The 123,279-nt window shown below is 42.4% G+C and overlaps 2 protein-coding genes across 5 annotated transcripts in view; one reads left to right on the forward strand and one right to left on the reverse strand.

Annotated features, from left to right (window-relative positions):
- The window catches only part of LOC122563049 (ETS domain-containing protein Elk-4-like), a 60,198-nt gene extending 45,458 nt beyond the window's left edge, over window positions 1–14,740 (forward strand). For 2 of the 4 annotated variants that reach the window (XM_043716384.1, XM_043716383.1), the window contains exons 5-6: window positions 2,088–2,204; window positions 4,543–14,740. In XM_043716384.1, coding sequence (XP_043572319.1) covers window positions 2,088–2,204; window positions 4,543–4,641 — 216 coding nt within the window. In that variant the 3' untranslated portion in view covers window positions 4,642–14,740. The remainder of the gene's footprint in view (window positions 1–2,087; window positions 2,205–4,542) is intronic. The other 2 variants (XR_006315475.1, XM_043716385.1) reach the window with 2 other exon arrangements.
- A 23,995-nt stretch (window positions 14,741–38,735) lies between these two features.
- Window positions 38,736–99,899, reverse strand: mfsd4aa (major facilitator superfamily domain containing 4Aa). Its single transcript, XM_043716380.1, has 10 exons — window positions 99,546–99,899; window positions 75,543–75,741; window positions 68,215–68,457; window positions 61,545–61,704; window positions 49,199–49,314; window positions 48,269–48,442; window positions 47,325–47,472; window positions 45,361–45,431; window positions 43,297–43,420; window positions 38,736–39,617 (listed from the first exon to the last, which is right to left on the reverse strand). The coding sequence occupies exons 1-10, from the start codon at window positions 99,770–99,772 to the stop codon at window positions 39,565–39,567; spliced, it is 1,515 nt and encodes a 504-aa protein (XP_043572315.1). The 5' UTR covers window positions 99,773–99,899; the 3' UTR covers window positions 38,736–39,564.
- Between the last annotated feature and the right edge of the window lie 23,380 nt (window positions 99,900–123,279).

Below are 123,279 nucleotides of genomic sequence, written 5' to 3' on the forward strand. Positions count from 1 at the left end.
AGTTTTATCAGTGACTCCTCGCCATGGGTCCAGAGGAAAAAAATGTTGTCAATGTACCTGGTGTACAATGTCGGTTGGAGATCCTGCATAGAGAAGAAATCTTGTTCGAACCTGTGCATAAAAATGTTGGCATATTGGGGTGCAAATTGGTCCCCATGGCTGTTCCATGTGTCTGGATGAAGAACTGGTTGTCTGGATGAAGAACTGTAAATCGCTGACTCTAATACACCTATTTAAAAGGGAACATTTGATTACGATTAAATTATAAGTATAAAGGAGGGAATTTATAATCTTAAATTATAGCATTGTTGCTGAAATTGAGATGTAGTTCCATCTCACCAGTTGTTGGGAACCTCAAACATATCAGCTAGTACCACATCTTCCTCTCCAGGGACATCCAGCTGTGCACTTGGCCACAAAAGAGAGGCAGACAGCAGCATAGAACAATTCCCTGAACAACACTCTGCCTGATTCCATACATATCTGTTGCTAATGTCTGTCAGTTGCTATTTTCACGCATTTATCATGTGTCTTGATTGACATTTTGCTTAGTTGGTTAAACAGCTGGGTGGATACCTGACAATGGTGATTGATTGATTTTGTTATTTGCCTGAAATTCTGGATTTCTTTCCTAACCACCTCCACCTCTTCTACCCTCATCTCTATCCTGAAAGGGAGAACTCGAATTTTAAAACAGTCCACATTTTGTTCTCAGCCACATGAGGAATCACTATTTCCCCCTTACACCTTGTTAAGATAATTCAGGATCATGTACGTTTCAGTCAAGTCACCCCCGACACTTCTGACCTCCAGTGGAAACAAAAACCAAAAGAATTGTGGATGTTGTCAATCAGAAACAAAAGCAGAAGTTGATGCAAAACGTTGAGTAGGACAGGTAGCATCTGTGAAGAGAAATCAGAGTTATCATTTCAGGTCTGGTGACCTTTCCTCAGAACTCAAGTTCACAACTCACTTCTGAGGAAGGGTCACTGGACCTGAAACATTAACTCTGATTTCTCTCCACAGATGCTGCCAGACCTGCTGAGTTTTTCCAGAAATTTCTGTTTTTATTCCAGTGGAACCCAGTCCAGCCTGCCCAATCTTTCTAACAAACCTCCTCTGAGCCACCTCTAGTGCATTTACATTCTTGTTTAAATAAAGAGACCAAAACTACACATGGTATTTGAAATGTTGCCTCATGAATGCCCCATATAATTAAAATATAACACCTTTTTTATGTTTAATTCCACTCATAATAAAAGATAGGATTTCATTAACATTGTTCTGATTGTGTGCTGTACTCACACATTAACAACCACAGCAAGGGCTGGAGAATCTGGAAACATCTGTAGAAAAAAGATAAACAGAGTTAATGTTTTGTGTCTGGTATGAAAGGAGTAAAAGGACATTTTAATCCGCTGAGATGTGGAAGGAAATGGGGAATACTGTTTGAGCTAATGGCAGCATCTGTGCAAAGTTCAGAAGTCACATGACACCAGGTTATAGTCCAACAGGTTTATTTCAAATCACAAGCTGTCAGAGTGCTGTGACTTCTGACTTTGTCCACCCCAGTCCAACACTGGCACCTCCACATCATGGCTACTGTGCAGTGAGTGCACAACCACAATCACCTGATGAAGGAGCAGCGCTCCGAAAACTAGTGCTTCCAATTAAACCTGTTGGACTATAACCTGGTGTTGTGTGATTTTTAACTTTGTGCAGTAAATGCTTTGTAACAATAATAATCATGTCATTCTGTCCTTATCCTCTTGTATTTTAGACCTTCAATCAATGGAAGCAGACTGTTTCGATCTAATCCTGGCCCAGCTCTACATCACTTTAAACCTCTTAAACTCAATAAATGTTCACTTACCTCAGCCTTGCAAATTACCCCTCCCCAACACTCATGGATGGGTGTGTGTCTGTGCGTGTGCACACACGTGTTTGTGATATAGTTCCAGACTCCAAGGATTCTTTGTATGAAGGAATGCATCCTGACATCACCCACTCTGGTGTATCAGTGAATTTGACCTTTTTATCTGTCGTTAATGACAATTACAACCTTGTACTTTTTTATTCTGTTTCAGACTCCATTCTTACTGACTCCCAGTCCATTATTGTCCAGCATCCATTTCTGGAGTACCCTTAGTCCAGTGGCCACACTCAGTCCAGCCCGAATGCCTGGAACCAGCACTTTATTTCAAGTAAGTATGGGTCATGAGGTCTCTGGAGTAGTCATTTACTTTCTTTATTCATTCATGGGCTGTGAACATCACTGGCAAGACTGGAACTTGTTGCACATCCCTGACTGTCCTTGAACTGGATGGCTTGCATGGCCTTTCAGAGGGCAGTTAAAAATCAACCACATTGCTGTGGGTCTGGACTCACAGGTAGGCCTGACTGGCTTAGACAGCAGATTTCAAAGAATCAGAAAAGTACAAAAGAGGCACTTCAGCCCATTGAGAGTGTTGTGTTGGAAAAGCACAGCAGGCAGCATCCGAGCAGCAGGAGAATTGCTGTTTTGGGCATAAGCCCTTCACAGGTTTAGGGTGAGAGGGGAAGGATATAAAAGACCTAAGAGGCAACCTTTTCCCACAGAGGGTGGTGTGTGTCTGTGTGTGTGTAACAGGCTGCCAGAGAAAGTGGTGAAGGCTATTACAATTGCAACAGTTAAAAGGCACCTGGGTGGATAAATGAATAGGAAGGGTTTGGAGGGATATGGGCCGGGTGCTAGCAGGTGGGACTAGGTTGGGTTGGGATATCTGGTCGGCATGGGAGAGTTGGAGTGAAGGGTCTGTTTCCGTGCTGTACATCTCTATGACTGTCAGGAAAAATGATGAAGGGCTTAAGCCTGAAACATCGATTCTCCTGCTCCTCGGATGCTGCCTGACCTGCTGTGCTTTTCCAGCAACACACTCTCGACTCTGATCTCCAGCATCTGCAGTCCTCACCTTCTCCTTCAGCTCATTGAGTCTGTACCACCAAGCCTATGCTAAATCTACACTAGTCCCATTTTCCATCACTAGGCCCATAGCCTTGCCTTCCCAAAAGGATATCAATGTACCAGTGAGGTTTCTACACAATCATTGATGGCGTCATGATTAGCAATACCAAGACTTGCTTTCAATTTCAGGATTACCAGTTGAATTTAAATTTCCCAGAGCATTAACCTGGGCCATTTTTTGTATCACGGTACCATCATCTCCTCCAGATTGATGGAATTAATTGTATATTTAAACCCTGGCAACAAGACTCCCTTTCAGACCGGTTGACCCATTTGAAATGTCGCACCCAATAAGGTGTGACACTTGACACCACCATCACCTTCTCAAGGGCAATTCGGAAAGGGCAATGCTTACTAGCTCAACCAGTAATGCCTACAGCCTGAAAATGAATAAAAGTAAAGCTCCCTGTGTACGGCACTGTAATGTCAGTCTGGATGTTGCCGTTATGTCTTGCAGTCCTGAGGGAGTGCTGCACTGCCAGGTGAGCCATCAAACCTATTGGCCATCCCGGAATCCAGCTTCAAAGCTTTGAAGGTCATCACCTTCCACTGGGATCTTTTAACTCTCAGTAATATTTGATTTGCAGACAGTTTCCATATGAAGTAATCCATGCCCAAATCCAGCAAGACTTGGACAATATCCAGGCTTGGACTGAAAAGTGGCAAGTAACATTTGTGCCACACAAATGCCAGGCAAAGACCATGTCCAAAAGAGAAATATAACCATTGTCCTTTACATTCAATAGTATTACCATTACTGAATCCCCCATTAACAACAACATGGGGTTACCTTTGACCAGAAACTAACTGGAGCAGTCATTAAAGTACAATGGCTACAAAAGCAGGTCAGAGGCTAGGAATCCAGTTACTCACCTCCTGACTCCACAAAACCTGTTCACCATCAATAAGGCACAAGTCAGGAGTGTGATGAGATACTCCCCTGGATGGGTGCAGCTCCAACAACACTCAATAAGCTTGACACCATCTAGGACAAAGCAGCTCGCTTGATTGGCACCACATCCATGAACATCCCCTCCCTTCATCAGTGACGCTCAGTAACAGCATTGCATACCATCTGAAAGATGCATTTCAGAAATTCACCAAGATAACGCCTTCCAAACGCGCAACCACTACCTTCTAGAAGGACAGCAGATACCACCACTCCAATTCACTCACCATCCTGACTTGGAAATATATTGCTGTTCCTTCACTGTCACTGGGTCAAAATCTTGGAATTCCTGCCCTACCAGTATTGTGGGTTTATCTACAGCACAGGGACTACAGCAGTTCAATAAGGCAGCTCCCCACCACCTTCTCAAGAGCAACTAGAGACAAGCACTAAATGCTGACCAAGCAAGGCCTATGACACGAGTAATTTTTTTTTAAAAAGTCATGTAGATCAGTATGAAATGTTCCAACAAAGTGGTGTTTTATTGTGTTCAGGTGGCTAAATAAACGTAAGTTCCAGTTGATGATGCAAAAGGTGGCAGTAAAATATGTATAGTTTTCTTCTAACAATCAGCTTTTGTTTTTTGCAGTTTCCAAACATTGCCAACAGTCACATGCAGATCCCACTATCGAGTGTGGATGGCTCATCAACTCCAGCCTCCTTGTCACCAGACCTTCAGAAGGCCTAACAAGGAAGCTGTCATGTCATGATGCCTTGCCTGTGCAACAAGGTTACAAAGGGAGCTCCTCTCTGAGGAGTTGTGATGACCAGTTGTGATGATGCCAACCCGTGTAAAATTGGTGATCAGGTATCTGAGACCTCAACTGGCAGCTGTGATGGCAGGCCCCTGCCCAGAACAACGTGGTATGCTGGCATAACGATGGCAACAATAGGACTTGTTTCATTGTTCCTTTTACTTTTAATCTTTGATTTGGAATCCACTTACTTTACTGATTCCATTTAATCAAACAACTGTGACGAGATTTAACGCTGTATCAATGCAAGTGATATGGAATGGACAACGTTTTGCATATTTCAAAATTTCTCTGGCACTACCCAGTTATTTTGGAGTTCCTGCACCTGTACAGACCTTATTGTTCAGCTCGAAGCAGTGATCTCAAGGGAAGGCAGTTGACTTTTCTGTTTTAGATCTCCGTTGCTGCCTTTATCTTCTGCATCCTCACTGATTTATGAGGGATGGAGATTATGTCTAACTGGAAGACCAAAAAGAGCTTGAGTCACACTGCCCGGCACTCTCTCCATCTTTTCAGATTGGAATTCACCTGTAGAATGTGAACAGCAGCTTTCAAAGTGTTCCTTCATTAAGTTTCATTGCTGAGGCTCCCACAGTCTCAGCTGCACAACTGATTTCAAGAAACGGGAATCCCACACCCAGACTACATATCATCAGTGCAGCCTGCTCCTCCTATCCCTTGGGAGAGACCTGCCCCTTCTCCATTACTTGGATCTTCACTTTTGTGAGTGAAGGCAGGGCCTGTCTGGAATCTGCTATGTGTGTGCGACAGGACTTAAAGAACCACACTCTCAGCTCCTTCTGTCCACTGCCAGTGCACCTATGGGGCAATTTATGAATACCACTTCAGTTTTGATGGGCAAAGTTGCTCTGCCCAGGCTGAAGAATTACATTTATCAACTGAACCCACGGCAGGTTGCGTTGTAGCTTTTCCTTGATTTGATAAACAAAGGCCCCTCTCAGTTTTCTGGTACCCACCGAAAACTTCATCTGTAGTTCTGCCTTGCCCCCCAGCTTCCACCATTTGATGACTCTATCCCACCAACTCACACTGTTCAAACTATTAGTTCCACCATCTCTGTTCCTTTTCATGAGGCCTATCGTTGCAATTCCACTTCTATCATATCTTCGTCTCCACTTCCAACTTGGTGCCTCTTTTCTTCTCTCTGGGAAGCTTCAGCCTCTTTAATTTTATTAGCTCTTCAGCTTTAACTAGCTGATGCATCCCATTCTTTATCTTTCATCCCTTATAATTTCTCTCATTTTCTGCTCCACTATTCCATGACATTGCTTTTACCCCCAATGAATAACTTGATCATGAGCTGGATTTAATTGCACTGAGTACAAATCAACAGATTTTGAACAGATGATAATTTTTCTCAAAGTTTTAAGTTTTTTTTAACATCAAGGAAATTAACAAATGAGCAAACACTGTCTGAGGTTCAGTATTGATTTATAATGCTATATTTGCTTTAGGTAGGTGAAATCTCTTGTTTTTCTATTAGGATGTCATCTCATTTTTTGACTGGCATGCAAAGGGACTGTGTGTGGGTTTTGTGCAGGTGGATGATTAAACCAAACTCGTTCCTCAACGCGATGATGGTTATGTCACACCAAACCTTTTCCTCTCGAGGAGACCTTTATTGGGTCTTTTTTTTTTGAAAAGCAATCATTTGCAGGCTATGGGCATTGCTGGCTAAAGCCACATTTGTTGCCCATCTATCACTGACCTTGAGAAGGTGTTGGTGTGTTACCTGCATGAACCATTGCAATCCCGTGTGGTGTAGGGGCACAGTCAATGCTGCTGGTGGACTAGGTGGGAGTTTTCCAAGATGTTTGCATGTCATATAAATGGTTGGTGCTTCAAAACATTTAGCGAGATGTTTTATTTTGTAAGTTTTTAATGGTACATGAAAGATTTGGGTGCTAAGTTGGTTTTCTGAGTTCTAATCTCATTGCAATGCAAAGAATACTGCACACTAACAAAACGAAATACTTTCCATTTTTAGTGACCAACATTCTAACACATGAACGTATGAATTAAGAGCAGAAGAAGGCCATTCAGCCTTCCCTCACAGCCTAGCATCTCACCAGCATCACCTCCCAAATGACTCAACTCTTCCAGCCAAGCCTTGTTGCCATCAAATCAAATCTTTGATCAATCCTTGAGGAGCAATGCTTGTTTTTGATCCTAAGGGTGGTGTCACCGTGTTTTGAAAATGGATGTCATGCTGTAATCAGGTTGAAATGAGCATAACGTTTGATATGATGTTGGGAAGGGAAGTATCCCTCAGCCAATGTTCCTCCCTAAAGGAGCAGCAACTAAACAAAGAGATAGATTAACGAGTCAGCGCATTGTCACCCTGAGAGATGCTAGAATCACTTCATCTGTCACTATAGATAATGTGGCCACACTTCACAAAGGAATTGTTAAGTGGAAATATTTCGGCACTTTTTAAGAACTGATTAAAAGCAAGAATCATCGTTTGTGATATTTCTGTTCAATCCTAATTTTCAACTGAATCAAAACTTGGCTCTGGCTGGATGCTAAGGGGACGTGATAATGCCAATTAGCATCACTTCAGTGTCAGAATTTAGTCATAAATTCTGACCAAACAGGTTTCAAGAACAAAGACATTTTCTGAGTAGAGTGACATGGGCAGATCTTTTGATATACATTTCCATCGTATCTGTTTATCACTCGCCAATGAACTAATTACAGAGCTGACGAGCAGAGAACGTAAATCGAGTGAAATCAACTGGGCATCTAGGCCAGTGCCAAGAGCAAAGTGTTTTGGGCAAGTATGCAAGCACCAGAAATGAAGCTACTGGGATTGAGAGCTCTTCCTTAACTTTCAAGGAATGGAATAAATTTGCCAACATCTTTTTTTTTGAAAACGGATTATTTAATCTAGTTGAAACTGACTGTGAGGGTCTTGTTTTCCAGTTGGACTAAACATCTCCATTTGTTATTGAAAGTGCAGAGTGGTCAGGAAAGCAAGAAACTCACTTCCCAATCCCATGTGCAAGGGGTTTGAGGTGTTTCTGGATGCTGACAACAGACAAGAAGCAGAGGGGCAGAGTGGTGAGAGATGAGACACTCATCACTGAGAGTTGCCCACTGTGCCAATTCCAAAACTTTACTGGGGTGTGAGCGGGATCATTTGTGCATATTTGCTTTATTTACATTGAAAATTTATTGAAATTCATGAACAAAAACTTCCACAGCAGAAGATTCAGAGGAGGAAGAAATAGAGTTTAGCTTTAAACACAAATCAGACTTGTTTTGTATTTTGTTTACATTTGAGACATTTCGAAAAGAGTAAAATTCTCACTGAAAGTCAAGATTAGGTAGCTAGCGACCAATTAGGAAAGAAATGATTTAGCAGTGACCCCACAGACAATAAAGCAGAGAGAATAGTCACCATCTAGTACAGAGTTCTGTGTGGGTTGTTTTCAGATATAGAGCGGCAGGATGGTTTTAAACCACAAAATTGATCACGGAACTGCTTGATGTATCCATGGGGGTGTGAAATTGATCATCACACCACAAACTGGGAAGCCTAACCTGCTTGTGCTGAGTTCCTGCTCATCCCATTAAATTTTGCAAAACCTTCCAGGAAAACCCTGGAGTCTCTGGGAATTAATGATTAATCTTCTGAACACTGCTCGTGGGAAAGTATATATTAGGAATGTCAAAAGAAAATTGTATTTTTAAAATTCTTTTCTTTGAACGGCTTTGTTAATTCATTAGAAAACTATTGGACTTGGTCTTTTCAACAAAGGGCTGTTTGTCTGGGCAGGAGGATTGGAGGCAAGGATGATACCTCTAGGAATACATCCGATTAGAGTTGGTATCCCAAGATCTCAGAAGTTTTCATTTTAAACAATGAAACAAAAACAGTCTACTGCAAGCACTGATGCCATCCCTCCTAATCGTCAATTAACCTGTGCCATCAGCGAGACAAGGCATCAACTATCTCCCAATGTCTTTGCCAAAGGTCGGTGGCCTTCATTAGCCTTAAATCAGGAAGGAAAAATACTTTGGAATTCCTGTTTTCTCAAAAGGAAAAAGAATATCAGCTGAAAAGGCTGTGAGGTGACTAGAGGAATATTCTTATTTAATGTATCTACAGTTTCAAAAGGGAAAAGTCTTAAAAAGTTCATGTTTATTGATATTTTTTGATATGAGAAGTGTAAAGAGCCATGCGTCATTTACAAGTATGTTACTGAACAGTTATCTGATAAAACAGGGCTTATTTTTGATGGATTAGCTTCCATTTACTAAAAACCTGTCTGTGGGCTTTTAAGTGATCAGAGCATGTTGACACTACAGTTATTCTTTATACCTTCAGGTTGACTAGTGATTAGTGGAATTGTGTATATAGGTGCTGTTTGCTACATAGTCAATGTAAAGGTGTAATGTGTTTTCTCATGAATTACATCTCTGCCAGACAGAGAAATTAGGAGTTAAAATTATAGTTTGTGACATTAGTATGAAATACATAAGTCATTCACTTGAAACTTTTTTGTGCCTATCAGAGGCATTAATCCATCCTTAAAGCACATTTATTTGTAACAGTCATTTATTACAAGAGGCCATTTGGTCTATTGTGCCTATGCTGACTCTTTGAAGTAGCTATTCAGTTAGTGGCCACCCCATTGAACTAGTGGCCACCCTTCTCCCTCTTTCTCCAGAGGCCTCCAAAGCTTTTCCTTTTCAAAAAATATCCAATTTCCTTTTGAAAGCCAACAATAAATCTGTTTACTCTAATTTTTCGGGCAGACTTTCCATAATTTACTATGTTTTTTAAAAGTCTTCTGATCTCCCCTTTTGTCAGTTATCCAAAATATGTGTCAGCTGGTTACTGAATCTTCTACCAGGAGATTCTGATCTCTAACTTTACTGAAGCTCCTGAGTGTGTTTGCTACTAATTTTGCATTGAATTTAACCCCTTTTGGTTTGTGGGCTAATGTTTCTGGTGACTGAGAGCAGGAGAAAAAATATCGCAGCACGATTAATAGAACAAAAATTTGCAGAGATCTTGGTTGTGTAGTTAACCATTCTCATTTGTGCTTGGATGTTATAGTTAGTTGGAACACTATCCTTTCACCTTTTTGACCCACACTTTGTAATCTGACTTAACCTCGAACAACACCAGTTAATTTCCTGCATTTTGTCTAACTCAAAAATGGAATTAAGGAAGTAGAAATCCATTTCCTATTTGGTGCATGTCTATAGCACACAACTGGGAAATCATATGTAGACGAATTTCAAGGACTCCTGGTGTGGGGTAAGGGAAACGTCACACAGATTTTGTTGGGCTTGCTCAGAGGGTAAAGTCCCATTACTAAGCTAGAGGTAATCCTGCATCTAAACTGTCTTATTTCCCGACCTGAGAATGATGAATGCTGACATGAATTTAAAAAGCAAAACTTTCCTTGATCAACCTCATTGTGAGAGAGCACCATAATAATAACGATGGGAAACCTGGTTGTCTGCAGTACAACTTTGCAATTGTTGACCATGACAGCGTGTCAGGCCACATGATAAATTGAAAGAAAGAGGAAATTGAAGCCCCTTCATGCTGCTTATTGTCCTGGGTACAGTCAAAATAGTCAAGGATTTAGACTCAAAAAGGTTTGTGCCCACTTACATTTCAATGCCATTAAAGGTATAAATATAAAGAATTGGGACAGGATATTTATAAGCTAACATTAACTCATAAGACCATAAGAAATAGGAACAGGAGTGAGCCATTTGGCCCCTCAATAGGATCATGGCTGATCCAACATTCCTCACTTTTCTGTCTTTCCCTGTAACCCCGACTGATTAAAGAATCTATCGCCACCTTAAACATACACAACAACTCTGCCCCCACTGCTCTCAGTGGCAAAGATTTCCAAAGGCACTCAACCCTCTGAGAGAAGAAATCTCCTTATCTCAATCTTAAAGTTATTCTGAAACCCTCTGGTCCTAGACTGTCTCATGAGGAGAACCATCCTCTCAGCATTGACCCTGTCAAGTCCCTTAAGAATTCAATTTTTTCAATGAGATCACCTCTCATTCTTCTAAACTTCAGTGAGTAGAGTAGAGAGCTCTCAGAACAATTCCCCCATATCAGGGATCATCCCAGTGAACAGCTCCGAACTGCCTCCAATTTAATAATATTTGTCCTTAAAATAAGGGTTCCAAAAGTTCTCAGTGTACACCAGTTGTAGTCTCACCAGCACATTTTACATTGTAGCAAGATTTGATTTGCAAACCCCTGCAGTGACTACAAAGAATTTATTTGCCAGAAACTCTAGTGTCAAGAGTACCAAGTGCTTGTGACATTATATAACATAGGTCCATGGCTGTTGGATGACACCAATTGTCCTCTTGGCTGTATATAAAAGATCCCATTATACTGTATTGAAGAAGGACATGGCAGAAGTGTTTCTGAGATGGCCTGACAGATGTTCATCCCTCAACTAACTTTAATATTTTAGTGAAAAGAAACTGATCTGGCTATAACTGCATGGCTGTTTTTTGGCACCTTGCTGTGTACAAAATCCACTGCCAAATTTCCCAGGATTACAACACTTCTTGTCCCTGAGATTCTCTGAGTTCCTTAAGATATGGAGAGAAGTGCTCCTTAACTATCACAAACCATTTTTGGTGCAATAGAGAACACTGTTGACAAATTAAGTTTAATTCATTCACTGGATGTGGGTATCACTGACTAGGCCAGCATTCACTACCCTTTCTAAATTGTCCAGAGGGCAGTCAAGAGTCAACAACATTACCGTGAGCCGAGGTAAGGTTAGAAGATATTCTTTCCTGAAGAACTTTACAGAATCATTTGGGTTTTTAATGACAATCATGGTCAACATTAGGCCAATTCTTCCTTCCAGCTTCAATTGAATTCAAATTTTGCGATCTGACATGGCAGGATTTGAACTCATACCCCCAGGTCAATGATTTAGGGGTTCTACTTTGCTAGTCAAGTGACATTATCACTATGTCACTGCCTTCCCATGTTGGGGTAGAGATGAGGGAGTTGCACTCTGTAACTGTGCTGGACTAATTGTGAGCTATGAAATGTAAAGATATTCAATTCCTAGGGTTGGACAGAAAATTCTTCACCCTCTCCTACCCCTTGCCAGCAAGATAACAAAACAGCTATAATGGAGGTAAAGGTGGTGGCTTGTTCACCTTGGGTAGGTTTTGACCCCCTTGTGTATTGATACTGTTCAGATAAATTGTGTAAAGAATTGAAAGGTATGATTATATTATTTTGTCGTCTCCTGAAAATTCAAGTGCTTCTGCTTTTGAGCTGTTACGTCTTTTTGTGTCTGAGAGAGCTGACAATAATATGTGAATGCAAATTCTGCACAGAATAATGCAAAGTGTTTCTATTCAAAAAAGCTATGATAATGAGATTTTGCTTAAAGCTAAGTTCAGTGGATTATACTGTATTTGAACTCTGTTCTGACTGCTGCACCTTGTGGTTGCCGTGCCATTGAGATATCTGTTTCTTTCTGGTTTCTTAGAATCCTGCTGTGAATCCTGATTGTACTCAGGCTGGTAAAAGATGGGAAATCCCTTTTATTTGTGATGAAACTAGCAACATTTACAGGGCAATTATCAGTGGTTTTATCCTCCCAGTTTCCCTCAAACATCAAGGTGATCCAGACATGATCCACAAATGTTTGAAGAATTGTTTCAGGCAGGGCATATCAGTGATTGGTTTGATATTACTCACCAGGGTCTCATACAGCGCTGACCATTTCATCTTATACTCAATTCTGTCTTTGTTATTTTAAACCTTTTCTGTATCAATCTCAGTGGTTGCTCAGTGGATGAGACTCCCACTTCCAAGTGTGTAAATTAAACCCATTTCAAAGGTATGAGTGCAGAATTCTATACAAGCACTCCCAGTGCAATACTGAGGGGCCATTAGACTGGCAGAGGTGCTATCTTAGGCCTGATCCATCAGCCAGGTATAAAGGAGCAGTAATATTCTCTCTCTTTATACTTCAGCCAACGTCACTGAAAGCATCTGGCTCTTTGGTGAGATTTTGTTAGGGACAAATTGTCACGTTTCTTCATTACAACAGCGGCTTCAATTCAAAAGAACATCATTGTCTGTAATGTTTAAGACAGTGTGAGACATTTGTTATTGAAACAGCAATATTCTCTTGCCCTGCTTGCACAGCTATTTGCTGGACAACAAAAACTGCTTTTGGAAGAAGGTCAGAAGTCATAAGACACCAAGTTATAGTTCAATAGGTTTATTTGAAATTACAAGCTTTCGTAGTGCTGCCCCTTCATCAGGTACAGTGCTCTGAAATCTTGTGATTTCATTAACCTGTTGGACTATAACCTGGTGTCATGTGACTTCTGACTTTGTCCACCCTAGTCCAACATTGGCACCTCCACATCTTGGAGGAAGGTAATACCATTGGACTTAGTGCCTGATAACCCTGAATCTCATTTACACACCATCTCCATAAACCCATCTCTGCAGAGGTTACCAATCCCCTTGGCTCCTCTTGAAGTTAAAGGTTAACCTCTGCTAAGACCACACAAACCATAGGTCCATAACCAAAGTCTGAGAAGGGGACAGAAAAACAGTCAGATTGTCCATCAAAAATCATCCAATCAGATAATAAGAAATCTGTTTGCGTGCCAATGGATAAGAGAGAGTGGGAAAATGAAGAGTAATGTGTTGTACAGCCAGTGGTGAGAGGACAAGGGTGGTTGAGTGTGTGAGAACATGTGATGGAACCTATAATCTATTAAAATGCATATGCAAAAATCATTTCCTCTTCATTTAATTGTTTCTTGAACCTACCAATAATTCCCTATCAATAGATCTCTTTAGTAACAATTTCAAATCAGAAATATGCAAATTAGGAGTAGGACCTCCTCAAGTCTGAGCGACATTCGATAAGTTTATGGCTAGTCTGATTACTCCACTTTCCCACCTGACTCACTGGTAACTTTTTCACTCATTTTGTTTATCAAGAATCTATATTACACTCGCTTAAAAATATTCAGAAGCTCTGCTTTTACTGTCTTTCAAGGGAGATAGTTCCAAAGTCTCATGACTTCACGAGTAAAAATGTCTCAGGCCTGTCCTAGGTGGGAGAGCCTTTATTTTTACTGCCCTGGATGAAATTGATCCCCTTGATAATTGCCTTCTTATGCTCATATCTTTTAATTTCCCTGCAATTTTAAAACTTTTCACTGCCACAAACAACGTACAGAAATAATATTTTTTTCTTATTCAGAATCTTGGAATAGTTTCTCTAGGGATTCCTCTATTCTAAAGAAAACAAGCCTAACCTATTCATGATTTAGATTCCTGATAAATGTCATAGTCTTTGCTGATGGTAACTATGAAAATATTCCATCCTTAACTGGTGTGGTCTAAATATGACTCCAGACCCACAGCAACGTGGCTGACATCTTAGCTGCTTTCTGAAATGGCCCAGCTAAGTGTTCAAAGTCAATTAGATTTAATTGATAATACTGACCCATTAAACATTAATAAAGATTCCAGAGTTCAGTGTTAGATTTGAAATTCAGCTGCTTTACTGTGAGTGTGCAGATGGGTTTTGATCTACAATGAGCGAGTTTAGATGGAACCAACCTGGTTTAGCAGCAACATTTCTCATTTATTTTATAACTTATTCCAAGGCTTCATGCCAAGGCAAGTGAAAGTGTGGCCATTAATGATAGATGATCAAAATCTGAAACATATGAGAGGCTAGAATTGGAGGAGAACAGAGAACCTGGAGCTATGTAGAGATGGAGGAAGTTACAGAGATAGGGAGGAGTGTGGCTATTGAAAGTAAGGATAAGAGTTTTAAAATTAAGGTGTTGCAGGAGTCAAAAATCAATGCCACACAGTGACCATAGAGGATGATAGATGATCAGTCCAGGTTGAAAGATATGTAGGTTATGTGGATTGGCCTTGCTAAATTGCCCTTAGTGTCCAGGGATGTGCAGGCAAAGTGGATTGGCCATGAGAAATGTAGGGTTACAGGGATAGGGTAAGGGGTGGTGGATGTGGGTGGGCTGCTCTTCAGAGGGTCGGTGTGGGCTTTATGGGCTGAATGGTCTGCTTCCACGACTGTAGGTATTCTGTGATCCTATGGTCCTATGAGTTAGAAATCAGCCACAGAATCTTGGATATGCTCACACTGAAAAGGTGGAAGATGAGAAGCTGGTTAGACAGTGTTAGGGTTGGTGAATCTTCAACTAAAGTATGAGTGTTTCAGATGCAGATGAGCTGAGGTAGGAGCAAATTCAATGAAACTTCAGTTCCTCATTGAAATGAAAGCTGACCTCATTCTTTACCTTTCTGTCTTAATTAATTCCTTTGTAGAATCCTGTTTTGCTATAACTTCCCACTCTAGCGTGTAATCCAGCAATTGAAAATACCCAAGTTTAGTGTTGATTGACCACTACCTCTAAATTATCCCACTTTTGTTTCTCCCACTTGTGCAAACCTCAAGAGAACTCTTGCTTTGTGGGACCTCAGGAATGTGAATTTTGAGTCAATTCCCTAATCAGTACTGATCCTCAGCAGCAAGTCTTCCCCTACCCGGCTGATGCCCTTCCCAACATCAATCTCTTCTGCCCCATTCCAACTGGTATGATGGTTACATTGCTGGGCTCATAAACTCAAGAACTTTGAGTTCTAAATCAGGTTGAATGAAAGTTGTAATCCTTCCAATGATTTCAAAATGTGATGTCAATTAAATCAGGATAAATCTTGTGTCAATAAACGAGATTGGAAAACTGTTGGATTGACTTTAAGAACCTAACAAGTTCCCAGATGTCCTCTTTGGAAAGAAAGTTGGCTGCCTTTATCCAGTCTTGACCTACAGGTAAATCTAGGTCCTTGCTGAAGTGGCTGTTTCTCAATTGCCCTCTGAAAGCTTAACCAGGCATTCAATCGTGTCAAGGTAGGCAAGACTATCAGCCTTTCTAGTAACGTTCACGTTCTGAGAACGGGATATTAAACTCTGTCAGCAGAATCAGAACTGACTGCCGGGGGGGGGGGGGTTTCTATTCCTGTGGCATCGAGTTATAGAGTATGGTGAAAATACCAAGCGGTGAATCATTCTCCGAAATGAAAATAGCTTCAGTGTGGGAGGAATGTGAATTCTCGCTGTCTCTTAACCCCATATGCAGCAAATGAAGTCGAACCCTTCAAGATGATTAGTCATTGCCATTGAATGTATGAAAAGCAAATCCAAGAAAACAGGATTTTATTCTGTGCACCTATTTATTCCCCTCACTCACTATCCCTTCCTGCTCCCAATTTATCTCTTTTCAGCTCCAAGTTACAGCTTTGTGAATGTTACCATTCTGTCTCCATTCACTAAGAGACTTTTGCAATTTCCCCCATAAAACTCTCTGCTTTCTCTCTCCTCCTTTTAAGATGCTACTTAAAATCTGTATCTTTGACTAGTTTTGGTCACCTCTCTACATTTCCTCTTTTGTGATAACTCTCCTGTGGTGCACTTTGGGCTTTTTTTGCTATGTTGAAGGTGCTGTACAAGTGCAAGCTGTTGTTGAAGCAGTTTAGATCCCGTGCTGTGCCTTGTGACTAGTTATCTGGCACATGATAAAAAGAGTTATTATCATATTCGAGGAGATGTTAGATTAGGTGAGGTTCTTGTAGGAACATTTACACACTTGTTGTAGTTTCCAAGCTGTTACCACAAGAATGAACACCAACAGATTAAATGCTGTGTTAATACATCTCATAAAGGAATTGGCCCTAACTGCACCTAGGAACAGGAGAAGGCCATTCAGCCCATTGAACCTGGGCTTTTTTTTTAAATGAGAAATCTTAGGTTAACTTAATCCTACCTTCATTTACCCACCATAGCTTTGCATCCATTGGATTCTTGGAAAATATATTAATCTCAAACTTAAACTAATTCATAACATTTGAGGTAACTTCTGCAGCTTTTAGCAGGAGAGATTTTGAGACTTCTGTTACCATTTGAGTGATTAAATATTTGCTAACTTCCCTCCTGAATGTCTTGACTGTGACTTTAAGGGTACGTCACCATGACTTAGTCTTCCCCGACCATTCAGGATTGATGGCAAACGTGAGTCACCTTCTCGCCCAGTTTTCATAGGAGAGGCTGGGTGGATGTTTGTGTGGGTTGTGGTCTATAACCATCAGTGATGAGTAAAGTTTCATCAGTGATGGGTATCGGTATGCAGTCGGTGACACCATCATTTCCTTTACAGTATAGAGTGTCTCCAACCCAACATGGCAAGCCACAACCCACAAACATTCTTATTGTCAAAATAACTTGCATTTAACTCATTCCATTTCACAAGCTGAGGTAGTCTTCAGTGAATGAAGTACTCCTGAAGTATATTCACTGTTCTCATTGCATGATAAGGTTGTGCAAACAATCATGTCATAGCGATCAGAGTTTCTTTATTCATTCATGGGATAAGGGGGGTGCTGGCTAAACAGCATTTATTGCCCAGAGGGCAGTTAAGAGTCAACAGCATTACAGTGAGTCTGGAGTCACTTGTAGGCCAGATCAGGTAAGAATGGCAGTTTCCTTCCCTAAACCACATTAGTGAACCAGATGGGTTTTTTTCCCGAGATTCGGCAATGGATTCATGGTCATCATTCGATTCTTAATGACCGTTGTTGATTGTGGTAAAAATCCATAATGCCCTTCAGGGGAGGAAACTTCCATTCTTACCTGCTCTGGCCTATGTGTGACTCCAGACCCACTGCAATGTGGTTGACTCTTCATTGTCCTCTGGGTAATTAGGTTGGGTAATAATCTGCTTTAGTTAGTTTTGTTTAAGGAAATAATTTTGGTTAAGAGATTACAAGGAGAGTCTCCCTGCTTTAGCATCTGTTATAGTCAACTGAGAGGGCAGAGGGTCTTGGTTTAACATCTTGGCTGAAAGAGAGCACCTCTGCCAATGCAGAAATCCTTCCGCTTGCACTGGGAATGTCAAACTGGGTCACATACTCACATGTCTGAAGTTTAATTCAGACCAACGTACTTCTGACTTAGAGACAAGTGAGCCAGACATGACACCACCCTGGGAGGCTGCCCACATCCAAGCCCTCTGTGATTGTTGGGGTGGGTGCTATATTAACAAGTCATGTTGCAGCTTCTGTGTCATGTATTGACATAATATGAGCTCATTAGTGCGTTCAACATAGGAACATTTTGAAAATCTCAGGACAGAATGGGAAGAAGTGTCTTATGGATCTGGGATTTGGTTTCTCATCATGGACTGACCTCTTGTGTTCCTGCTAGCATCCACTGTCTTACCTGTGCTCAGTAAGGGTGATAAAGCAGAACTGTTATCCTCTCTTATTCACTTTGTACATTCTGGAAATGTGATAAGGCATATTGCTCAATGATTCCATCTACAACTTTTAGATTCTGGCTTTAGGACGTTATCAGGCTCTGGATCTGTAGTGGCACAGTAATGAGCATGGCTGATACCTCTAACCCCATTCGCCAAAGTGAAGTGTAACCCCTTCTTAATACGTGGCACAGTCGTTTCAGTTCTCCGAGCAGCTAGCTTTGCTCTCTCTCCCAATGGAAATGGGAAGTGCCCTCTCAGGTCCCTGCCTCAGTCCTGTCCTAGACAACACTGTATCCAATGGTAGGGCAACAAACCTAAAAGGGACATCACGATCTTTTCAGCAGCTCTAGGTAGGACTCTTTTGAACCCCTCCTGAGAAGGCTGTCAGAGTTTGATGCGGGTACATCTCGGAGACCAAACTAGAGCTGGAATCTTTCAAAAAGCTCAATTATGTTTTGGTTCATAAAACTTATTATCAGAGCAATAAAGATGAGTTGGTTCAGGTCTGCAATTTCCAATGGTATTCTGGAACATTTTAGTGGATCACTATAGGGAAACAAACTGCCATTTGACAAAGAAGCAAATGATGCAGCAACATCATATTCTGCTTGTTTATAAAGTGAATTATTTGAGGGTCGAAAGAAGCTGCTGGCTGACAGTGTTGTACTGTATCAGGACCTGTACTTTCTGGTAGAAAGATGAAAGAGAGTTAAAATGTAGTTGAAGTCTGATAGATAGAGTGGAACCAGAGCTTTAGCTACTCCTGTGCCTTCAGTAGGGTCTGTTCTATAACGTAGACTCATTGGGAAACAGTGGCCTGTTGACTTGTGATATCACGGTCTCTTTGCTTGTCTTTGTTTTGATGAGTGGGCCAGAGCTGGTCAGTTCCGATGGGTAATGTGAGGCCTCAGACTGTCTTATCCCTGAGCAGCTACACCAAAGGTGAGTGAAGCAAGTTTTTTTTATTTGTGGAATTTGGGCATCACTGGCTCGGCCAGGATTTATTGCTAATCCCTAATTACCCAGAGGGCAGATAAGTGTCAACCACATTGCTGTGGTTCTGGAGTCATGTGTAGGCCAGACCAGTTAAGGATGGCAGATTTCCTTCCCTAATGGGCATTTGTAATCAATATGAGCCGTTTTGACAATAATGAATTTCCTAATTTTGTTTTTCTTATTGAATTCAAATTTCACTGTTTGCCATGGTGTGATTTGAACCCATGTTCCCAGAATATTAACCTGGGGTTTCAGATTAGTATCCAGTAGCATTATTGCTACGCTACTGCATCCCTCAGAGTTAGAATAGCTATCTAATTTAAGATGTTGCTGAGCCTTGTGGAGCAGGAAGATCCCATGTGCAATCTTTGGTGATGACCAGTTTAGATTTTTCTAGTTTAAGAACATTATGGATGGTGGAGTTGACTGTGGATGCATGTTTGATTCATGCATGTATAACACCAGCTTAGTGTGTTAACTAACACTGAAGATACATTCACCGATATCCTTTGATAAGCTTTGGTGACACTTGAATCCCAACAAGGATCTATTGATTTCTCTTTTATTGAATTCACTAATTTCTACATCTTACATCAGTGAATATTGACACAGTTATGTATTTTAACCAGAGGGATCACTGCGCTCAAATTAAGCGGATTGAACATATCCCTTCATGAAGCCCGAGTGAGTAGCTTAACAACAAATTTTCTGATCCAGTCACACTAGCTGGAGGCGCTTGTCTCCAACTTGGCCATTGTCCCGTGTTTAGCTGACATGAATCCCCACTTCTGGTTCTGAATGTTTCAGTATTGTGAAATGATCAAATCAGTTCTTTATGGTGAATATGTTGGATTTGTAGAAATTATAAAATTTCAATGAAATAAATATATATATAAAATATATATATATATATTTTCTGAAAAGAATTTGAGCCCAACCTCAAGGGAAACTGATATTACTTGGTTTGGCAAAATGTGTAGACAATCAAAGAAAGTGGCTATTTTTGTTGAATATTTGAATTAAAGTATATATATTATATATATGTAAACTATGGAATCAGAATATTTTTATTTCAAAAGGGATATGAAACAGAAATCATGATTTCACCTTTTGTGTTTGGAAACACTTTACAATCATGGCTTTAATAGATAAATGCACCCAACTTGTTTGTTCATGTTAAGTAACCAGCTCTGCTCCTTTGAACTTGACCTAATGCAATATCCACACAGCAACAACATTATGACATGTATCTCATAAGAGCTGTCAATAAGTACAATCAACAGTCCCAAGCACAATTAACATTATCTTGAACTAATAGTGACATAATCTATTGCCACATGATTCCTGGTTTCATTTTCAAGTTTAAACATATCAAAAACTTTCCAGTAAATTAGCACCAACTGATTCACATGTGATAAATATTCTATTTCTATCCACAGAAATGGGCTTTGATAGAAGACAAAATATACTTTGCAACTGATAATTATTTTCTCATTTTAAATTTAAACTAACCGTGTTTACTGATGCCCAGTGTGAAACAAATAGCAGGAGAGAAAAATATTGCAGATGATTGAAAAGACCCAGGACACAACATGTTTTATTTTTCAGAGGTTACCTCTTACTTTTCAGTTTTTATTCTCATTACTGTCTCACCTAATACATGAGTTAATGTCACAGTAATGTCATTTTCTGCATTTATGTTGCTGTAAACATAAGAACTAGGAGCAGAAGTACGCCATCTGGCCTGCCACGTGTGCTCCACCATTCAATAGGATCATGGCTGATCTTTTCATGCACTCTGCTCCACTTACCCACCCTCTCATCATAACCCTTAATTCCTTTACTGTTCAAAAATCTATCTATCTTTGCCTTAAAAACATTCAATGAGAATGCCCCAACTGCTTCACTGGGCAGGGAATTCCACAGATTTCTAAGCCTTTGGGTGAAGAAACTCCTCCTCAGCTCAGTCCTAAATCTGTCCCACCACATTGCCCCCACCCCCTTATTTTGAGGCTCTGCCCCCAGTCCTAGCTTCACTAGCCAGGGGAAATAACTTCCCTGCTTCTTTCTTATCTCTTGCCTTCTTAATTTTATAATCCCAGTCTACTCAGTCTCTCCTCATAAGCCGACCCTCTCAACTCAGGAATCAACCTAATGAACCTCCACTGCACCCCCTCCAGTGCCAGTACATCCTTCCTTAAGTAAGGAGAACTAAATTGTATACAGTACTCCCAGTGGGCATTCACCAGCATCCTATGCAGCTGCAACATAACCTCCCTATTTTTATACTCCATCCCAATAGCAATGAAGGACAGTATTCCATTTGCCGCCTTAATTAACTGCTGCACCTGCACATAGACACACAGAAGCAGTATTAGAAGAGTTCAGCAATATCTTCCATAATTATCATTCCCCCATTAAATTTAAAGCTACAAAATGCAAAAGAACACTGATGCCACAGTTGTAAAATTAGCAGTAAGAAAACAGTCAGAAGTTATCCACAAACATTTTTCTCAAAATAACCAACACACTGCTTCACACAACTTAAAAAAAACATCCTTAACACACCTTCCTCAGACTGGTAAGTTAAGATTTTCATCTCATATACACAAAACTAGAAAATTTTAATCAGGCAGTTGCATCTCACATCCCAACCTTAGATTTCAATTTAAAGTTGTTACAATGTTTATTAAAGTAGTATCTACTGCACTTTCCCCCAACACTGTGTCCTGGACATTGCAGCATTAAGTTAGAGATTCCACATTCACTTGCAAATAATTCATTACCTCAGTGATTTAATCTTTCCTCAATTGAAGTTGGATGAATATTCCTTGAGTTGACAGGTTGAAAGCTGGCCTCTTCTTTACAGCTGCCCTCTCTCTTTCCCCTAACCCTTGGCCTCCCTCTTTCTCCCCTCTTCCATCCTTTTTACAACTTCTCTCTAGCATCCTTAAAGCCTCCCTAACTTTCCCCTATTCCCCTTGCAGCCTCTCTGTCTTATAGCCAACCTGCCAATAAATAATGGTACCTACATTCCTCCTTATTCATATTGGTTGAGCTAATGAATCCAGGTGGGGAAGGATACCAATATGATGTTTTCAACAGAAAAGAGTCTCACTCTTCATGAACAGTAAAGGTTTATTGCTTCGCACTTAATAGATGGTCACATTACATCTCAGGTACATGATTGCCTCTTGTGAGCTATCAGGCATATTACTACATTAACTACCCGCAGTTAGTACTAAGAACACCAACTTGGGAACTGGTTTGCTCCTCCTAAGTACAGTACTTTATGTCCTGATGAGGAGAACTTATTTAGTGATTTGGTTAACCCTTTCAGCTATTAACTGCTTCATACAGCATCTTGTAAGTCTCTCTGTCTTTCCCTTGTGATCCCTCGGCCTCCACTCACCCCCATCACAGTCTCCTTCTTCCCAGCCAGAAGCAGTAGAAAATGGGAACCCTCCCAGCCTGGCTCCCACAGCCTGACCCCTTTACCCAGCCCAGGGACAAAAGGCCTCTGGTTCAAAGCTTCCTGCTCCTGGCAAAATGTGACTGCAGCTGCTTCAGTGATCCCCTCACTGTTCATACTCACTTTTCAAAATGCTCACTGCTCCTTGAATCTGAGACTGCTTTTCTCCTGTGCCTGCTGCTGATACAGAGGAGAGTGTGACTGGTGGGGAAACTCCTCACCAATTCCGTGCCCAGTCAGTGAGGGGGTGGGGCTGGGCTTGTCTCTGATTGTTGACCCTCCTGCTTGTTTGTTCCCGATATTTGGTTTGGGGTCTTGTGTGGGCATTCTGAGCATTAGGAGAAAGTGAGGACTGCAGATGCTGGTGATTAGAGTCGAGAGCGTGGTGCTGGAAAGGCACAGCAGAGCAGGCAGCAACCAAGGAGCAGGAGAATCGACATTTCAGGCAAAAGTTCTTCATCAGGACTCATTCAGGAGACTCATTCCTGATGAAGGACTTATGCCCAAATCGTCAATTCTCCAGCTCCTCGGATGCTGTCTGACCTGCTGTGCTTTTCCAGCACCACGCTCTCGAATCTGAGCATGAGCAATCCCTTTAGTTCTTTATTGGGTCGCAACTGTAAAGAAGGGAATACAACTGAGACAGAGTTATATTAGCAGAATGTACCCTGTCCATCCACACTAATGGCCTCAGAAACTTGGGCTCTTGCTCCAGGGCAGTCTTGCGTACTGGACCTTTATTATGGAGTACAGGCCACATACTTCTTTGTGAGCACTTCAGCTCATTGAGAGAGGGGCAGTGCTACCTGAAGGCACAGGAATCAGTGATCAAAGCCATTTGCACACCCTCCCCCAGCCTCTGCTCCTGTCAAATCCCATAAGAATCTTGCAAAAATGTCATCTCTCATTCTTCTACAGGCCCAACCTATGCACAAATCTCCAATCATGTCAGAGTGGTATCATTTCTTGCTAAGTCTGAGAATTGTGGTGCTGAGGCCCAGAGGCCTGACTCTGTAATTTATGCAGACACTCCAATGCAGCACTGAGGGAGCACCACTCTGGAGCAGGTGCCAACAGATGTTCATTTGAGGTCCTGTCTATACATGAAGGAGGATGACAAAGTAGGATAGGGGAGATGTCCTGGAAACCTGACCAGCATATCCCTCAGATAGCATGGATCAGAATAGATTCTAGATTTAGATTTTATTATCATGTGTACTCGAGTACAGGATGACAGTGAAAAGTGTACAAAATCACCATTCTCCAGTGCTATCTTTGTATACAAAAGGCAGGATTAAAGCAGAAGCAGAAATAAATGAAGCAGCCAAAAGGAAAGGAAACATCCAGATCACTCCAACTCCCGCCTGCATCATGAGTCCTGGCTACCAGAAAGATGGATCCACAAAATCCATCCCTCAGTCTGTGAACACTCAGGTTCCCCGGGTCCCCACACACCCCCACAGCTGGAATGCCACCCCCTCTGCCATCAGGTACCCGGGCATAGCCATGACCGGGAATCACAGGGCTGCCACGGCAGACACCATGTCGCTATTCTTCAGTGCCATCTTGCCTCCAGTTAGGCTCAGTGGTTAGCACTGCTGCCTCACAGCACCAGAGACACAGGTTCGGGTGTTTGTCTGTGTGGAGTTTGCATATTCTCCCCACGTCTGCATGAGTTTCCTCTGGGTGTTTCGGTTTCCTCCCTCAATTCAAGGATGTGCAGGTTAGGGTGGATTGGCCATGCTGAATTGCCCCATGGTGTCCAGGAATGTGCAGGCTAGGTGGGTTAGCCTTGCAAAACACATGATTACAGGGATAGAATAGGGGGTGGGTCTGGGTGGCACTCTTCAGAGGGTCAGTGTGAATTCAATGGGCCAAATGGCCTGCTCCCACAATGTTTAGATTCTCTGATTGTATGGTATTGTCACTGCCAAGAGTACACTGAAGCCTCCAGGTCCTAAACTCGGCTCAAAATCGATGCTGGGCCTACCACACGGGAAGAGGTCATTTATCTCACCAACATTTGGGGGAACTTGCTGTGTGTCAATTGGCTTACACATTTACAATATTAAAACATGGGCTACACATCACAAAATACTTCATTAACTAAGGACTTTGGCACATCCTGAGTTGGTGGAAGTTGCTATATAAATGCAGTCCCTTTTACATGCAATGCTGCCTATTCACCTGTAAGATGATGTCTGCATTCACTTAAATTTATGCACAACAAGTATTGGGTAAATATTGAGAAAATTACGCAGCAAAATCAGTGTGTTGAGATGCTTACACAAGGACAAAATTACTTTTTTTGGAAGCAAAATATTTAATTGGTCTCAATTTAAGCTGAGGGTTTACCCATTATTAACATTCCTTATCCCATCACACCTTCATTCCAGGCCGTGTGATTCCAATAAAGGACAGCGCTGGTACATTCTTGATGGATGAAACGGCCTTTTCTGTGCTGTGAGATTCTATTATTCAACCAGTGCTACATTTACCTGATACAGCCTTCATTGACGCTCAGTAGCAGCAGTGTGTGCCATCTGCATGATACACTATAACAATTCCTCCGGGGTCCTTCGACAGCACCTTCCAAACCCACCACCCAGAAGGACATGGGCAGTAGGTGCGTGGGAGTGCCACCACAAGCAAGTCACGCACCATCCTGAATTGATTTAGAGCAAAGAACTGTGGGTACTGAGTATCTGAACCAACAATAGAAATTACTGGGTAATCTCAACATGTCTGGCAACATCTGTGGAGAGAAAGCAGAATTAACATTTCGAAGAAGGGTCACTGGACTCAATGTCAACTCTGCTTTCTCTCCACAGATGCTGCTAGACCTGCGATGTTTCTCCAGCAATTTCTGTTTTTGACCCTGTATTAATATACTGCTGCTCACTGTAGCTGGGTCAGTACTGGATAAGTAGAAACTTTCTTCATTGTAATAAGCCAGTTATGGTCTATGGTCCTGGAATCCATTTCATTGTATTTGTACTGTTTTTAGTTTTGCCTCATCTGAAATTCTGCCAGAAACTATTCAGTCTTCAGTCTCCCTTCTGATCTCCACTGCCTAGTTACAAACTCAATTCTTGTCCTCAGTAACAGTCTTGAGATTAAATTAGTTTGTTCACAGTTAAAGATCTCACAACACCAGGTTATAGTCCAACAGATTTATTTGAACCCTGTGTGTTGTGGGATTTTTAACTTTGTCCACCCCAGTCCAACACCGGCACCTCCACATCATAGTTTGTTCACAACGTTGCTGTTGACCCTGAGATGAGCTTCTCACCTCAGGTCTTGCAGTCAGAGCAAGCCCCTTTCATAATTTACTCTTATGCTCACTGAAATACTTTGGTCCTGAGGCAAGTAACATAGAGTCATAGAGTCATAGAGATGTACAGCACGGAAACAGACCCTTCAGTCCAACCCGTCCATGCTGACCAGATATCCCAACCCAATCTAGTCTCACCTGCCAGCGATGCCCTCTAGTTCTGGACTCCCCGATCCCAGGGAAAAGACTTTGTCTATTTATCCTATCCATGCCCCTCATAATTTTTTAAACCTCGATAAGGTCACCCTTCAGGCCTCTGACGCTCCAGGGAAAACAGCCCCAGCCTGTTCAGCCTCTCCGTGTAGCTCAGATCCTCCAACCCTGGCAACATCCTTGTAAATCTTTTCTGAACCCTTTCAGTTTCACAACATCTTTCCGATAGGAAGGAGACCAGAATTGCACACAATATTTTTGAGTTTCAAATTTTCATCCTTGCCCCTCGCTATCTCTGTGATCCACTCATAACCCTCCAAGATGTCTGTGCTCAGCAAATTCCAATTTCTTGAACCTCTTTACCTTCCAAATGGTCATCGCTGTGTCATTGGTGGCCTTCATTCAGTTCTTTAAGCCCCAGACTCTGAAAGTCCCTCACTAAAATCCTCTGTCTCTCGACTCAGCTTTCCTCCTGCAAAGCACTTCCTCTGATCATCTGACCCTATACCTCCTTATGAGCTTTAGTGTCATTTTAAAAATTTTTTTTCAATTTTTCTTTGAAGGCTCTTGGGATTTTTAAATAGAACTACACAAATGTAGGTGCTTGTTGTTGTAAAATCCTGGCACTTCATCCTTACACCAAATGGATGGCAGTAGTTCAAGAAGGCAGTTCACCACTTGACTCTCGAGGGTGTACAGAAATGGTCAATGGGTGCTCATTTAGCCAATGATTCCCAGCTTCTGTGAATAAATGAAAAATAAATAGCTGACAACGACCAATTTTTATCGCTTATGAAGTCATCTAGCCTCAGGTGTCCCAAATCTGAGATACAAAAGAATCGGGACCCAAGGTGGGTAATCCATGTGCTCCATATTTTTCATCCAGGAGTTTTATGATAAAAACTGTAGTCATGAAGGCTTCTGCCTCTTTGTTACGGAATCATAGAAGAAAGTATCACAGGAGGACATGAATTCTTCCCATCATGCTTGTGCCAACCCTCTGGATTAGCCACTGAATTACTCCCAGAATTCCCACATTGGCCTCATTGTCCAGAATGCCAGCAAAGGCCCCCTCACACTTGCAGGCACAGCTCCTGACGTTAGCCGTGACAGGTCACAGGAAACATGTGGATGTGCCACCCACTGACATCAGGAAGCTGGGGGAAAGGGGATGGCGAATCTGAGGCTGAAGAAACAGAGCTTTCCCTCCATGATCTGTAAAACAGGTTTCCGAAAGCCTTCCCCCTCACCAAGATGCCAAATTCAGTAGAACACGTGCAGACAGGAATACTGTCCTCGTGTGGACCAACGCATTGCTTATCGCAACTAACACAGCGTTGCCATGTGACCCTATAAAATTCGTTTCAACCTTTTGACTATTGATCCAATGCCCTTTTGAACATTATCATTGACTCTGCTTCCATCATCATTGCAGATTAGGCTTATCTGCTACACTAAACACACTTTCCTTATGTTAGCTGTCAATTTTTACCAAACATTCAGCTACAGAAACAATTTCTTCTTTGTCAGTCTGTTTGTGATTTTATTTGCTTGAAAGCATCTCTTTCAAGTCTCCTCTTAATCTGCCCTGTGCTCCAGGTAAATCTTTTAGATATTTGCAGCATGTGGGTGTTACTGTCTAGTCCAAGATTTATTGCCCACACAGTTAACAGTTAGTGAGCAATAAACAGTTAACAGCAGTGGCTAGCACTGCTGCCTCACAGCGCCAGAGACCCGGGTTCAATTCCCACCTCAGGCGACTGTCTGTGTGGAGTTTGCACATTCTCCCAGTGTCTGCTTGGGTTTCCTCCGGGTGCTCCGGTTTCCTCCCACAGTCCAAAAATGTGCAGGTTAGGTGAACTGGCCATGCTAAATTGCCCGTAGTGTTAGGTGAAGGGGTAAATGTAGGGGAATGGGTCTGGGTGGGTTGTGCTTCAGCGGGTCGGTGTGGACTTGTTGGGCTGAAGGGCCTGTTTCCACACTGTAAGTAATCTAATCTAATCTTAACAATCAGCTGCATCCCATTGGCCAGACCTCCTTCCTTACAGGGCACCAGTGAACCAGATGGGTTTTTCAAAGCAATTGCCTGTGGTCATACATCACAGGAAAGCTATTTGCTTTTGATTCCAGATTTCATTATTTAATTGAAAGATTCACCATCAGCCACAGGTGGGATTTGAACCAATATACCGAGACCATTAGCTGCCATTCTGGATTTCACTCCAGTGAAACTGCCATTCCACCATCCTCCCTGAGGATAGCTGCATTTCCAGCAGTCAGAAAAGGTGAGGATGCAAACTTCCTCCCTGTTGGAGATTAACCTGGAGTGTCAGTGGTGGAAGGGTGATCTTATAGAGATTTACAAAATCATGAGGGGCATGGATAGGGCGAATAGTCAAGGTCTTTTCCCTGGGTTGGGGGAGTCCAGAATTAGAGGGCATAGGTTTAAGGTGAGAGGGGAAATATTTAAAAGAGACCTAAGGAGCAACTTTTTCACAGAGAGGGTGGTGAGTGAACGGAATGAGCTGCCAGAGGAAGTGTTGGAGCCTGGTATAATTAAAACATTTAAAAGGCATCTGGATGGGTATATGAATAGGAAGGGTTTAGAGGAATATGGACCAAATGCTGGCAAATGGAACCAGAATAATTCAGGATATCTGGTTGACCTGGATGAGTTGGACCGCAGGGTCTGTTTCTGTGTACAACTCTATGACTCTATGTCTCCAAATGTTCCTGATGAAGGACTATTGCCCGAAACATTGATTTTCCTGCTCCTCGGATGCTGCCTGGCCTGCTGTGCTTTTCCAGCACCACACTAATCTGCACTGTCCTAGCTACAATTCAAAAATACAAGTGTGTCCTTTACTGACCTACAGATGTACTTTTTTTCTTTCACAAATAGTTTGACTCCTGCAGGATCTTGTGGTACCATTTGGTGGCAGCAGAGAAATGCTCACTATTGCTAATGCTTGCAGTCACTCAGGGAGCTATCTAGAAGAATGACTCACAATGCAGGCAGCATAAGGATTCAGGAGCAGGAGGCTATTCAGCCCCTTTAGGATTCTGTTAGGGTTAACATGCAAGTTCAATTAGCAGTTACGAAGGCAAATGCAATGTTAACATTCCTTTCAAGAGGGCTAGAATACAAGAGTTGGGATGAACTGTTGAGGCTGTATAAGGTTCTTGTCAGACCACATTTGGAATATTGTGAGCAGTTTTGACACCCATATCTAAGGAAAGATTTGCTGGCTTTGGAGAGGGTCCAGAGGAGGTTCATAAAAATGATCCTAGAGAAGAAGAGCTCGTCATATGAGGAGCGGTTGACGACTCTGGGTCTGTACTCGATAGAGTTTAGAAAGATGAGGGGGGGATCTGAATGAAATTTTCAGAATACTGAGAGGCCTGGATAGAGTGGATATGTCGAAGCTGTGTTTCCACTAGTAGGAGGGACTCCAGACCTGAGGGCACAGCCTCAGAATGAAGGGGCGACCCATTAGAACTGAGATAAGGAAACTTCGTCAGCCAGTGAGTGGTGGATCTGTGTAACCATTGCCGCAGAGGCTGTGGAGGCCAAGTCATTGAGTGTGTTTAGGGTAGAGATATATAGGTTCTTGATGAGTAAGGGGATCAAGGGTTACAGGGAGAAGGCAGGAGAAAGGAGTTAAGAAACATTTCAGCCATGATCGAATGGTGAAATAGACTCAGTGGACTGAATGGTCTAATCATGTTCGTATATCTTATGGTCATATGTTCTTGCAGCCACCAATAGAGTAATTAAAATCCAGGATGCCCAAGAGGCTAGAATTAGATGAATGTAGAGATCATGGGAAGTTGGGGAGTACAGAAATTGGAAGGAGCACGGCCAGGGTCAGTTGAAAATAAGTTTGCAAATTGTAGCTGCAAATCACTGTAGATCAGTGAACACAAGATTGATGGGTGAATGGAACTTAGTCATAGAGTCATACAGTGTGGAAATAGACCCTTCGGTCCAACTAGTCCATGCCAAACATAGTCCAAAACTAAACTAGTCCCACCCATCTGTCTCTGGCCCACATCCCTTCAAATCTTTCCCATTCATGTTCTTATCTAAGTGTCTTTTAAATGTTGTAACTGTACCCACATCCACTACTTCCTCAGGAAGCTCATTCCACAGACGAACCACTCTGTGTAAAACATTTGCCCCTCGTGTCTTTTTTAAGGTAGACCCTTGGATGGTACACATTTACAGAGGGCAGAATAGAGGAGACCAGTCCAGAGTGATTTGTAATTGTCAAGTACAGAGATTAAAAAAAGGTATGAATGAGAGTTTCAGCAGCACATCAGCTGAGACATGGCCAAAGTGGAATGATAGAAATAGATGATTCTAGTAATAGTGTGTAAATACATGGCCGGGCGAATCTCAACTTTCCATCAAACATGACACCAACTCTTCAAACAATCTGGTTTAGTTCCACAAAAGAAGTGGAGCTGACTCTACAGTTAGGGAACTCTACAGTCTGGAACTGGGGACCAGAAGTAACAACTTCCCATTATCAAATTGGAGGAAATTTCTGTTCATCCAGTACTGAATGTTGGGTACAGTCTGATAATTTACCACCAATAGAAGAACAGAGAGATAATGTTAAGGTGCATGGGACGTAATGCCATTACTTCAGACAATGCAGCTGGGAAAGCCTGTGAATGAGAAATAGGAATGATGTGGAGGTGCCAGTGTTGGACTGGAGTGGACAAAGTCAAAAATCTCACACCACCAGGTTTTGATCCAATAAGTTTATTTGAAATCACAAGCTTTTGAAGCAACAGTCCTTTGTCAAGTGCGGTGAGAGAGGTCACAGTGACAGAAATAGATAGGCACCATGGACAATTTCTTAGGGACACCAACTTTAATAATGTGCAAGACATTGTAAATTCAATGAAAATTATGTTCCTGTGACATTTGTGCTGATACCAAGATCCTTTTGTATCAGGCAGTCTTCCTTTTGACTCTTCTATGAGGGTCCCAAACTTGGACTATGAATAGATGCCATCTAAAGGACTTTGGGTAGAATCATCAACACTGTTTGAGACAGATTCTGTGCATTAGCTGTGAGGACTGGTGTACTAACATCAGCATCCTTGAAATAACCAATAACACTCGCATTGAGGCCATGATCATTCAAAACCAACTCCTCTGGGCAGGCCACATACTCAGGAAGCTTGAATTCCAACTGCCAAAGCAAATCTTCTCAGCACAGCTCAAGGATGGCACTCAAACAAGAGGAGAACAAAGAAACCATTTCAAAGACTGCCTGAAGGCTTCCCTCAAGAGATTTCCTCAGCATCAATGGGAAGCCCTCATTCAGAAGAAACTGACTTGGACAAAGCTCCTGTATGAATGGACAAAATTCTTTGAGAAGACCCGGTGGCAAGAGGAAGTAAAAGGAAATGGAGAAAGAAATGCCAGCAATCTCAGGCCCAAGGACCAATTGAGCTTTCTGGAAACATCAGTCTGACAAGGAGTCACACAACCCATGACCAGGGATACTGAATTACCTAGGTGGACAACAAGCGATTGTCAATGATAATGATACTCTGGTAATGATCAGACATTAAAAGTAGTATAAGAGCAGTGCTGTCAGGAAGAGGCTTTGGGAGAGGGTGGTGTTGTCAACAAGCTTCAGATGTGTCGAGAATTAAGGAAAGCATGGTGGAGATGGGAGTGAATGAAAGGTAAAAGAGAATCCTCAACTTAATGGTTGGGCAACCTATCTAGATTTAGTTGGAATTTCACCCAAAATGTGAAACTCTCGACTAGGTTATCAGGAAAAGATTTCCCTGTGACAAACCATAGACGATTCTGAATTAGCTATGCTGCTGAGTGAGTCTTTAATTAACCCCCTGGCAGCACTGCTACAGAAAAAGCCAGGAAACAAAGAGGCAATATTGGGAGGCAGGGTTTTCCGAGAATTAGAAAGCCTTGCAAATATAGACTCCATTACATCTACATGTCAGCCTCTGATAACGCAATCTCTAGTTTTATCATAGAATAGAATGGAATCCCTACAGCATAGAAGCAGGCCATTCAGCCCATCAAGTCAACACCAACCCTCCAAACAGCATTCCACACAGACCCACCCCAACATGAACAAAAACATATGACCTCATGCTTACATGTGCATCTTTATGAAACTTCTACACTTCATTTGTGACCTGATACTCAAGATATTGGATGCATGAAAAATACTGTGTGTGCAAATCCCTGATTCTAACATTTCCAGAACATATTCCAGGGAATGTTTGAACTCCTTACTAGGATTGTGAATATCAGCCCATGGTATAACTTTCAGTTAATTCCAGAATATCAGAGCAAGAGGCCATGAGTCTAGGGTTGTAACAATCAATTTGAGGAGACAGATCAGGAGTAAGCAGTATCAGATAACAAGTCACCCATTTAAGACAGAATTGAGGGAGAATTTCTTCTTTCAGATGGTAATGAATGAGCGTACTGTTCTGAAGGAAGGTCACTGGACTCAAAACGTTAACTCTGCATTCTCTTGCTACAGATGCTGCCAGACTTGCTGAGTTTCTCCAGCAATTCTTTTTGTTTCAAATCTTTAGTTTCTGTAGTTGTCATACAGCACAGAAACAGACCTTTGGTCTAACCAGTCCATGCAGACTATAATTCCAAATTAAACTAGTCCCACCTGCCTGCACTTGGTCCATATCCCTCCAAACATTTCTTATTCATGTACTTATCTTGATGTCTTTTAAATGTCGTAACTGTACCTTAACCCTAACCCCTTCCTCTGGGTGTTCACTCCACACATGAACCACTCTGTATAAAAGAATTACCCCTCATTTTATTTTAAATATTTCTCCTCTCACCTTAAAAATACGCTCCCTGGTTTTGAAATCCCTACTCTAGGGAAGAGACACCTGCCATTCACCTTACCTACGCCCCATTTTATAAACCTCAATGAAGATCAGCCCTCAACCTCCTACGCCCCAGTGAAAAAAGTTTCAGCTTATCCAGCTTCTCCTTATAAATCAAACTCTTTTATTTTATTTTAATGAATTAATTAATTCTTTATCCCAGAGGGCTATGAAGTCTGGGCCATCAAGTATATTCAAGGCTGAGATAGAGAGATTCTTAATCAGGAAGGGAATCAGAGATTATGGGGGAAAAGGCAGAAAAGTGGAGTTGAGGATTTAGATCAACCATAATCCTATTATTAAAAATCACAAGACCAGGTTATAGTCCAACAGGTTTATTTGAAAGCATTAGCTTTCGGAGCACTAGTGGTTGTGACAACAGCGGACAGCTACCTGATGAAAGAGCAGTGCTCTGAAAGATAGTGCTTCCAAATAAACCTGTTGGACCATAACCTGGTGTTATGTGAATTTTAACTTTCTACACCCCAGTCCAACACCAGCATCTCCAAATCATGATTCCATGAAAGGTTCAGCAGACTCAATTCGCTAAATAACCTTCATATGCTGCTACATTCTATGGTCGAAGGGAAGTGTTTCAATATAGAGGCAGTGCAGGGTTTTCAGGAAGAACTCAATTGGATTGATATAATGAGAAGTTGGCATTGGAGGGTTGGAAGGAGGTTTGGATGGGAGTGCTGGGACAGAGGAGACTGATTCGATACATTGGGATGGAGAGGTTAGGATGGAAGGCCATCATGAAAAGGTTCACTTTGAAAAGTTGTGATCCAATGGTTTGGATTGGAAACTTGCCAGTGTGAAAGAATGGAATAATCTTCATCTAACCCAATCTTAGGATCAAAGGCCAAGCTTATAGAGATATTCAAACAAGATGCAAGCAAATGATTTGTCATAATATCTTTAATATATATTATCTAACATTTCCTTTGTTGTCAGAACACAAGGCACTTCCTGAATCCAGTGCACTGATTAATCAGCTGATTAAAGTCCAACTGTTGAAATACAACCAAATTTCATAAAGAACATTTTTAAATAACAAAACACATAAAGCATCTCCTTTTCAGTCTACAAGGAAAAAAAAATGAAATCTCAACTTTCTGCAACACTGGAGGAATAAAAACAAAAAGAGGTTACATTATTTAGAGCAACTTTATCTAATTCAAGTGTTACAAAAGGTGTTTTTTTTTGCCCTGGTGGTATTGGCATAGTATTTGATAATAGAATTAACCTGTGCAAAGATGTTATTATACACCTCTGGAGCAGGTCAGACTTCAACTGAGCCTCCGGACTCAGAGGTAGGGACATTACCAATGTGCCAGAAGAGCCTACAGCTAACTGTTACCACCACATAGCAACTCTTCCAGCTAGCTTATTGTGCCGTGAGTGAGGCATTTAGTGTGGAACTCACCATTAAAAAGGCAAAGACTTGTCAAAGTGTTTTACTGCCTCTGAAGTGCTCTTAAAGTGCAGTCACTGATGTAATACAGAAAACGCAGCACACGATTAATGTGATTATGGCCAGATATTTGTGGTGTATTTTGAGAATGTTGACTGAGGGATAAATATTAACCCAGGACACCAAGAGGAGCGCTCCACTGTTCTCTTAAAATAGGTGCAATTAAAAATCCGATGGCATTTATCCTCAGTGTTATAATGGACTGTGCAGAAACATCGGAAAGGAGCTGGTCTTCAAGCTCAGAGGTAAGGGCACTATCACTGAGGCATGACTGACAATGGGAAGCAGGGCTTAAATGGTCACTCCTACATTGATCAAATAAGAATAGCTCTTGGCACATCTATAAACAAATATCCTCATGTATTTCTCAGAGATGTTAAGCTGTGAGTACGGTTGGATAAGGTCCCTTTTCCTCAGGGCTCAGACAAGATGAGAATATATTAGGAGAATTAAGACAGACTTTATCCAACTGATCGTGTAACCTCAGATAAAACTTCAGATTATGGCATTCATTCCACATTTATTTACTGTCCTGGTGCCTGGGAATATACTGCTGTTTCTATGCATCACCATACAGTCAGTTCTGCTAAAACGTGGTAGTTCCGTTCTTGTGCAAGCCCATGTTATAAGAACATTGTGTAAAAGCAGCACCATGGAAACTGATGGAGTTGGAAATGCACTATAACCAATACACGCTTTAAAATTTCACACTTAGAAACAATGTCCCCAATTTGTCAATCATCTTATAGTGAATTTGTATTAACGAAATACATATTATAGCAGAACAATCTGTATTATTGGCTTATAGAATGGTTACAGCTCAGGAAGAGATAATTTAATCCACTGTGTCCTCACTATCTCTCTTGGAAGAGTAATTTAGATAGTTCCACTCTCCAGCCCTTTCCCTTTAATTCCGTATATTTCCTTCCTCAAAAGCCTTTTTACGGATATCCTCATTTCGGATTTCCATTCTCAGCCCATTTCTGACATGAGGGAGAGATAACTGATCTTGTATTAGTTACATGATAAAGAAAATTTGAAAGCTTTCCTTTGATCCCAGTGCCAATATAATTCTGGAAGGATTTCGAAGGAATGGGTTTCTATTTGACATTAAGGGTGGGGAAAGGGATCTGGGCTATTATAATAATCCATCAGTCGCTGTCCTACACTCCCAAAGTTCAATGAAAAATGTGGCTGGAGCCTGGCAATGTTATGCCTTACCTAAGGAGCACACAGCCACAGTAACCAGTGTAACATTTCCCACCCCTCTCCCCATGATATTTGGTGCCACACCTGCATATCCTGAACGTAATGAGTTTGCTGGTCCCAGTGTAGTTCTACATGGAATTTGAACTACAGCTTTATGAGACAATCTCAAGTCTAGACAAGTATGTGAATGGAAATGAGAGTCATGAGAGATATAAGAGACTAAGATGTAAAAATTAAAGTGCATTGGATTGGGGGGAGTGTACTGACATAGTTAGAGAACAGGAAACAAAAAGTAGGAATAAATGGGTCTTTTTCCAAGAGGTAAGCATTGACTAATGGGGTGCCAAAGGAATCAATGCTTGGATCCCAGCTATTCACAATGTCTCTGAATGACTTAAATGCAGGAACTGGAAGTAATATCTTCCAGTTTGCAGACGACACAAAACTGGTGAGCTGTGAGAAGGATGCAGAGATGTATCAGTGGGAGTTGGACAAACTGACTGAGTGGGTAATTGTAATGGCAGATTATAGATAATATGAATAATGTGCAAGTGCAGCTGGAGGTGAAGAAGGTAAATGGTGTATTGGCCTTCATAAGAAGAGGATTCAAATACAGGAGCAGGGATGTCTTGCTGCAATTAAATGAAGCCTTGGTGAGACCACACCTGCAGTACTGTGTGCAATTTTATACCCCTTATCCAAGGAAAGATACTCTGGCTAACGAGGGAATGCAACAAAGGTTTGCCAGACTGATTCCTGGGATGGCAGGACTGACATATGAAGACAGACTGGGCCAGTTAAGATTTATAATCATGAGTTTTGAGGAACGAGGGGACATCTCATAGAAATCTATAAGATTCCAACAAAACAAGGTACGGGAATTGTGGGAAGGATGTTCCAGATCAGTGGGGGGGTCAAGAATGAGGGATCACAGTCTAAGGATATGGAATAGGTCAGTTAGGAGAAAAGTCTTCACCCAGAGAGTGGGGAGCCTGTGGAATTCTCTGCCACAGAAAGCAGTTGAGGCCAAAACATTGAATGTTTTCAAGAAGAAGTTAGATATAGTTCTTGGGGCTAAAATGATTAAAGGGTACAGAGAAGAAAAACAGGAATAGGATTTCAAATTGAATGATCAGCCATGTTCATACTGAATGGTGGAATAAGCTCAAAAAAAGCCAAATAGCCCAATCCTGCTCCTATTTTCTATGTTTTCTATGAGACATTGGTATGATTGAGGTTGAGTTTGGAAACAGAATCAATTACTTCTTGGGTTTTTACTCTGTCCTACACCTGACCTGAGGACTTTCTAGTCCCTACGGAAGAGTATTTCAAAGAGAATAAGTAACGAGTTTGGGGGAAGAATTTTAGTGTCAGAAAAATGACAAGCCCAGTTAGACTAGATAGAATTATAGTTAAGTGCAGAAGTAAGCTTGCTGTGGTTGGTCTCAGGAATGTTCATTAACCCCAAACACAACAGTACCTCTCCAATTGTGATGAAATTCATTTCCATTTCTAAATAGAGATTAGCTTATTCTTCTGAAACTGTCCACGAACTGATAAACATGAATTTGACTTCAAACAAATGCAACCAGATTCTGACATTTAACTTGCTAAAGCAATACAATCTAATCCACAGTGAAAAGGTAAAGAAGTGGCACGAGGTGAATTGCTTCATTGGAGGGACAGTACAGACGTGAGGGCAATAATGGCCTCCCACAAAAAAATATGAACCCATCTGAATGCATATTTGGTAAAAGGGTTAGGATTTTGCTGCAATCCAGCTCATCCAGAAGAACTATCAAGAACATCATAGAATTTAATCTTCCCTTTGTTGAATGGTGTTCATACTATAGACTGGAATTCTCCTGTAATGCCTGACCCAGTGTGACATTGGGTTACATTTCTCACCCACCCAATGGTAAAGGGGTTGCTGTCAGGTCATTATATTTAGCACTTTTCCTTCTCTTTAACGCTTAAGGTGAGATTTGAGTACAACACCTGTGCTGCCACTCCTGCACAGTACACTTGAGAGGAGTGCTACAACATTAGATCTACCAATCCTTTAAGGAGTAAATCTTTTGCTATCAGTTGATGGCTATCAAGAAGTTCTGAATAAGGGGTTGACCATTTAGGATTTAGATGAGGAGCAACGTCCTTGCAAGTCTTTAACTCACATACTGTGGGTAACCAGTTGCCCTATCATTTATTCATTCTCAGGATGTGGGCATCAATAGTTGAGTCAGCATTTATTGTTCATCCCTGGTTAGGGAATGGTGAGGGTGAGCTGCCTCCTTGAACTGATGCAGTCCATGTGCTGTAGTTAGACCCAAAATACTGTTAGGAAGGAGACTCCACAATTTCAGTCCAGAACTGCGAAGGAACAGAGTTATATTTTCAAGTCAGGATGGTGAGTGGGGCTTGGAAGGAAACTTGCAGGACGATATGTTCCCATGTATTTGCTGCCCTAGTCCTTTGAGGGTTGAGGTTGCAGGTTTGGAAGGTGCTGTTGAAGAGTCTATGAGCACACTCAAGTCTGACATCAGTAGTGCTTTGATACTATGAAAATCAGAGGCTTGGACAAGATGATGGACTTAAAGGAGAAGATCAGACATGAATGATGAAGCCCTCAGTAGGGCTGAATGGCCTCCTGCTCCTATTTCTTATGTTCTCCTAGTATCTTTGCAAATTTTCCTCCCTCACCCAATCTAGTGAAAGTAATTAACAAAGTTACCCATATTGTATACCAAATAGTTGCTGCAATCTTCACATTACAACAGTGATTACAGTTCTCTGTGTGTCCATGTACAAGTCTTTCCTTTTCTACTCCGTAGCCCCCATTGTGAGAATGGAAGGATACCAATACACAAATACTTAACAGACTTGCCAGAAATTCGTCTCTCTGCTATAACATTGGACTTATCATCCAGAACATGGTGGCTCAATTCCCACCATGGCAAGAAATTGAGTGTAGTAACTCTGGTAAAGACTGGGTCAGCACCAATTGGAAAAGAGCAAGTATAGATGTTGTTGTAAAAACCCAAACACCAATAGCCTTCGGGAAAGGGAACCCGCAACCATAACCTGGTTAATTCAGTTGCAGATTGTTGCTAGCAAAGCTGACATTAATTGCAATCCCAAGATTCAGTGGGGAAAGAAATGCTGGTGGGTGTTCATCTTGGAGTGCCACAGTCTCTGTGGCATAAGGACCGTCTACATTTGCAAAGTCCCAAGGCATTGAAACAATATCTCAAGCCCCACAGCAGCATGGCTGATTCAGCAAATCAAATGGACAGTGAATGCCATCTTGCAAGCCTCAAACACGCTCACAAAGAGATGAAAATACAATTAACCTTTAGCAGAGTTACAGACCCCTTTAACTTGAACTGTCTTCCATTAAGAAATAGAAAAAGAGGAACTTCAGGCTAATGCATTAAGATTTTGTACATTGGCATCTACTTTACAAACCTTCATTTTTACCAATAATGAAATTGCAACTAAATGTTCCAAGTTCTCACTATATTCACATTTGGCAATATATTTTAAACAAACAAAAAAGAGAATTAAGCAAGATAGATCATTTACCTGATAGAATCAAGTGTGTGTTTTTTTTAAAAAACAGTTCTACTTAAAAAAAAAACTTGAAGCAGTTAATTCAGGTTCCACATGATTATTACGGTGATCTCTGGTACATTATACCTTCAATGTCCATTCTCTTAGGAAGTTTACTGCAGCCACATCAATCAGTGAGACGTATCAGTTAAAGCAGAAGTATAGACAAAAGCGACCTTGCCACTTCTCAAATAGGCGAGGGTGGCTGCGTGATGATTTAAACGCAGCAATGTCCATTTTTAAAGCCTGTACTGGCATTCAGTCTATTCCAATGTTGCATTACGTCCGTTCAGAAATAATGCATGTTACAGTGGCCGGTCGCTTGCTAAACCTCAGCTCTGGTATGAGAATTTTGACTCCTCTATCGTGCCTGTTTTCGAAGGTGCTGAGGAAATAAAGACAATGGGATGTGAAAAATGAGCAGCAGCTCTTTCAGCCCCAGAACACATTGACAAACATTGTGTGGTGAATTAACTGAGCAAAAGTATAACATATGAACATACAAATTATTAGGGGTAAACCATTCAGCTCCTCCAGGCTACTCAATCATTCAATAAGATTGAAGGTACAATCAGTCACAATCAAGGATTTGATTGTCCCTTCAACTCCACATTCTCACCTGTCCCCAGTAACCATTGACTCTATTGTTAGTCAAGAATATATCTAGCTCTGCTAGGTATTCAATGATCTCCACCACTGCACATGTTAGGGAGGAGAATGTCCAAAGACTCATGACTCTCATAGAAAGAAGGTCCTCGTCTTCATCTTAAATGGTAGACGCTTTCCTTTTTAAACTGTGTCCCCTCATTCTAGTGACATCCTGCTTTAGTACTCTCCATGTGTCCCGAAGAAATCCACCCTGGATATATTATTTTCCATTGGGCAGAAGATGCAAAACTTTGAAAACATGTACCAACAGCTTCAGAAACAGCTTCTTCTCTGCTCTTATCAGACTTATGAACAGACCTCTCATATATTAGAGTTGATCTTTCTCTGCACCTTCCCTGTAGCTGTAACACTATATTCTGCATTCTGCTCTATTACCCAGATGCACTTACACTAAACAATCTTTTCACTGTATCTCAGTACATGTGATGGGGAGTGGTGTTTTTGGTTAGGGATAGCATTACGGTTGTACTTAGGAAGAATATTCCTAGAAGATTATCCTGTGAAGTTATATGGTGGAACTGAGGAATAAGAAAAGGAAGATCACCTCGTGGGGATTATATTATAGTACCCCACTAGTCAACGGGAAATTGAAAAGCAAATATGTAAGGAGATCTCATATCTGTAAGAATGATAGGGCTGTAATGGTGGGGGATTTTAACTTTCCAAACATAGACTGGGATTGTCATAATGTTAAGGATATGGAGGAATTTGTTAAGTGTATACAAGGGAACTTTCTTAATCAGTGTGTGGATGCAACCACTAGAGAATGAGTAATATTTGACCTTCTGTTAGGAAATAATGCAGGAAAAGTCAGTGGGGAGCATTGATCATAAATCTATTAGTTTTAAAATAGTGATGGACAAGGATAGAACTGATCAAAAATTTACATTCTAAATTGGAGTAGGGCCAATTTTGACTGTATTAGACAGAATCTTTAAAAATTGATTGGGGGAGGCTATTCACAGGTAAAGGGACATTTGGGAAATAGGAAGCCTTTAAGAATGAGCTAGCTAGTGTTCAGACACAGTATGTTCCTATTAGTGTGAAGGGCAAGGCTGGTAAGTGTAGGGACTGCTGAATGACTAGAGAAATTGAGGCTGTGGTCAAGAAAAGGAGACATATGTTAGGTATGGACAAGTGGATTGAGTGAGTCCCTACAGGAATATAAGGGCAATAGGAGTGTGCTTAAGAGGGAAATAAGGAGGGAAAAAGGTGATATGAAATAGCTTTGGCAAATAGAGTCAAGGAGAATCCAAAGTGATTCTGTAAGTACAATAACAGCAAAAGAGTAACTAAGGAGAGAATAGGGCCTCTTCAAGACCTACATGACCATCTACGTGTGGAATCACGGAGATGGATGAAATATTAAACAAATATTTCACATCAGTGGTTACTGTGCAGAAGGACATGGAAGCCAAGGGATTTGGGAAAATAAACATTGACATCTTGAAAACAGTTGATATTACAGAATAGGAGATGTCGGAGATAGCATAAAGGTAAATAACTCTCCAGGACATGATCAGGTATTTCCCAGAACTTTGTGGGAAGCTAGGGAAGAAATTGCTGGGCCCCTTGCTGAGGTATTTGCATCATTGATAGTTACAGGTAAGGTGCCAGCAGACCAGAGGTTGGCTAACGTGGTACTTTATTTAAGAAAGGCTGCAAGGAAAAGCCAGGAAAGTACAGATTGTTGAGCCTTAGTCGTGGCTAAGTTGTTGGAGGGGATTCTGGGGGACAGGGTTTATATGTATTTGAAAAGGCAAGGACTGATCAGTGATAGTCAACTTGGCTTAGTGCATGGGAAATAGTGTCTCACTAACCTGATTAAGTTTTTTTGAAGAGATGACAAAAAGATTGATGAACGCAGAGCTGTAGCCATTGTCAGTATGGATTTCAGCAAAGCATTCTATGAGGTTCCACATGGTAGACTGGTTAGTAAGGTTAGATCACGTGGGATCCAAGGGGAGCTAGCCAATTGGTTTCAAAATTGCCTTGAAGATAGGATACAGAGAGTCGTGGTAATAGAGGGTTGCTTTTCGGACTGGACGTCTGTTACCAGTGGTGTGCCATAAGGATCGGTGCAGGTTCCACTGCTTTTCACCCTTTATATATATGCATATAGGAGGTACAGTTAGTAAGTTTGCAGATGACACTAAAATAGGTGCTGTAGTGGACAGTGAAGAAGGTAATCTCAGAATACAGCAGGACCTTGATTAGATGGGATGGACCAAAGAGTGGGAGATGAAATTTAATTTAGATAAATGTGAGGTATTGCATTTTTGTAAGGCAAGTCAGGGCTGGACTTACACACTTAATGGTAAGGTCCTGGGGAGTATTGCCAAGCAGTTTCTTGAAAGTGGAGTCACAGGTAGACAGGGTGGTGGAAAAAGTATTTGACATGTTTGCCTTCATTGGTCAGTGCATTGAATCGAGGAGTTGGGACATCACGTTGCAGCTGTACAGTATATTGGTGAGGACACTTTTAGAATACTGCATACAATTCTGATCACTCTCCTATAAGAAAGATGTTGTTAAATCTGAGAGGGTGCAGGAAAGATGTACAGGGATATGGCTGGGACTGGAGGATTTGAGCTATAGGGAGAAACTGGATAGGCTAGAGGCAATTTTCCCTGGAGCGTCGGAGGGTGAGTGGTGACCTTACAGAGATTTTTAAGATCATGGGGGCATGGATAGGGTAAATAGCCTAGGAAGGCGGAGTCCAAAACTAGAGGGCATAGGTTTAAGGTGAGAGGGGAAAGATTTAGAAAGAACCTAAGGGTTCACACAGAGACTGGTGCATGTATAGAATGAGCTGCCAGAGGAAGAGATGGAGCTAGTACAATTACAACACATAAAATGTATCTGGATAGGTATATGAAAACAAAGGGTTTTGAGGGATATGGGCCAAATGCTGGCCAATGGGACCAGGTCAGATTGGGATGTCTTGTCGGCGTGGATCAATTGGACCAAAGGGTTTGTTTCCATGCTGTATGATTCTATGACTCTATAAACAAATCAAATTAGAAAGTATTCTTCACACGAGGAATTGTATAAATTTAGAAGCCATATCAATGCGTTGTCATCTGTCCTGTTTACACAAATCCTCAGGCTATGTTCTGTCGGTGGATTAGTAGGAGGATTGCAGAATTAATGGGAGTGGGAGTGGGGATGCAAGGCAACTGATCATAACTCCTGTAACTTGAGGTCATCCAAAATAGCACTCACATTTCCAAAATTTCATCAAGAGAACCTGAGAAAAGGCCCCATGAAATTTCTGACCAAGTCGAGATTGTTGAAAGTGCAAATGGCACAGTGCAGACCAATTTCTAGGTCAAAGTCTAATGTTCTGGAATAAAGGTCTTCCCTGTTGACTGACCCAGTGACTGTCTGCTTACCTGCCATGGTCTGATGACTGTGTAGTCTGTGCACCAGTATAAGAACCAGGTAGAAGAGAAGAGCAAGACAGCCAAACGTTAGTCCGCACACAAGAAATATATCAGTTTCAGGTGACTGAATAACCTGAAAGGAATCACAAGTTGAATTAGTCAACATGTTGTAAAATCGATGGTCAACAAAATCAGAAAGAGGCCATTTTCAATCTCCATGAAATTATGGAACTTAGGGCAGGGACTAATCCCTGACTGACCTCATGTCTTTTTATTCCTGATGAAGGGCTTTTGCCCGAAACGTCGATTCCATTTTCAATCTCCATGAAATTATGGAACTTAGGGCAGGGACTAATCCCTGACTGACCTCGTAGTGTGTATGATCAACACTAACTCCTTCCCACCCACTTTGAAAAGTTGGACATTACGCAGAAGAACCTTCTGGAAGTAAAGTAGGATTTTCTCCTGCAGCTCCTAAAACAGCTCTCCATCTCACCCAATCAATCAATCTACTTTTTTCTCCATGTCCTTTGAAATGTGCCCTCTCCAAATATTTATCCACCTCCACTTTTCAAGCCATCATGGGTTCTGCTTCTAATATTATTGCCTCATGTCTGAATAACATTCTGTATGGAAGAGATTACTCCTGATTTGCCCCTCTCCGCTCACCCTATTTAGTTTTGGTGATTAACTTAAAAATATACATGCTTTCACCTACATAGAGCGTTCAGAAAAGCCAGAATTATTCTCTTCAGGGGAGGTTGAGGTATGAAATTACATTGTGTTCAGGTCGATAGGGGAAAACGGTTTCCACAGGCAGGTGGGTCAGAAATCATAGGATGCAGATCTAAGACAATGGATAACAGAAATGCGGAGAGAGATAGGAGTTTGTCTTTTCTCTGTGACACACCTGTCATAAAGTTCTGGATTCAAATCCAACTTGGTACTCAAAGACATAATGCCTTATGATATTGGAGTAGAATTAAGCCATTTGACCCATTGAGTCTGCTCCACTATTTGAAATGTTGATGTTTCTAAACCCCACTCTCATGCCTTCCTCCTGTAACCAAGAGAAAGTGAGAACTGCAGATATTGGAGAGTCAGAGTTGAAAAGTGTGGTGCTGGAAAAGCACAGCAGCTCAGGCAGCATCTGAGAAGCAGGAGAATTGATATTTCAGACATAAGCCCTTCATCTGCCTGAAACGTCAACTCTCCCAGTCCTCAGATGCTGCCTGACCTGCTGTGCTTTTCCAGCACCACAATTTTCAACTTCTCCCCATAACCTTTGATTCCCTTACCAATCAAGAATCTCTGTCTTTAATGACACTCAGTGACTCGGCCTCCACAGTCCTCTGCAGCAGTGAGTTCCATAAATTCACCACCCTCTGGCTGGAGAAACTCCTCCTCATCTCAGTTTGAGGCTGGGACCATGGGTCCTAGTCTCTCCTACTAGTGAAGACACCTTCTACCCATCCTCTCGGTATTCTGTAAGTTTCTATTAGATCCCTCTTCATCCTTCCAAACTCTAACAAGTACAGACCCATGATGGGAAGTGTACTAGCTGCCTTGGAGACTGATGGGAGTAGGTCTGATGACTTTACGAACGGAAGGAGATAAATTCTGGAAAGCAGAAATGATTTAGAGTGATAGGACAAAGCTGGGGAGTGGGGCTAACTGGGGGGGGGCTCTGCCAGCAGAGACATGATGAACCAAATGGCCTTCTTCTATGCTGTTTGGTTCTATCCTCTAGTGAATGACTGATCAAACAGTATAACAGGTGTTTTCCCATTTTGCCTTATCAAAGCTCCTCAGCATTTTGAATACCTTTGTCACATCCCTTACAGCACTTCCTCTGTTCTACTGTAAATCCAGTTTCCAAGTTGGAAAACATCCAATAACAATTACTCGGATTTCAATAATGGATACATTAAAGTTATTAAGAAGTTTCCACAAGCCTTATTCAAATACCATTTGTAAACCAATCTGCTTTAATTCCTTTTGGGTGCCTTGAATATAAGCTGTTAGATGTGTTGGGCATAATTTCTATTTTTAGAAAAATAAACATTTACTCACTGATCCAACAAGCATCTGGAGGGCGAACTCACCGATTCCCGCCCCAGTCACCAGCACAGTTGTCGCACATCCTAACAGATGAAGTTAAAAGAAACAATTAAGAACTATCCAATTGGCTTCAAAGTACGTATAAAGATAGAGTTGTGAAGCATCCTGAATGCTTTCAATCACCTAGCAGAGTCAGAGATGAAACCTCTAGAGTTTTCTCCCTGATCACACTCCACAATTAACCTCCTGGGAGAGATTAAACAAAGCAATGTCACTTGGGGATAACAAGCGCTTGACTAGAATCCAAGATGTATAAATTGTATTTCTGGTACACAAAGCATTGGAGGACTTCAGAAGGACATATAGGCAATGGAGAGAGTGACATCTATCAGAATGATACTGATGCTCTGAGGTTTAGTCCTTGGGATTAAATGATCTAGTTTCATTGACATCTTCGAGACGTTAAGGAGGTCAGAGACAGACAAATAACCTTTTCTGAGGAGTCTAGAATCTAGGTCTTTCAAGATTGAAATTAGAAAACATTTCTTCACACAAAGGTGGAAATTTGGAATGTTCTTCCATAAATAGCCACCTGGATTGACTGTTAACTTTAAAACAACGACCCATGGATTCATTCACAGGATGTGGGCATTGCTGTCTCTGTTACTTGACCAAGGGCAGTTAAGAGATAAATCCATTGCTGTGGACCTGGAATCATATGTAGTATAGATCACGTAAGAATGGCAGATTTCCTTCCCTAAAGGGCATTAGTGTCCAACAACAATTGGCAGTGATTACAAGACGACTAGGCTGCTATTTTTTAATTCAAGATTTTATTTTAAAAGTTTGAAATCATGTTCACCATCTGCCATGGTGGGTTCTGAGCTTCCATATGCCCACACCAAAAGCCCACATCTCAGATTACCAGCCCACTACGCCACTGCCTCCCCTCAGCAAAATGTCTTTGGAGATTTGGGACAGAAATGGGATACATGGAGTTAGGTAAAGGTAAGCTATGACTTCACAGAATGAATGGGAGCCTCCTGTTCCTATGTATCTATAAGCCTGGATTTTAGCCCAGTTTGTCTGGCAGGAAGGGTGTGAGAGGGACACTCAGCGATGGTTGGATGGAAGCTGCTTTGAAGAGTAAAATATTCACAAGGAGTGAAGTTATGATAAACCTGCACAGGAATTCGACTCAGCTGTGGTAAATGCAGAGTGTACAGAGTTTTAGTCGCCATGCTATAAAAAGGCAAAAGAAACATTGGGAGAGGTGCAGAAAGGATTCAGCAGAACAGAGAGAATACAGCTTTCATGAAAAATTAGTTCGATACAAAAAAACTGCAGATGCTGGAATCCAAAGTAGACAAACAGGAGGCTGGAAGAACACAGCCAGCCAGGCAGCATCAGGAGGTGGGGAAGTCAACGTTTCAAGTACCTGGCTGGCTGTGTTCTTCCAGCCTCCTGCTTGTCTACTTCGAGAAAAATTAAGCATGTTGGAATTTTCTTTCTTTAGTAAAGAGAGGACTTGGAGGAGAACATACAATAGGCTTTAAGATTTTGTAAGGTTTAGGAAGCATAAATCAAAACACGGGGCTGTAAAATCACCAATAAGTACATGAGGGAAATAAGGAGAAATACATTTACTCAGACGGTGGTTAAAGTTTGGAACATTCCATTATAGAAAGTGATTAAAGAAAAAAGGTTAGATACTTTCAGAAGGAAATGAAGTGTGCACATGAGAGAAATGTAAACAGCAGGACAGGCTGAAAGGCTGAGATGAGGCAGGAGGAATGGCAGAAGACTCATACAGAGCATCAATACCATCACAGGAGAATTGAACTGAAAGGTCTGTTTCTGTGCTTTAAATTCTATACTTTGCACAGCTTAACTTATGCGATTTATAAAGGAATGCAAATTCCCCGGCAGTGTAATAGGAATTAAAAGCACAGCATCTGGCAGGCGGTGCAACGAACCTTGGTAATTCAAGATGTCTTCAGTATAAGCCAACATACTGGGAAAGGTGCTGCTCAGGAAAAAACCCAGAAGTCCTGTTCCCACATAAAGACAAACAACACTGACTGGGAAACACAGCATCAGGACAAAGGTGCCAATGATTCCACCCTGCAACACAGAAAGCGCAAACATCAAAACAATGTTTTTAAATGATATATAGAATCAGGAATTTTGCCAAAACGATTACAAGAATTAGATACAGGAAGACAAAAATAGAAAAATAAAACAACTTCTGTTTTTGTTTCTGATTTCCAGCATCTGCAGTTCTTTTGATTTACAGATAGAGGGAGAAATGGGTGCACTGTAGTCATGGATACTTCAAATACTGAGATGAACAAATAATGTACACTCTGCTCATCTCAGAGGACAGGCAGACTTCAGTTTACTGGCTAGTCTAGAAGCCAGCACTTCTAACAGTGCAGCATTCCCTGGGCGTTGCAGTCGACTGACAGCCTGGATTTCTATGCTCAACATTGAAGAATGCCGTAACATGACCACCCAACTCCTATACTCAACGCGCTGACCAATAAAGGCAAGCATCCTGTCTGCCGGAGAAAGACAGCTAAGGTCTTGAGTCCAATATGACTTCTTTGGAAGAGCCGGGGGGAAGATAGGGAGAAACAGCAGTGATTTTAAATTTGAAACATGCTGCGATAGAAAATGGTCAAATAATAGCCTAGATACTGGTAGGTTACTCAAGCAAGTGCACAGCACCCAATTATATATGTTAATGAGGCTTCCACTCATTTCTAAACAGAAGACCACAGAGGGGAAATAGAATATAACAGTGACAACTCTGAACCCTGTCTGAAGCTGCTGTATCATTGACACTAACATACAAACAATAGCAAGTGTCATTAGTTAGGTTAGTGAGAGAGCAAAATTTGGTGTAAAAAATACTCACCAGGTTTATAAACACCATAGTCACAGGTTTTAACTTTCCAGATACTGGAATAGAAGCCAGTCTGCCCAGGGTGATCGAAGCCCAGAAGAGACTGCTGAGGTAGCCAGCTACCCTCGGCTCAATGTACAGAGGTTTCTCCACAGCATAGGTATATACAAACCCAGAGTACTCTCCCTGTCAGAGATCAAATACACGTCAGGTACATTGTCACTAAACTCTACAGCTTTATTTCTCTACACCATCAACAACCAATAAGACAGGCTCTCCAAAAGCAGACTCAGTCTTGCCCAATCACAGAGTGTGAAGGCCCTCAATCCTTCCCCTTCCTTCTTATCTAGTGAAATCTACACTGTCTGTCTATTTCTCCACCTCAGTCCCTCCTATTGCCTGTACTAACTTTTCCATTTCACTATCTTGTCTCTCCCCATATCCAGTCCATCTCTCCACCCCAACCCCAAGTCCACGCAGGAAAGTCTCTCCCCTTCTCCATTCCACACAGGAAATCTGTCTCACCTATCACTCCCTTCAATCTCAGCCTGAAGGTCTCCCTCATCTCACTTCCCCTCCCTGCCCCTGGCAACTCCCGCCTTTTCCAGTTGCCAATCTTCTTCCCCTCTATGGCAACTCCCCCAGTGCAACCCACACCCACTGTCTACACTCCTAGTTGTTGATAGCTACCTATTTGTCAGCACCGCGCCCCATCCCAATCCCAGTTCATGCTGGGGCCCTCCACTGTTTCCCTGCCACCCACCCCATTTGTTTGCCGCACCCTCCTCACTGCATCTCCTGACACAGCCACTCCACAGAAAGCAGCTCACTGCTTTCTCAATATGAGTTTGCAACAATTAAATGAACATGCATACAGGAAGCAGGAATCTCACAGGGTTCCTTCTCTTCTCACAAGACACCAACAAAGGAGCGGGTACGTACCAAAATCCCGTCGGTCATAAAAAGCACAACAGCCCCAATAATGTGGACAACAAAGAAAGTACAAGGAGCTTCCTGAAGACGCAGTCCTTTGAGGCAGTCGATAAGACCATCAGGCTCTGCAAATGGAGGAGAAGAAAAATAACAAAGATTTCATTTACAGACGGGAATGGCTACATAGAATATACAATACAGCAATAGGCCATTCGGGCCAACTGCAGTCCATACTGGTGCTCTATCCTTTTGAGGACAAGTCCATCCCTCTGCAAGGAGGTTGCCTAAGGCTGACCAAAACAATTCAGCACTATGAGCACCAAGACAAAGTTTATGACCACGTTATCCTGTTATCACACCCGCTCCATTAAATTCCACTCATGGCATCAGTCTGGCTACACTTTTACCTGGGGCAATGCATTGTGAGTTTAAATCTCAATCCAGAGTTCAGAGCTCGGTAATCTGGGTTGAGATTTCAATAGTGCTACCGAAGGAATACTGCACTGTCAGAGATGTGACTTGTTTGGATTAATTTTAAGAACTGCCAACTCAGGCATGTACCGAAGGGGTGCAGAGGAGTTCTCCCTGGTGAGCTTGCCAATCTTTAAATCGGCATCATGCAAACAGACCGGTTAATCATCATCACATTACTACAGGCCATTCTGTTATAACCTATGTTTCATAAAGCAATTGGCAAACTGGGGACAGTTTCTACAGTGCCAACTTTTAAAACATGATTACATTGCCAATACTTTAAGCGCTGTTTCCAAAGCATGAGCTTGCCCAAGAACGCAACCATCACATTACAGAAGAACTGACTGTATCTGTAGCAGCTTGCTGTGTGCAAATTGATTGTCACATTTCCTATAAAGTGCAGTTCCTGTTCCATTACAAGTGCTATACTGACTGAAAAGTGATTTGAGATCGTGGAAGGTCCAACATAAATGCATGTCTTTCTTTAAGTTTCATGCATCTTTATGATTGATGTCCTTGGGCTATTTAGAATTCACCTTGACAGGATCCTGATAAAAACTAACAACATGAGCAACTCAGCATTCTTGAACACTCTTCTTCTGCTAGCTCTACTGCTGAGAAGGACTAGAAAAATTGGAAATGCCTGCATTTCTGAGTAAGGTTACCAACTTTGGTTGAGTGTATTCCTGGGAGGTTGTGGACTGATCCTACTCCAGAAACCTCAGTTTGCAACTAATTTTGAGGGCTCTTGTGGTACAGAGGTGGTCCTCTGGGCCAGAGGACATGGGTTCATAGCTCCACCTGTTCCAGTGGTGTATAAGGTAGGCAAGCAGGAGATTGGAACACTACAGCAAGCCAGGCAGCATCAGGAGTGACTTTCCCACCTCCTGATGCTGCCTGGCTTGCTGTGTTCTTCCAGCCTCTTATTGGTCTACCTTGGATTCCAGCATCTGCAGATTTTTTTGTCCCTAACTAGCGGGGTGTAACAACAGGTTGATTGTCCAGCATCTATGCTGAAACTCGGATACAACACTGCGTCATCGGAGGTGGCTTTTTGTGCGAGACCCTCGCCATTCTCTCAAGGTGAATGCAAAAGATTATGTGGTGGTATGTCAGAGAGGAGAAAGGGAGCTCTCCCCAGGGTCCTGGCCAAAATTCATCAATGTTTAAGCAGCATCACTAAATCCGATTATCTAGTCATTAACACATTGCTCTTTGTGGGATCTTACCATGCACATATAGACTGCTCTCCTGTCTACACGACAGTGGTCACACTTCAAGAGTATTTCATTGCCTAAGAAGCTCTTTGGGGGTAGTGAGACACTTTAAGTCTTTCCTTTTCCTGGATATATTTCAGGTACAAGTATCTTTATGATAAACTTTGGATATCGATGAGATTTCAAGATGGTAGTGATCCCAATGAAACAAAAATAAAGAACTTCACTAAATTCCATTTGAAGGTTGAAGCATTAGGTGTTTCTCCAGCCCTGATAAAATCAAGGAGCTAACGACCGGTTTGCAGTTTCACAGTCACCAGATAAACTGGCTTCAAACAGCTTCACACCGTTTCAAAACCACATCACAAACAATAATCATCTGTCATCTAACCGAAGTGGTGCAACACAGAAAAAGGTCATTCACCTCATCCTGATCTTTGCCAGCTCTTGGAAAAGAGCATTCCAATTGGTTCCACATTCACCTGCTTTGTCCCCATCACCCCTAAATGTTGCCCTGTCTGGTCAGATAGCCACAGCTTTGCTCTACACAAAAGGGAGATCTAAACTTTCACTCTAGGTAAGACAGGAACATCAATGTGGCCTGGGATGTTATTTGTTGCAAAATATTTGTTAACCACAGACCTCATTCCAGTTGCTATCATACCTTGCTTACTGTAAACACATATTGTTGTATCTCCACCCTGTCATTGTAATCTCTCTCTCTCATTTTTCTTCAATATACTCCTCCTCCATCTTCACCTCCTGAAGATAGAAAATGGTAGTTGGGGTACAGATTTTAAGCAACCTCTCTGACAGTGTTATGGTTCCCAATATCTCGTTGTCTAACTTGGTATCAAAATGTAGTTTTACTCCCCAGTGAAGTGCCTTTAGAGGTTTTGCTGTGGGAAAGCTTCTCTAGAAATATGAATATTCAACCATACAAATTAGGAACAGGAGTAGATCACCTAACCCCTCCAGCAATAAGGCCGTAGCTAATCTGATTAATCCAGACTCCCCGCTACTCCCAATAACATGTCACTCCCTTTCAAATCAAGAGTCTTTCCATCTCTGCCTTAAAAATATTCCAAAGTCTCACAAACTTCAAGGGAAAAAAACCTCCTCATTTCTGCTTTAAATAAGCAATCTTTTATTTCCCCTAGTTCTAGATTTTCCCACAAGAAGAAATATCCTCTCTACATCCACCTGCCAAGACCGTATACACTTGTCGTTTTTTTTTGTAACCACACAGACAGGATCTCGATGTTTCATCTGACTAGCCATTATTTTCACCTGAACCTAATCTGTCAGCACCCTAATACTGTCACCACGCCCGTGTGTGGCACAGTGGTAGTGTCCCTGTCCCTGGACTGGGAGACCTGGTTTCAAGTCCCACTTGCTCCAGAAGCATGTAATAATATCTCTGAACAGGCTGATTAGAAAAAAATGGGTTAAATTTAAAAAAACGTCACCATCATCCAACTCATTGGAGAGAGATGACTGATGGTGGTTTAACCTGAGGGTCACCATGCCTCAGGTGAGGGGAGACCTTTAGAAGGAAAGTCTTTTATGGTCATCTCAGCTGGTGCAGGAATTGAACCCACGCTGTTGGCATCACTCTGCATTGCCAACCAGATGACTGAAATAACTGCACTGAGGCCAAGTCACCCTTTATTTACTTGTGCACAGTACACTGGCTGTTGCCAGACAGCTCCAAGTCAATCCCTGAACTGAGGAGATTGTAAATCCCCTGTTTATTTCTGGGTTTTTTTCTCCTTATAAGCCCCCACGCTACTGCTAATCAGCAGTAGTGCTTATTTTAATCCCCTGTTTATATCTGTCAGCCTGGACCCCCTGATTGGCCCAGGTTAACAACTCCAATCAAGGATCTCAGTCAACAAAATTGACCTGGTTCCAATCACGACACTGACTGAACTAACACCCAAGCAATGATGATGAAAGAACAAATTTGCATTAATCTCGCAAATTCTCAGATCATCCCAAAGCACTTCACAGTCAATGATGTAATTTCAAAATGTTATCACTGGTGTAAAGTAGGAAAATCAGCAGCCAATCTACACATAGCAAAATACTGTAAATAGCAATGTCTGATAAATAACCAGATAATTATGATGATGTTGTTCGAGAACTTAATGTTGGTCAGTCCAATGCTCAAGTTCTCTGTTACGACGTGCCATTGGAATTAGCTTTTCTACCTCAGCAGTAAGACAAGGCTTTCATTCAATGTCCCTTTAATAAAGTGCCACCACAGTGCTCCCTCTGCATCACACAGAAATGTTTACCTGGGTTACCTGTTCAAGAGGAGAAAGTGAGGTCTGCAGATGCTGGAGATCAGAGCTGGAAATGTGTTGCTGGAAAAGCGCAGCAGGTCAGGCAGCATCCAGGGAACAGGAGAATCGACGTTTCGGGCATAAGCCCTTCTTCAGGCATAAGCCATTCGGGCATAAGCCATTCCTGAAGAAGGGCTTATGCCCGAAACGTCGATTCTCCTGTTCCCTGGATGCTGCCTGACCTGCTGTGCTTTTCCAGCAACACATTTCCAGCTCTTACCTGTTCAAGACACTGAGTGAGTCCTAAACCCACAGCCCTCTGACATGGAGGTGAGAAAGCTACCAACTGAACTAACAACATTCCTCAGAGAAACTACTTTATGGTACAATGATATATGTAGGTTAGTTTTTATCCTTAATGGCACTTATGACATTCTCTCAAGTGCCAGAAGGGTCAAGATAAGAGGTTGCATTTAGTTGCTGAGCAACCACAGCTTGGCTCACTGGATGTGATCAGTGACACTGACTGTTTAAAAGGTTGGGTTTACAAATTATCAGTCCACACAAATCCAGTAGGTCACTTAAGCCTTATACCTGTTGGCAAGAAACACAATAGACTTCACCCTAACAATGGCTTTTTAGTCAATGACCTTTAACCAAAATAAACTTCACATCACCTCCTACTTGTGTGCCTTGTTGATGCATTTCAAATAAAAACAAAATTTCCATTTCCATAAGAGTTTGTATGACCTCAGGATGTTCAAAAGCAATTCACAGACAATGAAGCTTTTTGGAAACGCAATCACTTCTAAATCAATAGCTGCATCTCAGCAAAAGTATTTAGAATATCCACATCATTACCTGCCCTCTCCCAGTCCTTCCTCATTTTAAGTCATTTGTTCATTCAAATTAATCTATTCATCCAAGAGATATGGACGTCACTGGTTAGGCAGCATTTATTGCCCACCTCTAATTGCTCAGAGGGCAGTTAAGTCAACCCCATTGCTGTGGGTCTGGAGTTACATGTAGGCCAGACCAGGTGAGGATGGCAGATCTCCTTCCCTAAAAGGACATTAGCGAACCAAGTAATTTTTTTCCCTCTAAAAATCGACAATGGTTTTGTGGTCATCATTCGACTCTTAATTCCAGAATTGTTATCGAATTCAAATTCCACTATCTGCCATGGTGGGATTTGAACCAGTATCTCCAGAACATTAACTGAGCTCTGGATTAATAGTCCTACAATAATATCACTTGATCATCACCAACATGAACTCCCTCGCGACTCAAGACTACCAAGCACCTGTTCCTAGAGCTGGGAATAGGGTTTCTGGGGATTGTCAGGCGCTTGGGTGTTGGGATGTGATGAACATGTACCTTTAAGGGGCTGTATCCAAAACATTGTCCGTCACTACCTCCTGTTAATGGAATGAAGCAGCAGTCCTATTGGTCAGACATGTCTACACAGCCACCCAGTTAGAACTGTTGGCATACAGTCTAATCTCGAAATAAAGAACCCACATTATGACTTTGCCAATTCTTGTTGTGCAATTAGTACACAGGTGATAAACAGAAGAATATGATGCTAGGAAACAGGAAAACCTCAGTCAGCCCCAAATTTAAATCAGGAGAGAAAAGAGCAGCTGGAGGGAATAAGGGAGCAACATGTGGAGTGTGAGTAAATGGTTATCCCTAAAACTTAATTTGTTTATTGATCTTGTATGATGAGGTACTGGTTTTCCAGATTTTCAACCTCTCTGGTTAGTGGGGCTTAGCAGTGCAGGCAAGAGATATTCCTTACTAAATCCCTACAGTGTGGAAGCAGACTATTCAGCCCATAGAGTCCATACCATCCTCTGGGGAGTATCACACTCAGACCCTCCTATGCTTGTAACCCTGCATTTCTAATGACTAACCCACCTAGCCTGGACATCTTTGGATTGTGGGAGGAAACCAGAGCACCCGGAAGGAAACCCACACAGACACAGGGAGAATGTGCAAACTCCACACAGACAGTTGTTTAACAGTGGAATTGAATCCAGGTCCCTGGCACAGTGAGGTATTAGTGCTAACCACAGAGTCACCATGCCCCCCCAAACTCCTACGGATCTGATCATTGGACATTTGACCACAAATCAGAATTTTTTAACATTATTCATTCATTAGATAAAGAACATTGACTGGCCATCCTGAATTGCAGAGAGAGTAGTTAAGAGTCAACCACAATATTGGAGTCACATGTAGGCCAGACCAATTAAGGTTGGCAGATTTTCTTCCTTAAAGAATATTGGGGAATCAGGTGGGTTTTTCTGACAATTGACAGTGGTTACATGATCACTGTTAGACCAGCTTTTTGAAAAAAAAACATTGTTACTGAATTCAAATATCATCATCTGCCTAGGCTTCAGGATTACTGTTCCAGTGTCAGTGGCACCATATCACAGCCTCCCCTAGAATGCCTGGTCACTCGAAGAATCCCGACAGTGCAGAAAGAGGCCATTCAGCCTATTGAGTCTGCGTATTCAAGTCTCTCTCTGCCAGTCGCTTTATGGTACAGTGTCTGAAGTAGGGGAACCGGGAGAAGGAGGATGGATTATTGTTCTGTGATGTTGGCATGCCCAACAGATTCATATTCCAATCCTGTGAGATCCCGTGGCTAATTCACAATGTTGGGTAATCCTAGCTCACCACACTGCTAAGGAAATACATTACCGAGAGTTCCAACAAAAGTACTCTAGGACGAGAAGTGGGAAGAGGCCAAGTTATTGAAGTTAGGGTTGTCCTTCTTAAAGCAGAGAAGGTTAGGAGGAGATTTAACAGAGCTGTTCAAAATCAGCGAGTGTTTTCATATGGTAAATAAGATAAATTTAGTTCCACTGGCAAAGGGTTTGGTGAGTACAGGTTAGCAAGACTTGCATTTATATGGCACCTTGCAAAACCACAAGACAAGCACCCCAGCTGGACTAGTTTGAGCAGTTCCGGATGCCTCACTACAGGAAGGATGTGATAGCGCTAGAGGGGGTACAGAGGAAGTTCACCAGAATGTTGCCTACGATGGAGAAATTGAGTTGAAAAGTGTGGCGCTGGAAAAGCACAGCACGGCAGATAACATCGGAGACGTTTTGGGCATAAGCTCTTCATCAGAAGTTGAGAATTAAGGTAAGACTAGACAGGCTTGGATTGTTTTCTTTAAAACAGAGAAGAATAAGGGGGGGGGTAGGATTGAGGTGTAAAGAATGTGAGGGGTATGGACAGGGTGGATAGAGAATTGCTGTTCACCTTAGTTGAGGGGTCAATCATGAGAGGGCATAGTTTTAGGGTAAGGGGCAGGAGATTCAGAGGAAATTTGAGAAAAAACCTTTTCACTCAGTGGGTGGTGGGAATCTGGAACACACTGCCTGGGAAGGTAGTGGAGGCTGGAAAACTGACAACCTTTAAAAAATATTTGGATAAGTACTTCAAATATCATAACATTCAAGGATATGGGACAACTGCAAGAAATTGGGATTAATGCACTTTTAGTGGTAATTACGTTAGTGCAGATTTCTTGGTAATTACGTAACTTCAAAAGTAGCCAATTTGCATGTAGCAAGTTAGCTCAGTTAGCTGGAAGACTTGTTTATGATACTAACCATGTGGAGAAAGTGAGGACTACAGATGCTGGAGATCAGAGTTGAGAGTGTGGTGCTGGAAAAGCACAGCAGGTCAGGCAGCATCCGAGGAGCAGGAGAATTGATGTTTCGGGCATAAGCGTCCATTCATGACGAAGGGCTTATGCCAAAAACGTTGATTCTCCTGCTCCTCGAATGCTGCCTGACCTGCTGTGTTTTTCCAGCACAACACTCTCGGCATTAACAGTATGAGTTCAATTCCTGCACTGGCTGAGGTTATCATGAAAGGCTCTCCTTTTACTGAGGTGTGCTGATCCTCAGCTTAAATCATCACTAACCATCGCTCTGTAAGGAGAAAGCAGCCCTATGGTCTGATAAGACTAGGGCACCTTCACCTTTACTGACCTAGATAGATTTTTACAACAATCTTAGATGGTAATCTTTTATTCAGAATTGATACAACCAGTGAACCTGCCGAGTCCGCCCCTCCTGAAATAAGTGCACACAGTAGGTGTGGTCTCACAATGCCCTATATGGGCGGCAAGAATACCACACATTTACACTCATCCCTGTTTTAATAAAAGCTCACTAGTCTGCTCATTGCATGAACAAGATCAGTTGTTAACTGGGTGAAATCTTGACTGTGAATGGCGGATGTAAATCCTGTGTCCTTGACTGTACATAACACTGCCAAGGGCGTGGTGCTGGAAAAGCACAGCAGGTCAGGCAGCATCAGAGGATACCTGACCTACTGTGCTTTTCCAGCACCACACTCTCGACTCTGATCTCCGGCATCTGCAGTCCTCACTTTCTCCTGTATGCAACACTGCTGCTATTTAAACATAGCAGACTGCATCCAGCTATTTACACAACACAACTGCAATGTTTTGCAAACAGGTTTGAAGATTATCAACCTCCCTCACCTTTCCTGATGCACCACAGTGTGTGTTCACCATTCAGTTCTAACCTCAATGGTTCTCACCAACCGCACTGCAAGAATTGTTCCATCACCAGGAGCTTGCTGTGCACATTTTAGAAAATATAACAATGACTAAACTTAAAAACATACTTCATTAGCTGGACACTGCTTTGGAATGTGCTGAGGTTGCAATAGGTGTTACAAAAATGCACAGTCTAATTCTATAAACAGCCATGTTAACAGTAATGGGGGAGATGCCATACTGTCCCCCCTTCTTGGAATGAGTGTTGCATGTGCTAAGGTTCAGTACTTTTTGGAAAATGTATAGCACACTGAGCCAGGAAGATGGCAGCCTTATGGAAATGCTGCTGGTTATGAACCCCAGTGACCTCAAGCTAACATTCCGGGCTCCTGGGTTGAAATCCCACTATGCAACTGGAGATTTCACTCGAGTTTTAGAAAGACTATTTGGCTCTGCACTACCATCATTCCACCTCACCGCCCAGTTACATCTTCCATGTTCATGTCTCATTCATGTAACCTTGTACTGTCCAAGACAGCTCCACGTCACCTCATACGTGGCCTTTACTCCATGATCATATCACAGCCACTCACCCAGTACGCTCTGGGGCATGAGCTATGCAAAGGTCTTTTTTTTAAAAATTCCAGACAGGTTAATATAAATCTTACATATACATATTTAATACAGTAAAATAGCCCTCATTAATGAAACACATTCAAATATTGAGAATCCCCTCCAGCAGTCAATCTACTATAAAAACAAACTTTGATTCAGTGACCATGTCAGACAGTTTGATCCTTTAATACCACTTTAACACTGTCAATTAAATGTGAACTCAGCAAACAGCAAGATCATACAAACAGCTCATTATAGCCCATTGATTAATGAATAAAAATGACGGAATGTGAATGAGGGAAAACTCCTCTGAACTTCTTTGCTAAAGTTCCACAAGAGTTTTGATGCCTAGCGGAGAGGGCAGATTGATCTCTGGCGAAACATTTAATCAGAAAGACTCTCTAGCACTCGCCCAGCAACTGCATTTTATGCACGAGACTCTGGAGGGGGGGTTTGGACCCACAATTTTGTTTCACAGAAGCAGATTTTACAAAGACGCATCATACAAAGCCAAGAGGACAATTCCATGTAGCCACACCGCAGCAATCTTCAATGCTTTGAGAAGCAAGAAGACAGGGTGAGAGAGCAGGAAGATATTGTAAAGCATTTTAGAATCTAGGTAACAGTTAAAATCTATTATTTTTAAATCTAATATCATGGAATATAGGCCAAAACATATCCAACAAACTGCAAGGGATTATTATCATTTGGACTGATAATAGTTCACTAAGTATAGCATTGAACAAGATAACTGCCAAAGAAGAGTGTGAAGTTCAGTCTATTTGTTTAACAAGTGTAATTAGCATGTTCTGTGATAACCGGTTCATATCTCTTGTTGGTACAGATTGACCACTCTGGAAAGAAAATTTAAGTTCTCATCTTTAACTGCCTACTTCAGCAGCGTTCCAGAGAAGTGATGGCAATCCGCCAACCCTGTACTCACAAACTGAAAACAACGTGAGGGAGGTGTATGAACTTTCGGGAAGGTAGATTCTGTCAGAGGCACAGCAAATAATCACGAGCCTGTACCTGTGTATACCATCTCTCCCCTCTTATTCAGGGAAGGTTTAGGAAAACAAACTTTAAGAGATTGTTTCCAAGGGACTGTGGAATTCAGTGGCATGATGGATTGTAGAAACCAGAGCTGCTTTCCTTACAGGAGGCTGGGGTAAGATTTGACAGAAATATTCAGAACTAATGAGGGTCTAAAATAGGCCAAATAGAGAGAAACTGTTACCATTAGTGGAAGGATTAAGAACCAGACCATATGAATTTAAAATAATTGGCAGATGAACAATCAGTGACATGAAGAAAACTTTTGTTTTAATGCTCTCAGTGGTTATGATGTATAATGTGCTGTCTGAGAATGCAGTAATGATAGAGATGGACAGGGTAGTGGCAATATCATAAGATTAGCTGTCTTTGATATGGTTACTGAATAGAAGTTTATTTGTTTTTATATAGATTGACCACTTGAGGGGGATTCAAAATCTTTGAATACGTTTCACGAATGTGTTATTTTACAGTATTAGGCATGTAGATGTGACAGACTGAGCTCGTAACCCAGAACCCCAGGCTAATGTTTTGAGGACACGTGTCAAATTCATACCACGGTGAAACTTTAATTCAATACGGTTCTGAAATAAAAGTTGCCTAATGGCAGCCATGTAACTATCATTGTTTAAAGACCCATCTGGTTCACTAATTCTCTTTCAGTAAGTGAATCTGCCATCCTTATCCAGCCTGGTTTATACTTGACTCTAGACCCACAGCAATGTGATTGACTCCTGCCTACCCTCTGGGGAATTAGGGATGGTCAATAATTGCTGGCCACATCCCAGAAATACATTTTTAAAAAACAATTCAACTATTGGTTTCAAAAGAGAATTTGATAAGCATCTGAAGAAAAAGTGTATGTGGGTCTCCTGGATAAGAGTGAGGTTGTATGACTAGCTGGGTTGCTTGTGCAGAGAGTGGGCATGGATTCAAACAGTGAGTGGGCTCTTTCTGTGTCATAACTATTCCATGATTTTATGTATATGTTGCCAGTTCTCTATCTCTGCATTTCACAAACATACATAGTCAAAGTCTTCTGCTCTGGTGTTTTTCACTCACCTTTCTCTGTCTCTCAGACCCAATAGTGCCTACAACTACATAGTACCTTTCACAACATCACAATGTCCCAAGGCATTTTTTGGTCAATGAAGTGCTTTTGAAATTTAGTTCCTGTTATCACGTCAGAAATCCAGCAACCAATTTGCAAATGGAAATCTCCACAATAGTAAAGCAGATAATGATCAGATAGTCTATGGTTTTTGGGAGATTGGCTAAGAGACTGAATAGAAGCTATACTATCTTTTTTAAGAAAGTGCTTGGAGACGTCGGACAAGAGGCAGGGTGCTGAATTTGCCACCTGATCCAAAGGCTGCAGCAATCTGACAATGCAGCAACTCTGAGTGCTACACAGACCCGGTCAGCCTGAATTATGTGCTCAAATCCCTGAAGTCAATTTCAAACCCATGTCCTTCTGACTTCATAGAATCCCTACCGTGGGGAAGCTGGCCATTCAGCCATCAAGTCTACAGTGACCCTCCAGAGAGCATCCCACCCAGCTATGCTTATTCTGCATAACCCTGCATTTCCCATGGCTAACTCATCTAGCCTGCACATCCCTGGACACTATGGGCAATTTAGCATGGCCAATCCACCTAACCTGCACATCTTTGGACTGTGGAAGGAAACCAGATCACCTGGAGGAAACCCACACAAACACAGGGAGAATGTGCAAATACCACACAGACAGTCACTGGAGGGTGGAATCGAACCTGGGTCCCTGGTGCTGTGAGGCTGCAGTGCTAACCACTGAGTCACCATGCTCTCAGACAAAAGTATACTGCACTAAATCAAGTTAACATACCCGCATGAATATATGTGTGAAGACAAAGTTGAAAATCACACGATACCAGGTTACAGTCCAATAGGTTTATTGGAAAAAAAACCCTTTTGGAACGTTGCTCCTTCGTCAGGTAACTGCTTTGAAAGTTTGTATAAAGCTGTTGGATTATAACCTGGCATTGTGTGATTTTCAACTTTGTCCACCGCAGTCCAACACTGGCACCTCCACATCATGTGTGAAGACAGATACACCTGCACACATACATTTTACTCTGCGCTGATATTCCACCTCTTTGTGCACACTCTTGACCAACCTTTAGCATGCAATGTCTTCTCCTGTCCTGGTGCTAATCTGTCCATCTGCAGATCAGGGGGAAGTTCCTCAGCTGGTAAGAGTGGTACACTTTTCTTTCCACAGCAACCCCCAACTCCCTGCTTACACATCAGGAAAAGTACAGCAATAGGCACTGGCAGCTGCAGAGAAACAAAAAAGTATTGGTTAAAATAAGAAGAGCTATTATGAGCACCTCCCAAGCATTGTCTGTACTCAGCCATTAATATTAGAATGCACTCTCTATTAGCAATGGCACTGAGAAATAACAGGTTCAAACTTTCTTCTGTGCAAGATTGATGGCTAGAATGTTTTTTTTTACATTTCATTCACGGTACATGGGCATTGCTGACTAGGCCAGCATTTATTGCCCATCCCTAATTGCCCAGAGGACAGTTAGGTTCAACCGTATTGCTGTGTGTCTGGAGTCACATATAGGTCACACCAGGTAAAGATAACACATTTCCTTCCCTAAAGGATATGAGTGAATCCTGGTGAGCTTTCCAACGATCGAACACTGTTTCATGGTCAGTATTAGACCTTTAATTCCACATTCTATATCGGATTCAAATGTCACCCTCTGACATGGTGGGATTTGAACATAGGTCTCCAGAATATACTTAGCAGATCTGAGATAAAGAATCTTTTGCAAAGACAGAAATTGCTGGAGAAATACAGCAGGTCCGACAGCATCTGTGGAGAGATAGCAGAGTTAATGCTTTGAGTCCAGTGATTCTTCTTCAGGACTGACAGCAGGTCAGGCAGCATCCGAGGAGCAGTGGAGTCAACATTTTGGGCATAAGCTCTTCATTCCAGAGTCTCTGTAAAGAATCATTAAATGGCTGGCGCTTTTAAAAAGTCAACACAGACATGATTGGCCAATTGGTCTCCTTCTGTGCTATACAAAAGGGTTTTATTTGAACTTTTGTTGGATCTTCTAATCACCATCCTGTGACTGTTATTGGAAAGTATGAAAAGTACTGTAACACAAGTAGAATAGCCAAAAGAATTAGTACATCTTGGCTATAGACAGTCAGTCAGATAATTAGCCTGAGCATCTTATGTCCAGGAGTAAACTCACAGAGTGCTTCATCACACTGTGTTACTCAAAGGGAAAGGCTGAAGGTGAGATTGGTAATAACATCAGGGGCCCTTGTGATCTGAACTGGAAATGGTGCCCTGTATAACGGCTATCACGTATGTGCCTCCATCGCTCCTCTCTGAGGGACCTGACACTTGGCTGGGATGCAGAAATATGAAACATCGAATGCCCTACCTCCAACCTTCCCATCTCTGGGTTAAATGGAGATGGGCTGTGAGCAGGCAGCTAGATTTCTCCCAAGTAGTGAGTTGGAAATTTCCATATTTGAATGAAGTTCGAACTTCACTTTTTACCCACGGTGACAGATTGTGTGTCTCTGGTCTTTAAAACCCCAACAGCTTTGTGAAGGAAGCGAATGTTTTGGCAACACTGCCTGTGGCTGTGAGGATCAAGTTTGCTTTTCTCAGCCCCACAAACCTTCCTTCTCCCCCTTTATTAAAAGAAAGATGATTGACCTGGAAGTTAATTGCTTCTCCTGCTATAGATGGCCAATCTGTGGGCCATTTTCTGCATGTTGTTCAGACCTCCAGAATCTTTCGCAAAAAAGTCTTTAATGGGAGCCCACTACACTGACATGAGGGTCCCGGAGAAGGTACAAGTGATTTGCCAGAGTGATTCCAAGGATGGGGAAGGGGAAATTTTAGCTGCAAAGTTACTTGGAAAAGTGGAGGTTGCTTTTCTTGTGTGCCACCGTGCCGCCAAGATGATGACAGGTTTGGAGACGGTAGGCTAAGAAAAGCTGAGCTGATGGCACAAAGACTAGACTTAAGGTTTTGGGCAAGAGATTCAGTGGAAATTGTGAGAACGAAGACAGCAAATATTGACAACCTGGAACTTGCTGACTGTGACTGGGGTGGAGGCAGGGATAATGAGTGACTCCAAAAGGAAGCTGGATGCACACACAAGAGAAATAAACTCTCAGGGCTACAGGGATACAGCAATAGCCACTGGCTGGATTATTGTACAGAGAAAAAGCATGGGGAGAGGCTGAATAAGCTGGGGCTATTTTCCCCTGGAGCAGCAGAGGCTAGGGGTGACCTTATAGAAGTTTATAAAATCATGAGGGGCATGGATGGGATAAATACACAAAGTCTTTTCCCAGGGGTGGGGGAGTCCAGAACTAGAGGGCATAGGTTTAGGGTGAGAGGGGAAAGATATAAAAGAGACCTAAGGGGCAACCTCTTCACACAGAGGGAGGTGTGTGTATGGAATGAGATGCCAGAGAAAGTGGTGGAGGCTGGTGCGATTATGACATTTAAAAGGTTTCTGGATGGGTTTATGAATAGGAAGCTTTATAGGGATATGGCCAAATGCTAACAAATGGGACTAGATTAATTTAAGATATCTGGTTGGCATGGATCGAAGGGTCTGTTTCCATGCTTCCATTGATTGACTTCCATTTGTGCCATTTAGTGAGTCTCATGCAGATTAAAGTGAAGAAGCAAGGATGACAAAAGATTAGCGTCAGGAGTGACATTGAAATTTTACAACCAGTTCTTAGACAGTAGATGGAGAGCACTTAAGATTGAAATAAACACAGAAGTGGAACAACACTGAATGAGACTATTCGACCCATCTTGTCTGCACCAGCTGTTCAGTCAAGATCTCTTGCTTTTTCTCCAAATCCTTGTACATTGTTGCTGTCCAAATAATTGTCCATCGTACTGTGGAATGCCTCAATTGAACCTACAGCCATCACATTTCATACCCAATTACTTATTGAGTGTGAAAGATTTATCTCCTTTTTCTTTGCTCTTTTTACATATCACTTTAAATCTATGCCCTCTCATTCTTGTCCCTTTTAGGAGGGGAAACATTTTCCCCCAATCCACTCTGTCTAGCCTGCTTATGATTTTGGAAATCTCATCAGATCTTCTGTCAACATTAGTCAATCTCATCAAATCTTCTGTCAACTTACTGGGGACAGTAAGGATTACAGATGCTGGAAGAAATATTCATTTTCCTGTCCCTCAGATGACCTGACCTGTTGTGCTTTTCCAGCGTCACCTTCTATCAACCTTCTTCTCTCCAAAGAGATCAGTTCCAATTTCTTTAATCTCTCTTCCTAACTTGCATCAGCTTAAAAACAGCAAACTGCATTCAATTATCAGCTCACGGTGCAGCCTGGCAAAAAAATCAATGGATGACACAAAGCCTTTGGTGAACAATATGTTTGGAATAATTCCTAGCTCCAAGTAATGATTTCTGCCAGCATACAACTATGACAGGATTAAAGTAAATTACTTGTCAAAGTCAACAAAATGTTAAATACTCAGAACCCTCTTGCTGATAAATAATTAATTGCAACATTAGATCTGGACCCAGAATGAAGGATTTTGAATGGCGGGGAAAGTAATAAGCAGATGACACTGACTTAAGGTTTTTAAAATTCATTCGTGGAACATGGAAGTTAGTGGCTGAGCCAGCATTTATTATTGCCAATCCCTCGATGCTCTTGAGAATGTGGTGGTGAGTTGCCTTCTTGAAACATGTGCTGCTGTTACATCCACAATGCTGTTGGGAGAGAATTGCAGGATTTTGACCCAGTGACACTGTAGGAATGGCGATATATTTCCAAGTCAGGATGGTGATTGACTTGGAGGGGAACTTGCAGGTGGTGGTGTTCCCATGTATCTGCTTCCCTCGTCCTTCTAGACAGAAGTAGTTGTGGGTTTGGAAGATGCTGGCTAAGGATCTTTGTTGAGTTTCTACAGTGTATCTTGTCGGTGGTACACGCTGCTGCTACTGAGAGTTGGTGGTGCTGGCAGTGGATGTGGTACCAATCAAGTGAACTGCTTTGTCCTGGATGGTGTCAAGCTTCCTGTTGGAACTGCCCCCATCTAAGCAAGTGGGAGTATTCCAACACATTCCTGACTTGTGCACTGCAGATGATGGACAGGCTTTGGGGAGTCAGGAGGTGAGTTACTCACTGCAATACTACTAGCTTCTGACCTACTCTTGTAGCCACTTGGTTTATGTGGTGAGTCCTGCTGAGTTTCCGGTGAGTGGTAACCTCAAAGATGTTGATAGTGGGGGAACTCAGTGATGGTAACACCATTGAATGTGAAGGGGCAGTGATTAGATTGTCTCTTGTTGGAGATGGTCATTGCCAAGTGGCCAAAGAACCAGAGGGGCAAATCTTCTTTTCTAACATGGTAGAATTTAATGGCTTAGAACATGCTGCCTGAAGAAAAGGCAGAAGAAAATTGAATAAAGCAAGAAGAGACCTACATTTATTCAGCACCTTTCACATCCTCAGAGATTCTGAAGCACTTTGTAGTCAATGACATATGTTCAAAGTTTAGTCACTGCAGTGCTAACTCTCAAAGACAATTAGGTGGAACTGATCAAAGAACCAGCACACTCAATATGGGCAGAATGGCCTTCTTTCATACAACTAACATAAAACATTAATTTAAGCCATTCAGCCCCTCTAATCTGCTCCATCATTAAGTAAGATCAGGCTGCGGCCTCGATTCCACATCCTACTCTATTGGCAATAACCACTGACTCCCTTCGGAGTCAAGAATCTAATAACCTCCGCTAAAACCGAAACAATGACCCCGCCTCCATCGATGTCTGAGGAAGAGTTCCAGAACCTCACAACTTCCTGAGAGAAAATGTTATTTTCATCCCTCTCTTAAATGGGAGAGCCCTTCATTGCTTAAGCTGTGCTCCTTATATTTTAGTCCCACAAACAAAACACCCCCTTAGTATCGATTCTGTCAAATGTCCTCAGGGTCTTACATATTTCAAGAAGATCACCTCTCATTCCTCTAAACTTCCAGGGACATAGGCCCAGCTGATCCAACCTTTCCAGGTAATGTGACACCTCTATCCTAGATACCGATCGAGTGAACCTTCTCTGAACTGCTTTGAATGTATTTGCATTCTTCATAAAAGAAGGGTGCCTGATTGTTTGATTCTACACTTGCCTGGATCACGTACAGATTGCTTGGTTAAAGAAGCAACTGGGAAAGAGTCATACTGGACCTGGAATGCTAACTCTGTACCTCCACAGGTGCTGCCAGACCTGCTGAGGTTCTCCAGCATTTTTGCATTTGTCACAGACTATCTGGGTGATTTATGTATTTGCCATTTGCGGTACCTTGAGTACAAATTGGCTGCCATCTTTCTCGCCTTCAAGAAGTGTTTGGGTTTAGAGGTGGTGGTGGTTTAGGTAGTTCCAGATTAGGGTATGTCCTATACGTTGTGGGGAGGTGATGACCTCAGGGTATTATCAGTGGATTATTGATCCTAAAAGCCCAGAAATGGGCCGGGGAACCTGAGTTAAATCCTACAATGGCAGATGGTGGAATTTCAGTTGGATTTTAAAAATATGGAATTAAGATTCCACTGATGACCATGAATTGATTGTTGCAGAAAAACATTTGGGTCGCGAATGTCCATCAGGGAAAGGAACTGCCGTGCTTATCTGGTCTGGCCTATGTGTGACTCCAGACCCACAGGCTCTGAACTGCCATCTGGACAATTAGGAAAGGACAATAAATAAGCCAGTGATGCCTTCATCCCATGAATAAATAAACAAAAAATATGGAAGTACTTCCACAGATAAGATCTTCTTGACTGGTTCCAACTATCTGAGGGGATCAGAAATGAATTTTCAGAGGAGCATTTTCTCTTTGGGATTTTGTTCTTTTTTTTAAAATTCATTCATGGGATGAGGGCATCATTGATTAGACCAGCATTTATTATCCATCCCTAATTGCCCAGAGAGAAGTTAAGAGTCAACCACATTGCTGTGGGTCTGGAGACACGTGTAGGCCAGACCAGGTAGATTAGATTAGATTAGATTACTTACAGTGTGGAAACAGGCCCTTCAGCCCAACAAGTCCACACCGCCCCACCGAAGCGCGACCCACCCATACCCCTACATCTACCCCTTACCTAACACTATGGGCAATTTAGTATGGCCAATTCACCTGACCTGCACATCTTTGGACTGTGGGAGGAAACCGGAGCACCCGGAGGAAACCCACGCAGACACGGGAGAATGTGCAAACTCCACACAGTCAGTCGCCTGAGGCGGGAATTGAACCCGGGTCTCGGGCGCTGTGAGGCAGCAGTGCTAACCACTGTGCCACCGTGCCGCCCACAAGGTAAGGATGGCAGTTTCCTTCCCTGAAAGACAAAAGTGAACCAGATGGGTTTTGCCCAACAATCAACAATGGATTCATGGTCATCATTAGATCCCTAATTCCAGATTTTTGTTAAATTCAAATTCCACCATCTGCCGCAGCAGGATTCAAGCCTGATCTCCAGAACATTACCTGGATCCCTGGATTAACAGTCCAGTGATAATACCACTAGGCCATCAACTCCCCTGAACTGCCAAATCTGCAGGATGGGCTGGAGGTAAAGTGGGGGTCGGCTGTGGCAGAGGAATGGAGTGCCCAGAGGGCTGAGGGATGGGAGATTCCATTAAGGTGTCTGGGTCAGGCTTCATGGACCAGCGAGCTAGTCTTTTCCTGCCTGTCACCACTGTCCGCTCACTTCAGTTCATATCTTCCTTGATTTGGTCATATCTTACATTGATCAGGGCCATGATCCAGAAGGCGTAGGACACTTGCGAGATGACAAGTCCGTCAGTCGGCAGCACGAACTGGGTCTCATTGACGACATGGTGGGGGACCAGGGACTTCCGAATGTGGGTCAAGTCAGAGAATGTCCCGTTCACAGTGCGGTTGTTCTGTATGCAATTTGTTTCGGAAAGGAAAGGATCAGCTATCATGGGGCTGAGAAATGCCCCAAAACCAACGCAGAAATGGAGAACCTGTTAGCAAAGAGAGAAGGAAATCGTCAAGCCAAGTCAAAAGATTTCCATCAATCAATCAATTAAGAAAGAATGAAAAACTCTTAAAATCACGATTCTTTTTTTCTCCTTTCTATTTGTTTAAGAAATGAGCCCCACAGGATCACTGAAAATTCTCCCTCTGGGGATGGTATCCCAATGTATCTGCTGCCCTTCAAAGAATCCCTACAGTGTGGAAGCAGGACATTTGGCCCACTGACCCCCTGAAGAACATCCCACCCAGACCCACCCCCTACACTTCCCATTGCTAACCCACCTAATCTGCACAGCCCTGGACACTATGGGCAGTTCATTATGTCTAATCTACCTAACCTGCACACCTCTGGACTGTGGGAGGAAACCTCCACAGAAAAGGGAAATGTGCAAAGTGACGCAGTCACCTGAATGTGGAATCGAACCCAGGACCCTGGCATTATGACATTGCAGTGTTAACCACTGAGTCACCACACCACTCCAAGAAGATAATGAGGATATCTCAAAGCATCAAGAAATACAGCCCAACATATGCCTGCCCAAAGGTAACATTATGCTCTAATTTGGAGATGCCAGTGTTGGACTGGGGTGTACAAAGTTAAAAATCACACAACACCAGGTTATAGTCCAACAGGTTTATTTGGAAGCACTAGCTTTCAGAGCGCTGCTCCTTCACAACAACCACCTGATGAAGGAGCAGCGCTCCAAAACCTAGTGCTTCCAATTAAACCTATTGGACTACAACCTGGTGTTGTGTGATTTTTAGCATTATGCTCTAAATCAGTGTTTTTGTATCAAACAGAAATTCAAGTGTTTTTACATGAACTACATTTAAATCCAGTTAATAGAACTCTGCTGTTTGACTTGTTCGCATTCCTGTCCAGTAAAGGGTTAACCTTTTCTAAAACAGAAAGCATCTGACTGGAAAATTAGAAGTCCATGTTTAAGATTGTGAAACTCAATGGTAGGTGTAACTTAAATAATTTGCATAATGTAAACAATGTAGGACAGAAATGCCGAGCAGTTTCTTTACATTCAAAATAGTATGACATTTGAAGTGAGCTACATTTTGCTCAGAGTCAAGCAAAACACAACAAGGAGAAAGAACTAAATATGCAGAAAATAAAGCCCACGTTCCTGTCTGACCTTCAGTGTTAGAGCTTTAATTCATTACAGCGTTTGCCTTTAGCTGAGAGGTTTGAATAAAATTCAGATCAATTATTATCCTCATGCTAATTCGTTGAAAATGGTTCATTCAAATCACTATTATTACTTCCAAATAAAATGCCAATATTAAAGCATGAGAAGCAGGGTTGAGTTAATTTATGTCAAATGCACCTGCTTTGTTTCCAGCCAGCATGACCCATGTTCTTATACAAACAATAATTTACCCTCAAATCCTTCCCCCTTGTCAGGCACAGTGCAGTTGGAGGTTTTGCTCCCTCATTGTCATCCTAGAGAGCTTAGGGACTTGTTTTCACTATTTTCAATTTCTTCAAAAATTCACTCCAACTAAATGGCTAGACAGCATTTAAATGTCCATTCTCATTGTTGTAGAGTCAGAGTCATACAGCATGGAAATATACCCCTCGGTCCAACCAGTCCATGCTGAACATAATTCCAAACTAAACTAGTCCCACCTGCCTGCTTCTGGCCCATATCCCTCCAAACCTTTCCTACTCATGAACTTGTCCAAATGGCTTTTAGAGTCATAGTCATAGAGATGTACAGCACAGAAACAGACCCTTCAGTCCAACTCATCCATGCCAACCAGACATTCCAACCCAAACTAGTCCCACCTGCCAGCATTCAGCCCATATCCCTCCAAACCCTTCCTATTTATATACCCATCCAGATGACTTTTAAATGCTGTAATTGTACTAGCCTTCACCACTTCCTCTGGCAGCTCATTCCACTCACGCACCACCCTCTGTGTGAAAAAGTTGCCCCTTAGGTCTCTTTTATATCTTTCCTCTCTCAACTTATGCCGTCTAGTTCTGGACTCCCCCACCCCAGGGAAAAGACCATGTCTATTTACCATATGATTTTATAAACCTCTATGAGGTCACCCCCTGACGGTCCAGGGAAAACAGCCCCAGCCTATTCAGCCTCTCCAACCCTGGCAACAATTCTTGTAAATCTTTTCTGAACATTTCAAGTTTCACAACATCCTTCCAATAGGAAGGAGACCAGAATTGCACACAAATATTCCAAAAATGGTCTAACCAATGTCCTGTACAGCCGCAACATGACCTCCCAACTCCTGTACTCAATACTCTGACTAATAAAAGAAAACACACCAAATGCCTTCTTCACTATCCTATCTACCTGCGACGCTACTTTCAAGGAGCTGTGAACCTGCACTCCAAGGTCTCTTTGTTCAGCAACACTCCCTAGGGCCTTACCATTAAGTGTATAAATCCTGCTAAGGTTTGCTTTCCCAAAATGCACCATCTTGCATTTATCTAAATTAAACTCCATCTGCCACTTCTCAGCCCATTGGCCCATCTGATCAAGATCCTGTTGTAATCTGAGGTAACCTTCTTCGCTGTCCACTACACCTCCAATTTTGGTGTCATCTGCAAACTTACTAACTAGACCTCTTAAGCTTACATCCAAATCATTTATATAAATAATGAAAACTGGCGGACCTAGCACTGATCCGTGTGGTACTCCACTGGTCACAAGCCTCCAGTCTGAAAAGCAACCCTCCAGCACTACCTTTGAGCCAGTTCTGTATCCAAATGGCTAGTTTACCCTGTATTCAATGAGATCTAACCTTGCTAACCAGTGTCCCATGGGGAACCTTGTCAAACACCTTCCTGAAGTCCTTATGTCTACCGCTCTGCCCTCATCAATCCTCTTTGTTACTTCCTCAAAAAACTGAATCAAGTTTGTGAGACATGATTTCCCATGCACAAAGCCATGTTGACTATCCCTAATCAGTCCTTGCTTTTCCAAATACATGTACATCCTGTCCCTCAGGATTCCCACCACTACCGATGTCAGGCTCACTCGTCTATAGTTCCCTGACTTGTCCTTACCACTTTGCTTAAATAGTGGCACCACGTTAGCCAACCTCCAGTCTTCTGGCACCTCACTTGTGACTACTGGTGATACAAATATCTCAGCAAGAGGCCCAGGAATCACCTCGAGCTTCCCACAGAGTTCTCAGGTACACCTGATCAGGTCTTGGGGAGTTATCCACATTTATGCGTTTCAAGTCATCCAGCACTTCCTCCTCTGTAATCTGGACATTTTGCAAGATGTCCCCATCTATTTCTCTACAGTTTATATCTTCCATATCCTTTTCCACAGTAAATACTGATGCAAAATACTCATTTAGTATCTCCCCCATCTCCTGCGGCTCCACACAAAGGCCACCTTGCTGATCTTTGAGGGGCCCTATTCTCTCCCTAGTTACCCTTTTGGTCCTTAATGTATTTGTAAAAACCCTTTAGATTCTCCTTAACTCTACTTGCCAAAGCTATCTCATGTCCCCTTTTTGCCCTCCTGATTTCCCTCTTAAGTATACTCCTACTGCCTTTATACTCTAAGGATTCACTCGATCTATCCTGTCTATACCTGACATATGCTTCCTTCTTTTTCTTAACTAAACCCTCAACTTCTTTAGTCATCCAGCATTCCCTATAACTACCAACCTTTCATTTCACCCAAACAGGAACATACTGTTTCTGGATTCTCGTTATTACTTTTCAGAAGGCTTCCCATTTTCCAGCCGTCCCTTTACCTGTAAGCATCTGCCCCCAATCAGCTTTTGAAAGTTCTTGCCTAATACCATCAAAATTGGCCTTTTTCCAATTTAGAACTTCAACTTTTAGATCTGGTCTATCCTTTTCGATCATTATTTTAAAACTAATAGAATTATAGTTGCTGACCCCAAAGTGCTCCCCCAGGGACACCTCAGTCACCTGCCCTGCCTTATTTCCCAAGAGTAGGTCAAGTTTTGCACCTTCTCTAGTAGGTACATCCACATATTGAATCAGAAAATTGTCTTGTACACACTTAACACATTCCTCACCATCTAAACCCTTAACACTATGGCAGTCCCAGTCTATGTTTGGAAAGTTAAAATCCCCTAACATAACCACCCTATTACTCTTACAAATAACTGAGATCTCCTTACAAATCTGTTTCTCAATTTCCCTCTGACTATTAGGGGGTCTATAATACAATCCCAATAAAGTGATCATCCCTTTCTTATTTGTCAGTTCCACTTAAATAACTTCCCTGGATGTATTTCCAGGAATATCCTCTCTCAGCACAGCTGTAATGCTATCCCTGATCAAAAATGCCGCTCCCCCTCCTCTCTTGCCTCCCTTTATATCGTCCCTGTACCATTTGTATCCTGGAACATTAAGCTGCCAGTCCTGCCCATCCCTGAGCCATGTTTCTGTAATTGCTATGATATCCCAATCCCATGTTCCTAACCATGCCCTGAGTTCATCTGCAGGTTAATTTATCAGTCCTACCTTGTCCCTGCCAGCCCTGACTGTTTGACTCGCTTCTTTTCTCAACTTTACCAGTCTCAGATAGATCTTTTTCCTCACTATCTCCCTGGGTTCCCCCCCTACCCCACCTTACTAGTTTAAATCCTCCTGAGCAGCTCTAGCATATCTCCCTACCAGTATATTAGTGCCCTTCCAATTTAGGTGCAATCCATCCTTCTTGTACAGATCACTTCTACCCCAGAAGAGAGTCATCCAATGATCCAAAAATGTGAATCCTTCTCTCATGCACCAGCTCCTCAGCCATGCTTTCATCTGCTCTATCCTCCTATTCCTGATCTCACTAGCTCGTATTACTACTGGATATTACTACTCTCGAGGACCTCCTTTTTAAATTCCTCCCTAACTCTCTGTATTCTCAATCTTTTCCCTTCCTATGTCGTTGGTTCCAATGTTTATGATGACCCTCTCCCCCGTGAGAACATTCTGCACCCTCTCTGAGACACCCTTGATCTGGCACCAGGGAGGTAACACACCATTCTGCTTTTTCGCTGCTGGCCACAGAAACGTCTTTCTGTGCCTCAGATGAGACAGTCCACTAACACAATTGATCTCTTGGAACCTGACGTACCCCTCATTGCATTAGAGTCAGTCTCAATACCAGAAACTTGGCTGTTTGTGCTACTTTCCCTTGAGAATCCATCATCCCCTACATTTTCCAAAACAGCATACCTATTTGAAATGGGGCTATTGTGCCCACATCAACCACTTCCTCAGGAAGTTCGTTCTACAGGTGGACCACCCTCTGTGTAAAATATTTGCACCTCCATGTCTTTTTTAAATCTCTCTTTTTAAAAACATATCCCCTAGTTTTGAAATCGTCTATCCTAGGGAAAAGACAACTACTATTAGCTCTAGCTATAACTCTCATTATTTTATAAATTTCTATCAGGTAGCCTCTCAACCTCTTTCATTCCAATTAAAAAAAATTCCCAGCCTATTCAGACTTTCTTTAGAATTCAAATCTGCTATACCCGGCAACATCCTGGTAAATCTCTTCTGAACCCTCCCCAGCTTAATAAAATCCTTCCTATAATTGGGTGACCAGAACTGGACACACTACTCCAGTTCTCACCAATGTCCTGTACAACCTCAACATGGCGTCCCAACTCCCATATTTAACGGACTGAGCAATGAAGGCAAGTATGCCAAATGCCTTTGTAACCACCCTGTTTATGTGTGACCCTTGAGGTGGTGGTGCTGAGCTGCCTTCTTGAACCACTGCGGTTTCTTTACTGTAGGTGAATTGACAACGGCGACTGTGACACAGCGTCTTGTTCAGTTTGAGACAGAGATTTTCAAAAGATTGGCAAGTTTCCAAACAGTCAGATTTAAAGCTTCACACCAGCAGCCTCTCACCTGCCTAACCCCAATCTTATCTAAACCTCTGCTGTTTGTATCGGGAACTCACCTTGATTCCTGTTCACCTATCACCTCCTGTGCTAACCAATCCACACTAGCTCTCGGCCAAAATACTTCAAATTCGAAACTCTCATTCGTGTGTTAAAAATCTCTTCCTTCGTTTCATTTGTGCACCCTGCATTGTCCCCCTCTCTGTAAACTCCTCCAGCCCCACAACCGTCTGAGATCTCCACACTCCTCCAATGTTGGAGTCTCTTGCTCATTCCGATTTTGATTGTCCCACCATTGGAGCCGTGTCTCCAGCTATGTAGCCCCTAAATTCTGGAATCACCTCCCTCTCTGCCTTTAAGATGTCCTTTAAAACCAACTTCTTTCGATAAATTTTTAGTTACCTATCATTTCAACTCGTGTGTGGCTCACTCGATAACACCCTGGTGACATATTCGAGCATCCATTCTATTTTAAAGGTACTATATAATCTAAGGGGTTTTAGAAAGAGTTTTGTACATGTGGTATTTGAACTTGGATGGTGGTCTTTAATTTATGCTAATAGTCTTATTAAGTTATATGATATCAGCACAGGCAATGGGAAGGCAATGATTGGGGGGGGGATAGTTAGCACTGGTGGGAAGGTGGAGGGGGACAAACTGCAAAGGCACTATTATTCATGAAAAGTTGTGGACGGTTGATGTGTTGGTGGGTGCTACATAAAGTGATAATCAACATTAGCGATTTTTCAGAAGATTTGTAGCTCAGGTTGATGATAAGTATGTAAGTTAGCTCGCTGAGCTTGAAGGCTTGCTTTCAGATGTTTCGTCACCATACTAGGTCACATCATCAGTGAGAGTCTCTGGTGAAGTGCTGGCGGTATGTCCCGCCTCTCTATTTATAGGTCTTGGTTTCTTAATCAATGTGTTTGGTCATATTGTCAACACTCCATCTTTGGCTATCAAGTCAAACCTGAACCCTGGACGTCTGAGCCAGAGGGATAGACACTACTCACTGTGCCTCAGAACCTCCCAAGATAGACGATAACCCATGAATTTAAGGGGTTCTAGTGTAGGCTCAGTCGATTGAGCATTTATTTTTTAACATTCTTATGCTCGTGATCCTATAGATAATGAGGAATTGGTTAAATAAATCTATCTGAAGACCAATATTGCCCAAGAAGTGTTTGCCAACCTGCAGAAAGACAGGCGAATCCTTCTGGTAGATGCGGACCAGCTGTAGGTTAGCGATGGTGTCTATGCAGCCCATGGCCAGTCCAGCCACAGCCAAGACGAAAGCAAGGATGATCACATTGTTACAGAAGGGGATGATGGAGAACACAGCTGATATCAGGAGAGTGGAGACAAATAGAGCACTCAGGGAGCAGGAGAACCTAGTGAAGAGAATAAACAGGAAACAATTATTAAAACACATGGGGAACAAGCATGGCTTTTCAAATCATGGGCATGGTACTTGGAAATGGTATTACAACTGACGAGGACTCTCTCCTCTCCTCTCCCTTCCTCCCTGTTGAGAAAAACAAATTCATGTAGTTGAGACAAATGAGTCATAATCGATAGTGAATGAGCTTCAAAGCAAATTCCACTACATGCAGGTACCTTCCAGATACTTAACTTGAAATAAGTGAGAAATTATTAATATGTTTCAGCAAACTGTAGCAGGGACATGCATTCCCCGTAAACCCCAATACTGGACTCACCCACCAAACGCAATCCTAATTTCTTCCTCACCGGTTAGAATGCCTGATCATTCAAGGGTTTCTAAACCATAGCTGATGCTGTGACTTTATAGTGATTTTTTTTCACCTTTATTCATTTACTCATGGGGTAAACAAGCCACATTTACAGGTCCCATTTTGTCAGATTGACCACTGAAACCGAGCCCGTCATCCTAGTGAATTCATACAGCATTCTCTCCAAGACCAATACATTCTTCAAGGTTCAATGCCTAGTTGTGCTCTGCCGAAGAAACAGAAAGGCACTGGGAATGTTGTTTGGAGTGGCAAGAGTCAGTGTGATTTTACACCTGAGTATAGGACCAAAACAAGCCATTCTGGAAGCACACCTTAAGGAAGGATGGAATGGTCTTGGGGTCAGAGCAGGGTAGATTTAGTCAAATAACCAGAAAAAAAAAAAGAACTGCGGGTGCTGGAAACCAGAAACAAAAATAAACAGAAACTGCTGGAGAAACTCACCAGGTCTGGCAACATCTGCGCAGAGAAAGCAGAGTTAACGCTTTGGGTCCAGTGACCCTTCTTCTGATCTGGGTTGATCTATATATGCTGAAGTTGTGGTGAGGGGAGAGAAGAAGCATAAATGATAGGTGGAGATGGGGCCTAGAGAGAGACAGAACAACAGTTGGACAGGCAAAGGAATGGGTAAAGGTCACCATGGGAGAATCAATCACTGCTTAGTGAGGACCATTAATTGCTGACAATGGGTTGGTTGTGGTGGCGTTATGAAGGATGGTGACCGGACCCGAAACATAAACTCTGTTTCTCTCTCCACGGTTGCTGCCAAAGCTGCTGAGCTTTCCAATAATTTCTGCTTGCGTTACGAGAGGGACACTTGAACTTCTGATTTCTCAGTAGCAATCAAGCAAATTGCAGTGGCATTCCCTAGAATTTGGTAAGCTAATGGATGATGCTATTGAAATTTACAAGACATTAAACAGAACATTTCGAGTCAGTAAGTGGTTACCTCAGCCATTTGGGGAGATAGGGATATAGTCAAAAATTTAGAGTCAGACCTGAGTTTAGGAAACATTTATTCATGCAGGACATGGTAAAAGTAAAATTGAGAGCGGGAATTTTTTGTTAACCAAATCTATTGAAGGGTATGGGTCAAAGGCAGGTCTATTGCGTTAGATTGCAAATCAGATATAATCACTTTGAATGGTGGAATAGATTAAAGAGTCGTATCATCGCATTCTGTTCCTACTAAGCAACTGTTTAAAGGAGGTGGTGCCATACTGGATTAGCAATCAAGACCTCAGTTTTAATGCTCTGAAAACATGAGTTCAAAATCCTAATGCAGATTATTAAATTTAAATTCAAACTTTAAATTAAAAAAGCTAGTAAAGATGACTTTCAAGCCATCGTCAATTGTTGCAAATATGTATCTAGTTCACTAATACTGCTTAGGGTGGGAAATCTGCATGTCCTTATCTGGTTTGGCCTACATGTGAGTCCATTCCATAGCAATGTGGTTAATTCTTAACTGCTCTCTGAAATGGCCTAGCAATCCACTCAATTCAAGGGCAATTGGAGAACAGGTGATAAATGCTGGCCCAGATGCTCATATTCCATAAATAATAACTTCTATAAAAATTTGCTTCATCCAATAATGTTCAGATTTACCTTTGATTGTTTACAAATAAGCAACAGAGAGCCAGGTGGATAAGCTATCCGGGAGACAGTGTGAGGGTTTGCCACCAATATTATACATGGCTGTTCCAGATACAAGAATGCCACAGAGTCCAAGCAACAGTACAGATTTCTTACATACCCACTGCAACAGACATAGCCCATTCAGCACCTCCAACCTGGATTGCTGCTCAGTTAGACTATGAATGATCTATATCTTAGCTCTGTTTAGCGAGCTTGAGTCCATAACCCTTAACAAACCGACTAACCAAGCTGAGGAGATGCTGGTGTTGGACTGGGGTGGACAAAGTCAGAAGTCACATGACACCAGGATATAGTTCAACAGGTTTATTTAACATCATGGGCGGCATGGTGGCACAGTGGTTAGCACTGCTGCCTCACAGCACCGGGTTCAATTCCCACCTGTCTGTTTGGAGTTTGCACATTCTCCCTGTGTCTGCGTGGGTTTCCTCCGGGTGCTCCGGTTTCCTCCCACAGTCCAAAGATGTGCAGGTTAGGTGAATTGCCCATGTTAAATTGTCCATAGTGTTAGGTGAAGGGGTAAATGTAGGGGCATGGGTCTGGGTGGGTTGCTCTTCGGAGGGCCAGTGTGGACTTGTTGAGCCGAAGGGCCTGTTTCCACACTAAGTAATCTAATCTAATCATAAACTATCGGACCGCTGACCCTTAATCCTCACAAAGGAGTAGTGCTCCGAAAGCTTGTAATTTTAAATAGACCTGTTGGGTTATAATCAGTCAGAACTGGTGTGAGTTCTGACTGTCCCAACTAACAGAATTTTCTCACTCTTAGCTTTGAGCTTTTCAAATACACAGTCCCCACCAGTCTCAACTGTACAGGAGACAGTGCCAAACTTCCAGGAGTCTTTTGTGAAGGAGTTCTTAAAGTCACCCCTGAACACTCTAGCTTTAACTATAAGGGTCTGCTCCCTTGTCCTGGGCTTCTCAGTGGAAATAATTTCTATGGATCTGGCAAGTGCACCCAATCCATTAACACTCTCTTCTCACATTATAAATGTTAACTTGCCCCTTGATTAGATTCCCTACAGTGTGGAAACAGGCCCTTCGGCCCAACAAGTCCACACCGACTCTCCGAAGAGTAACCCACACTAACCCACTTCCCCTCTGACTAATGCATCTAACACTATGGCCAATTCACCTAACCTGCACATCTTTGGACTGTGGGAGGAAACCGGAGCACCCGGAGGAAACCCACGCAGACACAGGGAGAGTGTGCAAACTCCACACAGACAGTTGTCCAAGGCTGGAATTGAACCTGGGACCCTGGTGCTGTGAGGCAGCAGTGCTAGCCACTGTGCCGCTTCAGAATTGCCCTGATGGACGCAAAGTTGTTAAAGCTTCAATAAAATGTGTTTGTTTTGCTCCCCAGCAATGCTCAAAATTTGTCGCAGAGTAGCACTCCTCCAGTACTGGCACAGACAGAGAGTTAGCTTACATTCTGCGCACAAGTCTTGGGAGTGAGACCTTAACATTCAACCTTCTGACCCTTTATTGTCTGTCCGCCCACCATTCCCATCTCCCACAAGTGCAGCTGCACTGAGTCGTACTTTCACAAGGGACTGCTGGGTTAGAAGGATTCGCAAAACATAGAAATACTTTGAAACTTGCTATTGTTAAGACATGCATTGAAATTCCACAATAGTGACTCATTAAAGTGAACAATCACTTCATTCAGCGTGGGTTACCCAGACTTAAGCGAAATAAACCTGGAATCATGATTTGAAATGACATTTGTACGTCAAGGGTTTTTAACAGAGGTAGGAGCAATACAATGGAAAGCACATTATTACTTTATTTGTTAAGTCATGTGCAGTTAAATCAACAATCAAAAACAAGTCATTATCAGCTGGGAACTGCACACAAATCACCAAAAGGACAATTGAAGGATATGTTATATTTAGTTAGGTTTTTCTTGCTGTAGTGATGGGGGGTGGGATATTGTGGGAAGGGGAGATGAGAAGCGGTCTAACTATGAATGGGACAAATAAACATAATTTAGAACCCGCACCTATGATGTTGACTAATCAGATTAAATGGGGCTTGCAAGTGTATAGAATTGGACTTGTATCATGCAATGTGACATTGGTATTGTTTAGAAGAGAGAAAGCTGGCACAAGGCAACATGAGGACTTGCTACAGGATGCACCTGGTAAAAGGAGACAGTCTGTGGGATCCTGATCAGACCATGGAGGGTTACAGGAGAAATAGTTAAGAGGCTATATGACCAAGAGTCAATCTTAAAAAACTGCACATTTTATATATTATATATTGCATTTATACAGCACTGTTTTGCAGCAACATTAAAACAAAAACTGATGCCAAGCCCAGAGTGAGCTATTTCATTGTGAATTATTTAGGCAGATAACCAAAACATTTATCAAAGTGGATGGTTTTAAGGAACATCAAACAAGATGGGGAGAGAGGTTTACTGAGCAAATTTGAGTTTCGACCGAGATAGCTGAAAGCACTGACATCAATGGTGCTGGAAAGGAGGTTAATGATAGCAAAATTCCAGAGTTGGAAGAAAGCAGATTTTACTGAAAGTTATCAAACTGTAAGGAGGAAGAGATAGGGAGAGGTGATGAGAAGGCAGACAATTTTGTCAAAATTCATGACTGGATTGTTGAAGAAAAGGTGGACTGAAGGGATACAGGAATGTGTTGGGTAAATTAGTTAGACTTACATGTATTCAAGGAATGTAAATGTCATCAGGCACTGTTTGGGGCAATTGATCTGTTTTTATGGAAAAACCTGTATTTGAGAAACTCCCAGTGAGCATGAAACCACAGACCAAAGTTGTTTGTGTTAGATAATCAGTCTCATTGACAAACCTAGAGTTTCAATGAACAAAAAAACTAACATCTGGTAACAAAGTTAGTGTTCTCCTGTATGTAGAATTTATGTTTGAGCCATAATGGCAGCCTTAGAGAATACAGCAGGAGAAAAGGTAAGGTAGAAGCTTAAGCATGATTCTATTAACTGGTAGAATAGGCTCAAGAAACTGAATGGCCTTATTTCTTAAAATCCGCCAAGAATTCTGCACTCCTTCCAGTCCTTGCTTATCTCCAATTTCTGTCACTACTGAACTTTCACTGATCTGGGTCCGAGACTTTGAAATTTCCCCTCAAAACCTCTCAGCTTCTCATTCCTTTAAGTTACATCTTAGACCCTACCTCACCTATCCTAATAGCTCTTTATGTGGCTCATAGTCAAATTGTCTTTGCTGACACCTTGTTAAAGCACCTTGGAACTTTTTTGCTATGCTACATAAACACAGATTGTTGCTGAGGTGGCATGGGGCGTTATTTCGCTTCCAGCTTTCAGATTTGCAAACAGTTAACATAGCCACTGGTCATTTACATTCATGACAAGAATACATTGACAACACATTCCATGACTCATGATTAACTGCAGTTGAAATTAGCCTGAAATGTTAGAAATAAATGAGAGGTGCGATTAAAGTTTTGATTTCAGTGCAGAGCTGGGCGGCTAAATCGTGCTGCCTTCACTGGGTGGAACATTATCACAAATAAATATACTCCTCAAAAAATTTGCCAAGTGAATTATTCAACTGAGAATCCAACTATGCAAACCAGTTCCACCCAACCACCACTCCCCCCCCCATTAGTACTGTGCAAATTAGTCTGGCCCTGACACTGCCAATACCTTCAAGAGTCCAGCAGCAGAAGGAATCACATGGTGAGGTATCATTGAGATGTAGCAGCCTGTACTGTATAGGCTTTAGAAGGGCTTTTGCCCGAAACCTCAATTCTCCTGCTCCTTGAATGCTGCCTCACCTGCTGTGCTTTTCCAGCGCCACACTCTCGACTCTGAAATCTCCAGCATCTGCAGTCCACACTTTCGCCCTGTACAGACTTTCCCTCAGGAGAAACTGGAGTCCAATTTCAATTCTGCTTTCTTCTGTAGTTTTCATGCTCTCTTTCACCTTTGACATTTGCACCTTCTACTGTGGGGGGCTCTAAGCTCCAGAACTCCCCCCTCCCCAAACCTATCTGGCCCCCACTAAAAATTAAGCACAATTTAAAACTTACCTTTTTGACAAAACCCTGCACTTAATATAACCTCCTGTGGCTCAGTAATAAATATTATTTGATAACTCTCCAATGAAGTGCTTTGCGATCTCCATGTTACTACGTTAAAGACACAATGTAAATGCAACTTGTTGTTCACAGCTATGAGTGGGCCATAGTGGAACAGTGTAATCCACTGTCTAATTGAGAAGGGCACTATCACTTATGGATCCCAAGATAAATCATGCATTTGCAAACTGGCAGCTGGACAGTTGCTTATTAGTAAGGTGGAATAAAATTAAAGGCAACTCACTTTCCACAAGCACATAGCCTTCCTTCTGTTGCTACATTTATTGGCATCTGCTTCTTTCACTAATGAGGAAATCATATTGACCATGGATCGAAGGGTCTGTTTCCATGCTGTACATCTCTATGACTATCTGAAGCTGAGACCCATGGGATAAATGGACTAACATCTACTATTAAGCGCCAAATCATATTGATGAGTTTAAAATCTAATATGATCTTGTTTGATCTGGTCAGTAAAACAGCAATTAAACTGTTAGATGCTATTGATCAATTGGTAATTGATTGGTAACAGTTTCTGCTGCATCAGAGAGATGATCATATCGAACAGAATTGTAAATAAGACCATCAATATTTCCAGCATAGAATAGTGGAACATTGGAGGAGGTCATTCAGCTCATTGTGCCTCAACAGACTGTTTGAAGAGCATCCTAGTTAATCCAGACTCTCATTCTTTCCTCATTGCCCTACAATCATTTTTCAGCAGGTACTTGCAAAAGCCATTATTGAATCTGTCTAGAATGCAATGCACTCCAAATCCTAACTAATCAAACTCCTCACCTCAAACAATGGTTACTGGACTTGAAGTGTTAACTCTTCTTTCTCTCCAGAGATGCTGACAGACCTGTTGTGTTTTTCCAGCAATTTCTGTTTTTGTTTCAGATTTTCAGCAGCCCCAGTTCTTTGTTTCATTTCATCTCAACTTTGATTCTTCTGCGGTCACTTTAAACCTGTGTCCTTTAGTCATTGGAAACAATTCTTCTTTACTTATCCAATTAAAACACTTGCTGATTTACAATACTTCTATCAGATCTCTTTTTAGCCTTATTGCTTCAACAGAAACAATCCCAGCTTCTCCAGTCTGTCCCATAGCTTCTGCCTGTCCCAATGCAGTGTTTCTCTTTGATACCCTCTCCAAAGCCTTCCTAAAATCAGGGGTTCCCAGAAACTGAACAATCTAGCTAGGATCAAATTTATATTTTCTACTGGTTTAGCATAATTTCCTGGCTTTGTATTGATAAAATCTGCCTTATTGAATACTTCAGGAGTACAAATAGATTCCATTGGGACCCGACTGCTTTCACTGGGGTAATTCAGAAGGTTCAAGATTTAGAACATAGAACATAGAAAAGTACAGCACAGAACAGGCCCTTTGGCACACGATGTTGTGCCGAGATTTAATCCTAATGTAAAATATAGTAACTTAACCTACGTACACCTCAACCCATGTGCATGTCCAGCAATCGCTTAAATGTCCCCAATGACTCTGCTTCCACCACCACCGCTGGCAATGCATTCCATGCATTCACAACTCTCTGTGTAAAGAACCTACCTCTGACGTCTCCTTTATACTCTCCTCCTAATATCTTCAAACTATGATTTCTCGTACCAGTCAATCCTGCCCTAGGGAAAAGCCTCTGGCTATTGACTATCTATTCCCCTCATTATTTTGTACACCTCGATCAGGTCTCCTCTCTTCCTCCTTCTCTCCGGACAGAAAAGTCCAAGCTTATTCAACCTCTCTTCATAAGGCAAGCCCTCCAGTCCAGGCAGCATCCTGGTAAACCTTCTTTGCACCCTCTCCAAAGCCTCTGTATCTTTCTTATAGTAGGTCGACCAGAATTGGACACAATATTCCAAGTGTGGTCTCACCAGGGACTTGTAGGGCTGCAGCAAAACCTCACGGCTCTTAAATTCGATCCCCCTGTTAATGAATGCCAAAACACCATATGCTTTTTTAACGACCCTATCCACTTGGGTGGCACCTTTACTTCTGTGTTCTGGGCCAGAGAGGACCAGGGGATAAAAGCAAGTAGGTATTCCAAACCTAAGTAAAACTAGCGTCTTTCTCAGCTGGTGTACCACAGCTTATTGTGGTGCCGTAGGTTAGGAAGAATGTGAAGATTTTGAAGGAAGTACAGAAAGGATTTACTAGAATGGGCCAAGTCTCCACTGGCATTGTAGCTCATTGTATGAAAAAGGTTCAATCAGCTCCACCTGATACAACACATCCTCAACCAAAATTAAAATGAAGTGTCATTTAATTCAACAAAGGTATAATCTTGCTCCAAGAGCTGATGAGAGGAATATCAAAAAAAACTTGATTAAAATCTAGTACAGATTACCATGTAAAGGTTGTGGTTGAAGCAGGGAACTAGAGTCTTAATGACCCAACTGCAGGAATTCCCACCAGAGACTCCATTCCAAAAGGAATTAGAGCATAGAACATAGGATTCATTGATTGTAAAGCTCTTGGGGATGTCACGAGGGCATGAAAGTTCTACCTAAATGTAAACACTCTTCCCCTCGTCTATTCTTTATCTTTTCAGATACTCCTTGGTATTGAAGGCAAGTTAAATTAAAATGGTGAAAGGGATTAGAAAAGCCAGAGTTGTATTCAAAGGTAAGGTCACCATAGTCTTCCAGATCATTGGGCTGCTCTCTCATTAGAGAGAGGGAGACGACTGGTGGTGGCTTAACCTGAGATTACCACACTTCAGGGCAGGAAGAGGTTGAGAAGGAGGACCCTGTGTGGTAACCTCAGCTGACACAGGAATTGTACCCATGGCTGTAGCACTACTCTACATTGTAAAACAGCTAGCCAACGGAGATAATCTACCCCTTGAGCTTGGACGATAAAGATTGCTTCAATTGATGCTTAAGACAGGACAGCACTGTGGCACAGTGGTTATCACTGCTGCTTCACAGTGCCAGAGACCCAGGTTCATTCCCAGCACTGGGTGACTGTCTGTATGGGTTTCCTCCGGGTGCTTCAGTTTCTTCCCACAGTCCAAAGGTATGCAGGTTAGGTGGATTGGCCATGCTAAATTGTCCTGTTGTGTGTAGGCTAGGTCGGTCAACTATGGCAAATGTTAGGGGGATGGGGTGGGATACTGTTTGAAGGGTCATTGAAGACTTGAATGGCCTCTATCTGCACTGTAAGGATCCTATGATTAAGGGAAACTGAGTGGATACATAGAGTAAAAACCAAAAGAATTGTGGATGCTGTAAATCAGAAATAACAACAGAAGTTGCTGGGAAAGCTCAGCAGGTCTGGCAACATCTGTGAAGAGAAATCAGAGTTAATGTCTCAGCTCGAGTGACCCTTCCTCAGACCTATTCAGACACCACTTCTACACACAAAGGTTTGGAATTCTTTTTTTGCAAACAGGTAAAGATGACAAATAAATTGTTAAATTTAAATCCTAAATTGTTTAAAAATTTTGTTAACCAAATGTATTCACAGAAATAAAACAAAGATGGGAATATAAAGTTAGGTGGCAGATTAGAATGCATTGCCTGGATATGTGGTGGAGGCAGGTTCAATGGAGGCCATTTAATGATTATTTGGACAGAAGTGGTGTGCGGGCAGAGGGGAAAAAGGAGATTGACTCTAGAAAGAGAGCTGGGGCAGACACAATGATCTGAATGCTTTCCTTCTATTCTGCAATTCTGTGAACACATTCTTAAGAAATCTTTTCATGTTTAAAGAAAGAAAGCACACTTGCATTTCAGGAGATGCAGTTAACCCAATGTAAGATGGAAGTTTCCATCTGTGAGGGACCCAAACAGAGGTCATAAATACAAGATAGCCAATAGGAAATTCAGAAGAAATCTTACAGGTCAGAGACTTGTGAGAATGTGGAAATTGCGACTACATAAGATGTTCACCTGAACTAATCTAAGTCAGGCAAGTGCATGGAAGGTGAAAGGAATCGAGGGGAAGATGAAGGCGGGTGTGTGCAGGCTGGTGTAAACATCAGCAGGGACCCACTGTGCCAGCTGCCCTGTCTCTTTTCTTTGGATTCTTTGTAATGTAGGAAGATCCTTGAATCATGGAAAAGGTTATGGTTAGAAGGAGGCTATTCAGCTAGACAACCCTGTACCTCTCACAAATCCTATCCCCACATTCTGCAGTGAGGCAGTCTTTATCAACAACAAGACTGAAAATCCCACTCCTCACTTGAAATGCAAGCCTCTTACACTCGCCCTTAGCCTCATTTAAGGCTCTTCTCGGTACTATCTTGAGCATTTCTGTGCGTCTTGTTGCTTGGCAACCAAAAATGGATGCAGTGTTTGAAATGCAATTCGACTAGAGCACTATAAAGTTTGATTATTAACTCCTTCTGGCCACATAGTACATCTTTCTATTGATCTTCTTAATGGTTTTTTCATATGGACTGGGTAGTGCTGAACTGAAAAAGATTCATAAAATTCAGAAATCCTTCTGTACAGCAGAAGGCCAGTCAGCCCATCTTTGAAAAGAAGATCTTATTAGCTTCACTCCCAAGGTCATTCTCAGTCTAGAAAATTTCTCCTTTGCACATATATTTCATGACCCTTTTGAAATTGCTATTAAATCAAGTGGTGCATTTCAGATCACAAAGATGTAAAAAAGACTCTAGCTCTTTTTTTGGGGAACCTTAAGACAGTGTCCTTGAATGTGAACTGCCTTATTGGTTTCCTATTCTAGTTTATCAAAAATTCTTCACAATTTCGATTACCTCTTCACTTTCCTGCTCTGAGGAGCATGATCCCTGTTTCATGACAGCCAGATAATTAATGGTGATCATCCCTGGCATTATTCTAATACATGTCTGTAGTCTCCTTTCAACTTTAATTTTGGTTACTTTAATATCATGCTGCTTATGTTGTCCATTTTCCTATCCAACATGTAGCATTTTACACTTCTTAACATTAAATTTGATCTTGCATTATTTTGTCCACCTGCATGTTTTGTTATGCAAATTCTAAGCTGCCTCTTCTGATAAAGTGTTGGCCCATCAAATTTGCCAACATCTAAAAATTTATTACTTTCTAAGTGCCCCTTTTTCAGTTCCAGGTTGCATTTAGAATTCAGTTCTGGGCACTGCACCTTAGAAAGGATATATCTGCCTTGGAGAGAGTGCTGTGCGGAATCACCAGTGTGACACCACATCTAAAAGAGTAAATTATATGAGCAAATATTTATATTCCCTCAATTATAAAAAATTAATGGGTGAGCTCATTAACATGCTTAGAGTTGATGGATTTGCTAAAGTTAAACAATTTCTTTGGGATGGAAGTCTAAGACAAGGGGGCATAATCTTAAAAATAAAGCCAGGTCATTCAGGAATGATATCAGGAAGAAATCTTTCTCACAAGGAGCAATCAAAATCTGGAATTCCATCCCTCAAGAGCTTTTGAAAGGGATCATGTGAACACTTCAAAACTCAGATTGACGAAACAACAGAATAAATGGCATTTGTAAATGATAATACAAGCTGTGGGATGAAGGTGGGTTCGTGGAGATAAAATACAAATTTGTAATGAACTAACTGAATGTTGGCAGAGTTGAGGGGCTGAATAGTCTCTATTCCTATGATAGCAGGGTCCTGAGTACCAGTGATGTAAACGATACTTCCTCAAGTGCAATACCAGAGAGGCATAAGGGCAACTTGTCCAATACATTGCCCAATTAGAGCCACTGTATTTGTAGATACTGCTTGGCAAGTAGACAGTGCAGTCAGTACAAACTGTAATGTTGCACCATTAACATTAATGTGACACAAAAACACACTGAAGCTACTCGACAAAGTCAGGCCATTTGGTCCAAAAGTAGCCTCATGTCAGTTTTACCCTGCTACATCAACTGCCATATTGCATGCCTGTGGCAAGCAAGAGAGATTGGGATGGCAATAGCATAGTGCTAATGGCTATGGGCTAGTCATCTTGGAGTCCCAGTCTAAGGCTCTGAGGGCTGGGGTTCAGATCCCACCATGGTAACTGGAGAATTTAAATCAATAAGAACTGGAACATAAATCTAGACCCACTAAGGCTGACCATAAAACTCTTGCTAATTGTTGTAAAAATCCATCTGACTCACCAATGGGAAGGAAATCAGTTGTCCTTACCTGGTGTGATCTACATGTGACTCCAGGTCCACAGCAATGTGGTTGACTCTCAACTGCTGTCAATTAGTTTAGCACTCAGTTCAAGGGTAACTAGGGGTGGGCAATAAATGCCCACATCCCATGATAAGAATAAATAAAGTACAGGAGACCAATTATGTGACTTCCTGATTGAATGGTTTAGGTCCACAGTCTGAGGTGTGTTATCAAAGGGAGTTTTCTCCGTGTGGAGATCCTCCGTTTTAGCCAAGTACTTTATAAGCTGTGAAGCCAATTTGGGCAATGTGAGATTTCTGAAGGTGTTATGTCAATATATTCATATGATAATGAAAGGTAACGCCTGATCGGACATTAAAAACAAATTTAAAGGAATAAAGACCTTTGTAGCACTTTTCAAGGACTCCGGATGCCCTAAAGCACTTGCCAGCTAATGAGGTACGTTTTGCAGTGTGGGCACGGTTGAAATGTGGCAAATGTGATCACAAATTTACATAAGCTCACATAATCCATGACATGCCAACGATCAGATAAACTGGTTCAGTGATGTTGATATAACAACTAGGGCGCCAGAGTGAACTCTCCCACAGCCTTCAACACACAGCTCTCGGAACTTTATGACCAACTGCTCAAATCGCGAGAGTTGGTCTTTTCAAACAGGTTTGGATGTATGCATAAAAAGGTGAAATTTGCAGGGCTGTAGGGTAGGAATACAGGAGAGGAATTAACAGAAAGTTCATAAAATCCTATAGTGTAGAAGCAGGTCATTCAGCCCACTGAGTTCATATTGACCCCCTATCAACTACCATACTGCAGGTGTATGGCAAAGATGTGAACAGAGAGATGGGGCGGTAGTAGCATAGTAATAACGGCTATGGCTGAGTCATCTGGAGTCCCAGTCCTCGGATGCTGCCTGAATTGCTGTGCTCTTCCAGCACCACTAATCCAGAATAACGGCTATGGCTGAGTCATCTGGAGTCCCAGTCTAAGCTACCGAGGGCTGGGGTTCAAATTCCACCATGGTAACTGGTAGAATTCAAATCCAAGTAATAAGATCTGGAATATAAACCTAATCTCACTAAGGCTGACCATAAAACACTTAATAACCTCCTTAGTCTATTCTTGTAACCCTGCATTTCTCATGGCTAACCCACCTAACCTACATACAAAAGTTGGGAAGATGTTTCCATTGGCAGGAGAGACAAGGACCAGAGGGCACAGCCTTAGAGTAAAGGGAAGACCTCTTAGAACAGAGATAAGGAGGAACTTCTTCAGCCAGAGAGCAGTGGATCTATGGAACTCATTGACACAGAAGGCTGTGGAGGCCAGGTCAGAAAGTATATTGAAAACAGAGATAGATAAGATCTTGATTGCCAAGGGTATCAAAGGTTATGGAGAGAAGACAGGAAAATGGGGTTAAAAAACGTATCAGCCATGATTGAATGACAGAGCTCATCTGATGGGCCAAATGGCCTAATGTATGCTTCTATGTCTTATCCTTGGATACAACAGGCAATTTAGCATGGCCAATCCTCCACACTGGGTGAATACTGGAGCAACCAGAGGAAACTCACACAGACACAGGGAGAATGTGCAAACTCCTCACAGACAGTCACCTAAGGCTGGAATCAAAATCAGGTCCGTGGTACCGTGAGGTAGCAGTGTTAACCACTGAGCTACCATGTTTCCACATTCCTTCAAAAAGAAAAATATTTTGCATGGTTCCAGATTTACATCCTCACTCGTGAGAGTTCATCTGATCCTGCCTTAGCCCATTAGCTGCTGAGATTCTCATCCATGCATTGGCCACCTCCAAATTCAATTATTTTGAATACATTTCTGCTCAATCTCCCATCTGACACTGTTTAAGCTTCACACGTACCCTAACCCACTCCAGCTCCCATTCACACATTACCTCTGTGTTCACTGACGAATATCGGCTTGCAGCCCAGCAAGGTCTTAAACATAAAATCTTCACATTCAAGTCCTTACACATTTGTACCTCTTACCTGAAGTCTTACATTCTCCCAGGTCTCTGCACTTTTCCAATACTGGCAATATGTGCCTCCCTGGTTTTTTTCCAAATCAGAGCTGAAAATGTGTTGCTGGAAAAGCGCAGCAGGTCAGGCAGCATCCAAGGAGCAGGAGAATCGATGTTTCGGGCATGAGCCCTTCTTCAGGAATCATGCCCGAAACGTTGATTCTCCTGTTCCTTGGATGCTGCCTGACCTGCTGCACTTTTCCAGCAACACATTTTCAGCTCTGATCTCCAGCATCTGCAGTCCTCACTTTCTCCTTTTTTCCAAATCACTCAACTATTGGAAGTGGAGTCTTTACCTGTCTGGATGCTACAACCTCTGGAATTTTCTCCATAAACTTTCTGCCTCTCCACATCTTCCTGCTCCATTTAAAATGATTCTGAATACTTAACTCTGGACAAACTTTGCAATGCCTGGCCTAAATTCTTCTGGATGCAGTAGCACTGAACATTTACCTGACTATATTGCTGTAAAGAGCTTTGAGAAATTCTACTACACGCTGCTATATAAATCCAAGTTGTTACTGTAGATACATTTAGCATAACACAGCCAGACAGAATATATTGTTCTTTTGAAGCAAGTTTTGGTATAAAGTTATTGGGCTGTCTTTGACAATCCATCAAGAGCTAAATCAATGGAGAGAAAAAAAATATCTCTGTGAGGTGTTAGTCCAACAGGTTTAATTGGAAGCACTAGCTTTCAGAGCACCACTCCTTCACCAGGTGGTTGTGGTCCATATCCACCTGATGAGGGAGCGACGCTCCGAAAGCTAGTGCTTCCAATTAAACCTGTTGGACTAATACCTGGTGTTGTGTGATTTTTAACTTTGTACACCCCAGTCCAAAACTGGCATCTCCAAATCTGTGAGGTGGGTGGTTGAGTTCAAAACTGTAGGGTTTGGCGAGTTAGGAGACCAGTTCAACAGGTTCTTGCATTTCTCTATACATACAGGCATTGACAGCAGCATTGATCACAACTGAATTGGACGTGTACTTTTATGTTTTTGTCAATTTCTTAACATTTTGGACGGGTGTGTTGTGTCAACTCTCCTTTTCTTAGACAGGGTACCAGGGTTGGATGATCAGCCATAATCATATTGAATGGCAGAGGAGGCTTGATGGGCCCAATGGCCTACTCTTGCTTCAATAATTTTGGACATTTCTGTTCCGCTGGTGCCACAAGTGAGCCTGCAGTGGGCAGCTTGTTGTAAATTGGCTGCTGCAGTATCAGTCACTAAATCGGTGCACTGCACACATCAAACTCAGTTTCTAAACAGATCACGAGTTGCATACAAAAAGTTACTTGGAACCTTAGATAGTTTCATTCTTTTTACATGCCCTGTCCCCCTGAGTACTACTTACTCATCACATCCATCTCTGTTGGCTTGCCCTAGTTCCTTCTCCCCAAGTTCACAGGCTGTGAAACTCTCAACTTCAGCTTCAAGCCCACCCACGGGCCTTTGTTTACTAACAGTGGCTAACACATGTCTGTCACTGAGTCAGTACAGACACAATGGGCCAAATGGCCTCTTTATGTGCTGTGGCCATTCTATAGCAACCTGCAGCTAAAACGGTTTCTTTACTGGTTCTAAGATTTACGTTTGCAAATGTTGTGGCTATGCAATTGGCTAGAAACAAAGTCATTATACCTTGTAAAGAAAACCACATCCGGGATGCTGGAAAATCAAAATACCTTCCAGCGTTAGAGCCAAGGTAGGTGCCTCTCTTGATTTAAGAAAAATAAGTTTGACTGTCAACACCAACTGAAGTACACATTAATTACTTTAGCCAGACATACAGATTTTTTTTTCAAAAGCTGTGAAGCTTGTAAGTATTGATATTCAAAGAGATGTGGGTGTGTCAGGACAGGGGAACAGAAAGTCAGTATATAATTGCAGCAAGCAATTTAGAAGGCAAATGGTATGTTGGCCTTTATTGCAGAGAATTCAAGCACATGCATAAAGACGCATTGTTCCAATTATGCATTTACAAGTGGCCACATCTGGTGTAGTCTGCATATTTTTAATGCCCTTGTCAGCAGTGCAGCAAGAGTTCCCCACATTGGTCCCTGGGAGTTGTTCAGAGATGAGGGGGAGTAAGGTGGGCTTATGTTATCTGCAGGCAAATGTGAGGACTGCTCTTATGTTATCTGTAGTTTAGAAGAATCCAAAGCGATCTCACTGAAACATACATAATTCTAAAAGGACTTGATGGGGTAGATGCTGACTGATTGTTTTAGATATCTCAGCCAGTGAAAACAGAGGCACAGACTTGGGGAAATGGGTCAATCATTTAAGACTGAGATGAGAAATACTTCATTCAAACCAATAGGTGGATGTGGGCCATTCAACTTTGAGTATATGGACCACTAAACCATAAGATATAGGAACAATATTAGTCCATTCGGCCCATTGAGTCTGCTCCACCATTCGATCATGGTTGATATGCTTCTTAATCCCATTCTACTGCCTTCTCTCCAAAACCCTTGATCCCCTTACTATTCAAGAGCCCATCTATTCTGTCTTATATATGTTCAATGGCTTGGTCTTCACACCCCTCTGCAGCAATGCGTTCCACAGATTCACCATCCTCTGGCTGAAGAAATTCCTCTTCATTTCAATTCTAAAGGGTCATCCCTTCTGAGTCTTCATTTTATGGTCTCTCCTGCTAGTGGAAACATCTCCTCTATATCCAATATTCAGGCCTCTCAGTATTCTGTAAGATTCAATTAAACTCCCTCCCTCATCCGTCTACACTGTAGTACATCTGTTCTTATATTCTAGCTCACTTGAAATGAATGCTAACACTGTATTTGCCCTCCTAGCTACCAAATTAACCTGCATGTTAACCTTAAGAGAATCCTGAATTAGCACTCCTTATTCCTTCGTGTTTCAGATTTCTGAGGCCCTTCCCCATTTAAAAAAATAGTCTGCACCTTGATTCTTTCTACTAAAGTGCATAACCTCACACTTTCCCACTTTGTACAGTTCTGTTCCTGACAGCCAAACTTTATTTACACTATAGTTATGACCAGGACTAAAATTAATATAAGTGTGTTTGATCCCAATCATCACTGTAAATAGTCTGCACCCTGTAAAAGACAGCCTGTAAGTTCAACCCAACCTCTGTGGCAAATTTCTATGTCAACAATATCTGCTGCTAATGAAGTAAACCATCCCAGACAGCTTCATAAGTGTATTATCACAAAAAAATCTGACTCTGAACTACACAAGATGATATTATAAACAAGTGACCAATGCTTGGTCAGAGGTATGGGTCTTTAAGGATCATCTTAAAGAGTGAGAGAAAATGGTTGAGAAGCAGAGAGGTTCAGAATGAGAATTGCGGTGTTTAGGATACAGGCAGCTGTAAGTGTGGCCGTCAAATGGAGGAGTGATATGTGACATAAATCGGGAACTCCTTCCCACAAAAGGTTGTGGATGCCAGCGATTAAAGAGCATTCAAAACGAGCCTGACAGATTTTGAATGGGGAAAGGTTTCCAGAAATAGGAGGGACAGGTGTTATAAAGAGCTGAGATGCTGATCAACCCTGATTTAACCGAATGAGCAAGCAGATCCTTGAGTAATATTGTCTCCTTCGATTCTATGTCCCTATATTAATATATACAATTCAACAGTTTAATTCAACTTGAAAGCAAGTGATCCTTGCTCCATACTGCCATTCCATTAAATGCACAACAGACGTTGCGCCCTTGTTCCAAACTGGTTGGTTACCTATGACCCCAATCTCATTCCTAGTTTTACATTTTCCACTGCCACAACTTTGAAGTTCCATCTGTTCTAAATGTTTCCAATAGTGTATATTGGGAATCTCAGGATTCCCAATTCCCACCAGTACTTCAGCAAAGAATCAATGTATTGTCCAAAAACTGTCAGCTCTAAGCACAGCACAGCCTATTGGATTCTTGGTGATCATCTTATATCAATCACTTCTGGCTATGCTTTTTCCCCATAAAGAGAAAAGAAAATATTCTCTTCGTATCCCCTCAATTAAAGCCATTGGTAGTTTTAAAGACCACTATTAGGTCACTCCTTGGCCATCTTCCTTCAAGAGAATTAGACCAATCCTTTCCTGATATTGTTAGCCTCATGTTTCATTCTTACACTTCTGATCTCTCCACAGTCCCTTTATATCTTTCACCTGATAGTAACCAGAAACGCAGTAATGCTTTAAATGTGGTCAAACTAAAGTTTGATAAAAATTTGGCATACCTTCTCTCCTTTTCAATTCTGTATCCTAGAAATAAGACCTACTAGGAGAAAGTGAGGACTGCATATGCTGGAGTATCAGAGTTGAAAAATGTGGTGCTGGAAAAACACAGCAGGCCAGGTAGCATCCGAGGAGCAGGAGAATCGACGTTTCGGGCATAAGTCCTTCTTCAGGAATCCCGAAACGTCGATTCTCCTGCTCCTCAGAAGCTGCCTGGCCTGCTGTGTTTTTCCAGCACCACATTTTTCAAATAAGACCTACTAATCAATTTAGTTTTATGTTACTGGGCACGTAGTCAGGCTAGGCAAATGACCCAGAATGATGAGTTCAAATTCCACTGCAGCAGGAAGGGAATTTCAATTTAGTTAATTATATAAATCTTAAATAAAGGCCACTATCAGTGTCACTGCCTGGAAATGTGGTGGAGACACATTCAAATCAAGAGAACTTTGAATGATTATTTGAATAGAAATGGTTTGTAGGAATAAGGCAGGACATTGGCTCTTGGTAATAGAACCAACTCAGGAACTATAGGTTGAAAGGCTATGATTAATGACTATGGACAGGATGTAATGTGTCCGCTAGTTGGAGGAGCCTGCATCAGCTCACTGGGGCCTAACTGAACTAAATGCCCATCAGGCATTTAACTGGCTGATGGGACTCATTGCAGCTCATGTGGACATGCAGGAGGCTAGAAGAACACAGCAAGCCAAGCAGCATCAGGAGGTGGAGAAGTCAATGTTTCAGATGTAACACTTCACCTCCTGATGCTGCCTGGCTTGCTGTGTTCTTCCAGCCTCTTGCCTGGTTACTTTGGATTCCAGCATCAGCAGTTGTTTTTGTCTCATTGCAGCTCATGCCAGTCTGTTCACCAGGATCACAGAACCCCTGCAGTGTGAAAGCAGGCCATTTGGTCCATCACTTCCACATCAACTCTCCAAACTGCATCCCATCCAGACCCACCCCCCCATCCCTGTAACCCTGCATTTCCCCATGGCTATTCATCCCAACCTGCACATCTTTTGAGGGGGAGACTCATGCTGACGTAGGGAGAACATGCAAATTCTACACAGTCACCCCAGGGCGGAATTGAACTCAGGTCCCTGACACTGTGAAGCATGAATGTTAACCACTGATCCACTGTGGTACCCTTAAATGACCCCCCAGGCCAGATCTGAGTGAGGGTGGGATGGAGGGTCATGGAGTTGGGAGGTTTGGGGTGGGATGGGGAGGAATGGGTTGAACCTGGATGCAGGGCCAGAGATGTGGCATTCAGCAGCTATCCTCTGCGTGACCTCAGGTGTTGTTTGATTTGGCACTAAGTGCCTTTGAAAGTGGGACCCCCCTGTGCTCAAGAAGATCACAAGCAAACTCAACAGGCTTTCTGGGAGCATGGGCAAATCATTCCATTCTCAGTTAATCCCTGATGTATCATTAAATTCAGCTGGATGCAGGTGTCAATTGGCTGCTTCACGAATCTAACTGAGATCTGCTAGCAAGCGGCTGAATTGAACATTTAATAACTGCTCGTCTGGCCAGAGGCACCCAAAAGAAAAGTACAAGAGTTAAGTTCTGGATTGACACATGGCACTAAACAACACAGCAGATTGAGAGTTTAAATCAAACTTGAGATACTGGAGGACAAAATCTCAGCTGACCCTCCAGTGCACTACAGAAGGTATGCTGTGTTGTTGGAGGTACTCTCTTTTGGATGAGACAATAAACCTCATCTGTCCTCTCAGATGGTCATAACAGAATCATTAGCACCATTTTGAAGAAGAAGAAAGGGCGTGCTGACTAATACTTACTCTTCAAATCACATCAGTAAAGATTGTCGCATTGTCACTGTCGTGTCACAGCTTAAGGGATTTTTGTGCAGGTAAATTACTTGCTGTGTTTCATAAAATACAACTGTATATACTGTACAACACGCAATCAGCTGCAGACGGATTTCAAACATCCTAAAACATCTGTTTTCTCCTTCTTTCTTCTCCAGATAAAGTGTTCAGATAAATCCTGGAATTAGTGAGATTCTACAACCATCATTCTGGGTGTATGAATTTAAATGGGCTTGATTACTTTTCTCAGCCTTAGCTTTAAGAATCTTAGAGACAGAGTTATGCAGTATGGAAACAGATCCTTTGGTCCAACTCATCCATGTTGACTAGATATCCTTAACAAGTCCCACTTAACAGCATTTGGCCTATGTCCCCCTAAGTGCTTATTATTCATATACCCATCCAGATGCCTTTTAATTGTAATTGTAACAACCTCCACCATTTCCTCTGGCAGTTCATTCCATACATGTACCACACTCTGCATGAAAAAGTTTCCCCTTAGGTCCCTTTTAATCTTTCCCTTCTCACCTTAAACTTATGCCCTCTGGTTCTGAACACACCTCTCCTGGGGAAAAGACCTTGAGTATTCACCCTGTCCATACCTTCCACATTCTCTTCAAGTCACTCCTTACCCACTGACTTGGAGATATGTCACTGTTCCTTCACTGTCACTTGGTCAAATTCCAGGAACACTCACCCTAACAGCACTATGGGTTTTTCCATACCCTGAAAACTGCAACAGTTCAAGAAAGCAGCTCACCCCCACCCACTCAAAGACAACTAGGCAATAAACATTAGCCTAGCCAGCAATGCCCACAACCCCAACGTGAATAAAAATGGAATAAAGTTCATGCAAGGATGGTGGGAAAAGCTTCTTATCAAATACAGGAGCAAGTTCAAATGGCTTACTCCTGCCCCCAAACAATGTTTATTTACATTTTTCCATTCACTTGTGCGATGTGGGCAGGACTGGCTGGCTTGCATTTATTGCCTATCCCGAGCTCATTACCATCATCTCAAGGGCTACCGTGAGTGAACAACAAAAAAAAAACAACTTTCAATAAAAAGTCTCTAGATTAATATTTGAGAAAGAAAGATTTGTAGGGCTTTGGAGAAAAATCAGAAAGTTGGAAATTTTGGACAATTCCTTCAAAGAGCTAGCACAGACATCATAGATTGAATGGCCTCTTCCAGTAATTAAAAAGAAATTTATGAACTTTATGGGAGTGTCTATTCTCCTAACACCTGAATTTGGGGATTACAACTGCACTGCTTCTAGAACTTTCTATCACTTATTCACAGCCCACATCAAGCAGTGTAATCTGTTAAAAATGCACACACAATGAGAGATTTGGTATTTTCTCTCAAGAGGAGATCAAGGTGAAAATTGTTTTGTTAAAATTCACGACCTGTTGACGTTTGCACACAATCTTATCGTCTACAGATTAAAATGTTTCACCTCTGTCCTTTGCGAATGTAACTATTCTTTCAAATTGAAATGGGGAGGAATTCCAGGTTAAATGGAATAGAACTGAAAATTAACCATGTCAATCCCAGAATAAATTGGATAGAGTCAAAATCAATTCCCTAAAAATTAAACGATTGGCAAAATAGGGATTAACTCTCAGTCCTTTGAATATTCATAGTCCCCAGTATTGCTGGAATTAATTTACTTTCTAGCACTTCAAACTACAGGAGATCATTCAAATTAGTCCATATCACAACAGACGGAATGGGAAAGTAGATTGAACAGAGTTTAGCACCTCTCATACCTCACCTTTCCTAAAGTTGAGGTCACCCAAAACTGCTCATGATCTTTTTGTTGTAAACTGCCCATGGCCTAAACATGCCTCCGAACATAATTCATCCATAACCTCTGTGCTCACTGGATAAGCAACGAAATTTCAAAATCATTGTTTTTAAATCCTCTCATTGCTTTGCTCCCCCCTACCTATATATTATTATTGTAAAGGTGGCACGATGGCTCAGTGGTTAGCATTGTTGTCTCACAGCGCCAGGGACCTGGGCTTGATTCCACCCATGGGTGACTGTCTGTTTGGAGTTTGCACATTCTCCCCATGTCTGCATTGAGTTTTATCCCACAGTTCAAAGATGTACTGGTTTAGTGGACTGACCATGCTGAATTGCCCATAGTGTCCAGGGATGCATAGGGTAGATTAATCATGGGAAATATAGGGATACAGGGATAGGGTAGGGAGTGGGGTTTGGGTGAGATTCCCCTTAGAGGGTTGGTGTGGACTCAATGGGCCGAATGGCCTGCTCCCACACTGTAGGGATTCTATGAATTAGAAATTTCTGTACTAGGACTATTCCAACATCCTGATTTGTAGACGTTACTGGCAAAAGCAACCTGCCTTGTCCATCAGTAACAGTCCTTCAGAAGGGGACGGTTGAAGTCAGTACGGTGTCAGTAAATGTAGGGTATTGTTAGCCATACATAGTCATAGAATGGCACAGCATGGAAATAGACCCTTCAGTCCAACTTGTCCATACCAACCAGATATCCCAACATGAAGGGGCTTCAGGATTTTGAGTTAACAACAATGAAGAGAGTGATCTGGTTCCGAGTCCGGACGGTACATGGCTTGGAAGGAAACTTGCAGGTCGAGGCATTCAAGTGTATTTATTACCTGGTTGCACCCAGAATGACTATGCTACTGTGCAACCTGTTCAGCTGTAAGGTATTTTGAGACGATTGTACTGAGGGAAAGGTATTAACGAAATGCAGATCGAGTATTCTAATTTTTAGTCACTGTGCCTGAGATACTGGGGTCCAAAAGATGACCAATAAATGCTGGCCTTGCCATCGATACCCTAATCCTGTGAACAAACAGCAAGAGAGGTCCAAATCTCTCCCCAAAACTTGCCACCTCTCTCCCCCCCCCCCCACCTGCCCAAAGTCTAGTGACGTCTTTTAATGTTTCCTTAGCAAGTCACATGTCAACTTTTACTGGATTAGGAGAACTTCAATAGCTTACCTTCCATCCTTCTCATGGGTAGTGAGAGGAGGGGGTGAGGATGGGGAAATAAAAACTAACAATTGCAAAGTACGATCCCAAAGGAAACTGATTATTTTTTAAAAAAAAATACAGTATTTGATTCAACCGGTGTGAATGCCGAAAGCCGGATTACAAACGGGCTGTGCAATATCAACCATAGTCCCAAAAGTCTGATCCAAAGTAGTGAATAGGAATTCCATGCCATTATAAGTGAACTTGATTTATGCCAATATTTGTAATCCAATGGATTCCCTCGGCTGACTGTAAACTAATGCAGTTAAAGTAGCAAACAGCCAATTCCAGAGACAGAAAGACAAAGCAAACACTGAAGATTGGGGGAAAACAAGGGGGGAATATTAGAAGATGGGAGATTATGAAACAGGGACAAGTACAAGCCCCTGGCTAATGCAAAAAGCCTCACGTTTTCTTGAAGACGCCGCCAATGATTGTCCCGACGAGGACGCAGAAGTTCTGCGCAAAGAAGACCCAGGTGATCTGTTGCAGGCTGGAGTGGGTCTGACAGCGGAGGTCGAGCAGGGTCGGCCCCAGGAAAGCCATGCACAGCCCAAAGGAGCAGAAGGCGCTCCACAGGGTCAGGGTGGGCTGAAGGTTCCGCTTGAAGAGTCCCCAGCGGCGGTCGTCCCACATCTCCCAAGGCACTGCTCAGAAAGGGGCAACTCAACTCAACTCAACAAACTGGCGTGTGAAATTACAGCGCTGCCTCTGCTCTGTTGCTACTTAATGGATTAAGACTCCACCTCCAGCAGGTTCTGAGTTCACCAGCCAGCCCCTCTCGGTTTTATACTCTGCTTCTGCCAGGTATTAACCCTTTGCTCACACACCCCTATGCCAGGACTTTGCACTGTTGTACTCTGATGTAAACCCCTGGGCAGTAATTAATGGTTCACCCACCGCGGGGGTGAGAGTTACTCAGTGCCTTTCACAATCAAAATATTGGACAAGACTTCCAGTTTCCTTAAACTGTTAGCGAGTTCGGTTACACGCATGAGCAGCAGTTAATGTTTCGTTTCGCTGCAGTTAAACTGGTAAAAGAACAAGTTACAGCTTAACGTGGGGGCAGTTAGTGTATTTTCAATGGCAGGTTGAAGCTATAACCAACCACTCACTCTCCCCCTTCCCACAAAGTCAGCATTTGTAGCCCATTCCCCTATCGCCACTTGAATTGTGGGTCTTGCCTTTCAGAGGGCAGTTAAGAATCAACCACATGGTTATGGGTTTGGAGTCACATGTAGGTCAGACCATGAAGAATAGCAGATTTCTTTCCTTGAAGGGCATTAATGAACCAGATGGGTTTGCAGAGTGGCTCAGTGGTTAGCACTGCTGCCTTGCAGCGCCAGCTACCTGGGTTCACTGTCTGTGTGAAGGTTGCACGTTCTTCCTGTGTCTACGTGGGTTTCCTCCGAGTGTTCCCACAGTCCAAAGCTGTGCTGGTTAGATGGGTTGCCCATGGTGTCCAAGGCTGGGTGGGTTAGCCGTGGGAAATACGGGGTGGGTCTGATTGGGATGCTGTTTGGAGGGCCCCTGCTCTGGATGGTCTGTTTCCACATGTCAGGATTCAATGAGGAAACGTTCTACGAATCTCTCAAGTTTACAGTTGTAATTACTTAAATATCTGATGTTGCTAATTGAAATGAAATTCTACTCGATGCCCTGGCTGGATTAGAACCTGTGCCCCAACAGAATATGGGCAACTAAATTATTTGCCAGTCTAGAGTCATTACTGATACAACACTGATCACACAACAGTGCAGATTCAGTAGGAAGTACTGGTTGAGTTACAAGTGGATGTAAAAGATCCCATGCACTAAGTTTTTTCGAAAAAATGCCCTCTGGGATCTGGTCATTAGTTTTCCCTCATAGAATCCCTCCAATCTGGAAGCAGGCCATTCGGCCCATTGTGTCCCCACCATGAGTACACCATTCTACCCCTGCGTTTCCCATGGCTAACCCACTTGGCCTGCACATCCCAGACACTGCAGGAAATTTAGCATGGCCAATCCACCCTAACCTGCACATCTTTGGACTGTGGGAGGAAACCCACACAGACAATGGGAGAGTGTGCAAACTCCACACAGACAGTCACCCGAACTGGAATCAAACCCAGGTCCCTGATGTTCTGAGGCAGCAGTGCTAACCACTGAGCCACCATGCTGCCCCATGCCCTCAACAACTTTTGTTTGGACTGGTTAGCTGCTCATTATCCACAATGGTGCATTCAGGAAATGTTGGTATCCTAGCAAGGTCAGCATTGTTGCCCATCCCTAACTGGTCTTGTAAAGGAGACAATGAGCTACCCTCTCAAACTGCTGCAGTCCATTGGTGTAAAGACACCCACAGTGCTGTTAGGGAGGAAGTTCCAGGATTTTGACCCACCAACACTGAAGGAACAGTGATATATTTCCAAGTCAGGAATGGGGAGTGGCTTGGAGGGGGGTTTACAGCTTTTGGGATGTCCATGCAGCTCTTGCCCTTGCTGTGTGCAAATTGACAGCCGGGCTTCCGTAGTTACAGCAACAACTGCACTTGGTGGCATTTTGAAGTATATTAAAATGTATGGAGACAGTGAAAGAAGTAGATTCTTTAATGAAAACCAATCATTTTCTTTCTTCTTTGAACTTTCCCGAATGACGTTTGAGATTTTTTTCTACAGGAATACATAAGAATTAGGGCGGCACGGTGGCTCAGTGGTTAGCACTGCTGCCTCATGGTCCCAGGTTCGATTCCAGCCTCAGGCGACTGTCTGTGTGGAGTTTGCACATTCTCCCTGTGTCTGCGTGGGTTTCCTCTGTATGCTTTGGTTTCCTCCCACAGTCCAAAGATGTGCAGGCCAGGTGAATTGGCCATGCTAAATTGCCCATAGTGTTAGCTGCATTAGTCAGAGGGAAATGGATCTGGGTGGGTTACTCTTCAGAGGGTGAGTGTGGACTGGTTGGGCTGAAGGACCTGTTTCCACACTGTAGGGACTCTAATCTTATCTCATCTCTAAATAGGACTCTCATTTTCTCAAGTTGGCTTGACCACTTCATAAGATCATAGCTAATTTTTCTAACTCAATTCCACTTCTTTTAACAATCTATATCTGTCACGATTTGGAGAAGCCGGTGTTGGACTGGGGTGTACAAAGTTAAAAATCACACAATACCAGGTTATAGTCCAACAGGTTTAATTGGAAGCACACTAGCTTTCGGAGCAACAGTCCTTCATCAGGTGATATCTGTCACAACCATATTTATTGGAGTATAGAAGATAGAGGAGGAATCTAGTAGAAGTCTATAAAATTCCAACAGGACTAGACAGGGCAAATTTAGGAAGGACATTCCTGATGACCAGGTCCAGAACCAAGGGTTAAAGGCGAAAGTTATAGGATAGGCTGTCTCAGACTGAGCTGAGAAGAAATTTCTTTACTCAGCGAGTGGTGAACCTGTGGAGTCTCTGCCATAGAAAGAGGTTGAGGCCAAAACATTTAATGTTTTCGAGAAGGAGTTAGATATAGTTCTTAGACTAAAGGGATCAACAGATATGGGGATTAAATGGGAACAGGGGCCTGAGTTGGATGATCACTGTGATCATATTGAATGGACAGCAAGCTCAAAGGGCCAAATGGCCTATTCCAGCTCCTATTTTCTATACATATTTCTATGTATCATACATTAATTCCCAAACACCCCAAACTCTATTGATCTTAATAAGAACATGGGTATTTCAAATGCTAATCATCCATTGCTCAAGTCCTCTCTCACCTACACTCACTGTTAGGTTTGTTTTGTAAAATAAATAGCAACACAAAAAGCATCTTTGTTTCTTGCACTCTTTGAGGGCTCTCCTCTTTTCTCTGTTTTTGTTTAAAGCACAGATTCATACTGACTCCTGCTTCAATGACCAAAGGCATAGCCTCCAGTAACGCACCCAAACAATCCACTGTCCACATGAATATTTGATCGCAAACCATCATTCAGCACAAACAGTCCATGAATTTGGCTTTTTAATAAACAGATAGATTCTTTAAAAGGAGGAATATTATGGAGCAGACAGGATTGCAGGATTTGAAACAGAGCAGACCTGATGTAAGAATTAATGATTCCCTTTGTGAGCAGTGAATGGGGCTTATGGCTGTGGAGGGCATCACAGCCAAGAACAGCCAAGATTTTGGCTCACCTAATGTTCACACAAGTACGCTTCCCATTTGGAAGACATAGCAAATCACAAGGGAGTTTTCTAGTTCATTTTTCTCTATAGTAAATAATAAATGCAATATAATTCTGCTATCTTTATTCACTGCAGCATTTCCTGTTTGCATTCAAATGGGAACAGAGCAGAAGAATAGAAATCACTCCATTGTGTCTGAACCCGATATAAATGCAAACTGGAAAAACAACCAAAACGTATGACAAAAATACAGGAAATGTTTTATTGTGTGCAGGAAGTGTCTGATCAAGGTATGGAAGCAACTGCCTTGCCAATTGATCTCTCCTGCATATTGCAGAATGCTAAGGTGGATGCTTTTACTAATTCTGGCTTCAGGTGATATAGTTGGGATGGGTGACTCACAGTGAACTGTATCATTGAATTTATGTCTTCACAGCCATGTTCGAAATGAAAGGTGTTGTCCTAGTGGTATTATCACTAGACTGTTAGCTAGAAACCCAGGTAATGTTTTGGGGACCTGGATTTGAATCCTGCCATAGCAGGCAGTGAAGCTTGAATTCAACCTTTGGAGTGACACGGTAGCTCACAGTGGTTATCACTGCTGCCTCACAGCACCAGGGACCTAGGTTCGATTCTAGCCTTGGGTGACTGTCTGTGCGGAGTTTGCACATTCTCCTTGTGTCCAGTTTGCTCCAGTTTTCCTCCACAGTCCAAAGATGTGCAGGTTAGGTGGACTGTCTGTGCTAAGTTACCCATAGTGTCCATGGATATGCAAGCTAGGTTGATTAGTCGCAGGGAATGTAGGGATAAGGGGGCTGGATCTGGGTAGGATGTTTTTTGGAGGCTTGGTATGGACTGAATGACCTGCTTCCACCCTGTGGGGACTCTGTAAGTGACACTTACTTTACTATTTATTTTGTCACTGTTCGTGCAACCTTGCTGAATGCAAATTGGTTGTTAAGGTTTCTAACAGTGTCTACACTTCAAAAAATACATAATTGGTGATAGGATATTGTCTTGAAAGGTATTATATAATCCAAGACCTTCCCCCAAACATTGATGATGCTCAAGAGCATTTAGCAGTGACATAGCTTTTAGCAGGTAATGTGTATGGAAATAAAAATGGAGTGGAGAGAGAGGCTAGTTAGCTTAGTTGGCTGGACAGCAGATTTGTGATGCAGAGAAACATTAGCGGCATGGGTTTGAATCTATACTGTCTAAGGTAACTATGATGGACTCTGTTTCTCAAACTCTTTCTCCCCACCAGGGGAATCATGACCCTCAGGTTAAATCACCAATGGTGAGAGAGCAGCCCTATGGTCAGGTAAGATTAGATTAGATTCCCTACAGTGTGGAACCAGGTCCTTCAGCCCAACAAGTCCACATCGACCTTCCGAAGAGCAATTCACCCCCCTACACTTACTGCTGACTAATCCACCCAACACTACGGGCAATTTATCATGGCCAGTTCACCTGGCCTGCACATCTTTGGGCTGTGGGAAGAAACCAGAGCACCCGGAGGAAACCCACGCAAACACAGGGAGAATGTGCAAACTCCACACAGACAGTTGCCCGAGGCAGGAATTGAACCCAAGTCTGTGGAGCTGTGAGGCAGCAGTGCTAACCACTGAGCCACCATGCCACCCCAGACTATAGCACATTTACTCTTAATGAAAATACTGGAGAAACTCAGCAGATTGGCAACATCTGTGGAAAGAGAAAAAACAGAATTAATGTTTCAGTCTGAAGACTCTTCTGAACTAATATAAATTGTGGATTACTTCCTGTGTTTCTCTGGCTATCACACATTTATTCCTGGCTTAGAGATTAATAATGAGAACATTATTGATCTCTGAGTCTCAATTACCAAACCATTTACCTATTGAGACAATGACAGGGTTTACTAGTTAATTTTCTACTCAGCAGATCATTCTGGAAAGAGATTAGCACAAATTTAGGTAATGGTAGTTGACAGTTTAATGCTGAAACTGTTGACCTCTTAAGCATGCACGTCTCAAAAAAAGGGGGAAGGAATTAAATCAGTAATTCATTGTTTGCTATGAAGTAATGAAAGGGAAGTTAGAAAAGAACATTCTTTCACAACTTTAAGATGTCCCAAAGTATAGCCCAACCATTAATGTACTTTTTCTTTATTCATTCACGGGATGACAGCATCACTGGCTAAGGCAGCATTTATTTCCCATTCCTAAATGCCAAGAGGCCTGTTAAGAGTCAACCACGTTGCTGTGGGTCTGGAGCCTAATTTATGCCAGACCTGACAAGGATGGCAGTTTCCTACTCTAATGGATGTTAGTGACCCAACAATTGACAATGGTTTCATGTTCTTAATTCTTAATTCTAGATTTTTACTGAATTTAAAATCCATTATTTGCCATGGTGGGATTCAAACCCAGGTTCTTGGAATGTTACTTGGGTGTCTGGATTAATAGACTAGCAATAATATCATTAGGCTGTTGCCTCCTCCATAGGATGTACTATAGATAAGCTGACAACCAATTTGTGCACCTTAGCTCCCACTAAAGCAATGAGATTAATAGTCAGAAACAAAACCAGAAATTGCTGAAAAGCTCATCAGGTCTGGCAGCTTCTGTGAAGAGAAGTCAGAGTTAACATTTCGGTTCCAGTGACTCTTCCTCAGATTTCCTCAGGCTCTCACACAGTGAGCAACCATCAGGAAGGGACAGAACAATATTTTTTACTTCCAAATGGCTTCAGATCAATACAGCCTTAGATGTAAAACTTGTCTCAGCAGAGATAGATCGGAAAGTAAATTGGAAGAAGGAATCGACTCAAAATGAAAATTTATTCTAGGAATGGTTTGTGCCATTGGGATTGCTGTCAAAAGTCAGGTTCTTGTTTAATTCTTCCATTGAATTCTCTCCTTGTTTCCAGACACTGTTTGATGCAATGAACATTCTTGTCATGCACTTAAATGGTCAATTATCCAGCATGTTCTAGCCAAACAGTGACTCCAAGATATTTAACTGTGGGGCTAGCAACATGTTGAAATTTTGATATGTCCTTACACAATGTATACACACACTCTTCCAAAATTAATTGTTCACTGGCAGACAGAGACCATAACCTCTTGGTGGTTTTGCCCTCAATGAACTGGGGAAGCAGAAATTCATAGTAGCAGTTGGATTCAGGTTAGTTAATTTCACTGCTGAAGTTTCATCCACCTTACTCCATAAACTGCGAGACAGTTGATTGCCATTTCATTAAACACTACCTTTGACTGGTTTGTTGTCTCATTGGTGCTAGCACTCATGATGTACAAACTGTACTCATCTGTCAGTTCCCAAGATCAAACAGTGGAGATGTGGGAGTGGACTGTTGACCCTTTGAGTCTGCTTGACCATTCCACAAGGTCATGGTTGGTCTTGGTCTTAATGTTTGTCCTATTCTTTATTAATGCCTGTGGAGAGAGAAAAACAGAAAATAAAATGTAAAGTTAATGCAGATGACATTACATCAGCTCTCCATTTTTCTTACATTCTGTTTGACCCCCCTTCCTACCTTGCCTTGTTTGTCTCGTGTTTAGATTAGATTACTTACAGTGTGGAAACAGGCCCTTGGGCCCAACAAGTCCACACCGCCCCGCCGAAGCGCAACCCACCCATACCGCTACATTTACCCCTTACCTAACACTACAGGCAATTTAGCATGGCCAATTCACCTGACCTGCACATCTTTGGACTGTGGGAGGAAACCAGAGCACCCGGAGGAAACCCACGCAGACACGGGGAGAACGTGCAAACTCCACACAGTCAGTCGCCTGAGGCGGGAATTAAACCCGGGTCTCTGGCGCTGTGAGGCAGCAGTGCTAACCACTGTGCCACCGTGCCGCCCATTTACTTTGGTCTTATTAGAGAGGACATTCTTTCCATTTCACACTTTAATTTCACCTATTTTCATTTCTTTTTCTCTCTCAACTTTTGCACTGGGCCTTTATTCCATCTGCCCCCTTGCTCCTCCTCCACTTCTATCGAAAGTATAAATAAAACAATCGTCCAAAATCTTTCAGGTCTGAAGAAGAGCCATACCAAACTCAAAATATTAACCTCTGTTTTTCTCTTCACAAATGCTACCAGACATGCTGAGTTTTTCCAGCAGTTTCTGTTTATTTGTGAAAAACCTACTCATCCCAACTTTGAGACTTTCAATTGACATCTAACCATTTTGGAGCTGAGAGTTTCAAAATTTGCAGATTATCCATCACAAAGAAAAATTTCCTGAAGTTCCCTCAAACAGCCAATCTTTAAAATTAGGTTATTCCTAACTATTTTTGTCTCTTTCCACCAGAAGGAGTTGTTTCTCTCTACTATTCTTTTGGTCATTTTAGAGTGAAATTAAGACTGAAAGTGCTGGAGAAACTCAGCAGATCTGCTAGCATTTGTGGAGAGAGAAACTGAGTTAATATTTTAGTCCCCTATGACTTCTTCTAGTTCTGAAGAAGCAGCATATTGGACTTGAAACATTATTTCTCTTACCACAGATGCTAACAGACCTCTGAATTTCTCCAGCACTTTCTGTTTCTCATTTCAGATTTGCAGCATCCGCAGTACTTTATTTTTAATCTATAAATGATACTGATGTTAGAGGGTTCAACTACAAGGGGAGGATATATAGATGAGACTCGAATTCTGTCGAATGTAGCAGATTAAGAAATCTCGAACGATGCCTCTTACCAAAGGTTGCACAGATACCTTCCTAATACCATGCATCTTGTGGAAAACTACACATTCCTGCAAGGAAGTTCACAAATCTTCAGTTGCAATTGTTTTTAAAATTCATTCATGGAGCATCACTATCTGGGTTAGCATTTATTGCCCATCCCTAATTAGCTAGATGGCAGTTGAGAGTGAACCTCACTACTATGGGTTTGGAGGCCGCATCCTTCCCTCGAGTACGTTAGTGAGCCAGATGGGTTTCTTCCCAAAAATTGATTTATAGTCACCTACATAATGCCAGATGTTTTTTAAAAACATTGAATTCAAATTCCACTATCTGCCTTGGCAGGATTTGAGGCCAGTCAGTGTAACAGTATCACAATATGACAAGTTTTTAAAAATGACAGATTGTAAATTGAAGTGTAAGAATTCTGATACAGTGAGAGATATTTTTTAGTTCCAAGGTATATCAAGAATCAGGGCACTTACATTAACAGAGCCTGTACTGTGGGAAAGGTGACTTGGCTCAGAGATTCTCAACCTGTTATACTTGCTTATCTGCTGGAAGCCAGCCATTATGTATTTTCCTACCTCAGCTTACTGTTAGCTGGAATACAGCTTGATCACAGCCGGAACAATCCAGGACACACCTTTCTCCTGACTTATCTCAACAAACAAAGCTGTCTTCAACACAGTACATATTCAAAATAACAAACACGGGGCTCCATTCAAAACTTGGTAATTCAAGAGAAATATTTCCTGGATGCTATGTATTAGGGTAAAGTTAGTGAGTAAGTTGAGACTAGACATAAGAACATAATTAATAGGAGCAGGAGTAGGCTATCTGACCCATTGAGCCTGCTCCACCATTCAATGAGATCATGGCTGATCTTTTCATGGACTCTGCTCCACTTGCCCGCCCTCTCACCACAACCCTTAATTCCTTTACTGTTCAAAGATCACACAGTCAATTGTAGAGTTATAGAGAATTAACAGCAGAAAACAACAATATTCCTTTCAACTCTCTTAAAGTGCCTACTTCATCAAATTCTGTTGAGGTATTTCCCCTGTCTATCTATGTGCACTCTTCCAAAGGACTGTAGAACTGAGGAGCGGGGTTAGGCTGTGTGAAACCTGTTCCATCGTTCAATAAGGTCAGAAGTCACATGACACCAGGTTATAGTCCAACTAGTTTATTTGAAATCACAAGCTTTTGGAGCGCTGCTCCTTCGTCACCTGAGACTTCACCTGACAAAGGAGCAGCGCTCTGAAAGCTCGTGATTCCAAATAAACCTGTTGGACTATAATCTTGTGTTATGTAACTTCTGACTTTGTCCATCCTGATCCAACATGGGCACCTCCACGTCATTATCATTCAATATGATCAGATTAGTCTGATTATGGTCACAACCCAACTTTCCTGTCTGATCTCCCACCTCCACCCCGTTACACTCAACTCTTTTAGAGTCATAGAGCTGTACAGCACAGAAACAGATCCTTCGGTCTAACTCGTCTATGCCAACCAGATATCTTAACCTAATCTAGTCCCATTTGTTAGCACTTGGCTCATATACCTCCAAATCCTTCCTATTGATATACCCATCCAGATGCCTTTTAAATGTTGTAATTGTATCAGCCTCCACCACTTCCTCTGGCAGCTCATTCCACACACGCACCACCCTCTGCTTGAAAAAGTGGTTCCTTAGGTCCCTATTAAATTTTTTCCCTCTCACCTTAAACCAATGCCCTATAGTTCTCGACAAAAATCTGTCTCATTCTACCTTGAATAAATTTAGTGGCACAACCTCCATTATCTAATGGGGAAGGGTATTTCAAAAACTATCAGGGGAGAAAAATAAAAATTCTCATCACAATTTTAAAGGGGAGTCAACCCTATTACTCTTAAACTCTGAGCCTAGTTCTAGTCTCCCCTAACATACATGTGCCTTGTCTTTAAGAGAGTTCACCCTTAAGGATGCTACCTGCTGTGCATATGCAAAGTTGTGACTCTGCCTGGCGATCAATCTACTCTAGCTTTGTACATAGAAATCATTTGGATTACTGTAATGACTACTTCACAATTTAGAATATGTTTTACTGTTTTAAGTAAACAAATCGGAACAAATGAAATTTGGTGACAGGCAGTTGAAAAATTCCGAGGCAGGAGAAATGAAACTGAGCATCGAGATAACCTCAGAAACGGAATGATGCCAAAAAGACTCAGTTAAGGGCACTGTACCTCAATGCATGCAGCAGTCATGAGGCAGATGATCTCAAAACACTGATTGAGATACATGGGCATGAGCTAGTTGACCATTACAGAGACATAGCTACACGGTGACCAGGACTGAGAACTCAATATTCAAGAATATCCAACATTTAGGAAGGATAGATAAGAAGAGAAAAGAAGTGAAGCAGTGTTAATAATTTGGGTTGGGATCGCTACATGAGTGAGGGAGGATCTCGGATTGGAAGAACAATGTGTAGAGTCTGTTGGTGGAGCAAAGAAACAGCAAAAGACATCAGATATTGATTGGAGTTATTTATAGACCACCGATTAGTGGTCATGTGGAGCATGGTATAATTCAGGGGATAAAAGAAGCATACAGCATGTAATCATGGGAGGCTTCAATCTGTATATAGACTGGTCAAACCAGTTATGCACTAAAGCTGTGGAGGACAAGTTTCTGGAGTGTCTTATGAATGGTTTTCTAGAGCAACATCCTGAAAGGCCAACCAGAGGACAAGTTATTCTGGATCTGGGACCATGTTATGAGAAATGGTTAAGTAGTAATCTTGTAAAATAACCTTTACAAGTAATCTTGTAAAATGACCACAATATAGAAATAAGGAGGACCCCATTTAGAACTGAAATGTGGAGAAATGTTTTAACTCAGAGGATGGTGGGTCTTTCTAATTCTCTGCCCCCGAGGGCTGTGCAAGCTCAGTCTTTGAGTGTATATCGAGTTTTATAAGTTGTTGGTTATCAGTGGTGTAAAGGGCTAAGGGAACAGTGTATAGAGAAGACACTGAAGTATTCGATCAGCCTTGATTGTATTAAATGGTAGAGCAGACTCAATGGGCTGAATGATTTCCTCCTGCTCCTATGACTTGGTGAAGGATGGGCCAAATAAAATTGATGCAACACTAATGTCTGATACTAAGGAAAACAGATGCTACCTAAATAGCCCAGTACACACTGATAGGCTTCCCTACATTACTTACACGGGAACTTGATAGCCTAGTGGCATTTCATATTCGACAGAAATCTATCTGTACCTCAACCAATGTCAGCTACTGTATCCGTTGCACCCAATGTGATCTCCTCTACATCGGGAAAACAGGACATGTTCTTGCGGATCGTTTCAGAGAACATCTCTGGGATACCCGCACCCACCAACCCCACTGCCCCGTGGCTGAACACTTCAACTCCCCCTCCCACTCCATCAAGGACATGCAGGTCTTGGGCCTCCTCCACTGCCAAACCATTACCACCCGACGCCTGGAGGAAGAACGCCTCATATTCTGCTTTGGCACCCTGCAACCAAAAAGGATGAATGTGGATTTCAACAGCTTCCTCATTTCTCCTCCCCCCACCCTATCCCAGTCCCAAGCCTCCAACTCGGCACCGTCCTCCTGACCTGTCCATCACCTTTCCCATCTATCTGCTCCACCTCCCCCAACTATCGCTTTCCCAGCTACCTTCCTCCCAGCCCCAGCCCCCTCCCATTTATCTCTCAGACACCCCCACCCACAAGCCTTTTTCCTGATGAAGGGCTTATGCCCGAAACGTCAACTCTCCTGCTCTTCAGATGCTGCCTGACTTGCTGTGCTTTTCCAGCACCACACTCTCGACTCTGGTCTCCAGCATCTGCAGTTCTCACTTTCTCTAGTGGCATTCTCAATTGGCTGTTAATCCAGAGAGCCAGATACTGTTCTGGGGACCTGGGGTAGAATTTGTATTCAATACATATCTAGAAATTAAGGGTCTAATGCTGACCATGGATCCATTGCTGACTGTCAATGATAACCACATCTGGTTCACTAATGCCGTTTAGGGAAAGAAAATGCTGTCCTTATCTGGACTACATGCCACTCTAGAGCTGCAGTTGACTTTTAACTGCCCCCTGGGATGGGTAATAAGTGCTGGCCTAGTCAACAATGCCCTCATCCCATGAATGTGTAAAAACGCCTTGACCACTGGGCCATTGCTTTCGGCTAGATTAGAGTGGTTCTGGAAAAGCACAGCAGGTCAGGCAGCATCTGAGGAGGAGGAAAATAGACATTTCGGGCAAAGACCTTTATCATTGCTTTCAGCTACCAATAGTCCTAAATCTACTCTCCCATTCTCTCTGCTTTTTTAAGACTCTTTTAAACCCACCTCTCTGATGTGATTATTGGTCACCTGATCTAATGTTTCCTTATGTATCTTTGTCCATTCATGCTCCAATGAAACAACTTGGGACTTTTTAACAATGTTAAGTGTGCTACATAAATGCAGGTTGCTGCTGCAGAATTGCTGCTACAGAGTCGACAAGAGAAACCTTTACATTGGCAGAGGTTTTCGATCCCAATCCATGCTGAAAGTCAGTAATTTTTTATTCAGATCAGGTAGAGCAGAATCAAGTTCATGACCTTGACATCAGCTGACATCAGACTGTCATACATCCACTGTTGAACCAAGTGTACCTCATTCAGGCACAATCAAAGGTTAAAAATTCTAATCTTTGGTTTCCGCTTTCAAAAGATTGCAAAAGTGATTGATGACTCAAGGGTGCAGTCATGAGGAGCAAACGATTACCTATAAAGTTGGGGACAAAGTGATAACCTGCTTTACTGGATCAGTGCTAAGGCCTTTTCAATTCTTGTAATAAGTGACTCAAATAACTGACTGTTTTGCTTTGCTCCTCAAATGCTTGCCAATCACAAATCCTCAAACAGTTTGATGAAAACACAATTTAGCAAGCAGAGTACATGATTCCAATCTCACTCACAGTATACACATGTTGGTTAAGAGTTCATGAGCTGCCCCCCTCCCCCTTGCACCCTCTGTAAACCTGAGCTTATCTGAAACTCTGCTGCTAACATGCAAAGTCTTGACCAGCCACCCATCTCTCACCTCACCTATACTCCATGAGCCATGCTGTCTCCCAGTCCAGCAACATTTAGATTAAAAAATTCTTGCCCTTCTTTATAAATCTCTTCTGGCTTCACCCCTCTCTAGTTCCACTACCTTCAGTCCTCAGCAACATTTCTAGCCCGAAACATCCCTGACATTAACGCTGCACTATTGATGGCTGAGCCTTCAGCTGCCAAGAGATTAATCTCTGGAATTCCCACCCTACACCTCTCTACCTGTCTCTATCCTTAGACCATAAGACTATAAGGTGTAGGAGCAGTGCTAGGTCATATGGCCCATCGAGTCTGCTCCACCGTTCAATCATGGCTGATATGTTCCTCAACCTCATTGCCCAGCCTTTTCCCCATAACCCTTAATCCCCTTACTAACCAAGACCCTAACTTTCTCTGTCTTGGATACACAAAATGACTTGGCATCCACACCCTCCTGAGATCAACAGATTCACCACCCTTTCAAGGCTCTTCTCAAATACTTGACATTTGAGCTAGTTTTTGTCCATTAGTTCTAAGACACCCTTACATGACTTGACGTCAAGTTTTATTTTGTGATTAACCATACGATAGCAGTTTGAGTTATTCTAATGTGGTGGAGTACAGCTTGGTCCATCTGCTAAGGTAGAAAGAAACCAACCTGCATTTATTTAGCTTTTTTTTGTGACTTGAAGATGTTCCACAGTGTTTTACAACCAAACTTAACAGCTGCACCTAGACAGTGCTTATCAACAAAGAATTTAACCATCAGGGCTTCAAAACTGAATCTCATAAATGTTCATTATTTCTCCATTCCTGTGGTAATGCATTCATGATCAACAACAATCTGTATTGTCTTTAACACCTCGAGGAATGTGAACAAGTAACATTTGAGACCGAACCAAAGGAGGAGACATTAACGCAGGAGGTAAAGAGCTTAAATCTCAAAGATGGGGCAGGATTTGCCCAGACTGGGAACAACGTGGGCACTGATGAGTCAGTTGGGAAAATATTATGAGAACGGAAAATGGGATTCTCAACATGGAGAAAAAAAGGACGATTGCACACATATGATTTAAGTAGTTAGATGAGAATCTCACCAGAGAATAATGAAGGTCGTATCTACATGCAGTGAGATCTCATCATTGCCAAATCTCACCTCATTTATAAGCGGTTTGCTGTTCTCCTAAACAGTGGGGAGATGGTGATAATTTCCACCATGAAAGTCAGAGCAGGTGCTGTGACTCACTGGTGTCTTCAAGGGTGTGGAGGTGCTATGTTGGACTAGGGTGGACAAGGTCAAAAGTCACACGACACCAGATTGTATTCCAACTAGTTGAGTATAGAAGTTAGGAAGTTAGGTTGCTGTTGTACAGGATGTCAGTGAGACTGCACTTGGAGTATTGTGTTCAGTTTTGGTCACTTTGCTAAAGGAAGGATATTACTAAACTGGAAAGAGTGTGGAAGATGTTTACAAGTATGTTGCTAGGACTCATTGGTCTGAGTTATAGAGAGGAGTTGGACACGCTAGGACTTTGTCCTTTAAAACGTAGGAAACTGAGGGGGGACCTTATAGAGGTATATAAGATCATGAATGCACTCAGTCTTTTTCCCAGGGTTGGGGAGTCGAGGACTAGAGGGCATCAGTTTAAAGTTAATGGGGAAAGAATCAAAGGGAACCTGAGGGGCAACTATTTTACACAGAGGGTGGTACGCATATGGAATAAGCTGCCAGCTGAAGTGGTTGAGGTGGGTACAGTAACAACATTTGAATTGCATTTGGACAAATACATGGATAGGAAAGGATTAGCAGGATATGGGCCAAGTGCAGGGAAATGGGGTTAGCGTGGATGGACGTTTTGATCGGTATGGAGCAGTTTGGCCCGAAGACCCTGTCTCTGTGCTTTAGGACTCTATGACTCTTTGACTCTAAGTTTGTTTGAAATCACAAGCTTTCAAAGCTCTGCTCCTTCATTAGGCAAAGTCACCCTGTGAAGGAGCAGTGCTCCAAAAGCTTGTGATTTTAAATAAACCTATTGGACTATAAGCTAGTGTCGTGTGATATCGGTCAAGGGAGTGGAAATGTTGCTGGATGATATCATGTTAAAACTGGACAATGAGGCAGCAGCTCCCATGATAAACACACCAGGGGTATTTCCACCAAATGGCCATCTCTGACATTCAAAAGGGGAGTCATCTTCAGTCAAGTCCAGGGCAGTCAGTAGGACACTGGCACAGTCAAGGGCATCATCTGTCATCATTTCCAGGCCTTGGGCGCAGTCAGTTGGTCACTTAAGACAATCAAGTTGAGGGGTTTCTTATCGATGCAATCTGGGGAGTGGGCCCACCAGGTCACATGTGGTCTCCACTCTCTCCCACAAGCACTTGAATCCCCTCCTTATTCTGGGTGTTGGGCACTTTGTCACCATCTTGGCTCTTCCAGTCCTATCATGGACCCTTTCTCCTGCAGTGAAACAGTGGGCAGGACTGAGTGAGGTGGTAGTGAGTGGTACAGCTGTTAGCACTGGTGCAGACGGGGAAAAGGTGGTGAGGTGTGCTGAGTCAGTGAGTAGGAAGCACAGTAGGCAGAAAGGGTTAGCAATCTGGTGGAATGGGGTGGACAAGAGCCATTGAGCGAAGATGCTGCAGACAATGGTGGATGTGGTAGAGCATGAGCCTTGGTGGGAGGTGGGTGGAGCAGCTCTTGGACTGTTAGTGAAGACTCAATGGGCCGAATGGCCTCTTTTTGCACTGTAGGAATTCTGTGAATCTATGAGATTGACACTGAGCTGATTTATTGGGGAAAGTCAGCACTTTGTTTTAAAGGAAGACAGAGAGCCAGAGAGGGATTTCCAGAACTTAGGAGATATTTGTATCATCGATAGTCACAGGTGAGATGCCCGAAAGACTGGAGGTTGGCAAATGTGGTGCCACTGTTTAAGAAGGGTGATAAGGACAAGCCAGGGAACTTTCGACCAGTGAGCCTGACATCAGTGGTGGGCAAGTTATTGGAGGGAGTCCTGAGGGACAGGATGCACATGTATTCGGAAAGGCAAGGACTGATTCGGGATAGTCAACATGGCTTTGTGTGTGGGATATCATGTCTCACAAATTTGATTGAGTTTTTTGAGGAAGTAACAAAGAGGATTGATGAGGGCAGAGCAGTAGATGTGATCTATATGGACTTCAGTAAGGTGTTCCACAAGGTTCCCCATAGGAGACTGATTAGCAAGGTAAGATCTCATGGAATACAGGGGGAACTAGCCATTTGGATACAGAACTGGCTCAAAGGTAGAGAAGACAGAGTGTGGTGGTGGAGGGTTGTTTTTCAGACTGGAGGCCTGTGACCAGTGGAGTGCCACAAGGATCAGTGCTAGGTCCTCAACTTTTTGTCATTTACATAATGACAAATGACTTGGATGCGAGCATAAGAGGTACAGTTAGTAAGTTTGCAGATGACATCAAAATTGGAGGTGTAGTGGACAGCAAAGCCTGTTATCTCAGATTACAACAGGATCTTGACCAGATGGGCCAATGGGATGAGAAGTGGCAGATGGAGTTTAATTCAGATAAATGTGAGGTGCTGCTTACAGCCCAAGAAAAGTAGTGAGGTAACTGCAAGGATGATGTGACATACAGGTTGGCATGGTGGCTCAGTGGTTAGCACTGCAGCCTCACAGGGCCAGGGATCTGTGGTTCAATTCCACTCTCTATCTGTGTGGAATTTGCACATTATCCCTGTGTCTGTGTTTGTTTCCTCCCTCCATCCAAAGATGTGCAGGTTGGACAATTAGCCATAGGAAATGCAGGGTTACAGGGCTTGGTCTGGCTGAGATGCTCTTTGGAAGGTCAGTGTGGATTTGATGGGCTGAATGGCCTACTTCCACACTGGAGTTTCTATGTAGTTGCTGCTGATGCAGTGCCTAGTAAATGATACCACCCTTCATCCTGAGAACTGGTCACTTAGTTCATAGCAGAAAGGTAACCCTGTCAGCATATGGTCAGACTATTTCTTAGGTTACATAACGCTTTGCTGTCCTTTCCTGACAATCTCAGCCCCGGCTTAAAATTTCAACTGTATCCAGAAGGGTAACATCGCCACGGGATCAAAATCCTGGAAGCTCCATAGTGGGCGGCACGGTGGCACAGTGGTTAGCACTGTTGCTTCATAGCCTCAGAGACCCAGGTTCAATTCCCGCCTCAGGCAACTGTCTGTTTGGAGTTTGCACATTCTCCCCGTGTCTGTGTGGGTTTCCTCCAGGTGCTCCGGTTTCCTCCCACACTTCAAAAAATGTGCAGGGCAGGTGAATTGGCCATGCTAAATTGCCCATAGTGTTAGGTGAAGGGGTAAATGTAGGGGGAATGGGTCTGAGTGGGTTGCTCTTTGGAGGTGGGTGTGGACTTGTTGGGCCGAAGGGCCTGTTTCCACACTGTAAGTAATCTAATCTGCCTTCAATGATGTGGAGGTGGATCTAGTATGTGGAGTACAGTGATCGGGAAGGGCAACTAGAGATGACCAATGATTGCTCATTTCAATACTCAGATCCTGGAACTAGATTTATAAAATAAAGATCAATCCAGAATAAATTGGGATTTTAGCACAGGTGTAGAGGGGGAGGGAGTGTGAGATTCGAAATACGTTTATCGATTTGTGAAAGCATTGGATGTAGTTATAACAGAAAGAAAAAGTCCAGGGGTTTTATTGTTGATACACAATATCAATGTTGTGATAAAAAAACAAACTCTATTCATTTCCAAATCTATCATGTGCTTTTAATACCTGGAACCTCATGACTGTATGCTTTAAGTATGCCCTAAGACTGTTAGCGATATATTCTCATCAGCTTCCTTTTGAACTGAACACTTACCCTTTTATAACTGTATCTGTTTGTGTGTGTCTGTGTTTGATAAGGTTTCTTCATTATTTTACTTGGGGAAATTGCTCTTTCACGCGGGAAAGCCTTATAACTTGCTGTTGATTGTTTCACAGAAACAGGAAATAGGAACAGGAGTAGGCCATTCGGCCCTTCAAGTCTCCTCCACCATTCAATATGCTCATGGCTTATCAGTCGCCGGGACCCACTTCCCCCGTTACCCTTTGATCCTTTTAGTCCAAAGATTGAGGTGAACTTGTTAGCAACATTTTAATGGGTTGTAGCTTCATGCTAAACAGAACATAAATAAATAAATCTTTGATGCAGCCAACCAAAGATGTCGAAAAGAGTGGAGACGATTTGCTGTTCCTCACCTGATTGTAACAAGGGATACATTCTGTTAAAACACATGGCCCATAGCAGAACTCTGAGAGGGCATCTGACACTGTACACCAGCCTCCTGTGTAATTTGCTTTTGATTTTTAAATGTATTGCAGCAAATTGTACTGAAAAGCACAAAGATTGTCGGCCTGGAGAAACAGCAAGGTCAATGCATTTAAACACGACACCATGGCAACGCAGATTGCTGAAGCTCCTCTAGTTATACAACATGCTCGGTGCTGAGGGTGATGCCTGAATTTCATTTCAATCAAACTTATTATTACTTAAGGTATGATAAAGAATGAGATGACAACATGGGAAGGGATGAGGTGTAATGTTTGTTCCGAATCCCATCTCCAATCTGCTAAATAAGGGTGCCCTTGAAAGCTCAGATTGCAGGTTATAAGCATTTGGTCAGAGGAGGTGGTGCATTGCTGGCTGAAGCAGTATTTATTGCCAATGTAGCTTTTGAGAAGGAGGTGGTGAGCTGCATTCTTGAATCGCTGCAGTCTGTGTGCTGTAGGGCAACTCACAATGACGTTAGGGAGGGAATTCCACAATTTTCACCATTCACACTGAAGGAATGGTGATATTTTTCCAAGTCAGGAGGGAGTGGCTTGAAAAGAACTGGCAGGTGGTGATGATCCCATATATTTGCTGCCCTTATTCTGTCAGGAAGGAGAGTTTGTGTGTTTGGCGGGTGCTGCTGAAGGACCCCTGATGAACTCAAGGTTGAACTTAAACAGCGTGCTGCACCAGCACAGGGGCAAACATTTGTACACATACACTGTCACATGTGGACAGTCACACAGATATACAGTCAGGCACACAGACACACTGATATACAGACAGTCACACAGACACACTGATATACAGACAGTCACACAGATATACAGACGGTCACACAGATATACATGCAGGCACACAGATATACAGATGGTCACACAGATATACAGACATGCACGTGGATATAGACAGTCATGCAGATATACAGACAGGCACACAGATATAAAGACAGACACACAGATACACAGACTGTCACACGGATTTACAGACAGGCGCACAGATATACAGATAGGCATGCAGATATACAGACAGGCAGACAGATGTACATATAGTCACACAGATATACAAACAGTCACACAGATATACAGACAGGTGCACAGATATACAAACAGTCACACAGATATACAGATAGGTGCATAGACGTACAGGCACGCAGATATGCAGACAGGCACACAGATACACAGACAGGCATGCAGATATTCAGACAGGCACACAGATAGACAGTCAGGTGCATAGATATACAGATAGGCACACAGATATACAGACAGGCACACAGATATACAGTCAGGCACACAGATAGACAGTCAGGCACACAGATATACAGTCAGTCACACAGATATACAGACAGACACACAGATATTCAGACAGGCACACAGATACTCAGGTTGTCACACATATACTGATAGACACACATATATAGTCAGTCACACAGATATACAGACAGGCACACAGATATACAGACAGGCTTACAAATATACAGACAGGCACACAGATATGCAGACAGGCACACAGTCAGTCAGGTGCACAGATATACAGAGAGGCACACAGATATACAGACAGGCACACAGGTACACAGATAGGCATACAAATATACAGGCAGGCATACAGATATGCAGACAGGCACGCAGGTACACAGACAGGCATACAAATATACAGATAGGTGCACAGATATTCAGACAGGCACACAAATACACAGATTGTCGCACAGATATACTGACAGACACACAGATATATAGTCAGTCATGCAGATATGCAGACAGATACACAGATTGTCATACAGACTTACAGATAGGCGCACAGATATACAGACAGCCACACAGATATATAGACAGATGCACAGATATACAGAGTGGCGCACAGACATACAGACAGGCACACAGATATACAGACAGCCACACAGATACACAGACAGTCATACAGATGCACAAATGGTCACACAGATATACAGATTGTCACACAGATATACAGACAGGTGCACACACGTACAGACAGGCATACAGATACGCAGACAGGCATGCAGATACACAGATAGGCATACAGATATTCAGACAGGCACACAGATACACAGATTGTCACACAGATATACTGACAGACACACAGATATATAGTCAGTCATGCAAATATACAGACAGCCACACAGATACACAGATTGTCAAACAGACGTACAGACAGGCACGCAGATATCCAGACAGGCGCACATATATACAGACGGGCGCGCAGATATACAGACAAGCACACAGATATGCAGACAGTCACACAGATATACAGTTTGTCACACAGATGTACAGACAGGCACACAGATACACAGACAGTCACACAGATATACAGACAGTCACACAGATATACAGACAGTGATGCAGAGAGACAGGCACACAGATATACAGATAGGTACTCAGATGCACAGATATACTGACAGACACACAGTTACACAAATTGTCACACAGACATATAGACAGGCACACAGATATACAGATAAGCACACAAAGTGGAAAAGTTTCACACTAATACACCAGCCCTGAAATTGTAGGGTGATGTCCATCAAGTTTAGAATAGTATATTTTCAGATGGTGTCTCCATTTCTCCAGTTTTTCTCAGAAGCAACTTTTTGAGATTTTTTGCAACCTTTGGGATTCACGTTCTAAGATACCCAGACTGTCTCTTTCCTTTCAAATAAAATGCTGCTTTTTCTTTCCTGTAAATGCAGAATAGTTAACATTTCCGCATATTAGAATCCATCTGCTGAACCCGCTTGCCCGCAGACTTGTGACCTTCTCTTCACAACTTGGTCCCTACCTCTCTTGATACCACCAGCAAATTTAGCTCTCACCTTTTCAATCCCTTCATCCAAGTCACTGACATGGATTGTAAATAGATTACTTTACTTACAGTGTGAAAACAGGCCCTCTGGCCCAACGCGTCCACACCAACCATCCGAAGCGTAACCCACCCAGACCCATTCCCCTTCACCTAAACTATGGACAATTTAGCATGGCCAATTCACCTAACCTGCACATTTTTGGACTGTGGGAGGAAACCGGAGCACCCGGAGGAAACCCACGCAGACACGGGGAGAATGTGCAAACTCCACACAGTCAGTTGCCTGAGGCGGGAATTGAACCCAGGTCTCTGGCGCTGGGAGGCAGCAGTGCTAACCACTGTGGCGCCGTGCTGCCCACATTAGTCCACCAATCAAACCTTTCGAAAACTTCAAGCAGCACATATTCTACATCAGGAACACAGTCGAGGTCTCAGCACTGATCCCTGGGACACTCCACTCAGCTTGCCAACCTGAAAAAGATCCATTTATCCTGTTTCTGTTCCCTCCTTTTATCCAGGTCAAATTGCTAACCCACTGCACCCACCACACCAGGTGCTCTTGTATAATGCAGCAGCCTTTGTTGTAACACTATCAGAGAAACATGAAAGGTGTATGCTGAATGTTAAATGGGGAAGATATCAAGCCTGAGATCAGCCAGGGTTAGAAGCCTGCTATTGCATAGGTCCTGGAAACTGACATTACAGGTGGTGCTGGAGATGAAGAAGTGACTGTGTTCCTGATGTAGAACATGTGCTGCTTGAAGTTTTCGAAAGGTTTGATTGGAGGACTAATCAACACACCTCTGTTCTCAAAAGGTGAAGTTGTCACAGCCCTAGTGGACCGTAGGGCTGCTTGTGGTGGTTTCACCCCAGGGTCTCTGTGCCTCAGGTGAGGGGAGAGTAGCAATTTCAGTTGATGTAGGAATTGAATCCATACTACTGGCATTACACTGTATTGCAAACCAGCTGTCCAGACAACTGAGCTAACCAACCCCTACATATATATTGAACCAAGATAACAGACTTGCACATTTACAGAAATTGTTTTGAAAAATAACCCTTTATTGTCATGTGTACCCAAATGCAGAAATACAGGAGTCCAATGAAAAGTTTCACAATGTTGCCTCTTAAGGTGCCAACCTCGGTACAAATCTTGGATACAAAAAAAGAGGAATAAAAAGAAAAGTAGTGCATTACTTTGTAGAAATAAGACATAGTTAAAAGGATTGTCATTAAAGCCATATAAACGAATTACACATAAACATTACATTGCAGTAGCTGAGTGCAGGGTCACACATGGTCTGACCACCCACACCAGACCCCACTTTAACAACCGTCCCAGTTCACTCCAAGTCTCCAGTCTGTCTTGGATACCTGCATAAACCCACACCCACTAAACCAGACTGACAGGATCACACGCATACACATTTGCAGTGGGTTTTCAGACCTCAAGGCAACAAGGCGAAAGTGAGTACTGCAAATGCTGCAGATTAGAGTCAAGATTAGAGTGGTGCTGGAAAAGCACAGCAGGTCAGGCAGTATCTAAGGAGCAGGAAAATCAACGTTTCAGGGAAAAACCCTTAATCAGGAATGAGGCTAGGAGCCTCGGGGATGGAGAGATAAATGGGAGGGGGTGTGGGGCTGTGGTAAGGTAGCTGAGAGTGCAATGAGTGGATGGAGGTGGGGGTAAAGGTGATAGGTCGGAGAGGAGGGTGGAGCGTATAAGTGGGAAGGGAGATTGACAGATGGGAGAGGTCATAAGGACAGTGCTGAGCTGGAAGGTTGCAACTGGGGTAGGTGGGGTGAGGGGAAATGAGGAAACTGGTGAAGTCCACATTGATGCCCTGGGGTTGAAGTGTTCCAAGGCGGAAGATGAGGCATTCTTCCTCCAGGCGTCGGGTGGTAATGGAGTGGCGATGGAGGAGGCCCTGAATGCCCTTGGCAGAGTTGGAGGGGAGTTGAAATGTTCAGCCATGGGGTGGTGGGGTTGATTGGTGCGGGTGTCCCGGAGATGTTCTCTGAAGTGCTCTGTGAGTAGGCGTCCAGT

Source organism: Chiloscyllium plagiosum, chromosome 26 (assembly GCF_004010195.1).
Source record: "Chiloscyllium plagiosum isolate BGI_BamShark_2017 chromosome 26, ASM401019v2, whole genome shotgun sequence".
Lineage (NCBI taxonomy): Eukaryota > Metazoa > Chordata > Chondrichthyes > Orectolobiformes > Hemiscylliidae > Chiloscyllium > Chiloscyllium plagiosum.

Excerpts from the sequence above, each read along its gene's own strand:
- mfsd4aa (XM_043716380.1), bottom strand. The coding sequence starts at position 99,772 with ATGTGGGACGACCGCCGCTGGGGACTCTTCAAGCGGAACCTTCAGCCC. Across the intron at positions 61,705-68,214 it reads GGATCATGGCCCTGATCAAT|CTGCCAGTGCCTATTGCTGT; the intron begins GTAAGATATGAC and ends GTTTCTCTGCAG. Across the intron at positions 48,443-49,198 it reads TTATGACCGACGGGATTTTG|GGAGAGTACTCTGGGTTTGT; the intron begins GTACGTACCCGC and ends GATCTCTGACAG.